Below are 144,179 nucleotides of genomic sequence, written 5' to 3' on the forward strand. Positions count from 1 at the left end.
TCCATGGTATAGAATACAGTTTTTATTAGGGAAGGAGAAAACTAATCTCTCTCAACAAATGTGGTGGAATCTGTTTGGACCTCTGCAATGTAATTATGTTCGATCTCCCTCAACCAAAAAGAAACTCCTAACCAGTACACCTCTATGTCCACAAAATAAGAGATGGCACCCACAATATACTAAATTAGTAGTAGGAAGATTGCAGCATGACAAATTGTGTTGACACAAAGTGCAGACCCAGATGTGTATGGATAACTAGCGAGATTGGGAGAAACTCAAACTATTTACCAAGATTGTAAATATATCAAGATAAGGGGGCGTTTACACTTGCGCCACTGTCCACCCGCTGTGATTCCACTGAAATTGCACAAAAAACAGACACCTTTAGAAAGAGTGTCCAGCCAATGTATAGTAGAAAGTAAATTGTCCCTAAACCTCGCTAAAAGTGCATAGTAAAACGTCACATAAAACAAGCAGATGATAGATTTAATCCCAACTGGTTGTATGGATTTATAACAGTATAACCATTTTACATTCTTTATAAAAAATGCGTTTGTCCCAATTACCAAATTTGTTTTAGACACTTTTTTGACTAAAAGATGAAGTTTTACACTATTTATCCACTTTGACGGTCTGCTCACTTAGTTACTTCTGAAATAATATACAGACATTAGTAGAGGTTACCTCTCCTCTAAACATTTTGAGGCTGCTCCTATAAAGTTTTCTGTATAGTTATAATTGAAATGCTATGATTTACAAAAAAAAAAAAAGCAACTTTTTTGAAATCTCAGCATTTCCACTGCAGATATTTTTTTTCTGCTGTGTGCTAATGTATAGTAGAATGTAAAGAAAAAGTAATAATAATAAAAAAAAGTAATAGAAAGTAATGGTGCTGTAAAACACTGCAGTTTTTGTCACAGCCAAATTGTGGGGTTTACGCAATGTGAAGCCCTGGTCTTAAGAGGTTTTCTCTCTGCACAAGTTCTGAAAACAGCCAAGACAATCCCCAAATGAAGACCGGAACCTGTCAGTTTTCATTTAATCTGGAGTCCAGAAAGTCTGAAGTCCTGTCAGAACCCATTGGGCATTCAGAGAGGTTACACATTCTGTGCAGGAAATAGAACATGGCACCATTGACATTTGGGTACCTTCTACTGGACAATTGGTATTGTCCACTGAAGGATGAATCTCTGGAGGACCTGACCTAGTGGGTAGGATTAATACTGCAACACCTAAGGAGTTAAATCACAACAAAGACCTAAGGATGGTAAATCATTCTCCTCTCCCGGAACACTATCAGCTGCACACTGGCTGCAAGGAGAGTTTGAAGTATACACAGCATCACTTCAGGAGATTGTGAGCCCTAATATGTGACTGTAAACTGCTGCAGATTAGGTTGGTGTTATACACAAAGCTAAATAACTGGGGCAATGGACAGGATTCTTGTCTTTAAAACAAGACAAATCTTACCTCTAGTCCCGACCGCTGTGGTGTTGAAGCTTTAGTAAATGCTTCCTCTGAGGTTTCCCTGCCTGGGCAAAACTTAACTATCTTGTTTAAAGCTTGAGCAGGAGAGAGAAAGTTGTTAGGTTATGTTCACACTGAGTTTTTTTGCAGGCTGAAAAAAATCTACTTCAGGAATTAGGAAACTTTTTTCACACAGTATCCCATCATAAGGATACTGTACAACTCTCCAATGTGTAATGAGAGAATACAACACACCAGGTCCATGGTTTATGAAGCTATGGATTACCCCAAACACTGACTATCCCTTCCTCAGAACAGAACCTATACATATGACTAATTTCAGCCTAAAACAATGAATATTTACATTCTAACCTAGACCATGTGCAGAAAACAGGTTGTAAGGTGCTGGCAGGTGCTAAAGATCCACAAAATTCATTTTACTCCCAATTTCTGTAGTTGCGATGATCAATTATGGATATTTTTGGAGAACTCCGTATGGAGCTGTTTTAGAGAAACATTGTATGATTAAGGGCTAGTTTACACGGGGTTCTGCGTGAACACATTCTGCTGCAGCTTTCTGCTCCGGATCAGGTCCAAATGAATGGGCCTAGTCCGGAGGGTGGCGTCACGAGGCGGACGCCGTGGCTGAATCAGCCGTGTAATCCGCCTGAAGAAAGGCCAGCTTGCTTCTTTTTTCCGCGAACGGGAACAAACCGCTTGCGGAAAAAGGAAATGATCGTCTCCCATTGATTTCAATGGGAGGCGGCAGGATTTTGACGCGGACTCCGCGTCAAAATCCTGACCATTTTGCCCTGTGTGAACTAGCCCTTATAGACTGCTTGGTGGGGAATACAAATCTAAGGAGCCTGAACATTTCCTTCTGCATCGCAGAAAGATCTTAAAAACCCATTGCTTGGATATTTAATTTAACTGATTTTTTGCTCCTTTCTGTGAAATCTTGTGCTGAAATCCACTTTTTCTTTTTTTTCTCTCTTGCCAGCTGAAATCTGCACATTGCTTTTCACTGGGAGCATGGATGGGTGAGCTAGTGTATAATGGAGAGAACAAGAGGCTGTGGATCTCAGACATTTTAAAACCTAGAACATTGGTCCTGGAGTCATATGAAAGGTGATCCTGTTTTCACAGTATTACAGGTATTTCTAGAAATATCAACTGTTGTAAACACAGATGTGATTGGGAACAAATGCAGCTGCATATAAGAATGACAATCCCCTGTGTTAACTAGTGTGGAACGAACACAAGAACAACTGCGATCTTGGATTTTATATGGAAGCTGAGAATCTCATCCTCACTGTACTAAATATTAAAATGCCTGAGATATAATTGTTTGACGTTACTCCTCAGTCTCAGCTTCCTTGGATTATACCAGAACCTGCCCATGTGTAGTGATAATAAAAAGCAGTGTACAAATTTCAGTTGGAAATACAGAAACAGACAAAAGGGAAAAAAAGATCCACAAGATGGATTTTAGTGAAGGCCAAAATCTGCTAATATATGTGTGTTTTTATTCCAAAGAAGAGGAGGAACATGATTTATAGTTTTTCCACTGAGTCACTACTGCAAAGGGTGCACAAAGGAACAGCACGGCTGTGGATGTAATTCCAGAAAATTTTTGGAAGTTGAATAACCGCTGCCAAAAAAAGCACCCAAGTTATGAAAGATTGCTTTTGGGGTTCTCTGCAACCCAGATTGCCAGCTTAAAATTCATGTAAAGTATTTGTACTTCTTGTCTGTAGAAATAAAAATTATAAAGTAAAATGTATTCAATAAAACACAGGGCGATGAATTGTGGAAGGTATCGTAATACACTGAACAAGGCATTTATTACAACTAAGTAATCTTTGCCATATGTTGCATTATTTTATTTCCTACTGCTTACATGATTCTCTAAATCAAACTTGGCAACAATTATATTCATTTTCCATATAAGCATCATAAGTTAAAAAAAATATAAATAAAAACAGTGCAATGTGATCTGTTGTCCCAAGTTTGTGGTTCGTACCCATTTCAACTGCAATAAAACATGGAAGCGGCCTCGGTCCCCATATTATTCTGCTGTATACTACACATGTTGGAAAGTTAATATATGATATGTTATTTTCTACACATACTTAAGCTTTTTCGTATTCTAAAAATATCAGATATTGTAAACATACATACAATCTGTATGGATTTTTTTTTGTCCTAAAACAAGGCATTGGAAAATATACTCTTATCCTAAAATTGGTACTATAAGGTTATCAGTACTATATAATAGCTTTTTAAAGGGTAAGCTAAATGGAAGGTGGAACATGCTCGATGGGCATCTAGAGAACAATAACCTGCTAAATAACTGTGTTGTGTGCAGTCATACAGTATATAGTATATATATTACTTCTCTGATGCTCCACTCATAAATGATCTTTGTCAGCTCAGCTGGTAAACAAGATGGTTAAAAGCAATGGTGATGGCAAGGAGGCCAACCCTACAGTTTGCCGATAACAAGAAGAATCTGAGGGTATATGGTTAAGCTTATGGTCCATGGACACTTGGTTCTTATAGGAGAAGAAGAATTCATCATCGATCAATAGATATTAAGTGTCTCACAACCCTGTCTGCTACTTAGAAAAAAAGCTTGAGGAGCGTGGTGGAGGGGCCAGCAGCATTGGTGCCTGGTTCTTGTGTGTGATCTTAATCTGGAAGACAAAAGGTAACCAATCAGGGCATAACAAAATAACCACACAAAGCAAGCAAAATAGAACCGCGTTGTGTGTGACGCTATTACATACATAGTTACATAGTAGATGAGGTTGGATAAAGACATTAGTCCATCAAGTCCAACCTATAACTCTACAATCCTATGTTTACACTAGTGCCATGGTTTCCTGTGCTACAGACTCCATACACTTATTAACAGGGGACAGACTGCTGTGCTATATGTTGTCAAATGTGATAGAACCAACAACACAGGCAATTAAAGTGGTTTTCAGGACCCAAATCAACTTTTATACCCATGGCCTATCAACAGGATAAGAATGTGATCTGTCAGGGTCCAACACCCAGACCTTCTGTTCTAGTAGCCTTCAGGTAATTCAAGTAATAAATTGCATATTGGTGGTTCTGGTGAACTGCAGCACCGCTCCTATTACTTGACTAATACCTGGTGGCTGCTAGAACAGATGGTCTAGGGTTGGACCCGAACAGATCACATATTGAACACCTATACCGTGGATAGGTCATCAATAGGAAAACCCCATAAACCCCAAAGCAAGCAGAGAAACAATATAAAAGGCTAATCTTTCTAATTAGGGCAAAAAGTAAGCATATTATAATGCAAATTGTGTTATTTTGTGGGTTCACAATTGGGTATTTTCTATTTATGAGTTAATTGAACACTTATTTACAATCTCCATCTCAGTCTGAGTTTTTAATGGTTGAATTTGGTGGGGCCCAGTTACTGTAGTGAAAAGTAAAAGCATTCTCTACATTATAATCCTGACACTTCTATGTCATATGTTCATCGGAATATCTCAATGGTCAATCTAAAATGGCTAATAGTGCAAATTCTAAAATTTGAAATGGAAATATTGCATTTAGGCAGTTTGTTAAGCTATGCTATATCATAGGGTAGCCAAGACTGTTGGGACTGCGGCACCGTTAGTACTTTCTCTACATAGCGCTGTTCACATTCACGTACTGTACAAAGAACTGCAGCATAGTCCAAAGTCAAGTGCTGCTCTGCCTTACTAGTGCTATAGTCCGACCCCACCAGAATGTAAATTATAGCATAATAGAAGAACTCCAATTCCAGCAACATATCTCCAGATCTTATTGTGTTCACTACATGTGACATACTCTTCACAATAATAATGGGATCTAAAACATGGAAGCACTCTTCTATACTCAAAGGTGTAATACAGCAAGATGTCTAATAGAAAAGTACAACTAATAATATTTGTCATAGATAAAAGTCTGTACTTACTGTGCATGGTGGCTGCATCCACGGCTCCCCATCAATCTGCATCGGAAGTGGTTTTGTGGTCCTATAGAAAGTATAAAACTTTTAGACAAAGCATAATAAAACTTTCTATTCCTTTTTTAGTTAGGGGGACAAACAGAAAATAAAGTCTTAAGTAACTAAAAATGGCACCAAAGCTACAGCTTGTCCTACAAAACATAAGCTCTTTTAAAGCCAATGCCATATAAAAATTATCAAACTTAGAATATGGCAATGGAAAACCGACTTCGATAATTTTTATAGTACAAAAGTAGTAAAACTTCACAGAATATGGTTATACCAATCCCCCCCGAAATGGTGGAATTAGTTTTTTAACATCCCCCAACAACAAAAATAATGAAAATATTTACAGTGTTCTAAAACTTTTGCTGAATATTTTTGTGATTTTGATATCACCTTCAGTATATACAGTATTTACATGGAAACTTCAAATGTTAACACAAAAGAAAGGTATCAAACATTCACAATATCTCACCGAATTGTGAGCTCTGAGCACTTAGCCAGTCTTTTCCTTGCGCTTTTCAGACCTGTATAAATTTGGCCCATCTCAATGGCGCCCTCCAGTCCTACAACTTCAAGCCGCTTATCACTAAGATCTGTCACAAGAGAAATAAAAGTTCAGCAAAGTAAAGCTCCTATGATCATAAATATATCGGCATTCTGATCAACCTTTGACATTTCTGTGATTTTTGTATACTTTGTGACCTATACCACCTAGAATACAATTGCAGAAAATTACGTTTTTTTCTTTTTTTTTTTAACTGAACTTTGCTTTTTCCAAGTCACTTCATTATTCTTGGTATGCTTATTATTAATGATATGAAGTTCATTGCTCTCACCTTGAGTACATGACTTTAGGGCCTCTGGGTCAGTGATAGCTTCAGGCATATTCTGAGATGAAGCATTTCGAGGTTCACCCAGTGGTTTTCTTGTCTCTCCCCACAAATTGGAGCCGCCGTGCATGCTGGGAATATTAATAACAGCAATGCCTTCAAGGGACACTGAACTAAGATCCAAGGGGGATCCACAGCACTGTGGTAGATACAAGAACAGTAATAGTTTTATTGACAGTCTTCAAGTATGTTGTTGAGACTCAGGCCACACGTTGCGAAAAATACTACATTTTTTGTTGCAGATCTTGCCATGTCCTTTCTTTTGAGCCAAAGTCAAGACTGGCTTCAAAATAGATTGAAAATATAAAGCAGCATTTATACTTCTCCCTTCTGCCACATCCACTCTTGGCTTTGGCTCAAAAATGGCAACAAACTATGCAACAAAAACGCAGATCAACTGCAATGTGTGGCCTCAACTTAAAGGGGTTGTCGAAGATCAGAATATCAGTAAAAGATGGTAGTAAAATAGGTATCTCATACATACACAGATTTCTTTGTATAAAAATATTACAATGTATTAAGATTCAGAATACTGGTTTATGTTTCTATGTCTTTATGATTTCTGAACACAACTCAAGTGATTTTATTACTGGAGATTAGGAAAAGGATTGTATTGTATAGTTACAGCTTTTTATGTATCTCAGAAGTCCCATGACCCCTGGTCACATATTCACACCAGTTGCCAGTCTATATTAAAGTGAATTAAGAATCAATGGAAGTTCTAGAACAAGTCACAGCCAAATAAAAGAAACCTGTCACATGAAAAACGCTGTCTGATATGTAGGTAGCATGATGTTATAGAGCAGGAGGAGCACAGCAGATTGATATATAGGTTTGTTGGAAATGATTATATAACCATATATTAAGTATAACCTGTCATTTATCCATTGAAATCTCTGTTCTTTCTATGTTGAGAAGTCAAGGCAGTGATTGGGCTGTCAGTCACTAATAGGACGGCCTCCTTGATTTCTCGACATAGGAAGTTTCGATGGATAAATGACAAGTTATACTGAAACACAAAATGATATATTAATCTGCTCAGCTCCTCCTGCTCTATAACATGCTGCCTGCACATTGAACAGCACTGTCTATGTGACAGGTTCACTTTTAAGGAGTTTCAGAAGCAGTAGTAGGTTGAGTTGTGCTTGAACCTGAAAGCCTGGACTAAACATGACTATAATTTGTCAAATGACTTCTCAAATTAATTAAAGGGATTTTCCAGGCTAAAAATATTTATGATCTATCCTAAAAATAGGTCATCAATATCACAATGGTGGGGGTCTCTCACCTGGCACTCCCATTGATCAACTGTCCTCAACAGAGAATGGAGCAGGAAGACAACAGCTCAGATTATATGAAATATAAATGAACTACAAATAATCTGGTTGAAGGGGCCACACGGTGGCTCAGTGGTTAGCACTGCAGCCCTGCAGCGCTGGAGTCCTGGTGTTCAAATCCCACCAAGGGCATAAAACCATCTGCAAGGAGTTTGTATGTTCTCCCCGTGTTTGCATGGATTTCCATCCCATAATCCAAAAAAGACATAATGATAGGGAAAAATGTACATTGTGAGCTCTATGTGGGGCTCACAATCTACATTAAAAAAAAAAAAAAAAAATCTGGTTGAGCGCAGTTAGTCACACCATCACTGACCTCAATTGTCACATACTCCTTCAATTTTTTGCATGTAGAGAAAACAGTTTCTGATGTTGCAAACTCAAAATACCAGAGTTTATTCTTCATCCTGTAAATGGAATACACATGACACCGGCAGGTTATATAATGACATTAGATCCCAGTGTTGTAGTTCGAGAGCCTCCATTGTAAGAGAAGAAGCTCCATAATATAAAAACATTCCTATAGGATCTGTTGTCGTGATAACACTACAATAGAGAGGCCTCAGATTCACTGATAACTCAGCATTGATCAACATACTAGAATATGGTTTTCACATAGATCAAACATTCTAGAGAATGTTTTTCATATTCTAGAGAATGTTTTTCATATTCTAGGTGCAAATTATAGGGCTTTTCATGTGTTCCTTTAGATAGTTATCCTACAAAGGGACTCTCGGTTTGCACCTTCATAGAACTACTGTGTTAAAAGGGTTGTGCCACAATCCATATTTATTATGTGTCAACAGGACAGGTGATAAATGTCTGACCACTGGGACTACCATCAAACACTAGAATAGTGGTCCCGAGCGCCCCTTTCTTCTTCACTGCACAACCACACAACTTTCCTTTTTTTACGCTAAACCATCAGCTGATGTGTCATAATTAGAGATGAGCGAGTACTATTCAAAACTCCCGTTTCGAATAGCACGCACCCATAGGAATGAATGGACGCAGCCGGGGGTGACGCGGCCAGCCGCCAGCAAAGTCAGCGTGCCAGCTGCTTCCATTCATTTCTATGGGTGCGTGCTATTCGAAACGGCTGTTTCGAATAGTACTCGCTCATCTCTGGTCATAATAGAAGCAAATCTGTCATAGTTACCTGCTATTGAATTTCTCAGGATATTTCTCCCTCATAACATGAAACCGATGAGCGATGGAAGCATCCTGTAGAAAGAAGACACCATCAAATACATGTAAAAGCAGTACTAGATCAGTGAAACTGTTGCAAAAATTTCTTCAGCAAAATCTGCAGCATCTGAATCCACCCGTATAATATAGTGATGTAATCTGTAAAAAAAAAACCTGCACATCCCTAGAGAGAATCTCTCTCTACTAACCTATCTATGCCATTTCCAGATGTAGATTGGTATAAACGTGTTGCATCTTTGAGGAGTTTCTGTAAAGCAGTTCTACCTCTGAGTCACAAAGTCTTCTTAAGGCAAAGGCCCCACGTAGTGAGCCACCGCCAAAAAAATGCTGCAGAAAAGACTGCAGCGAAAATTCATTGTGTTTTTTCTACAGCGTGTTTTTCATTGAAAGTCTGCAGAGTTTTCCACTGTGGACTTTCTGCTTCTATTATACCTATAAGGAAAACATCAGCGTTTCTGTAGGTATCATTGACATGCTGCGATTTACAAATAATCCAGGCATTTTTGAAATCCCAGCATTTCCAATACAGATTTTTTTCTACAATCTGTGGATGGGATTCGCCAGAATCTCACCCATTTTGCAAGTAATGTAAAATGCTACGTTTTGCCCAACATGTGGGCCCAGCCTTAAACAGCTGAGACTAAAATGTTTTTGCTGCTGAGTGAAGCATTTCTGAGAATAGTGACTGGTAATAAACGCATCTAAGAGCAATGCACACAGAGTTTTTTGGCGAGGATTTTGATGCTGGATCCGCCTCAAAATCAACCTCCAAAAAAAGCCTCCCAATAGAGTTCTATTGGGAGGCTTTTTTTGGAGGTTGATTTTGAGGTGGATTCAGTGTCAAAATCCTCGCCAAAAAACTCCATGTGAATTGACCCTTACAGCACACAGGTAACTCATAGGCTTCTTATTTTTTTGTGAACCTCAACAAGCCACTGAAAATCACTGAAAGGTCTCCTAGAGCTTTTGTAGTTTTGTGGAAAGACTGACATTCATTTATATAAAGGCTATGTCATACCTGGGAGGACATTTAAAAAAAAAAATGATTGCATTCCACCTATTATAAATTTTAAAAAAAATATTTTTCCTAATAGGTTTTTATAAGAAATTCTCAATATTTTTCCCTCTACAATCTGCACTTTTTCCCATAATATGCAGACTGTTATGTCCTGTTCAGAGAGCAGTCCTCCAGAGAAGTGGTCTACCAACTTGTTCTGTAGCCATTATCTCTGTTCTCTCAAGAGATTACAAACACAAATTCAAGAATATAACCAATTTAAATGCAATGTTAGGCTTGGATCACACTACCGGTATCAATGTCTGTTGTTCTCATCCATCACAGGTTGAGAGAAATTGGCATTAAATGACAGATGCAGACAGAGTTTTTTTTAATTTTCATCATGTTTTTTAATTTTCCGATGGAAGAAAAAAAGTCATGTATGCAAAACTTTTTCTTCCATTACAAAAGTAAACAAACATGATGGAAGACAATGTTCATCATGTTTTTTCTTTTTACGTTAGAGTACCCTTCTTACACTATGTGTCAGCGTCTGTTCCCATTGACTGTCTGTAACCATTACTCAGCTACAGGTAAGGTCCATCCTATTACGGATGACAGCTACAGACATTAAAGACGGTAGCGTGAATATAGCCGAATATAGTGTGAATGATATTTATAGAAACACCAGGAGATCATCAGTAAGCATCAGATTCTGACTTTCATGTGTTTAACCTTAATCTGCCTGACTGCTTTCTTTGTTTGCAGCAGTGCTTGTCTCAGTAATTCCTGGTGATGTCACCAATCCCCCAAAAATTGCTGATCAATGCTAATATCTCAGTACATACCACTCCAATGGAAAAGTAATTGTTGATTATTTCATATGGGACAGGGTCGCCTTTCTCATCGGGGTTCTCAGGTATGACCTCAATGTTCCATCGGTCCATCAATAATACTGAACTTTTTTCAATGTCTTTCAACACTTTAATTAGATTTTCACCATCATATCCTGAAAAACAAGAAGTTCATATTTGCATACTCCTCATTCATTTATTCATACCAGATTATACTCTGATACTTATTTACACACTATTTAGACTTTTTTTTATATATATAATTATTTTATAGTCCATTCAGCCTAAAGGTAACAAGATTTCTTCAAGAAAATCAACAAATAATACTTTAATTTTAATAAGACTGAAGAGGCCAATTGTGCCCCACCACCAGCCAGCAGTACGTCTGTCTATTTTACCATTGATCTATGTGGAGCAAACAAAATGATAAGGTAATCTCACCTCCTCCCCATCTGAGGCATCGGGCAAGGTCATTCCCAGTACCGAGGGGCAGCACAGCTACAGGTGGTCTTTGTGGAAGATTAGCTTTGTCTAGGGAAGAAAAGTGGAAGGAGATGTGGACACAAATGAAACTAACACAAGTATAAGTAAAACTGACTAGTTATTTCACATTATGCCACAGTGAATGCACAGTCCATGATCATGGCTATGCTCAAAGTCACACATGGGGTTCGCTGACTGTCCTATGACTAGTAAGTATAGTCGGTTGAATTTCAGTGGAGTGTATTATGTACTTAACTTAGGCTAGGGCTACTTGATCCTAGCAATGTCACCTATCCAAAGATTGTCCTGTAACCTTACAATACTGCAAGTCATGTAAGGTTTTATGCACCCAGCCATTTACAAAACAATGAGATCTTAAGCGACCATTCTCATGTCTGTTTTTTTGTGTAAAGGGCCCACAAAAAATAGGACATATCCTATTTATGGTATTTATGGTCATTTTTAATGGATCCCTTATAGACTTAAAGGGATTCTACCATTAAAACCTTTTTTTTGTGGATAAGACGTCGAAATAGCCTTTTTGAAAGGCTATTCGTCTCTTACCTTTAGATGTGGTCTCCGCTGCGCTGTTCCTTAGAAATACTGTTTTTTACCGGTATGCAAATGAGTTCTCCCGCAGCGATGGAGGCATCCCCACCGCTGCCAGAGAAGTGTCTCCAAGCGCCACCTTCTTCTTCGTCCTCCGCGTCAACTTCAATGTCTTCTTCCGGCGTAGGCTCATAACTTCTAGCAGAGCAGACTGCGCAGGCGCACAGGCCATGGGAAAATGGCCACTAACAATACTGTGCAAGCGGCCATTTTCCCGTGACCTGTGCCTGCGCAGTCTGCTCTGCCCAAGGCCTAGAAGTTAAGAGCCTGCACCGGAAGAAGACATTGAAGTTGACACGGCAGACAAAGAAGGAGGCGGCGCTTGGAGACAATTCTCTGGCAGCAGTGGGGACGCGTCCAATCGCTGTTTGAGCGCTGGGGCCCACCCCCCATCGCTGCTGGAGAACTCATTTGCATACCGGTAAAAACCGGTAATTCTAAGGAACGGCGCAGCAGAGACCACGTCTAAAGGTAAGAGAAGAATAGCCTTTCTAAAGGCTATTCCGACGTCTTATCCACAAAAAAAGCTTTTAATGGTAGAATCCCTTTAAGTCTTAGAGAATCCGAGAAAAAAAAGAATGCCACACAGATACAAATGTTATTTCACAACTACTTTCTCAGCATTGTCGTGTGAATATAGCCTTAGTGAATGAGCTTGCACTGTGACACTGAGGATATTGTGACAGAATCTCTCATTTAAAAAATAAAATCAAGTACTTTTTCTTGTAAAAGTCTCTGAGTAATCCTAATGATTTATATACAGGCCAAAAACCTTAGCTCTCCACCCATTTGATAATGCAGTTAAAGCAGCAATATATGTCCCCTTTTTCACACTTCTCAGTTGTTTATTGGAATATTGATTAAATCGTAACATCCCTCATCTTGAGTCTCTTTAGTAAAAAAATCCTAAACTGTCCCCCCTCCAATAGGTTAGTATTGGTATCATTAAATGAAATATTATTTTAGAAACCACGGGGAAAGAAGTGTTTTCCCTTACCAATTGCATCCAAAATCCATCCAACAGTACCGTCCCCGCCGCACACTAAAATCCGATAATCTTGAACATCCCAGAAGAAATTGAGACTGGTGATAAATAGGAGTAAATCTACTGTTACAAAACAAGATCCATAGTGTTAAAACAGCTTCCCCTGAAGATGCTGTATCATATGTATTTTTTGGGAGAGGAAACAGGTGCTTTCATATCTTGTCTACAGACAGAAATGGGGAGTTGACTATGTCCAAGCAGATAAGGTCGCCAACCAGCCATAAACTGTTAGGCAGTCAGTAAAAACAAGGATCTTTTGTTCATAAAAATGGATGCGTCTGCAACAAGCAGGACGAAGCTCTTACACATGATTGAGATTGTAAATAACCTAGTGAATGCCGGCAATGTGTTCACGTCAGTACTATGGGCTATAGACATCTATCACTATATTTTATTTATGATTTATTAAGGTTTTCTAATTGTTTGTTAAAAAAAAAAAAAGAGGAGAAGGAGAAGAAGAAGAAGATCTGTCCTTTTTGTTAAGTTGTCTAGAAAAAAAGAAGGCTGGCAACCCTGACAGAGCAGAAAAACAGCCATCAAGTCCCAGTAGTATGTTATTTTTTAATAGATTATCCAGTTTATTGTATAGAATATAGTTCAAAAGCTTTAGGCAGATATGGAAACATGCTGCAAGGTAAGAATTCCTTCAAAAATAGAAATATCTATCTATCTATCTATCTAATACACAACAAAAAAAGGTTAAGACTGCACATCCCAGTGTGAACAGGTGCTCACTGCGAAGCAATATATGTTAAAATACAAAAATGCAGGGCACTGCACACACAGCACAAGGGCATATGAAAACCCTAAAGGGCAATTATATAGCATATTAGGTGTTTTTATTCTATCTATCTATCTATCTATCTATCTATCTATCTATCTATCTATCTATCTATCTCTTTATTTACAGTATATAATAGTTTACTGTTTGTCAATTAACAAAACTAGGTACATTGCAGCACTAAGCTCAGATCTTCTGTGGATGTTCAAATCCTTCTGTCTCCTCCAAGAAAGATTTGATGATGGTCACACCAAGTATTGAGTTGATTAAGATTTATCTTGTGTCCATTGCCTACATTTTGTTAATTGACTAAAATAAACTATTAATATTTCTATTTCTGACTCCATAACATTTTCCCACACCTGCCTGAAGCTTTATCACACTACTGTACATGCTAACAATTGTATACATTTCCCTTTCTTTTCTTACCCAGGCGCAGGCCCCCCTTTGATAAGATTATACACTTGTCGAGGGTTTAGCAGATACTGGAACTTACGGAGAACTCTGCAGCAAATGAGAGAGACATTCATTATTACACACTCAGGTTAAGGTGACAATGTCTTAAATACAACAGTGTAAAGCTATAATGCACAGAACTTTAAAAAGACTTCTCAAACGGACAAGATTACCTCCTAGACTATTACAGTGTACCAAGTACTATTGATGTATTTTTTTGTGTGAGGGACCGCTCACTAAAGGTTCTAATAAAACAGTTTAGTAATTTATCAAGACCAGTGTTCTGTATGGCAGTCTTAGATAAGCCCACAGTCATTTAAATCTAGGTGATGATAACTGTGGCGGGATCATTAGCCCTGCCCAGAGCACACCCTTATCACACCTCCTTTTGGAAATAGGCAAGGGTGACATATAAATGCCACTTGCGACTACTAGTGTAAAATGACATAAAAGAATAATAAATGTCCCTCATTGTTAATTTTAGGATTAATATTTTTTCCACCTTTGAATGCTACAGTTTTTAGCTATGTAAAAAACATTTAGTGGGGGAATAGGTTTTTCCTGCTGCTGCACATAATATAAAGCATGAGTGCAAACTCTGTACAGACAATGACCCAGGATTGTGTGAACTATTACATAGCAATTTTCTCTAACACACTATTATTAATATCCAGTCGGCATGCACTCACCGCTCTCCTTGTTTTCCTCCACTCTTCGGATTCACAAAGACCAGTATTGGGTGTGTGTCTGAAATTGGTACAATCTGAAAAAATAAGAAAAATTGTAAATTGGATACATTTTTGCAGAAAAACTATCAGGGCAGGTTCACATCTGTGCCCGGTCTTCGCTTTGCAGGTTTCCATCTTCTGCCCGAGAAACTGGACAGGAGACAGAAACTGGCAGTCACTTTGCAAAGTGTCCGCCCGTGAGCATCTTCTGGTCTCCGTGGTGAAACCTTTTTTTTTTTTTTTTAACCAGACAAAAAAATCGGACATGCAGGACTTTGTGTCCGGTTAAAAAAAAGAAAAAATGGTTTTACTGTGAAGACCAGAAGACGCTCACAGTCGCTCACGAGCCTACATGACCTACATGTAACGCTACAAATGCGGCCACTACAAGGGTAATGTATGGACTGATATAGTGTGCCCTGGCAATAACAGCTGAAAACAAGATCCATAGTCATCAGCTGATGGCCTGGCTGACTTCCATTAAAAGAAATGTCCTTATGACAATTTTTTAGTGCGCTATAATATGCTGGAGTTATTTCACTGAAATGTACTTTAAAGACAGCTTTACCCGTAATGCCTGGCTTTCTGCTGTACTGAAGCTCTGTGATGCTTCTTCTGAGGCACCAATAAGATTCTTCTGGCTGTTCTGTCGTTCCTGAGCATAAGAGAGCAGGAAAATGGGAATTAATGTAACAAGCAGAATATTAACATATAACGCATTCAGAATGCGACAGATTTGATGCTTAGAATCTTGGAAAAGATCGGCAACGAAACCGGTTAGATGGTAATGACCATATTGGTAATGGTCTATCACATAGAAAGAACAGATATAATGGAGTTGTTATAAATACTGAATAGTTTTAGCACAAGAGGAAACCTTAAGGGACTGTTTGGTTAAAAGAAACTGGTGGAGAACAGCTTCAAAGAGTATCTCTTGTTCTGGAAAACCAAAAACATCTTTGCATTACATGGACAGTCCACCAATTTTGTTGAGAACGGTGTCATTTTTAAAGGGATTCTACCATTAAAACCTCTTTTTTTGTGGATAAGATGTCGAAATAGCCTTTAGAGAACACAATCCTGCGACGCCTCTATCATCGGCTGGGCATGCCTGCCGGCGGCCATTTTTGGGAGGCCGCTCTTGCTCTTGTAGTTCAATGCAGGAGCGGCCTCCCAAAAAATGGCCGCCGGCCGGCATGCGCACTCAGCTCTGCTGGTGTCTCACTGGCAAAGCCAACTGCGCAGGTGTCGGACGTGACGCAGGAGGAAGACGACAGAGAAGGGGAGGATCCAGCCGAAGATAGAGGCGTTGCAGGATCGTGTTCTTGAGCAACAGTGGGGACGCCCCCATCGGATTTTCAGCACTGGGGGCCGCCCCCATCGCTGTGAGAGAACTAATTTGCATACCGGTAAAAAAAGGAATTTCTAAGGAACGGCGCGGCAGAGATCACATCTAAAGGTAAGAGATGAATACCCTTTCTAAAGGCAATTCCGACGTCTTATCCACAAAAAAAAGTGGTTTTAATGATAGAATCCCTTTAATTTCTCCTCTGGTGGGGCTACAGGGAAACTGAATACTTGCTGCTGTGTTCCCCACAGATAATCTCTAGGAAAGTAGTAGTGGAACATCTAATGATTGGATTATTGTCGGGAGATTTTCTAACAAACTGGAATTACATAAGATTCTTACTTCTAACTGATTTTAATATTTTTAGGTGTACAAAAGAAATAACAGCACCTACTAATACCAACTAATAAACCCACCAAGATTACAGGATAAATGGAGGAAGGAGGTAATATGTGGTCCCGCAAGACACCACCGTCACACTTAGGAGGGATCATGGAAACACATTCATCATGAACCTAAAATAGAAGAGAATTTCTTAGTGTATCTAATTTCATCAAACCATTTTACGTATTGCAAGCATGTTTTTTCTCCATCTATATATAACAGATCGACAATGTAAAGGATGCAAACAGACAACACCTGAGCACTACAAAATAAGTGTACCGCTAAGCCTGCGGCCTCCACTATTAGAGATGACCTACTTGACAATAAATTTATCTATGGAATAGGAGGTGCAAGACTAGACCGGATTAAGATTATAACAATATGGATTTAGCAAAGTGGCGACACAGTAAAACTCAGGGGTGTTAGAAGACATGCTGCTTTTTTTCTGGATCAATCACTATAGAATCCCTCTGTACTATACAACTTTGGTTTCCAGAATTTTATCTATGTATCTTGGCTGCTGATGGACCTTCCGAGGAGATTTGCCCTTCGGTACATTTACGGTATATTTACTTGTGACACTTATTTTTGCAGAAATTTTTTAGAATTTCCATGTGCATGCACCAAAGTGGCACCATATCCATGTGTATGCACCAAGGTTAGGATAGATGATAAATATCTGATTGTGAGAGTCAATGCCGGCACTGATCAGCTCTACATACTTTCACAACATGGGGACCTGTGTTTTGGCTGGGTGCCATAATTGCAGCTCAATTCCCATTGACTTCAATGAGATCTGAGCTACAGTACTTTACCACCCCACCAATGATATAGTAGTTTGATGTAGTTGTTTTCTTCCTGGCCAGAATATGCTTTTAGACTAAAATGGGTACTAGAATTGAAAGTTGTATAGAATATGGTGAGATCCCTAGTTTGGGGATCATAACCAATTCTACAACACCACCATCCTAAAGATAAGCCATAAAACGGTTTCCCCTGGACTGATATTTCATCCCTTAGACTTATTCACAGAAAAAACTTGACCCTTTAGACTTCAAATTAAGAGTTACTGAAAAATGGCACAACCGAAACGCTGAAAAATAGCAAATATATTGTGGGGACACACAATAACTATTTATATTTATATAGCGCCAACATATTCTGCAGCAATTCACAGGATAAATATACAGATAAAATGTGTACGATTAGTATTAAATTATTAATTGAAGCAGTAGGAGTGAGGCATAACATACACCAGTGTAGTGACTGAACACACAATATATGTCTTCCAGTCCCAATATTTAAACTCATTGCAAGGAGAGTATTGACAATTTCAGATTATTTTCTGTCTATATTATTTATGATAATGCTAACACAGCTATGGAGCTCTAATATTATTATTTCAGGTGCTATTTATACCACTCCAAATTACAGATGGAACTTCACTTTGAGTATGATTTACCACTATCACACACTGTACATGTTGCATCTAGTCAGAGTGCAGAATAGCCCATAAAATCTATACATATAAATGTTTGGAACATCATTGTTACCTTTGTATGGCACCAGACACAGCGCTGACCAGTTAGACTCTGAAAGCTTTTTATCTTTTTCTGGCATTTGTCACACTTGCTGGCTTCACAGCCCCCTCGCACCCATACATGGGTCTGTCCCTGTGGCAGTAGTAATATAGTTAACGTACTTTGCACAAACGAACATAAAGAATATATGTAGGTCTGTAATTGACTACGCAAAAGACATAATGATGAGAGAAATGAAAGCAGATGCCAACAGATAAGACATAGACACCACAACTGAGCCAGAAACGATACAAGCGATGGTAGCATACTGAGTGACACTGGGCTACAGTCATGACACTTACACTGGCATCTTTGCGGGACTTGGCATAAGTGCTGATGCAGTTATTCGGTGCTTTACGAGCACAGCGTTCATGAACAGTAAACTTACAAACTGCAGAGAAAAATGTAGATTTTACACATACATGTGTTCCTATACTAACTGGTGTACAATAACTTACTGTACTTATTTCCACAATAAACCTCTTGTGCATTTGTGTAGCAAATGCACAATAATAAAAAAAAAAGATATCCCAAGTATTCATCTCCTAGTCTGCTTTTCATGAATCCTATTTTATATCATATAGCAAATAAATCTTAAAATGTATAAATAAATCTTCTCCATGTATTCCTCTGTTCTGGGATATCAGCTACATCCCCTTGTACTTACAATTCTTATATGCCAAGAATTTAATCGCAGTATTTTCTGCAGGATTTCTAGAAGAACGTTTGGCTACGTTCACACAGCAAAATATGAAGTGGAGTTTCAGGTGGACTTCTGCCAAAATTGCTCTTCATTTCTAGGTTTAGTGTTCCTTTAAAGAGGACCTTTCATGGTTTGGGGCACAGGCAGTTCTATATACTGCTAGAAAGCCGACAGTGCGCTGAATTCAGCGCATTTTCTGCTTTCCCGATCTGTGCCCCGGGTAAAGAGCGATCAGTCCCAGTACCGTAGGAACACCCTTCTGACTGTAAAGAGCTACGGTACTGGTACCGATAGCTCTTTACCTGGGGCACAGATCGGGAAAGCAGACAATGCGCTGAATTCAACGCACTATTGGCTTTCTAGCAGTATATAGAACTGCCTGTGCCCAAACCCATGAAAGGTCCTCTTTAATGGGTTGTCTACTTTCAGATTGTACTTCTCAAATATCACATTAGATTATAAATAGATAAGGTGTGCAGAGAGCTATACTGAGAAGTTGGGATGTACTTAGGAAGGATCCCATATGGAAATACCAGTAAGGGGGTTCAAAATTTTCATGACATTGAACCTTTAAGAAACTGTAAGTACTTCTGGTGACTGCAGTCATAACATTACAACGCCTAAATATGGTTACTATAAAGTATCTCCATACTTACAAGTGCAGCACAGGCCTTGCTTCCTGACCCCAAAGAGCAGAGCTTCACAAACATTGCAATACACCGGGCGGTTAAAATGCTTCAGACGCCACAAATGCTGCCCATCATCCTTTATATTCTGTTTATGATGATGATACATAAAGCACAAAGCAAATTAGTAAAGTTAGTAAATGATATTACAATGATGGCCCTTATACCTCTTTAGGATACAGCTAGTCTGCTTAGATTTACATTGTGATCCTACATCACTATATTATTTATGTAAATGTGCACCGTGTATATGGATGCTATGACTGATTTTTAAGGTGTTTTTTTTATTATTATCTTTTTAACAAATCAGGGAACGCCAAACTTTATATAACATCTGATATTTTACACATGAATTTGCAAGGGCAATTTTAAATGTTCTTGCAGAATCTGCAGCTTCAAGACAGGACTGCTGGCTGTTAAAGACAATGGTCGCCCCATAGAGAAAGCAGAGATGGTTTATTACTGTTTATGCCTTCCTGAACACTATATACATGGCACTCAATGAAGACAATGTTTGTAGGTTAGGAATCAGCAATGCCACTTCCTCCTCCAGTACTAGCAGTCTTGTGATCCTCACATGTTGACTAGCTGCAAGACAAAGATTAGCACTGCATTGTACCGCAAGCATTTGTATTATTCTGTTACTGTGACTATTTTTTCTGCCCCAGTTACAGGTGAGTATAGCAATAAAAATACATGTAATGTTTAAAATGCCTTATATAGGTCTACTATGGCCTTATGGAGGGTTCAATGTATAACATACATTAATACAGAAATTAATACAGAATACGGAATATACCATATGTGTAATGTGTGTGTGTGTGTGTGTGTGTGTGTGTGTGTGTGTGTGTGTGTGTGTGTGTGTGTGTGTGTGTGTGTATATATATATATATATATATATATATAGTGGAAAATAAATTCACACAGAAATTAAAACAAAATAAAAAAAATATATAAACAAATTAAAAGAAAAAAAAAAGCAAAGACCAACATCACTAGCCCAAACCACAACTTCTAGTTCTTTTTCCCCATTTGACCTTGTAACTGAAGAACACTCCAGTCTGGCCACATGTACTGATGGGACAGTGCACTAAGGTGCTGATCCAGCACCATGGTCCTCAGTGGCGGACATACCATATTGCTCCTCTGCCTATCTATTAAGGGGAGGGGGGGGGCAGCCCACTAGTTCAGGTGTGTGTTTCCACCTCCTTACAATTCTTTCTTTTGCAGAATTCATATACAGTACACACATACACATAAACCCAAATTAAACTCACAGCTTCCATTCCTAGCAGCACCAGTAGAGGCACTGTGGTGAGTCCACCTTTCAGCCATTCCTCATAGGAAACTGTCCCATTGCCATCATAGTCTACTTGTCTCATCATCTCTTCCAGCATCTGCAGGGAAAGAAATAGAAAAGTCACTGACAAAGCCACCATTGTACGATATAACATTATACTTAGGCTGAATACATGGATCTTGATGTGTGCGGCATACATAAATGACAGAATTGCTATAAAAAATAGAATTGGGCAAATGGAAATGGTGTGATCTTACTGCACCTAGGCAAACATATACTACTAGAGCTCATAGGAGCAACACACTGAAGTATAATTACAAAAATATACAATAATTATGAAGATAAAAGCAAACAGACCAGCACACCAGGGATGGCATTGTCACAAACAAGGCTGCACCAAAACACTGGTGAATCTCCATAATGATAATATATACAAAACTCAAACTTGCTCTTAGATCCCCCCCCCCCCATTTTGAAGGGGCATTCCTCATTTGCTACTTAAAGAGAACCTGTCACCTCTCCTGCCTTGTCTTTTATTTTCCATAACATAGAAATTCTAGATAATTTTCCAATAACAATACATTGTTCTGTTTTTCTGCTATTTCTACTAGAAATTTTTTAATAAATTGACAACTGGGTGCTACCCCTTACACTCTAACACTGTCCAGTCAGTGGTAATATTGCCAGACTGTGGAAGGATACACCCCTTTGATAATATGAATGGTAACAACCAGCCACCAATCATTCAAGGTCACTCTGGAGGAATAACAAGAGGTACAAGATAAAAGAATTATAAGAAAAGATGGTTCAGAATTGTTATTTCATGGGGAATGCAAGTATTTACTAAAAAGAAACCTAAGTAGCAATGGGTATCCAAAAGATCTATAACATTAATCCACATTACCACCATGTAAAATCGAGTTTAATTTACACCAATGTCCAACATTTTCAACATGAAAAGTTTTTCTGATATTTAAAGGAATTTTACAGTACTAGGATATTGATGCCCTATCCTAAGTATAGTTTATCAGTGTTTAGTCTAGTAAAACCCCTTTAACGCACTTCCCAATGGTCATAACAACCTACCGGTTTAAGTTCAGTGATGTCCCAGTCCAGGTATTCTGCAACTCTCATCATTTGTGTAATAATCCGGTCAACTTCCTATTGCATAGAAGAAAAGTGAAACGTTTGTAAAATATACAAAAGCAATTGATATTCCGAAAAGTAAAAGGGAGTGAGTAGCATTGTGAAAGATGTGACAATAGACAGTGACACTGATAAACTCACAGAGCTGTCCAGGAGTCCATTGCTGTCTTTATCGTACAACTTAAAGGTGACTGGGGAAAAAAAAACAAACAAACAAAAAAAAAAAACATGGTTACTTATTTACCAAGTATCCCTAGCTTGCATCCATACCAACTGAAAGACCGATAAAAGCGTACAGAACAGCCACTATAGCAACTTCTTGGTTAAAATACTGGAAAAACACATGACTCCAGTGGGTCACAAACTAATAGCCATGAACTAGCTGCAGTACTGCTTTCTGACAGGAAGATGGCGATGTCCTGCTCTATATCACCTTCAGCTGCAGAAGATGGCAAAGGTGACTACGGCTTCATTTTCCATTACTCTTGCACACAAATTTATTTTATTTTTTTAATCTTGGTGACATTATGATGAATAAATTATTATAAGATAACATTATTTAATGTCTGTCCTGCACGGTTTATGGAGCAGATTGCTTCATGTGTAGTTCTATAGTATGCTATTAATACTTCTAGGAGAATGAATTCCCAGTACAGTAGGGTGTGAAGATGTGATATGAGAGGTCACTAGTGCAGGGAATGCCTCATTGTGTGCATAGGTAGGCTCATAGCCATAGACATTCTGATTTTTATATATTAGAGACCATAAATAGAGAATCTTTTCTACTGTCCTGTATGTTTCTTTTTTGGGGGGGCTCTTTGTAAGCTGTAAACATCAGGGGGTCACTGAGTTTTTAGCTTTTTCAGCCTATAGGAGTGAAGCTTTGCTCAATCACATTTTCAAGTGGAAAAGGAATTAAATGAAATGTCACAAATACCTATTGGTAAAAACTCCAATGGAGCAATAGTAGCATTAAATTCCATTTTAATGGGGGTATTATGACTTAAAGGGATTCCATCATTAGAATCCCATTTTTAACTAAGCCCATGTCGGAATAGCTTTAAGAAAGGCTATTCTTCTCCTACCTTTAGAATTCTTCTCCGTGCCACCGTTCGGTAAAAAACTCTCCAGCAACACCTCCATCTTCTTCTCTGCTTCCGCCTCTTCTCCCGCATCATCCTAAAGCGCTGACTGCGCTTCTCTGTCGGCCATTTTCCTTTGGCCAAATGGGAGAGGCCACAGGAAAATGGCCTATAGATATGCACAGTTGGTGCTTTTGGATGAAGACGTGCGGTGATGCAGGAGAAGGGGCAGAGAAGTTGGAGGGCATCGCTGGAGAGTTTTCAAGCAGCACAGGGGGCACCCCCGTGCTGTCGAGAGGCTCATTAGCATAATGATGAAAAACAGGATATCTACCAAACGGCGGCACGGAAAAGAATTCTAAAGGTAGGGCAAGAATAGTCTTTCTTAACCCTTAGACACCATCATCAAGATTTCTCACACAAGTGCTATTAAGGTGTCTGATCAGATACTGGAATGTGGAATTATGGGGGAACAAAGATTGGAAGGTATATGATAGACACCATGATAGTACATAAGGGTTAAGGCTAGTCCAATTGGGCTTAGTTAAAAACGGGATTCTAATGATAGAATCCCTTTAAGAAGGACAGGTCAGTTTCCCATGTATTAGCAATACTGGATCATCACTTCTAAGGTCTCTTTCACACAACTGTACTGGTTTTAGTGTTTGCAAACACTGATCCACAAAAACCATAACCATACGTCTTCTGCAATCATGGACCTGCAAAAGGGCTTGTATGAGACCCTATACTTGTATGCGCCACAACTACAGGCAAAATTAGGACAAGCTTCACAATTTGTGGTGCTTGTATATGGCACGGACACACAGGCATAAAAAAATGTGGGCTCATACTTATGCATGTGTCCGTATCTTAATCCACAACTCTCCTGTGAGGCCATATAGAACTATGCTGTGTTGTTCTACAGAATTTCACTGGGAAACGTATGAATAAATTGCCAACTAGGTGTCACCATTACTCTTATCAATGGGACGTATCCATACTCACTCCAAGAGCGGTGTACCACATAGTGCCCGTTGTGTGTCCAATAGCCACTATGTGGTACACTACCCTGACATTGTCTAGTCAATGTCTCCCATATCCATAAGGAGAATGGTAACAACCAGTTAAGACCTAGACTTCCAGGAGGAATAGCCCCATGTATAGCTTTTTCTGTTGTGGGGGTTTTGGTCTTTCTTGTTTCTTTCAGAATGGAGTACACTTTTTACTGGAATTATTCCATAAGCTTCTTTTTAGGACTTGATAAGTGTATAAAAATTGAATGTTACAAATGTTATGATTCAAAGAAAAAAAACCTGTGCTAAAACTCATTACTGGAAGGAGGCTTTTGGCAGAAAACATCAAGATTTTCCATCCCTCTTTGGCCTGAATCCTGACAGAATATGACTAATACATCAGAACAATGATCTCAAATAGACAAATAATCCTATTATATAAAAACCACAGCAGAAGACAATGTTTGTGAGAGAGACAGAACACTGATTTTGAGCAATCCAGGCAAGGCAGACACAGAGATAGGATGAATCATTCTAAAACAAAATAGCCAAGACAGGAAATATTTGTTTCTAGTCATAGTTAGAAAGGCACCGCCAGCTGTCGTACATGGAACCTTCCAAGAAACAGAGGACGACGTCTCAGGACAATCTGGGTTCAATTGTACTATTCAGGTAGCAGTTCAATAAGTTACTTGTATCCTTGTGCCATTTTTTCGCCTTTAATGTCTCTTCTCCCTCTCAAGGATGTTTTTAAGTGTATGCAATAAAGGAATTGATTTTTTTAAAGAAGATTTTGACTGGTGAGTGCCCGCCCCATTCTTTTGCGTTTTTCTCTACTTTTATAATTACTTGTATCCTTACTTATTACCAACAGTTTTAAATATCTAAGGGAGTGTTCACACTACCATGGCTGTCCGTTCTGATAGTGTCTGTAAACCCCCCCCCCCCCAAAAAAAAAAAAAAATGGACATAATCATAATCATAATAGACATAATCTATTACATGGACACATTAGCATCATTTAGTGTCTGTTTTCATACCGTTTATTTTTTTATTTTTTATTTTTTATTCTGAGCATGCACAGAAAAAAACCCAGACAGTAATAACAGACAGTATATTGGAGGTCTGTCCGTTACTGTCCTTTAGCCATAGACATTAATGTTAAGAAATAATGGATGCTTGCTGTCCATCACAAGTCCCATATTTTGAATGGACGCAAAAGTCCTGCATCTCGGATTTTTATGTACGCAAAAAAAGAACATGTGACAGATTTGTTGTAAATGGACACTAACAGACAACAGATAAAATCTCATTGAAATCCATGGGATTTTTAATGGATTTATGATGGTTCTAGTAGTAGCATCCGTTACAAAATGTTAACAACGGACACTAACGGTAGTGTGAACGCCCCCTTAGGCAGTAATAAACACAAAAGTTTAAGCACAAAATAGCTTTATAGTTTATATGTGCTACGTAACAAATATATAACTTGCCAACAAAAAACAATACAGATTAATATAAAATACATTAGGCTCTTCACAACTGCGGTAGTCTGTCAGACTACTGTCACTCTTTTATACACCAATCTATCCTGGAAATATATGGATGATGGACAAAAAAACTTACAGACCTATTATTGGATTGTGCTCAATCTGTCTAGCAATAATGGATTAAAACTAATCACAACGATCAGTCAGATCTGTCAAGATCTGTCACAGAAGGCAAAGAGTAGCCTAAACCATTATAAATAATGCTTTTATAGAAACTAAAATAGTAATATTACATCTCCCTACAGTAACTGACAAGGTAAAACTCAGGCTTTATTAATATCTTTCCAGTTATATCTCTCCAGGGGACAATTTAACTAGTTTAGTCACCTGCTAATCTTTATAGATATCTACAGAAAACAGAAACGTCACAAGTGATGACATGTACACGGGCTACGTCTCTGCTATACCTTTAGTGCATGTGTGGCCCCTGCTGTTTCAGAGGTGTATATATACTAGCATGTGCCCGCGACTTTGTCTGCGAGTTGGTTGCGGTGCGGAGCCGTTTATATGTAACGAATTCGTGTTTGTTATAATCTGCCGCACTCCTTGCGCCATCACGCCACCTCCCCCTCCCTTTTTACCGCTTGCCCTCGGCCCCCTTCCCCCATGCACCTTGGCTCTTCCCCTCCCCCCCGCACATGCTCCCTTCTCCACCCGCATGCCTGCCCGCGCCCATGCCCCTCCTTGCCTTGCGGCGCAACCGCAGCCGCCCCTCCCTGTGCCCCCGGCGGTGAACCCCCCCCCTTTCCCCCCTGCGGGCCCCCTCAAACCACCCCCACCACCAAACCACTCCCCACACACACACGGGACCATGAAATTCACCTTTGTGTGTATGGGCCTTTAGAAAAGAATGGGTCAGTGTGCTATCCGTGAAATACACAGTCATTTACATGGGGCCTAAATATAAACTTCCTAGATTTCTATGGGTATGATTTAGGGGTAAGTAGGAGAATGAAGTTCATAAAGGGGAATTCTGAGCTTTGAAGTTTAAGGCTAAAGCCCCAGGTTGTGGAAACACAGCTTTATTGTTGCAGATTTTGCTGTGGGTTTTTTTGAGCCAAAGCCAGGACTGAATTGAGCAGAAGGGGGAAGTATAAGAACTTCCTATATATATTTCCCCTTCCTTCTGTAGCCATTCTTGGCATTGGTTCAAAAAAATGCGACAAAATCTGCAACAATAAAAAAAGCTGCGTTTCCACAACATGGGGCCTGAGCCTAAGGTAGGTTTAGCTTTCAGTTTATTGCAAAAGTGGATATATAATATGTGCAATTAGTGCATCTATACAAAGGAGCACACTACTACAGTATAAACTAATGGCTGCTGCTGTCTATTACATTTGTAAGGGCCTGCACTCCTCTAGTGGATTGGTACGGCTGATAGGGATTTTTGGAGAGTTATGAAAGAAAGTTTGTCAGCAGTAAATTTGTTATTAACCTAATCCCAGGACTTTGTAGATGTTATTTTACAGTTTCCAATTATGCTTCTGTTATTCAGTTTTGAAGGCCCATTTTCATGTAAATCGCTGTTATGTTCATATGCAAATAACACTCACTTTAATGAAGTGTGACCTTTCCGTCTCCTGTTATTGAATTATCAGTTGAAAATCAAAGAGCCCATAAAATATTTTGCATATGGGGCCTCTGATGCTAGTGTCTTTCCCCATTGTCCTAATTTCGCTCTGGCAAAGAATGGCAGCAAGCATTTCTCCTTATGCATGTGCTATCTATGGCATGTTTTACACAAGAAAAGAATCATAAAATCCTCTTGAGATGGTACCACGTTCCTACATTGCTGCATAGGGTGTTCCCCTCCATGGCGGATATCTGATGGTGTTGTGATAGGGCACTAATAATAATGTTGCACATTTGCTGGGTTTGCCCTAATTTGTGTATTTCTTGGAGGAAAACCGAGGTAACTGAATCTATGACTGCGACATCCCCATCTATCGGCCCTGTGTCCATTGCTCCTCTTAGGGCAATAAAAAGTACTGCTTAGACACTTTATAAACAGCAGTCAGGACCATTACATCACAATACTAGAATTTGACCGTGCCTCCCTCTGAGAGAGTGGGTAGTAGGGATGAATCATTTGAGGAGGATAGAAGACCCCCTCTTGCCACACACAGGAACGTTTGATAAATCTGTTGACACCCGGACTGTGGTCCATGTTTACTGACTGGATTCACTGTAATGGATTGGTGAGTAGTGAGAACTGTGCAGTCTGGGAATCTGACGTCTGATGGACATCCCTGGCATCCCTTCCTTCCTCAGTGTTGCTTGTCCCTTTTTTACTTCCTTTTCTCCACACTTTTTCTCCTTTCTGTCTGATCTCTTTCTTTTACCTTTGGTCTTCTACACATGGCTTATTCTTATATATTCTCTACACCATTAGCGGCTATACTGTTTTCGTTTTATTCTGGGTCATTTTGATCTTATTATCTCTGGAATCTTATTATGTGTCATGGCCGTGTTTTGCCGGTTGATTTAACATTCCTCTATAACCTGTTCCCCATCACATCATATTGCTTTGGATGGTATAATGACTTTTCTTTGCTATTTTCATTACCATGCTATTTTGGAGCAAATTTGTGTTTGACAAGCTTCCCTTCGCAATCGATCTCATATTTTTTATATTTCCTACATTTTGTCAATTTGGTTTGTCTCATTTCCTCATAAAACCAATAAAACATCTGATAAAGCAAAAAAGAAAAGATGTGTGAACCTCAGATGTTTTAGATTCATTGACAGGAAGTCATTGTACCTTCTCCTGGTAAGGTAATGTGATATGACAGGTCTAGATTTGGTTAGTTTCACATGGGCTTTTACAGTGTGTAAATATAGTCTGTATTCTGTCCATATTTCCAGTCTGAGAGTCATGCATGATGCCATGAGTAACTGATTCACCTTGGGACTACTGCCCTGCCATGATTGAAGGGATATTTGGAGACTATAATATGGATGACCTATCCTTAGGATAGACAATTAATATTACCTTGATATGGGGTATTAGCTGAACAACTGTGTGAAGAGCTTGTGGCATTTGGGTGAGCTCCAATACCGAGCACAGCCACTATACAATGTATGGCCCTGTGCTTGCTGAGCACTGAAGAGGCCACAACACTAGTCCAAAACCTGCCGCCCTTCAATTAGCTTCTGAGCTGCTCTTTTATCTGAGGACAAGAAGTCGGCCATTTTGAAAGCTAAGATATTCTCTATTTTGTTAACCTATTACAAAACTATGTAGATGAATGCAGCCACACTCCATCCCCTCTTTCCTCCTTTTCTTTATATACATGTCCTCTGTGCTCTCTGTGTCTACTTGGATAAGTAGACAAGGTCAAAGGAGCCCCAAACCACCCAGGGGCCGGGAATGCAAACTGCCCCCTTAGGTTTGGATTTCCAGTTATGCCAAAGTGGACAGCTGTCAGGTAGAAGCAGCTGGACAATATTCAAAGATTATATATATATATATATATATATATATATATATATATATATATATATATGTACACACACAAATACAAAGTCCATATGCATACCTTAAAGTAACTGACCAAGATCCAGATGTAAAGCATATACTGAACATTGCCAAGAGATATTATGGCTGGCTTCACAGGCTGACAGATTAGGCATAAAGAGCTGTAGGCCGTATGTTTACTGAGCCACACAAAATCAATATGTGAGCTTCCCTAAACCAGACTGAAGTGAAATCATTAGAATGTGCTCACTGAGTATATTAAGAGCCTCTAGTGTTTTCAACTGTGTGGAACGTACTGCAAATAGCAGACACTATTGTCTACACTGGGACTACTACTGCAATGAGATGTGGCAGTCAGAACACTAGAGGATGAGATGTTCTTAGCAGCTAAATATCAAATGTAAGACTTTCTTGCTGGGCTCACCCACCTGGCAGGGTCCTGTACATGGAGCCTGTACATCAGTGCACAGAGGTCGCACGGCTCCTTAACATGGAGGTGCCAGGTCTTGGTGTACTACCTAATTGGCAGAATCTGTACATGCAGCGATAGTCTCCCCTCTAGGCAAGACCTTTGGATATATGGAGTCCAATGCAGAATGTCACACTTTTTTCTGTTAGGTTCTTTTAGAAAATAGGCGGATATATCGGTATAGAGGACGCCTCATATGACATATATATATGTACAAACCAAAACAATAATACTGCCATGTAAATCAATTGTATGGATAAGGATTTCAATTTCATAACTTTGGACACAGGAGTCATGACCTTCCAAATCTCCCGTCATCTGCATTTCCTAACACAGTGACTATGAGATATTTCGGGAGACTTCTCAACCATCAGTAGTGCAGTAAAGAAGTTTTCCCAACCAGGTAACAGATTTCACTACTTTATTGGTTGATATTACTGTTCTATTTCCACTGCACTAGTTTTGATAAATTTCCCCTAGTGTGTCTATGGTCACAAGGCAGCATGCATGCTTCCTATTGTGACATCCTGTACATTAGTTTATTATATTATATTGCATTTATTACATTAGTTTGCTAATGTCTATGTATATGTACATTATATAGCGTGCAATACCAATTTACCCTGCTGCACTTTTAGTTACCCCCAGAATCAACAGGATACCCTCTTTCATAAAGATCACAAAAATCCTACATTACTTACAAGCCAGTTTGTCCTCTGCTGTACCCCCTTCCAGCAAGGAAAAGTAACAGGAAACATCATTCAGGCTGACACGACCATTTTCTACAAAGTGAAAAACAGCACATAGGATCAGAAAAAGAGAAGACAAACTGATTTTACAGAATAGTAAGTTTTATGCTTTGGTCTTTATGAAAAATTGATGAAAACCATAAAATGACAATTAGAGGATTAGATACACGTATTAAGTGCTGTGTGGTTAGCAAATTGTGTCCTAAATGCATCTATGTCTCCACTTATAGGACACTCTGTTTGTTATGGAAATGCGTGTTGTAATATAATATTCACAAAAATACATCATAAATAATATACATAAAAAAAGGAAAAAAAATAATGATTTTTAAGTGGGATCTGACTTAACAGAGGTTATTCCACAACCATCAACAGGAGAGATAATAATGATGGCTTCGGGTCCCACAATCACATGCACATAAGCATGTGCAGTACAGCTCTAAATCTATGGGACTATGGGGATAGCCAAGGGTTTGGCGTTTTTTGTCAGCCTTATTGAAATGAAATGAAGCGGCAGGGCATATGCTCTACCTTAACAAGGCTGAAAGTATTTCTCATTGCAGTTTTTGTACTGTGAATTCCCCTTCTAGTGAGTAGCGGTTGTCCCAGCATCAGACATGTATCACCTATTCTGTGGTGTTTAATCTCGACCCCTTTGATCATGTCTTCCAAGAAATAATACAGCGATAATTGGTTACAGTATATCATACATACACAGATAGGGTCGTTTCAGAGGCTATCATACTGGGCTCTGGGCCAGTTGTGATCCCACAAGTTATGTTCATACACCACAACTTTATCACAGAAACTTTTGACTGTTCTAAACACCTAAAAATGTGTTTGTAAAAATTTGCACTCACTGCAGAAAGAATTAGGGTTAGCAAAATCTAAAACATTTTGAGAACATATAGAGCTTAGTTATATCCGTTCTATTTTATTTATTCTCAGGCTTGGAGCAAGGCATGTGCTGTAGCCAAATAAAGGAACATCTGATTCTGTGAAAACCAAAGCAATGAATCACATCCTTCTGCAAAGATATGAGTGAAAACAACAAGCAGCCTGCCCCACTTCTGTAGCAGTCACGCTGCAGCAACTGTAATGCCGCCTTGTTGACAGGGACAGATGTTGCTCTACTGTTTTCTCAAATATAACATTGCCATCGGGGATGGATGGGGGTAGAGGTGTTGTTTCTTGTCTGTGTAAATACTGTTAAAATCTTAATACATATCACTTTAATTAAAAAAACAAAAGTTTGCTATACGTAACTGTTCCTCCTTTCCATTGCACCAGTTTTGACAACTACCCCTTGTTGGATACCGTAACTGCCTCACAGTCAGGATGGCATTAAACAGATGGTACAGATGGCCATCTTTCTCTTCAAGTGATCAGTCAGATCAGATCACTGCCCTGCTATTGGTTGTACCCAGTAAAGTTACATGAATATTTCCCCTTTATGTTCTGTAGAAGCAGGGCTGTCACATAAGACCTGAATATATCATTCCAGATAACATGACATGAAGGTCAAGCTATCGGTTTCATGTAAAGCTTGCAGAGCATAACAAGCATTATGACAAATGGTGCTGTGACAGAACTATAACACTCTTCTGCCTATATCCTTCCCCTGCCCCCACAACCTAGGGTACAGCATTGACTTTCAGCCATTCATTAAACAAAGACATAAACTAGCGTTCCTCGTGTCCTACTACTGTTCAGTCCAATATAAATGACCTTATTTCTAGTGGACTATAATCGCCGGAAAATAAGTAAATTCTGCCTGAAAACCCCAGGAAATAACTTCTCGTGTGTTATGGTTTGTATTGAAATGATTGTTCGTGTCCTGTATTGCATCCTGTGTCCTCATTTTTTTGTGTTCCTTTCATCCCAATTAGGTTAATTAGTATACAGATTTCAGAAGAACTACAGCTTAAGGGGAAAAAAAACTTTGGTGATGCAATTCATATTGCATTATGGTTTATATCTACACGTTGCTGAGGGTGCTCCACGTAACTGTGGTCTGTAAATGAACCCCTTAAGGGGCAGACCTCTATATAATTGTCAGGATTTGTTCCAAAGGAGTAATTTTAATGATCCTGCGTACATACTGTGTCAGTAGTGGGAAATGTCACAATTCTTTAAAAATGGAGCAAATACTCGAGCTTTTTGAATACATGTAATTTACAATAGATGTGATTTTTTTTTTTCAACAAAATCTGTATACATGATACCTGGTATGTGTTACATATACATATAACACAAAAAAAAGTTAGCATCAATACAGTAGTTAATACTCCTGTGGTTGGAAAATGACTTACAGATAAAGATAGTGAATATATGATCATATGGAATTCCTTTTATCACTGCATGACATATTGAAAACACTAAAATTGTTTCCATTAAATTTAATAGGAAGAGCAGCATTTGAGGAACAGCTCATAAAAGTGTTGGCAACAAAAATTCTGAGTATGCATAAAGATGATTTCTGCAGTACTGCAATGAGAAGAAGTGGAGACTGCCAGGAGTGGACATAGTGCCAACACTACTGCCAGGGTAGCCCTTCATCTGCTCAGCAACAAGGTGCTCATTGAAACACTGGACTAACCCCACATTCAGTCCTAGTGTGTGTCTTAGATGTTAGAGAAGTGCACTGGGAACCAATCAATCACAGTGCAGCTTTCATTTTTCCAGTGCTGTTTAATAAATGAAAGCAGAGTTCTAATTGGTGGCTTTCGGAAACAAGGCCAATTTTTCTGTTAGACAATTTAGATGAATAGAGCCCAAATGTGAATGTTTGTCAAAGAGCTATCTGTAGCCATATAGGAATATATTTATTATTATAACAATATGGTCTTGTGGGCACTTACATCGCTCCAGATAGATACAGCACATGTGTACATATATAAAGTGCATGCAGACATTTGAGAACCCTACAGTGTAAATAAAATAAAGGGATAGGAAACTGACATCTGGGTCTACCTGCGGCACCACAACGGTGCATTTCCGGTCACATGTTCATTAATAAAAAATGCTTCATATACCGGCTACAGTGCGCCCTTTCATTTTGTGTACTTACTTTCCGAACACCCTGTATAACCTAAATCTGATTTATCTCAATCCATATATACATTAAAGGGTTTATCTGTTAAGCATCCATGGTCTGGTTCAGGTATTTGTTACTGCAGCAAAGAAGTGCCCATCTTCACATGTGACCACTACAACCAATCATTTGCTTCAGTGATCTTGTGCCGTACAAAGCTGAGGCCAGTTATTGGCTGCAATCGCCATAAAAGGAGACAGACATGTGGTCACTGTAAACAAAGACCAATGGTATGCACCAGCGTGGCGGGACTGGAGCAGTGGTATATTTAATAGGTATTGGGTCTTTTGTTAGCTTTTGCCATTTCCACCCTTTCATCACAATTTTTTATGTTGAAAAGCCTCGAGTGTAAGGCTCCACGTAGCGGGCTGCAGCAAAAAAGCGCTGTGGGAAAAACCGCGGTGGCAATGCATTGCAGTTTTTCCCGAAACGCTGATCATTCTGCTTCCATTATACCACTTCACATTTCTGTAGGTATCATTGACATGCTTAGAGTTCTAAAACAACAATGGTTTTGGGAACGGCAGTGTTTCCGTTGCACGTATTTTTCCGCAATGTGTGGATGGGATTTATTCATATTGTACTTTATTTCGGACTTAGAGCACCACCATTGTTTGCGCTTTTTCTGTCTCCTGTACAGATGCAATTTTCTGTTTGAGTAGTGCCACCTCTATCTACGTATCTGGTGGATGGGATTCGCTTGTATGGACTGTAAAAGACTGTGGTTTTTGCCAAGCCACTTCCGCCACGGCCAAACTGCTGCGATTACATCATGTGGGACATGTTTCCATGTCAGACCAGCGCCAGTACATATTTGGGCACTCAAAATACTAAACAGAGACATAAGAGTAAGAAAAATCAAGAAGCTGATGTAATCCAGGGCTTCACGGGACCGAAATGCAGCGTTTTGTTCGCAGTGGAAAAAATTACGGCATTTTACAGTAATAGCAAAGTGGATGGGATTCTAGCAGGAAAAACCACAGCGTGGACACGCAGCGAATTCCAAAACTGGCGCAGTTTTGGAAATCGCAGCATGTCAATTATACTTATGGAAATGCCGGTGCTTTCCCCATAGGTATAATTGTAACAGAAAGTCCGTGAAGGAAAACCCTGTGAGCTTTCTGTCTAAAGTGCGGGAAGAACCGCAATGCTTTGCCACCGCGGTTTTTCCTGCAGCGCTTTATTACTGCAGGATATCCTGTGGGGCTTTAGTCGTACAGGGATTTTAGTTAAAGCAGGAAATTTTTCCTTTATTATAAAGAGTAAAAATTATTTACACATACCAAAAGCTTTACCACAGTAGTCACTGTGATGTGTATCTTCTTACTATGACAAATGGATATTTCCTATAGTTTTACTTACCATTTGCCCCATCGGTTTCATTCCCTTGTCCATCCACACTGGGTGCAGCCTGGAATGACATGAACAATCGCTTGCAGAGATCAGGAGCAAAGTCATCTGTATCCAGGTAGGCCTTCAAGAAACTCTGAAACCCCTCAAAATCTATTGACTGAAAAATACATAAAAAGAAAGTATCAGACACATGATGGCACCAAAATCTCATTTACCAGGTTCGAAATCTGCTCCAGTCCCAGGCAGTAAAATCTACATTCATATTCATTCTCTGTATAAATGGAAGCAGCAGGGAGCTACTGTATGATTTGCATCAAAGCTGGCACGAAAAACGAACATTAAAAATTGTATGCTAATCCTGCAGACTGAAACACTGACAGAGTGAATATGAGCTTAGACATGTTAAAAACACAATAAAACATATTTTAAAGGAGAATAAAGCCCAGGGAAACCCCACATGTGAGACAAAATAATAATGTACTCATGTATATGTCTTGTTCCTATCAGCAATATATTTTCATTCTGCGTTTTTGTCATTTTGATAGTAACTTGTGGTTCTTTGTGTTTTCTCATTTTGCAGTTTTGTTTTTTAACAAATGACAAATTTTAATAGGTAATATAAAATAAATAAGGACACAACACAAGTGTCAAGGCTGAAAACACAATTGTAAGGGTTTAATAACCAAGGGCACAGAATATTACAGGATAAGTTCCAATGAAGGTCCCATGTATAGGTAAAACATATGTTGCAAAGCGAGATTTAGATGGAAACCTAGGATCCGCTAAAGCACATCTGTGTCGGATACAGAGCTGGGAAACACCCTGACGTCATATTACTTTTAGGCTGTAGCACAGCACCTGCTGCAGAGGAGACGACCTTACATATGAGAAATGTACAAGAATGGAAATCTGCAGAAAAAGCTTACCTCCTCAGTTAGGTGGGGGTTGGAGGTGCCATCTCCGTAAAACTCCTGCAGAACATCTTGAACCTTTTTGGTACTGTCTAGAAACAAAATAGTATTTGATTTGAACATGTAGATCTCTGGCACAATTTGCTTGCAGTCTTCTCCTCTGGCTAGGACAGCTAAGCCTGAAGGTTGAATACTGAGGACATATGCAGTGGAGAGTATAGGGGATGTCTACTCACAATCAATGTACTTCTGCAGTTGGGTGAACTCCTCTGGGCTAAGGATTGCCCACTCCTTGTTCTCCTCACTCATTCTGGCTCTGCGACAGCCCTGCGGCAAGACAGCAAGATGAGGTGAGCTGATCCAATGTACAAGGAAGGGGAGAGAGATAATGAGAGAAAGCGGACGCTGCCTGGGGATGAATGGGGTGTGATTCTGGCTCAAACCTTGAATTACACATTAGCTGATCTAACACATTCTCCCAGAGTTTTCCAGAGCCACCGTGCTGCTGGAATAATGAGACAGAAACAGATTGAGTGGCAGTGTGACAGCGAGGGGGAGGCAAGAATGGGATGGAGAGCAATGGAGAGAAGCGATAAAGCCAGAGATACACACTGGATGTGTGCAGCAGGGAAAAGAAAGTGGCACTGGCAAGATAAAGCAGGAAGGGGCAAATGAAAGGCAGAGCTGGACGAAATAAGAACTGACAGGCAAAGGAGACCTGGGAGATCCAGCAGTGAGTGGTGGGTGTAGTACAGAAATATAGAAAGTGTCAGAGGAGGAGATTTGGAGGCAGTGGAAAGGTAAGAACACACGGATCATGGAGACAGCCTTGAATTCAGACAGATCAGCAACATGATGAATATTCTTTCCTTACTCCGAGGCAGTATCATTAGTCTACATCTGTAAAGAGATTTCTTTTCTCTTGTGTCTCTATTGACAGTCCATAAACCCTCTAAGTGGCTGGTAAGAGGTTACTTTAGAGGATCCATATATGACAGCAACATTTCTAAGTAGCAGAGCATCAAGAATGAATGCATACGCATCTACTGTATATTGTCCTCAGCAACATGACGACATCCTGACAAGTACTAAAGCTCCATCAAGCAGCCCCTGCCAGTTAGGAATCCAAGTCCCTCCGACCAGAGACAATATTACTCATAAAACTAATACGAATCATCATATGCACTGAATGCAGAATAAAGTAGCCCCATCATATAGTATTGGACTAGTTTGCAAGTTTCTAGTACACAAGTCAAATATCTCTATAAAGCACAACAAATGCTCCTTCCAACAAAGCCTGGTATTTTCAACAAGTCACCTGCTGAGTTACAGGCGAGAACCATGTACATGGGGAGAAAACCTTTCTGAACATCACTTTCGATGAAAGTGAACAGAACAGTCATAAAAACAAGTCTTCTGAAGTTCTCCCTCTGTGCACAGCCAGCAGCGGCGATGTGGACTGGAGGCTGCACAGATTCCTTCTGTATAGTCCTTAAAGTTAAGTCATGTACTAAGATCCAGTCATTTATCAGAAGAAGCCAGAAAAGTGACCGTATGTGTGGTACATGGAGGGTTAAAGCATGCTCTCATCTTTTATTGGTGTTGACTTAAATATTTAATGCAGTTTTCCAAACTATTAAAAAATATAACACTGAAGCACTTTATTTTCTAAGTATTTCGACTTCCTCCTGAACCATGAAGTGATCTCATAATGCCATTACGGGAGCAGCTTTTACTGCTAATAAGGAGGAAACGGCTAATGCAGGACACGTCTCTTATCAGCCATCGTACTGGAAGGAGATTGTATCTGATACAAATGAATGAATTTCCATGGGACCCGTTACTCTGAGATAGAGAAACAGCAAGTCTGACAACAAGCCAAGTTACAGAACCACCTACTTGTTGATGGCGATAGAAAATCGAAAACATAAACTAACATTTCATGTTAAAGTTTTCTTAATGAGGATTTTGGTACCGAAACACGTCAATGTGAACACACTCCAATCACACCTGGAACAATCACAGGCTGGGAATGCTGCCACAGTATATAGTACATACTGCGACTCTTATTGCCAATAGGCTCACGTTATACATACTGTTTAGAGGGGTCTGTCGCCAGGACCAAAACAACTACAGTACTTTGTAGGGGGCATTGTGGTGAGCACTCAAATATCTTTAGATAGTCCAGTTCCTTGAAAAAAGCAAGAAATATGCAAAAAGAGGTTTATGTACAATAGGGTCTACCAGAGCCTTAGGGTCAGTGTACACAGAGTTTTTTGGCGCTGATTTTGACGCTGAACCTGCCTCAGAACTCTATTGGGAGTTTTTTTTGTAGGCTGATTTTGAGGCGGATTCAGCGTCAAAATCAGCGCCAAAAAACTCCGTGCGCACTGACCCTTAGGTTTCTAATCCTGAATATATGTATAGAAAATTGCAGAATAGACTTTCTTATATAATGGGAACAAAGATGTTCAACCCAGCAAACACTCTCTATAAGTTCAGCGCATGAGAACTATTCTAGCACATACACTGAACATACGTTATACTTCTTGCATCTTTACTCTCAAGGAATGTGTAATGAAATAGCTATAAAAAGTGTCCTCGTAGTATACAAAGGATTCCCACACACTGATCTCGGGTAAAGGGGGACAAAGTAAAGAAGATGGCACCTTATTGGGCAAGGAAACACATAAAGAGGCCCTGACTTCTCAGGAGACGGCTGTCTCGGTACATAATTCTATTTCTTGTGTTAAAATAATTCTGGAGCATCTTTTCAGAACAGAGACAATGAAGAAGGCATGGAAAATGGTTATTTTAGAAAAGTCATTCATGTCATCCTGTCCACCCTCCCCACACACATCTCATGACTATCAAATGACTAACAATACTCTATCGATCAGGTTTGCTGACTGCAGGGTTACATGTGCTTATGCTTGTTATAGAAGACAGATAGATGAAGAACAAACCCACCCATGATGGATGTGTCTCAGCTTCTAATAAGATAGAATTCACTGTTATGCTCATGCTTTACAATCCGTGTAATCCTCATAAAAACACTTTGAGTGCCGATTAAGAAGGCTTCTGGCGGCATTTGCCATGTTACACATTGACTTAGCAGAGAGTGTGTGCAGCCATTATTTGTAAAACTAAACAAACACATAAAAGACAATCTTTATTTAGGAAGATATAGGAGTGACAGATAAAGTTCTGGGGGAGCAGTAACACATTTATATTTTGTGTTTGCAACATACTGTTGAAAATGTTGGAGCTAAATACTGTAGATAGAAAGTGTTAAATTCTTATTGGTTTTATTACTTATTATTAAAGGGGTTGTGCAGGATTAGAAAACATGGCTGCTTTCTTTTTTATAAAGAAGTGATTTCATGTCCAATGCTACAGCTCAGTCCCAGTAACATAAATGAGACTGAACTTCAGCAAGAGACTTGGCAAATAAAGTTTAATGTTGACAAATGTAAGGTAATGCACTTTGGGCGACGTAATAACATGTATGACTATGTACTTAATAGTAAATTACTGGGTAAGACTGTCAATGAAAAAGACTTAGGGATTTTGGTGGACCGCAAGCTTACCTTTAGTGACCAGTGCCAGGCAGCTGCTGCCAAGGCAAATAATATGGGATGCATCAAAAGAGGTCTAGATTTTCATGACAAGGACATAGTTATGCCTCTATACAAATCACTGGTACGGCCACACTTCGAATATTGTGCGCATTTTTGGGCCCCGATATACAAGAAAGACATAAGTGAACTTGAAAAAGTGCAAAGACGGGCAACCAAAATGATTAGGGGAATGGGCTGACTGGAGTACAACGAGAAATTAACAAACTTGGGGTTATTCAGTTTAGAGAAAAGATGTCTACGGGGAGATCTAATAACAATGTACAAATACATGAAGGGACAATACAAAGAACTTTCTAAGGATCTTTTTACTCCTAGGCCAATGACAGGGGGACATCCTCTACGTCTGGAGGAAAGTTTCACCAGAAACATAGAAGGGGATTCTTCACGGTAAGAACAGCGAGGCTCTGGAACTCTCTGCCCCAGGAAGTGGTGATGGCGGATTCACTGAACAAGTACAAAGAGGGCCTGGATGCCTTTCTCGAAAATAAAAATATTACAGGTTATGGACTCTAGATTTTAAGAACACGTTGATCCAGGGTTTTTATACTGACTGCCAGTTTGGAGTCGGAAAGGAAATTTGTCCCCTGAAATGGGGCAACTGGCATAAGCCTCATGGGGTTTTTTTTTGCCTTCCCCCAAATCAATACTGTAGGGGATTGTAGGGTTATAGGTTGGACTTGATGGACTGATGTCTTTATCCGACCTCATCTACTACGTCACTATGTCCATGTGACCAACATACACAATATAATTTCATGAAAAACAAAAATTAGCCATGTTTTATAATCCTTTACAATCATGAATGAAAGATCATAGATAGATATTAGGGTGATCAGCCTCCAGATCCATCTACAATACACAATTTAACAACTTCGTCTAACAAGTGACCTATTTTGTTACTGCTTGAGCAATACTAAGAGGTCAACATGCACAGGTTACCTGCCTGACTTTAATGTCTTCAACCCCTTAGGCTCCGTTTTCACAGAGTAATGTGCCGCTCACTTAGACACGTATACACGTGTCACAGCGAGGCGCTTCAAAACAGAGCCCATTCATTTCAATGGGTGCAGGCTTACACGTGTAACACATTAAAATCAATGGGTTACAAAGCCTCTCATTGATTTCAATGTGTAGTATGCGTAAGCAGGCACCCATTTCGGACAGGAAACGGAAACCTGAAAGCGGAGACCCCGGGTGCAGATGTGAACGAGCCCTTATGCTGATAGCAATGATGTCTGTTTAAAATGTGTCAGTTTATTTTAGATATCTTTTTCTTTTAATCGAGAAGACTTGACTAGAGGACAGGTAAGGGGATTAAAAGTAGAAAATTGTAAACAAAGTAGAGATAAGGAGGACACAGGGACATTTATTATATGTTCTTATTTCTACTTTGTTTACAATTTTCTACTTTTAATCCCTATCTGTCCTCTAGTCAAGTCTTCTCCTCGATTAAAAGAAAAAATTAGTGTTTGCTATCAGCATAAAAAGGTGGCAGTTTGCAATCAGTATGTGCATCAGTCCATTCTTAGGCTGGTCTTACATGACTGTAATGCTTTTACGGTCCGCAAGATGCTGATCAGCAACACTAGTTGCTGATCATCAATATAGACTCCGCAGATGCCCGTAAACTGACGCAGTCCATGCATTGCCGCAATTCACGGCCATTGCCGACATGTTCTATAAAGTGCAGACCTCTGTTGCGGCCTGGCCACACCACGGATAAAATATCCGGTGGTGTAAGAGGCCGCATTGAATATAATGTGTCCGCAAATGGTCCGCAATTGAAAACCCTCAATTGCGGACCATTTGCGGTCTTAAACTATGGTCATGTAAGACCAGCCTTAGTCTCAAACTGAATTCAAACGGACTGATCACATAAGCGTGTGAGAACCAAGGCTGAGGCCCCAGGGTATTTTTGTTGCACATTGTGCTCCAGATTTTTAAGCTAAAGCCAGGAGTGGAATAGGCAGAAGGGAGAAATGAAAGAATTTCCTAAATATTTTCAATTCCTTCTGTAGACATTCTTGTACTAAAGAGCTCGCTGAATATCAGTGTCCCAATACTTTTGTCCATAAAGTGTATCTCAGGATGTCCATTATTAGCTCAGTGTGTCCTGTGGGTATATGGAAAGGATGTGTCCACATTACAGTGGTGGTCAAAATCGTGGACACTTTTAGAAACAATAATGCTTTGCCATTGCCACTTTACATGCTTAGAGAATATATGATGTTTACTAAATTGTATATATATATTTAAGTGAAAGAGAATTTAATTCTCAATTCAATACAAAAACATCTTTCACATATCTGCAGTTTCATGGAAGTCTCAGTCATACGAAGAGTGTTGCTTTTATTTTTTTTTAATCAGTGCAACAAGTTTTCCCATTATCTTAAGGCTGGTCTTACACGACCGTAGTTTAGGACCGCAAATGGTCTGCAATTGAGGATTTTCAATTGTGGACCATTTGTGGACACATTATATTTAATGCGGCCTCTTACACCACCGGATATTTTATCCGTGGTGTGCCAGGCCACAACCGAGGTCCGCACTTTATAGAACATGTCCGTAATTCATGGCACTGCACGGACTCGCCCATAGAACTCTATGGGCGAGTGCGGCAGTTTACGGGCATCTGCAGAGTCTATGTTGATGATCAGCAACTAGTGTTGCTGATCAGCAACTTGCAGACTGTAAAATCATTACGGTTGTGTAAGACCGGCCTCAGGTCAGGGTAGTTTGCTGGGCAGGGCAACAATTGAATGCCCTTTAGTGTAAACCTATTTGTAGATTTTTGCTGTGTGTCAGGGAACTGAATCCCATTAAATCATTAATGGTGCATTGCTGGGAAAGAGATCCCTGCTGGAGGGTAGCAGTGTTTTTTGGTTCAGGGTGGTGTCAATGTAATTTTTAATTACATTTAGCATTCTGTCACTTACATAAGGGTGGCCATCACCATCTACTTACATGCATGCCCAAATCATAACACTTGTGGCTTTATTTGCATTTGCTTCAGTGCCGTCAGGATGTAGCTCTTCTCACTATTTGCCTCACAAATAAAGAGATCTTATTTTCATAATTCCTAGTTACTTTTGTTCACTGACTTTGTCTATTTAATTCATTATTTTGCCCACTGTAGTCATTTCTAGTGAAACTGTTATTTTTCTTTTTTTTAATTTTCTATGAATCCTCCCTCTTCGCTTTATTCAGACAACCAAGTTCATCGACTGTATGGCGCTCGCGATCCGTGAGAAAATAATGAATGAAAAATTAAACGTCAAAAAATTTCCACAAATGTGGAATAAACTCTGTTTGGTTGGTTTTCAATGCTGTCTTTTGCTGTCTATGCCTTGAAATGCTCCCAACATTCAAGTAACAGGAGCAGCACTGTAGCCCCATTCCCTGCATAACGGTGGTCCCGGGAAAATGCTGGATAGGCCCTAAGTATGGATACTCCATTCTAGGTCTGAAAACCCCTTTAAACATCATACAGTTGCCCTCATTGTGGTATTTTCCATGATCATGAAAAAAACCTCATAAATTCTGCAGAGAACATAAGGTTAATGTCCAGCTGATGGTTCCATCTTTAGTGGCTGCTGACTAAAGGGGTTGGCAAAATGGGTGCAGGGTAGCAATCCTTTGTCCTACTGTAGATAGAGCACATCAAGAAGGCTCCTGTTACAAACAGACACGGGACAGTGAAGAGGAGGAGGAGGGAGAAACATGTCTGATCTACTTCCGCTAGGTTCACACCTGACTTCAGGTTTCCATACTTTGGGTCCACTTGGAGACCAGAAAAATGGAAACCCAATCCACATAACATCTGTTTAAACTATAATAGGGTCCGCTGGGTTTCTGCCCTGTTCCCGGCCAAAAATGCAAAAAAAAAAAAAAAAATGTGGAAAACAAGGCCCTGCTTTCAGGACTTTTCTCTCCACATTTTTCAAGCAGATTCAGGGACAGAGACCCTAAACAGAATCCAGGAACAGGTGTGAACCTGTGAAAGAAGATTTCTGTGTATATTTCCCAGCTTTAATAGGAGACAAAACAGAACCGAAGGAAATGAGAAATACAAGGAAAATGAGCTGGGATTTTTTTTTTTTGCATTTTTTTCTATATTCTCTGTGTTTATTGATCTATTAATGGTGATTCCTTCCAAAATGCAGGCAAAATAAATTGTATCTGCACTAGTTTCTATATATGTAATGATTTAATATATATGTGTATATACACACAGTACGCAAATATATATTTTTAATATTCACACACACACACATATATATATATATATATATATGTGTGTGTAAGTATATATTTATATAATTATACATACAAATATAGCAGAGAGAGAGACATATGAGAGAGATAACTGTAGTTTTCTTGTACCATAAAAGGAGTTTAGCATTAATATTTTAGAATGGTGCTCTTAGCCAATTTAGAAACAATAGAAGTATTTATGAAAGGCAGTTTTCATAATTATGTTATGCTAAGATCATAAAATGCCATGTACAGGTAGGAATGGGAGCTGTAAAACAATTGATATCTATGTTATGGAAGCCTACGCAATGGAAAAGTGTCCCTGAGCAGAAATATCATTGTAAGTGGTGAAGTCTGACGTAGGAAAATTTATTGACTTCCAGATATACTGAACATACTCTGCTCGTAGCAAAACAAACAGACATTTATTTCTTTTGTCTTATGGGTTGTAAATCACTTCTCTATTTTATTTCATGACATATTACTGCATGCACGTACGATGCTTAGAAGTACGGTTCTGCAATTGCATTCCACATTTAGAGAACTCACAACAGTGTCCAAACTGCAAGAAATCTCCAAGATTCACAAATGTTTCATATAGTACCACCAAGCCTTGGAATCGCCTTGTAGAAGGATATATCTATACCGGACTAGGTGTGATTATATACAGTCATCTATACGGACACTGTCATAAACCTTTAATTAAAACACATACCAGAACAATTTTGGGGAGATTTTGCAATTCTGCATTTTAATTTATTCAGCTAGCCCGTTTTTTTCTTTAGGACATCTCCAGTTACAGAATTCTTATCTACTGCTCAGTACAAAAGCATTTATCCATAGCAATTTACTGTCGCTGATATAATTTATTGCTGCTAATGTAATGAAACCCCTTCCTTTATAACGCAATCAGAAATAAAGAATATGCATATTAAAAAAGAACTGTACAAGATATACAGAGGGGGCAGTGTTGTAATGAAGAAAACATGGAACACTAAAGATGAAATAGAAAATAAAATTACATTAGGAAACTATGAGAAAAAGCTACAAAGTACAAATGTGACAAAGGACCTTCCACCATCTCCACTCAGCCCAACTCACTGTATCCTTCAGCAGACGTCACTGATTCTGGGGCAGTCAAAGTCTTTTCTCTAGCCCCCATCATTTCTTGAGTAATCAGTGCTGCTAGCATCAGCACACAATATGCAAATTATCCTATTGTCAGGTGGGCGGTCCTGGGCTGGAGTAAACTGAGTGTAATTAGACTATTGGGCGCTGTTAGAACAGATATAATTGATTGGAAACAGTGGGGGCTAGAGAAAAAAATTCCAACAGTGCCAGAATCGGTGGAAGACTATTAAAGGATGCAAAGAATTGGAGTTGGGGGAGGTGGTGAAAGGTCCTGAAGCCACACATTGAGTTAAAGAAGTTGTCTAGCCCACTGGAGCATCAGGAACAGATGAGTATGTTTTTGTTGCAGATTTTTGCAGCTTTCATGCAAAAGCCAGGAGTGGATTTAGCAGAAAGGAGAGGTAGAAGTGTTTTCTTTATATTTATCACTCCTTATGAAGCTATTCTTGGCTTTGGCTAATATAAAAATAGCAAAATTAGCAACAAAAAAACTTCAGCAACATCCCAGCCTTTCGCAGCGATAACTGACATGCTGCGATTTTCAAAAGTGCAACTGTTATATCTGCAATGTGTGGATGGGATTAGCCACAATCCCATCCACTTTGCAGGTAATGTCAAATGCAGTGTTTTTGTAATGTGTGGCCCTGTTTTTTTTTTCCCCCACAGTGTTTTAGTCCCTGCAAAATGGATCTAGCGAATTCCATCGACACATTGAGGGAAGATATGTGCAGCATGTCAATTATACCTACAGAAATGTCAGCGGTTTTACTATAGGTATAATTGAAGCAGAGGGTCCACAGAACTAACCTCTGCAGACTTTCTTTGAAAAGCACTGCGGGAAAAAAACACTGGCGCTGTTTTTCCCGCAACGCTTTTTTTGCTGCATCCTGCTACATAGGGCCGTAGCCTAAAGGTGTTTCCTGCCATTTAAGGATCTGACATCTACTTAATTTCAACAGGAGAAAACAGTGGAAAATATATTCCATCGGTATGTATAATTCTGGTTATAGCCAATAATAAATGTTAACACTTTTTTGCAAATCTTTTGTAACATATCTTATTAGAGCTTTCACCAGTCAGTTGCCTCCCATTGCCTGCCTGCAGGCATCCTGTAAATGTTCAGAAACCTTCACCTGTCACCAGAAAAATCAATCAAGTGTAAAAACACCAAGCTTAAGATAGGGAGAAGGGGGTGCAGCTGTTGTCAGCAAGTATGGAGAGAGAAAATGTGCATTTACAAAAAAAGAAAAAAAACAATTAAAAGAAGACCAAAGTATGCCAGTATGACACATTTTTGGCTGCACTGCTCTTAATATACACCTGTAGCTGTCCAAACAGTGCTTGGATGTTTTAACAATAAACATGATTAACATTAAAGCGGTATTCCTATCACAAGGATCCTACTTTATCTGGTAGTTATTGTTAATTGAACTGTCTCACTAAATACATTCCTTTAGAAATCTTTCCTTTACCTAATACAGGATATTATGCCTCCCCAGTGTTAACAGCCAGTTGCCTGGGTTTTTTGGCCTCCTCTGCTATATAGCAGTGGTGGCTGGCTGATGAAGTCTCTCACTGTTGTCCCGAAATCAGTTCCTGGGAAAGGAGAGGATAAAAAAAGCCCTGACTACTAAACAAAAAAAATAAAATAAACCAAAAATATAATTTTTTTTTTTTTTTTATCCCATACGGTGAATGCTGTAATGTAGAATAAATGAAAATGGTTGGATCACAGACTTGCGTTGAAATAATCACACATCCCCCAAAGTGATATCAATAACAACTTAATCTTGCCTCACAAAAAAAGATCCCTCTCACAGCTCTGTGATGTCAGAATATTGCAACACAAACAAATTTCCTTCCCCCCCTCCCCAATTCCACCCCATTATCAATTTTCTTAGCCAATGACATACGGCATCCATTACAACCGCCTGTCTTTGCAAAGTATTCAACGGCCTACAGTCCAGACCTTTTACCGATAGAAAACATTAGGTCACATTAGACAAGAATAGGACGGCCCTATTCAGGACGGCCTACAACCTCCAATAACACTATCACCACACCACCATCTGAACTGTCTCCCCCCTCACCTTCTGTCTCTACCCCCCTTCCCTCATAGATTGTAAGCCCTCGCGGGCAGGGCCCTCTACCCCACTGTGCCAGTCGGTCATTGTTAGTATTATATCTACCTGTATATTTTGTGTATTGTATGTAAACCCCCAAATGTAAAGCACCATGGAATTAATGCTACTATATAAATAAATAAATAAAATAAATAATAATAATAATGACAACATTCATTTTCCAAAACTCCAGCAATTGGTCTCTTCACTTCGCAGACATTTACAGACTATTTTACAAGAAGAGGGGATGCTACACAACAGTAGACATGACCCTGTCCCAACTTTTGTTTCCTGTTGCCGCCATCAATTTCTAAATTTGTTAATATTTTTCACATAAAATGTCTCACTTTCGCCTGCTGATAGGTCTTCTATGTTCTATTGCAAATAAAATATGGTTATATGGCTTTTCCAAATCGGTGTATTTACATTTTACAAAGCGTCCCAAGCTTTTTTGGAATTGGGGTTGCAATCCAGAGTGGCAAGTTGGCAAAAAGAGTGTCTCTTAATTCACATCCTCGGATCAAGTTTAACATCAGAGGCTCATTTTAGCAAAAGCAACTGTCCAAAGCTGCCAACTTCTTTCCTGCACTCTATGATCCATTTATCATCTTCTCAAGTAGCCTCTGAGAGTGTCCCTACACCCTTCAAATGGTTTCCTCCTGATTTATGAAATGTGTTATGTAGGTTTCACACTAGTGTTTGACTTTCCTTTCTTTGGGTCCGCTTGGGGCCCTGAAAGACAGAAAGATACCCTGCTTATAAATCAGTTACCTGTGGAAACCGTGGAGCCCATAGACTAAAATGGGGTCCATAAGGTTTCCACCCGAAAAATGCGGATTGCAGGATTTTTATCTCCACATTTTTAAGTGGGATCAGAGACTGAAACCCAGAAGGGCATATAGGCACAGGTGTGAATCTAGTCTAAGATGTGCAAACACCATATCTCATTGGTCTGCATTCACTCTGAGCTATTGGCCTTCTGTAACTTTTTTTTTTTAACGTAGATTGTGAGCCCCATATAGGGATCACAATGCACTTTTTTTTCCTATCAGTAGGTCTTTGTAGAATGGGAGGAAATCGCCACAAACACGGGGAGAACATACAAACTCCTTGCAGATGTTGCTCCTGGCGAGATTTGAACCCAGGACTCCAGTGCTGCAAAGCTGCAGTGCTAATCACTGAGCCACCATGTTGCCCCCTTCTGTAACTTTTGATATGCGGAAACAGCATAGCTCTCAGTTTCACTCCTGTTCCCATAAATCCCATTCACTTCTATGGAAGGTATGGAAACTGCATAGATGAGCAAGCTTGACTATTTTATTTTATTTTTTTCTAAACCTGACCACTGGATTTGGCTGTCAATGGGACAAGGATCTGTTGGAGATAGATCTATCAAAATTTATGGCATACCCTATTCATATGCTGTAAATGTCTGCAAGTGAACAAACCTGTGTAATTTTTCCATTTTTCTATGAGTATTCATTTATTAGTTATAGCATTTTTTAACCAGCACATATTTACATACTTTGTTAGCAACGGTCCACCAAACAATGTCTTGTTAAAAGGCAACAACAGAACGAAGAACAATCTTTAACAAAAGTAAGATTCTATTCTGCCTCCGGTTGTCCCAGGATATACAGTAAGCGGAATCTTGACCTTGTGAAGACAGCAGACTTCAGTTTCTTCAAGATATCTGCAAGCAAAACATAAATCTGTTTTAGGAAACACATTTTATATTGACTAAGCATGTATACAAAAGAACCCTGCTGTACAGAAGTTTCACTCAGAAAATCTGTATCAAAACTGTATAAATTATTTTCTTAATCAAAGATACAATAAGAAACACTTTAAGATCGATGACATTGCCAAACTAAAATAATGATTTTTTTATTGACTCGGATAGTTACTAACAATAACTATACAAAAAGTAATGGGGGAAAAAAAAAAGAAAAATATACAATGATCTATCTATAGCTTTCTAAGAACCAGATGTATACTATGAAAAAAAATAAAATAAAAATGTACGTTAGGCCAGGGCCCCATGGGAGGGAAACGCCGTGATTTGAGTCTGCAGAGGAAAACTCCACAAGCTTTCTGTTTAAAGCGCTGCGGAAAGAACCGCGATGCATTGCCACTGCAGTGTTTCCTGCAGTGCTTTATTGCTGCAGGATGTCCCATGGGGACTTAGCCTTAGACTAATGCACCATGTAGCAAAGCAACAAAAACGCTGCAGAAAAAGCCGCGGCAGGAACGTATCATGTTTTTTTTTTCTTGCAGTGATTTTGCAGGGTTTCCTCTGCGGACTTCCCGCCCCTATTATACCTATATGGGAAATGCCAGTGTGTCCATAGGTATAATTGACCTGCTGTTATTTTCAAAAACACAAACTCCATTCTAAGGCTGAGGCCCCATATGTAAATTGGTAGACAATTAAAAGTTAAACATTTTTGAAAATATAAGTATTTAACAATTGCAGAGTTTTAAAGATTTTCTCCAATCACATTAGTGGTGACAGTTTTTGCCTTGACCAGTTGCCAATGGATATGGCCACAAATGAAGAACTTTCTGCAGTTTGTCAGAAACTTGTTGTTGGATTATCTTCTCAAATCAAATCAAATAGGCTTTATTGGTACGTCCGAATGGATATTTGGCATTGCCAAAGCTAGTAAAGTGGGGGTGGGGGTGGGGTGGTTGCTGATTTGGGGTATAACAGTCCATGGAGTCTCATCTTCCTCTTAGTTGGTGACCCCTATATGTGGTGTCTGGAGGGCTTCTGACAAGTCTCAGATCATAGAAAGTTCATGGGAAAATCCCTTTAAGCATGCAAGAGATATAAACAATTCTATCCAAAGATAAAATGGAAATAATCTAAGGCAACATAGATGGACCTTGTGGTCTTTTGTGTCGTCATTCTTCTATGTTACTATGTGTGGCAGCTGTAAATGAAGGCTCAATTCAGATGAATAGCCAACCATGTAATACAAGGACAGCTCAAGGCCGCCATACAGAGCAACTCTTCAATTTGGCTCATATAAGGGACGTCCCAAGCTTGTGAACCTTATCTGTGACTTCTATATGCACTAACAGGAAATATGAACAGAGTTTTCTTCTTTATAAGACAACTCATTAAAATGACCTTTGTGTATCTGGCAGCTTAGTAGGAAATCTAAAAACATTTGTAGGTATTATTAGCTCAATGCAAATTATTATACATTTAAAAATGTAATTCTTTATGATATTGCATTATGTGGTTACCAAAACACAAGAAAGGAGACGTGGTTTTACAGTTTCTAAATATGTCCCTTTTATTCAATTCCCCATTTTTATGTAAACTGATGATTTATTCATATGCAAATAAGAGAAATGAGGGCTTCAGTCTTAGCTGTAGGCTTCACTCTAAGCACTTCCCCCTCATTTGCATACAAATAAAACAGTGGCTTAAATGAAAGTGGAGCTCCAAAGCTGTATATCAGAGGTATATTTGGAAACTTTAGAATCACCTCTACAAGATGCTGTGGTTAGTAGAGATGAGCGAACAGTAAAATGTTCGAGGTTCGATATTCGTTTTGAGTAGCACCTCAATATTCAACTACTCGAATCGAATATCGAACCCTATTATAGTCTATGGGAGGAAAATGCTCGTTTCAGGGGTAGGCAACGTTCGATCAAATTATACTTACCAAGTCCACGAGTGAGGGTCGGGCTGGATCCTCCGAGAAGTCTTCTCCGTGCAGCGTCCCCGCGGCATCTTCCGGCTCTGAATTCATTCTGCCAGGCATCGGGCCTGGGCAGAGCCGACTGCGCATGCCCGCACTACAAGCGGACATGCGCAGTCGGCTCTGCCCAGGCCCGATGCCTGGCAGAGTGAATTCAGAGCTGGAAGACACCGCGGGGGAAGCTACACGGAGAAGACTTCTAAAGGTAGGAGAAGAACCAGCATTGATTGGCTGACTGTATAGCATTCGGCCAATCAATGCTGGTCCTGCATCGAACTTTTACATTCGAACAGCGAGTGGTACTCGATCGAGTATTTCGAATACCGTAGTATTTGATCGAATACCTACTCGATCGAGTACTACTCGCTCATCTCTAGTGGTTAGGTTTATAGCCAATTTACTCCTGATACGAAGTTTCATAATTTGGACATATTACATTTAAAGAGGACCTTTCACCGATTTGGGCACAGGCAGTTGTATATACTGCTGGAAAGCTGACAGTGCGCTGAATTCAGCGCACTGTCGGCTTTCCCAAACTGTGCCCCAGGTAAAGAGCTTTCAGTCCCGGTACCGTAGCGCTTTACAGTCAGAAGGGCGTTCCTAACAGTCAGTCAGGTATGTCCTTCTTCAAAGCAGCGCCTATCACGCTCTACTGTGTGAGCGGGTAGGAACGGGTAGGAACGCCCCCTCCTGATAATACTCGTCTATGGACGAGCACTGTGAGAAGAGGGAGGGGGCGTTCCTCCCCGCTCACACTGTACAGCACAATAGGCGCTGCTGTGGAGAAGGACGTACCTGACTGACTGTCAGGAACGCCCTTCTCACTGTAAAGCGCTATGGTACCGGGACCAAAAGCTCTTTACCCGGGACACAGATTGGGAAAGCCGACAGTGCACTGAATTCAACGCACTGTCAGCTTTCCAGAAGTATATAGAACTGCCTGTGCCCAAATTGGTGAAAGGTCCTCTTTAAGGGTGAAGAACAAATCCTGCCATATTGTTTGCCATATTTGAATAAGCGTCTCAATATAAGGCTGGTCTTACACGGCCGTAATGTAAGTCCGCAAATGGTCCGCAATTGAGGGTTTTCAATTGTGGACCATTTGTGGACACATTATATTCAATGCGGCCTCTTACACCTCCGGATATTTTATCCGTGGTGTGGCCGGGCCGCAACTGTGGTCCACAATTCATAGAACATGTCAGCAATGGCCGAGAATTACGGCACTAGTAACTAGTGTTGCTGATCAGCAACTTGTGGACCGTAAAATCATTAGAGCCGTGTAAGACCAGCCTATGCCAATGCTACTTGTTGAACATGGTGACAAAATAATGTTTGTTGTCGTTTTTTGAGAAAATGACTGCAGACAAATTATAGCTCTGTGAATAAAAAAACAAAACATTCACAAACTTTAACTACTGCTCAAACTGATGTAATAGTCATAGCTACATCACTAATAAATCATCTATGGTTGTTTTTAGGTGTGGGTGGTTATGTCCTTCATTTCTCAATCTTATACTGTATCTGCAAGCACTAGGTCAGAGTCTGCCGTCAGACTGCACAGACCAATGTTTCCTGACATCATGCCTTCTAGAGAAAGAGCTAAAGCAACCCAGAAAAGATGCAAGGTCTGGGATAAAAATAAATGTCAATGCCCACAGTGTCCACCACATCCTATCCGGTGTGTAAAACCATACTTGTAAGTTTACCATAGTACTGTAAAATATTAAAGTAACTTATTCCTTTGGAGCTTCTTTGAAAATATCTCAAAACTATCTTGCTCGACTGTACGGCTGGGTAGCTGGAGTCCAAAAATGTTGCCTGGTAAATGAGGTACATCCTTCCTGTATCTTTTTTTTTTTTTTTTTTTTTTTTATAGATTGTGAGCCCCATATAGGGATCACAATGTACATTTTTTTTTGTAGGTTTTTGTAGAATGGGAGGAAATCCAAGCAAACACGGGGGAACATACAAACTCCTTGCAGATGTTGTTCCTAGCAGGATTCGAACCCTGGACTACAGCGCTACAAGGCTACAGTGCTAACCACTGAGTTACCATGTTGCCCCATCCTTCCTGTATCTGTCCTTGTGTGTGTTTGTATCTAAATTGTTACTGACCAATGGTCTTAAACTTGACCTTGTTCCGGACCACACTCCTGCCAAGACCTTAAAACACTACACCTGGAACTTGTAATACTTTTTCTGCAGACATCAGCCTTTTTCCTGACTTTGTCCCTGCCTAGTTCTTCATATATTTTACCTAATCTCTGTCAATTATTGATTCTTTCATCATTATTTTCTCACCCTTTTGTACTGGAAGGTGAAGCTGCTGTATAATTGCTGAAGCTGGGGGGGGTCATGCAAAACAGTTACATGTATATCGCGGGTATTATAATAAATAGAACATTGGTGGCATATCAAAAAAAGCCAAGCTTTGATAGGTCACCAAGGTTATAGCTCTACCTATATTATTTTTCGAGATTTTACCAGCTGAAAATACAGTTATATATAGCATATGGATTCTGTATATACACTTGGTGGCATAAGAAAGCTTAAAATTTCATCTTTGCATGACACCGGAACAACTGTTCTAGGTCAGTGGTTCTTAACCTTGTTTGAGGTACCGAACCCACTAGTTTCATATGCACATTCACCGAACCCTTCTTTAGTGATAAATCAAATATGATTTTTTTTCCAAATTCAAGACATCGGTATATGTTTTTTTTACTGGTACACAAAATGAACTGTGCATAGGGCCTAGGGTTCAATCGAACCCTGGTTAAGAAACACTGTTCTAGATATTATCTGAGAGATAACTGTTTCAAGTTACCCCCCTCCAGCCTCAACTTCTCTGTATTATGCAGAAGCCCGCCCACAGTACTCCATTGAGATAATATAGAGAAGTTGAGGCTGGAGGGGGATAAGGACAGGTTCACATCTGCTCCCCGATCTCTATTTTGGAGGTTTCCGTTTCCAGCCCGAAACTGGACAGGAGATGGAAACCTGCAATCCGGCCGTGAGCGCTGGTGAACGTTTTGTGCTCTCCGCGGCAAAACGTTTTTTTTGACCGGACACAAAATTGGACATGCAGGAATTTGTGTCCAGTTAAAAAAAAATGGTTTCACTGCGGAGAGCACAAAACGCTCAGCGGCGCTCACGGCTGGACATGGTCTGCCAGGTTTCTGTCTTCTGTCGGAAGAAGACGGAAACCTGAAAACGTAGATCGGGTGCTGGTGTGAACCCAGCATAACTTAAAACAGTTATCTGTCAGATAATACCTAGAACAGTGGTTCTGGTGTCATACAAAAAAATAAGGCAGAGAAAGTGGGTTAAAGCTGAGGATGTCACAGAAAGGAGTCAAAATCCGTAAATAAATTAGATAACCAAATGTATTTATGATACAAGATTGCTCTAATTTCCTAATACAGAGTAAACTCGGAGTATTTTTTCATACATTAACTATTAATACAGCCGCGCTATTCTTTTTTCGTTTTGTCAGTTTATTGACTTGTCCAGACAAGATATTTTTCCGACTTCATTCCAAATAGCTTTGTCACATAGTGTGACTGGGAATTAACACAGAATATAGACAGAATAATAGCAAGGAGGGGATGAAGAACATGATGCAGATTTGAGCTGTCACTTCTTTTTATATATACAGTTAGTATGAGTATATTCTTGTTTGGACTAGACTATCAATTACAATCCTATATTTCAGAGCTTAGATTTCTTGGGAACAAATCATAGCTACTGCATTTAACAGCTGTAAAAAAAAAAAAGCCCAACATTGTGACATGAAAAATATTAGACTGTAACAAGTACTGATGATATTGTGTGTAGAGCAGAGGCTACTACCAACAATACGGATAAAGGATTATAATGGTGTGATGGAAAGGGTTTAAGTTATATCTCAATATTTGTCATGTTACATACATGTCTTTTGTCTACTGTTTATTTGGTTTCTCAACATTAAAAAGGAGTTGTCCAAGATGTCAGATGTTATGGCTCTGTGTACTGTATAGTGGCCAGATCCCAGTCAAGTAAAGAAGAGTTCATCTGCAATGACGGCACCCGGCAACTATACAGGGAACTATAGCTTTCTGCTTCTGGCCCTGTCTTGTGTATAGTATGGACGCCAGACGTGTCTCTGTACAACTGGTCAGTGCAGGGGTCAGCTGTATTTATGGCCTATCCCAAAATTAGACCATAAAATCTAATATCTTGGACAATGCCATTAATCATAATGTCTTTTAGCTTGACAGTACTCAAATGCTGCTCACTATGTTGCTTTGGAAGACTAACACATATAAATAGAACAGTAAGGGTCTGTTCAAACCACATTTGGTGTGTATGAGGGGGTGATGATAAGTATTTGGCTCTGTAATGAAAAACATGTATTTACTCTCCATATCTCCCTTCCCTTGAGCGCCCCACACATATGACTGTATTCTTCTAACTACTTTAATCCATACAAGAATAATTCTTTAAGAAGTGCAGCCCGCCACCAAGCTCGAGATGAGTTACTACTTTAGTTCTTCAAGAAATGCAATGTAAAATAAAGAATCTGGCTACAGTTCTAAAGTTTAGGTAAAACGCATAAGAATAAATAATATTTTTAGAACATCAAAGCTCATTTATTAGTCTAAAAATAGGTGAAATACAGTAAGAAATGAGTACATTAGGAGAGCATTGCAGTACATTGTAGTGGAGATCCTTGCGGGACAGTCAAAATATTTAAGAAAAATATATTTTATATAACTATATACTGCAATGTGTTTTGGTCACCTCCTCCAAATAGAGCAATAAAGACTGATCAAAAAGTTGTTTAAACCAAAAATCGGTACCAATAAAAACTACCACTTGCCTCAAAAAACGATGATAAAATCATATTCACACCGACACCTCTAAAACATTATATGTACCCAAAAGTGGTGCCAACTGAAAGCACAACTCATCACACAAAGACTAAGCCCTCACATGGCTATGTGAAAAGAATTTTTTTTTTTTTTTTTTTTTTTTTTTAAAGTATGAATTTTGAAAGGTATAGAAGGAAATTTTGAAAAAAGTTGCCAGACATCAACACCCAAACCCCCCTGCTTGCTTAAAGAGGACCTTTCACCCCTCCTGATAATACTCGTCTATGGACGAGCACTGTGAGCAAAGAGGGAGGGGGCGTTCCTCCCCACTCACACTGTACAGCGCGATAGGCGCTACTGTGGAGAAGGACGTACCTGACTGACTGTCAGAAACGCCCTTTTGACTGTAAAGCGCTATGGTACCGGGACTGATAGCGCTTTACCCGGGGCACAGATCGGGAAAGCCGATAGTGCGCTGAATTCAGCGCACTGTCGACTTTCCAGCAGTATATAGAACTGCCTGTGCCCAATCTGATGAAAGGTCCTCTTTAAGCAGTTAAGGAGACATTGCTTATTAGACCATGTATGCCCTAATAGGAATTCTGAGAAAGGGATATGCAAATAAGTCCTCCTTGGTGGAAAAGGAGAACTTGCTCTAACGCCACCTTTTGGAGTGTAGCTCCCTATAGATGTCTACTAGCAGCATAAATATACTTTAGGAGATTTTCCCCCAGATATACTCATCAAATGTGATGTGAACTCAGAGTAGAAACATCGCATTTTAGTTTATTATAAATGCTCTGGAGAGATCGCTGCACCATTGCTGCACATCAGTTACTCTGCTTTTTAAAGGGACATTTGTAGGAAAATGTTCCTAAATTGGTCTCTGTAGAATATCACATTGTGATACCTTACAGTAATCCTTGGTTTATTTATTTTTTTTTACACATTGTTTTTCTCATTGCATTTTTCTCCACTGTAAAAAAAAATTTGAATTATCACTACTGTTAGTTTTATACTAAAGTAGTTCAGTTTTCAACCGCACTGTGTGAATAGGATTTGACAGTATTCCATTAACGGCAGTGTAATATCTGGCATCTGTAGATTACCGTAAACTAGCTCAGTGCCAGAAACACTACAAATTAATAGTTTGCAAAAGCAACTTGTACATCATCATATGGACAAATAGCATGATAGAAGACTTAAAAGGAAGGAAAAGAAGATGCAAGACGTTTCATTACTAGAGAGTCTCCTGTGGAAACATCCATTTGCATACATAAAATAAAAGCACATCCCAACCAGTAAGACAGCAATGTCTACTCAATTCCCATTCCACCAGGCAATTCAACCAGCACTTGTGTCCCTCTCTCAATTAACTTTATAGGAATGAATCAGAACAATTATCACTAAGACACTTTGGCTTCAGCTTCAGTTGCTGGAAAATCAATAAGTAGATGATGGGAAAATGTATGAAAGGCATGTATGCCAGGAAAGAAAGAGAGAGGGAGTATAGAAGACTAGATTAGACCCAGAAAGAGGGTATTTATATACAAACAGGTCTGGCATTGGTTTCCTGCTTTATACCAGTATTACTCTATTATCAGATCATTAGTCTCCTATATCCTATTAAGCCTCCAGCTTCCTTATTAAAATGTCATAATAGTTTGCTAATCCAGCTCACTAGACATCTGCCTCTCTGAGATGGTCCATGTCATGCAAGATATTAAAGAGCAGCTTGGAATATTTCTATGCTGCTAAACTGTTCCGCTCATTTTATCCCAGATGAAGCTGTGCAATGTAAGAGAGTCCTCAGCATAAGGGTGAATTCAGACAGGTGTAGTTTGGATAATATGGTCCAGGTAACAGCTGAGTTTTTCGGACCAGTTGTGGTTCGGCATTAAAGTGACCTGTGGTCCTGAAGATTTTAGCTTTAGTCTGTCGTTCCATACTTAACTGCCCCAGTGATATAAAATAATACCACCGAGTTACATCCAATATTTGTGGTGTAAAAGGGAGAAAAATGATGCGAAGTATAAAACATAAAGAAGCATAAAGGGGAAATTGACATCTAACGCAATATTCCAATTGGCCCTGGAGTCTCAGTGCAATGGGAGTCGCTGGGCTCTGCACATTAGCACTATTTTACTGGTCCACCAGTCCGTTGTTCTGGTCCTCCTACAGACCAGAACAATGGATAAGTGATGCTAGTGTGAACCTAGAATTACAAAACCCTTTTGTTTTCAATGTCATTTTTATTTTGCATAAAAAATTTAATGCTCAATTTTATGTTTTGAGACATTTAAAAGGTTCGTCCACTTTCAGACCATAACTATGATCAAATGTTATTGTCTGTATCATAAAAAGTTCAAAAGTACAATTTTCCAATATACTTTCTATATCAAGTCATCACAGTTTTATAGATCTCCACTTGCTGTCATTCACTGTTCTTACTTCAGTGGAAAAAAATCAGCCTATGGTCATGTGATATACAGCTTATGGTCATGTAATATACAGTCCATGGTCATGTGATATACAGCCTATGGTCATGTGATATACAGCTTATGGTCATGTAATATACAGTCCATGGTCGTGTGATATACAGCCTATAGTCATGTGATATACAGCTTATGGTCATGTGATATACAGTCCATGGTCATGTGATATACAGTCCATGGTCATGTGATATACAGCCTATAGTCATGTGATATACAGCTTATGGTCATGTGATATACAGTCCATGGTCATGTGATATACAGTCCATGGTCATGTGATATACAGTCCATGGTCATGTGATATACAGCTTATGGTCATGTGATATACAGCTTATGGTCATGTGATATACAGTCCATGGTCATGTGATATACAGTCCATGGTCATGTGATATACAGTCCATGGTCATGTGATATACAGTCCATGGTCATGTGATATACAGTCCATGGTCATGTGACAGACACACACGTGTATGGTTCATTATAGTTAGCACAGTACAATAACCAGACATATGCCTGGTAACGAGCTGTGCACCATGGACTGTATAATTTTCCATGACCATGGTCTGTCCATCACATGACGATGGACTGATTTTTATCCTTTGGCAGTAACCAGAATAAATGACAACAAGCAAATGACTAGAAAATTGTGAGGAACGGATACAGAAAGTATATTGGGAAATAGATTCACTTTTTATTACACAAACAATAAAATTTGTCTCTCAATATTGGACTGGTTTGCAGCATGTTCAGTCTCAGTCACCAAAATGTTATTTTTATGAAGTGATAAAAAATGTTGAAAAGAAATTTCATACAAACAATGTCTGTACTAACGTTCTAGATTGTGAACACTCAGTACATTGTTAGTCTTCTTATTCTGATACACATTAGGACTTCAGATAATAACACATTCATCATCCTATAAATATGTTACCACTATCAGGCTGTGTTTAGACCTTCAGATTTTTGATTCCAAAACCAGGGAGTGGATTATAAGGGAGAGAAAACATAAAAGGACAGTATTTCTCCATTTTCAATCCACTCCTGGTTTTTGCTTCAGTTATGACACCAAAAAAAAAAAAAAAAAACCTGAACATGTAAACACACCCTCAAACTCCAAGAATCTCCTTTGCTTTGCAGATCAAAGTTCAGTACTGGGCAGGGTTCTTTAATAAAGTTTTATGGGACAGCTATAGAAAGCGAGCTGGAAGTCGTCACAACAACACCATGAGCTGTTCACAGGCATGAAGTTTGGTAGTAGAATAATCTCAAACAACACAATCTGCAAGACATCTGAGGCCCGCTGGAAAAACCGCAGTTAGCAACACATTGTGGATTTTCCCGCAGAACTTTTCAAAGAAAGTCCGTCCGCAGAGTTTTCCTCTGTAGACTTTCTGCTTCAACTATACCTATAGGGAAACCGCCGGTGTTTCCGTAGGTATAAATGACATGATGCGATTTCCAGAACCACAATTTACAGGAAGTACTTATACGTCTCTCTTCTACCCAATCCATTCTTGGTTTTGGCTCGAAAAAAATGCAGCAAAATCTGCAACAAAAAAGCTGATTTTCCCCAACATGGGGCCTCAGCCTTAAATGGTAATTTTAGCAAACTCCATATAAATCCATACATTTACCAACCTATCAGGCTCTTTCCCTCTTCCCTCTGCTTTTCTAAACTGCTCACTCACTATAGACTCACTGGTAAATTATCTGAGTCTTGAGACTTTGCTGACTTTAGTAAGTTTTCTACCTTACCCAGTTCTGGATTCACAGTAACACTGTTCAGAATGGCCATGGCCATAGGCAGCAACAGACTGAAGCGGACTCTCCGAGGTTTGTGGGAGAGTTTTCTGCACATGCTCTGTGCAGGGAAGGGGAATAGACAAGCTGTGACATCATCTAATGTCAGTAGTGGATACAACAATGGCTCATCAGAGTTAACTAAAGAAGTGTTATTGTCTATTGCGATTCTGTCTGTAATGTAATCGAAGTGACTGCTGCAAAACCCCTATAGAATTGGCAAGGGTCAGTCTATCATTAGATATAGTGGGCAGAGTGAAAATGACAGGATTTAGTAATACTGATATGGGAAATTAAGAATAAAATGATCAAAGTAGGCGATACATTTCCTATAGGCGGCATCAGTTTGTATGATGAGATATTTCTATCCAGTATGAGAGCATCATTTTGCAATCCACGTAATTTGCCAAATCTCCTGCCCACCACCGAATGTGTACCCAAACTCAGAACCCTGGTATGATACCGGCAACCTGTGTAATTCCTATCAGAATTCATTTGTATAAAATGAAAAATTATATTTGCCTGCATTAACTGCAAATTGCAAGAAACGTTGACTCAGCAGGTAAAGAGATATCGCCAGCGTGGCCTGGAAATATTGTGTATGAGAATGCGAGTGTTAACAGGTATCAGAATGATGTCCTCTGCATGTGGGTGTTAATGTTTACGTGTTTGCAGGTAACAGATTGTCTGTGTGGGTGTAAAGACCTCATATTTGCAGGTTTTCTGGATTTGTGTATGTACACTGTGACAATAATATTTGCCTCAGTATTCACGGCAAAGATATTCTTCACATGGATTCTGTAAGCAGGTCCTAAAATGTGAAATGAAATTACTGTGTAATATTGGTTCTCATAACACATCCGGACTTACTAACCTGGACACAATAACTCACAAAAGGCCATTTATCATTTGCAGAATCACAGTACAACGTATTACGGTTTTACAAGTGTATATTCATTTACAGAAATGCTGTTGAAGTCTCGATATTTTGGGTTCTTTAACATAATAAAATCTCAGCTGGGTATCAGATAGATCCATCTGAATAATAATGTTCAGTGTGCAGCCACTTCTATTAACTATGTAAGGAAAAGCTTGAGATAAGGAAGAAATATGAGAAGCTTCCTTTCCTTACTGTGTTCCAGAGTCTATTATCAAGAGGAACAGATAGACAGCAGGCTGGGCAAACTTAATTTAGTGCCAGAATTTCTAATCTAGCTGTGTAATAGCTTATTTCTTATGCAGTAAACCTCTCGTAGCCTGGCACGCTCTGTACAGCCATTCTCTCCAAGGACATTGTAACTTCCAGAGTCCTGACCTCGACAGGCTTGCCATGGGTCATCTCCTTATAAAAGGACTTCTACAGTCAGAATCTGGGCACGTTCCACACAACTTGGTTTCCTGACAATTTCAGACAGCCAAATTATTCTGGATACAGCTAGGGCTACACTGAAGATTTTTGTACAGATTCATTCAGACTATTTATTTGTGAATATAAGAATCAAAGAATCTAAAGCTTACACCTAGTTCAAAGCAAGGCTTCCCGACCCTCCCAAATCTAGTAGGACAATACTAGATTTCTTACAGTGTTCCTCCCCGTTCCAGGAAACCTGATTCCAGTCCCGATTTTAGATGTATCTACTTCCTCGATCTTACTTATATAATGCCATCATAGTCTGCAGCATTTTACAGACATCAGTCACTGTCCCATATACGGCTCACAATCTACATTCCCTATCACATCGTCTTTGGAGTCTAGTATATATTACTACTAGTCAGTCTACAGTCTGCTGTAAATTCTGCTACTAGTCAGCCCACAGTCTGCTGTAAATTCTGCTACTAGTCAGCCCACAGTCTGCTGTAAATGCTGCTACTAGTCAGTCCACAGTCTGGTGTAAATGCTACTACTAGTCAGTCTACAGTCTGCTGTAAATGCTGCTACTAGTCACTCCACAGTCTGGTGTAAATGCTACTACTAGTCAGTCTACAGTCTGGTGTAAATGCTACTACTAGTCAGTCCACAGTCTGGTGTAAATGCTGCTACTAGTCAGCCCACAGTCTGCTGTAAATGCTGCTACTAGTCAGTCCACAGTCTGCTGTAAATGCTGCTACTAGTCACTCCACAGTCTGCTGTAAATGCTGCTACTAGTCACTCCACAGTCTGGTGTAAATGCTACTACTAGTCAGTCTACAGTCTGGTGTAAATGCTACTACTAGTCAGCCCACAGTCTGCTGTAAATGCTGCTACTAGTCAGTCCACAGTCTGCTGTAAATGCTGCTACTAGTCAGTCCACAGTCTGGTGTAAATGCTACTACTAGTCAGTCTACAGTCTGGTGTAAATGCTACTACTAGTCAGTCCACAGTCTGGTGTAAATGCTACTACTAGTCAGTCTACAGTCTGGTGTAAATGCTACTACTAGTCAGTCCACAGTCTGGTGTAAATGCTGCTACTAGTCAGTCCACAGTCTGCTGTAAATGCTGCTACTAGTCAGTCCACAGTCTGGTGTAAATGCTACTACTAGTCAGTCTACAGTCTGCTGTAAATGCTGCTACTAGTCACTCCACAGTCTGCTGTAAATGCTACTACTAGTCAGTCTACAGTCTGGTGTAAATGCTACTACTAGTCACTCCACAGTCTGCTGTAAATGCTACTACTAGTCAGTCCACAGTCTGGTGTAAATGCTGCTACTAGTCACTCCACAGTCTGCTGTAAATGCTACTACTAGTCAGTCCACAGTCTGGTGTAAATGCTACTACTAGTCAGTCCACAGTCCACTGTAAATGCTACTACTAGTCAGTCTACAGTCTGGTGTAAATGCTACTACTAGTCAGTCCACAGTCTGCTGTAAATGCTACTACTAGTCAGTCTACAGTCTGGTGTAACTGCTACTACTAGTCAGTGTCTGGTGTAAATGCTACTACTAGTCAGTCCACAGTCTGGTGTAAATGCTACTACTAGTCAGTCCACAGTCCACTGTAAATGCTGCTACTAGTCAGTCCACAGTCTGCTGTAAATGCTACTAGTCAGCCCACAGTCTGCTGTAAATGCTGCTACTAGTCAGTCCACAGTCTGCTGTAAATGCTTCTACTAGTCAGTCCACAGTCTGGTGTAAATGCTGCTACTAGTCACTCCACAGTCTGCTGTAAATGCTACTATTAGTCAGTCCACAGTCTGGTGTAAATGCTACTACTAGTCAGTCCACAGTCCACTGTAAATGCTACTACTAGTCAGTCTACAGTCTGGTGTAAATGCTACTACTAGTCAGTCCACAGTCTGCTGTAAATGCTACTACTAGTCAGTCTACAGTCTGGTGTAACTGCTACTACTAGTCAGTGTCTGGTGTAAATGCTACTACTAGTCAGTCCACAGTCTGGTGTAAATGCTACTACTAGTCAGTCCACAGTCCACTGTAAATGCTGCTACTAGTCAGTCCACAGTCTGCTGTAAATGCTACTAGTCAGCCCACAGTCTGCTGTAAATGCTGCTACTAGTCAGTCCACAGTCTGCTGTAAATGCTGCTACTAGTCAGTCCACAGTCTGGTGTAAATGCTACTACTAGTCAGTCTACAGTCTGCTGTAAATGCTTCTACTAGTCAGTCCGTAGTCTGCTGTAAATGCTGCTACTAGTCACTCCACAGTCTGCTGTAAATGCTACTACTAGTCAGTCCACAGTCTGGTGTAAATGCTGCTACTAGTCACTCCACAGTCTGCTGTAAATGCTACTACTAGTCAGTCCACAGTCTGGTGTAAATGCTACTACTAGTCAGTCCACAGTCCACTGTAAATGCTACTACTAGTCAGTCTACAGTCTGGTGTAAATGCTACTACTAGTCAGTCCACAGTCTGTTGTAAATGCTACTACTAGTCATTCTACAGTCTGGTGTAAATGCTACTACTAGTCAGTGTCTGGTGTAAATGCTACTACTAGTCAGTCCACAGTCTGGTGTAAATGCTACTACTAGTCAGTCTACAGTCTGGTGTAACTGCTACTACTAGTCAGTGTCTGGTGTAAATGCTGCTACTAGTCAGTCCACAGTCTGCTGTAAATGCTACTAGTCAGTCCACAGTCTGCTGTAAATGCTACTACTAGTGTAAATGCTACTACTAGTCAGTCCACAGTCTGGTGTAAATGCTACTACTAGTCAGTCTACAGTCTGGTGTAAATGCTGCTACTAGTCAGCCCACAGTCTGGTGTAAATGCTACTACTAGTCAGTCCACAGTCCGGTGTAAATGCTGCTACTAGTCAGTCCACAGTCTGCTGTAAATGCTACTACTAGTCATTCTACAGTCTGGTGTAAATGCTGCTACTAGTCAGTCCACAGTCTGGTGTAAATGCTACTACTAGTCAGTCCACAGTCTGGTGTAAATGCTACTACTAGTCAGTCTACAGTCTGGTGTAAATGTTGCTACTAGTCAGTCCACAGTCTGGTGTAAATGCTGCTACTAGTCAGTTCACAGTCTGGTGTAAATGCTGCTACTAGTCAGTCCACAGTCTGGTGTAAATGCTGCTACTAGTCAGTCCACAGTCTGGTGTAAATGCTACTACTAGTCAGTGTCTGGTGTAAATGCTACTACTAGTCAGTCCACAGTCTGGTGTAAATGCTACTACTAGTCAGTCCACAGTCCACTGTAAATGCTACTACTAGTCAGTCTACAGTCTGGTGTAAATGCTACTACTAGTCAGTCCACAGTCTGCTGTAAATGCTACTACTAGTCATTCTACAGTCTGGTGTAAATGCTACTACTAGTCAGTGTCTGGTGTAAATGCTACTACTAGTCAGTCCACAGTCTGGTGTAAATGCTACTACTAGTCAGTCTACAGTCTGGTGTAACTGCTACTACTAGTCAGTGTCTGGTGTAAATGCTACTACTAGTCAGTCCACAGTCTGGTGTAAATGCTACTACTAGTCAGTCCACAGTCCACTGTAAATGCTGCTACTAGTCAGTCCACAGTCTGCTGTAAATGCTACTAGTCAGTCCACAGTCTGCTGTAAATGCTACTACTAGTCAGCCCACAGTCTGGTAAATGCTACTACTAGTGTAAATGTGTAAATGCTACTACTAGTCAGTCCACAGTCTGCTGTAAATGCTACTACTAGTCATTCTACAGTCTGGTGTAAATGCTGCTACTAGTCAGTCCACAGTCTGGTGTAAATGCTACTACTAGTCAGTCCACAGTCTGGTGTAAATGCTACTACTAGTCAGTCTACAGTCTGGTGTAAATGTTGCTACTAGTCAGTCCACAGTCTGGTGTAAATGCTGCTACTAGTCAGTCCACAGTCTGGTGTAAATGCTGCTACTAGTCAGTCCACAGTCTGGTGTAAATGCTGCTACTAGTCAGTCCACAGTCTGGTGTAAATGCTACTACTAGTCAGTCTACAGTCTGGTGTAAATGCTACTACTAGTCAGTCTACAGTCTGGTGTAAATGCTACTACTAGTCAGTCTACAGTCTGGTGTAACTGCTACTACTCGTCAGTCTACAGTCTGGTGTAAATGCTACTACTAGTCAGTCAACAGTCCGCTGTGAATGCTACTACTAGTCAGTCCACATTATACACCCAGGTGATTTTTTTTTTTACCCTGAAATCTTGTAGATACAAATAAAGTATGTATATAAAGCGTGATCAATGTGATTATGTTTGGAAGGAAAATGAACAGGGTATTATAGATAAACTTATCATAAACTAACATCATAAGACTGCATCAGCCGGCATACAGAGACAAAAGGGTAACAATATTTAGTTTGTAGGAAGCAGAGTAACGTCAGGCCAGACAGGTTTCACTTAGCACATAAAGGTGGAGCTTTTTTATTTTTGCTTGGCATTAAAAACAATGTAAAAGTATACAGCAGCCGTGTACTTTTTCTTCACATGTACAACTTGACAAACCACATTCCAGGACCACAGACCTGATGTGAATCATTGTAGGTCAGTGACAAACAGTCCCTGCTGGGCATCATCCTCCCACCTACCTACTGAACTATAGCAGGAAAATAATATTCCTCCCACACATCCAAAATCAAGGACAGCCAAATGCTGTTATGTTCTATTCTCTAAGGCCAAGCCGCTCACAAGACATGAAATCAACCAGTTCCTACTCTTGTGTATTTCACTCTGTGATGTGCTTTGTAGATTATTAGCCAGACCTTCAAGCTTTGCAGGAGGGATATCTCTATTGTTCTACACATTTCTACCTCTTTTCTGAAAGATTCAGGTTTGCTCACTAAATACTGCATACCCAAATAACACATAGCAAGGAAGGATTACAGTATTATTTATGTGAGGCATAAAGTGAAATACACACACTGAAAACATATTTGCCCACTTACAGATTTCTTTTGTTTTTTTCTCGGTCATAGTTACATTTTTCAAATTATGAAACAAATTTCAAAATCAGACAAAGATCACCTAAGTGAATGCAAAACGCAGTTGTACAATGAAGATTTCATAAAAAAAATATATATATATATTCAAACCAACCCAGTCCTGTGTGAAAACGTAATTGGCTCCTAAACCTAATAACTGGTTGTGCCACCAATAGTGGCCACAACTGTAATCCAGCTTTTGCAATAAACTGGCAATGAGTCTTCCACATTTCTGTGGAGTATTTTGGCTCACTCTTCTTTGCAGAGTTGTTTTAATTCAGTCATATTAGAGGCTTTTTAAGCATGGATGGCCTGTTTAGGCCGAGTTCAGCCGGTGTATTTTGGACCAGATTTTGAGGCGGGAAGCGGCCTCAGAATGTGGTCCAAAAAGCGCCTCCCGCGGCCTACCACAACTGTCGTGGATTCCGACAGTAGCAGCATTCCACTCCGGATTAGACCCAAATGAATGGGCCTAGTCCGGAGGGAGTGTCGCGAGGCGGATGTCTGCACCTGAATAAGCCACGGAATCCGCCTAAAGAAAGGGCAGGTCGCTTCTGTTTCCTGCTCGCAGAAAAAGGAAATGACCGGCTCCCATTGATGTCTATGGGAGGCATTTTATGGTCAGGATTTTGACGCTGATGTTAGAATGGCCCAGTCCAGACCTAAACCCCATTGAGCATTTGTGGAAAGACATGAAAATTGCAGTGCACAGACGTTCTCCATCCAATCTGGCTGAGTGTGAGTTATTTTGTAAAGAATAATGGGCAAAAATCTCAGTCTCTAGAAGTGCAAAGCTGGTAGAAACATACCCCAAAAGACTTATAGCTAAAATTGCAGCAAAAGGTGACACTACAAAGGATTGATATAGAGGGCTGAGTACTTTTGCATGTCACACTTTTCAGATTATTTGATTAACATGTTGAAAACCATGTATCATTTTCCTTCTACTTCCCAATTATCTGCTACTTTGTGTTGGTATATCACTTAAAATTTCAATAAAGTACACTTAAAGGGGTTGTCCCATCTCAAGGATCCTATCTATACTGCTAGCTTATGTGGATTTAAGACTTCTCCTAAATACATTGATTCAGCAAAACTGTTTTGTTTGGCCGCTATCAGATTATTCACTTAATTGTTTACACTATGTTTCCATAACCACGGGCCTGGGGATGGTCTTATCTCTCCGCACAGGTCGAGTGACATAGCTCCCTGCTCTCAGGAGGGGAGGGGGAGCTGAGTGCTCGGAGCAGCTTGTATTTCTGAGCCCTTTATCTCCCTGCTCTTCCAGTTATCAGGTTTGCTATTTGAATTTTGCTGATATGGGCTGAGACATGGTTACCTCTGTATGTAAACACAGACCTAAAACTGAGTTTATTGTAAGCTGACTCTTGGTCCTGTAGCATGTAAATTTGGGATTCTCATCAACTATCAAATCCAGCTCTGCTACATCAGCTTCATATTTTGCATCTTCCTGTGATACTGTGCTAATTTATTTACAACCATCCCTCATTACTGACTGCAAACATGTACTGCTATGAAGGGGGCTAAGCAAAGCAAGTGAAACCCTGGCCACCAAATTACCTAGAAAACCAGGAAGTGAACAGAGCAGACAGCCTGCAAGTTGGTGAACAGGCGAGGTGGGAATACCCCTTTAAGTTTGTGTTGGTAAGCTGACAAAATGTGAAGAAGTTCAAGGGGTATGAATGCTTTTGTAAGCCAGTGTAGATTTAATTATTTTAACCTATCCCCATATATCAGGTCCTGCATGCCTCTTTTCAGCTCCACTATACCTTTTCTAACCCCGAGGCATCGATGAACTGGTGGTTTACAATTAGAGATGAGCGAACAGTGTTCTATCGAACACATGTTCGATCGGATATCAGGGTGTTCGCCATGTTCGAATCGAATCGAACACCACGTGGTAAAGTGCGCCAAAATTCGATTCCCCTCCCACCTTCCCTGGCGCCTTTTTTGCACCAATAACAGCGCAGGGGAGGTGGGACAGGAACTACGACACTGGGGGCATTGAAAAAAATTGGAAAAAGTCATTGGCTGCCGAAATCAGGTGACCTCCATTTTAGACGAATAGTGGATTTCAAATCCGGGTCATATGAGAATGTGAACTTTGTGACTATGAGACAGGGATAGCTGTACAGGCAGGGATAGCTAGGGATAACCTTTATTTAGGGGGGAATGTTATTAAAAATAACTTTTTGGGGCTCTATCGGGTGTGTAATTGTGATTTTTGTGAGATAAACTTTTTCCCATAGGGATGCATTGGCCAGCGCTGATTGGCCGAATTCCGTACTCTGGCCAATCAGTGCTGGCCAATGCATTCTATTAGCTTGATGAAGCAGAGTGTGCACAAGGGTTCAAGCGCACCCTCGGCTCTGATGTAGCAGAGCCGAGGCTGCACAAGGGTTCAAGCGCACCCTCGGCTCTGATGTAGGAGAGCCGAGGGTGCACTTGAACCCTTGTGCACCCTCAGCTCTGCTACATCAGAGCCGAGGGTGCGCTTGAACCCTTGTGCACACTCTGCTTCATCAAGCTAATAGAATGCATTGGCCAGCGCTGATTGGCCAATGTATTCTATTAGCCTGATGAAGTAGAGCTGAATGTGTGTGCTAAGCACACACATTCAGCTCTACTTCATCGGGCTAATAGAATGCATTGGCCAGCGCTGATTGGCCAGAGTACGGAACTCGACCAATCAGCGCTGGCTCTGCTGGAGGAGGCGGAGTCTAAGATCGCTCCACACCAGTCTCCATTCAGGTCCGACCTTAGACTCCGCCTCCTCCGGCAGAGCCAGCGCTGATTGGCCGAATTCCGTACTCTGGCCAATCAGCACTGGCTAATGCATTGTATTGGCTTGATGAAGCAGTGCTGAATGTGTGTGCTTAGCACACACATTCAGCTCTACTTCATCGGGCTAATAGAATGCATTGGCCAGCGCTGATTGGCCGAATTCCGTACTCTGGCCAATCAGCACTGGCTAATGCATTGTATTGGCTTGATGAAGCAGTGCTGAATGTGTGTGCTTAGCACACACATTCAGCTCTACTTCATCGGGCTAATAGAATGCATTGGCCAATCAGCGCTGGCCAATGCATTCTATTAGCGTGAACTGAGTTTGCACAGGGGTTCTAGTGCACCCTCGGCTCTGCTACATCAGATTGCTACATCTGATGTAGCAGTGCCGAGTGTGCATCAGATGTGTAGTTGAGCAAAACTGACTCAGCACTGCTAAGTCTGCATTCGCATAGGAATGCATTGGCCAGCCTTCGGCCAATCAGCGCTGGCTCTGCCGGAGGAGGCGGAGTCTAAGGTCGGACCTGAATGGAGACTGGTGTGGAGCGATCTTAGACTCCGCCTCCTCCAGCAGAGCCAGCGCTGATTGGCCGAATTCCGTACTCTGGCCAATCAGCACTGGCTAATGCATTGTATTGGCTTGATGAAGCAGTGCTGAATGTGTGTGCTTAGCACACACATTCAGCTCTACTTCATCGGGCTAATAGAATGCATTGGCCAGCGCTGATTGGCCGAATTCCGTACTCTGGCCAATCAGCACTGGCTAATGCATTGTATTGGCTTGATGAAGCAGTGCTGAATGTGTGTGCTTAGCACACACATTCAGCTCTACTTCATCGGGCTAATAGAATGCATTGGCCAATCAGCGCTGGCCAATGCATTCTATTAGCGTGAACTGAGTTTGCACAGGGGTTCTAGTGCACCCTCGGCTCTGCTACATCAGATTGCTACATCTGATGTAGCAGTGCCGAGTGTGCATCAGATGTGTAGTTGAGCAAAACTGACTCAGCACTGCTAAGTCTGCATTCGCATAGGAATGCATTGGCCAGCCTTCGGCCAATCAGCGCTGGCTCTGCCGGAGGAGGCGGAGTCTAAGGTCGGACCTGAATGGAGACTGGTGTGGAGCGATCTTAGACTCCGCCTCCTCCAGCAGAGCCAGCGCTGATTGGCCGAATTCCGTACTCTGGCCAATCAGCACTGGCTAATGCATTGTATTGGCTTGATGAAGCAGTGCTGAATGTGTGTGCTTAGCACACACATTCAGCTCTACTTCATCGGGCTAATAGAATGCATTGGCCAATCAGCGCTGGCCAATGCATTCTATTAGCGTGAACTGAGTTTGCACAGGGGTTCTAGTGCACCCTCGGCTCTGCTACATCAGATTGCTACATCTGATGTAGCAGTGCCGAGTGTGCATCAGATGTGTAGTTGAGCAAAACTGACTCAGCACTGCTAAGTCTGCATTCGCATAGGAATGCATTGGCCAGCCTTCGGCCAATCAGCGCTGGCTCTGCCGGAGGAGGCGGAGTCTAAGGTCGGACCTGAATGGAGACTGGTGTGGAGCTATCTTAGACTCCGCCTCCTCCAGCAGAGCCAGCGCTGATTGGTCGAGTTCCGTACTCTGGCCAATCAGCACTGGCCAATGCATTTCTATGGGGAAAAGTTAGCTTGCGAAAATCGCAAACTGACAGGGATTTCCATGAAATAAAGTGACTTTTATGCCCCCAGACATGCTTCCCCTGCTGTCCCAGTGTCATTCCAGGGTGTTGGTATCATTTCCTGGGGTGTCATAGTGGACTTGGTGACCCTCCAGACACGAATTTGGGTTTCCCCCTTAACGAGTTTATGTTCCCCATAGACTATAATGGGGTTCGAAACCCATTCGAACACTCGAACAGTGAGCGGCTGTTCGAATCGAATTTCGAACCTCGAACATTTTAGTGTTCGCTCATCTCTATTTACAATTAGACGATCACCAGACAGGCAGAATAATTTTAGGTTACAGGTACGGAATCACTACCTTCCCATTGTTAACTTCCAATGAATTAAAATAATATTTGTTCTCTGCCATATGGAAAATCAGTGTGTAAATTCTTTGTATAATCATCCCCAACCATAATTAGATTTCCACCCAGATCCTAGCAGAGTCACAGAATGTGAACCCATTATTACATAGGTATATAAAGCCAACATAACATGGTCTATAAACAGGCTCGCTGCAGACACCTACAGTATTTACTGTATGGTGATGTAGGGGTACTGAGCATGGGTTAAATGATAGAAAATAGCTTGGCTTGCAGTCTCTGAGTGGGCTGCCAGAGAAATAGCACATTGTGCTGGGAATTATTCCTCAATTGGAACAGTAAAGCTCGAGGGAAGCTGAGTGTTTTCCTAAGAGGGAACAGCCTTAATGATAAAACACTTTGTACTTTTCCTCTAGACCTATAAAAAGACCTGGGCCACTTCATTTTTGCCTTATTTAGGAAAAAAAAAAGCTTTCCTTTTCATTTAATCACAGGAACAATACATTATTTATGGCGGAGAGCCGTAGTGGCGCTGTGACTCCCTACGTAACTGACGAATAATGTGAGTTAATAAGGAACTGAAAATGAATAATTAGGTTGTAAGACGATGCAAGACATTCAGTGCTGTGAAGCAGAGATATGCCTCCATTACGGAATGACTGCAGGATTGATGACTTATGCATCTGCCATGCCTATAAAGAGAGGGTACCTACCTACTGACTTCCAAAGGACTCTAACACCGCATCAACAACTTGCTATGGGTTCACACTCAGGAGAATACAATGACTAAAGGCAAAAGTTCAGCTTGGACCCTCCTGTGCAAGTTCTCCTTGTAAGTGTCAGCCACATCCTATCTGTATATTTTGGTGACATTTACATTTTCCTTTCCGACCCGAAGGCTTGTCCAACACATGTCTGTCCACACAGGCTTGCCTCTATTCCCCTCTGCTGTTATGGTATGCTCACATCAAGTGTTTTGCAGCCAGATTTTGAGACAGAATCTGTCTCCTTTGGATGACATGTATAAAAGGTTCTGTACACGTAAGCACCTGAACTCACAGGCATCTGCAACACTGAGGGTTAAATCATTTTCAGGATTAGGCCCATTTCAAAACTAAGAATAAATAATAAAGAATAATAATAATAAGCTCACTCTGTAAGGTTTCAATTCAACTAGGGCTCCACCATGTCATAGTAAACTCATGTAGATTTTTACAGCAATTTCAAAAAATTTTCTGAGAAAAAAAATCTGCAAAAAACTTTATAGTTTAGGGCTTAACTCAGACTTTATGTACAGTTTTTTTAAGCTTAGAACATTTATCAAAACATGAACAAGTGAAGAGATCTAAAGATATTTATATGAAGGAACAAAGTAGCTACTACTTTCCAAATCGGCAGAAGCATCTTTAAGTTTAGGTTAGTAAATTGCTCGAACAGAATAATTTTTAAGAGTTTTTAGGGTCTCAGTGTGTTGCTCTGAATAGCGATTTCTGGGCAATTTATAATAGACAAAAACTTTCACTTGTACTCTTACTATTTGAATATAAAATGAAAAACATTTTTTGAGAGAAGTCCTCAGTAGTTGATACCTTTTTTAATGGCTAACGTAAAAAAAATTTTGATGACATATCAAGCTTTCAGGACTACTACAGAGGTCCCTTCATCAGGATGGTATAACACAATTTCTGAAGGTAGGTATATATATACACAGGAATGGAGTGTTAGATGCAAAATAGATGGAAAATAGAACATGTAAATACAACAGTTTAAAAAAAAAACATGTATATCAGTTCACAGGAAAGCTTTCTGGGTTTACTGCTTCTTTTGATCAGTGACGTGGTGTCTAGCTGTTGTAAAACGTCATAAAACCCTGGGCCTGATTTAATCCCCTTTGGAGAGTGTTGAAGGTCATCATGAGTTTAATCTCCCATATGCGGCAATCCTTTCTGTTTCTGAAATTTCCTCTTAGTATCAGGATCTTCATATCTTTGGTGATATTATGATTTTCATTGCAGAAGTGTTTTGGCACAGGGAGGTCCATTCTCTGCTCTCTAATCGTATGTCTGTGCGAGTTCATCCTCATCCTAAGTGACTGTCCTGTCTCACCTACATACAGGCCCTCAGGACACTTAGTACACAATATCAAATACACTACATTAGGTATGCTGCAGGTGAAGTTACCTGGGATCTTGTAGTGTTGATCAGAGGATGGGCTCTTTATTTTATCCGTGGTCAGTATGTGGAGGCAGGTTTTGCACCTCTTCTGTCCACATGGAAATGTTCCTGTGTTAGTTGGAGGTGACAGTGAGCTGCTAATGATCATATTCCTGAGGTTTGGTGGCTGTCTGTAGCACAGGAGAGGGGGGTCTGGAAATATGGATTTTAGATGGTTGTCTTTTTGCAGTAGTGGATGTAATTTGCGTGTGATTCCTCTTAGCATCTCCAGGTGTGGGTTACATGTGACGACCAGAGGCACCCGGTTGTTTTCCTGTTTGGTATTGTATTTTAATAACTCCGATCTTCGTATTCTCTGTTCATTTGGTTTTCAACCGTTCTTGGATGGTAACCCTGCCTCAAGAATGTGTCTTTGAGGCCCCCAATGTGCTTGTCTCTGTCCACAGGGTCTGAACATATGCAATGGTATCTGATGGCCTGGCTGTAGACAATGGAATTCTTTATATGTTTTGGATGAAAGCTATCCCATCTTAGGTAGGTAGGGCAGTCAATCGGCTTCCGATACAGCGATGTCTCAATTTTGTTTTCCTGTATCTTGAGGACTGTGTCCAGGAAGTTTATTTCAGAAAAATATGTTGCGTAGCCTGCAATAGAGGCACCGGTATTATGCAGTGCATTGCATAAAACCGGTGCTTCAACTGCAGTCTACCACCATAGGCTGCAATCGAAGCGAAAGACTGACAGGCCGGGAAGCCAGCGCAAGGCTCCCGGCTGCCATAGCAACGTGACGCCGCCACCAGTCTCAACCTCTGGGAGCCGGTGATAACAGCGAATATAGCAGCGCCCACGCGCTGCCGGAGGAACTACATACTACCTATAGGTGGCCGCAACGATCGGCAACATTAACCCTTCCGGCACCTCAGTGACAGCTGGCCGAGGCACAGGAAGTGTTAAAGTCGCCGATCGTGGTGGATACCGACAGGTATTATGCAATGCATTGCATTAAATCGTGTGGAGCCTTTGGGGAGAGTGATTAGGGGGGACAGTGGGGTGCACAGGGCTTTGGAGCAGGGAGGACACGGAGGAGGGTTTTCGGCCAGTGGGGGAGGAGTTCACGGTGTGCCGTGTGAGAGGGGCTGGCGCAAAAGAGGGATATGTGAATCAGCGGGTGCCGCAACATCGTCCCCAACCGCGACCTGCAGACGAAGTCGCGGGTAAATGCTAGTATTATATATATTGTCAGAGTCTACAAGTATACATATATATACAGTGCCTACAAGTAGTATTCAACCCCCTGCAGATTTAGCAGGTTTACACATTCGGAATTAACTTGGCATTGTGACATTTGGACTGTAGATCAGCCTGGAAGTGTGAAATGCACTGCAGCAAAAAAGAATGTTATTTCTTTAATTTTTTTTTAAATTGTGAAAAGTTTATTCAGAGGGTCATTTATTATTCAACCCCTCAAACCACCAGAATTCTGTTTGGTTCCCCTAAAGTATTAAGAAGTAGTTCAGGCACAAAGAACAATGAGCTTCACATGTTTGGATTAATTATCTCTTTTTCCAGCCTTTTCTGACTATTTAAGACCCTCCCCAAACTTGTGAACCGCACTCATACATGGTCAACATGGGAAAGACAAAGGAGCATTCCAAGGCCATCAGAGACCAGATCGTGGAGGGTCACAAGGCTGGCAAAGGGTACAAAACCCTTTCCAAGGAGTTGGGCCTACCTGTCTCCACTGTTGGGAGCATCATCCGGAAATGGAAGGCTTATGGAACTACTGTTAGCCTTCCACGGCCTGGACAGCCTTTGAAAGTTTCCTCCCGTGCCGAGGCCAGACTTGTCCGAAGAGTCAAGGCTAACCCAAGGACAACAAGGAAGGAGCTCCGGGAAGATCTCATGGCAGTAGGGACATTGGTTTCAGTCAATACCATAAGTAACGTACTCCACCGCAATGGTCTCCGTTCCAGACGAGCCCTTAAGGTACCTTTACTTTCAAAGCGTCTTGTCAAGGCTCGTCTACAGTTTGCTCATGATCACTTGGAGGACTCTGAGACAGACTGGTTCAAGGTTCTCTGGTCTGATGAGACCAAGATCAAAATCTTTGGTGCCAACCACACACGTGACGTTTGGAGACTGGATGGCACTGCATAAGACCCCAAGAATACCATCCCTACAGTCAAGCATGGTGGTGGCAGCATCATGCTGTGGGGCTGCTTCTCAGCCAAGGGGCCTGGCCATCTGGTCCGCATCCATGGAAAGATGGATAGCACGGCCTACCTGGAGATTTTGGCCAAGAACATCCGCTCCTCCATCAAGGATTTTAAGATGGGTCGTCATTTCATCTTCCAACAAGACAACGACCCAAAGCACACAGCCAAGAAAACCAAGGCCTGGTTCAAGAGGGAAAAAATCAAGGTGTTGCAGTGGCCTAGTCAGTCTCCTGACCTTAACCCAATTGAAAACTTGTGGAAGGAGCTCAAGATTAAAGTCCACATGAGACACCCAAAGAACTTAGATAACTTGGAGAAGATCTGCATGGAGGAGTGGGCCAAGATAACTCCAGAGACCTGTGCCGGCCTGATCAGGTCTTATAAAAGACGAGCTGTAATTGCAAACAAGGGTTATTCCACAAAATATTAAACCTAGGGGTTGAATAATAATTGACCCACACTTTTATGTTTAAAATTTAACTGAGCAACATAACTTTTAGGTTTGTAAGATTTATGCATCTGTTAATAAATCCTGCTCTTGTTTGAAGTATCTAACTTATTTGCATCTTATCAAACCTGCTAAATCTGCAGGGGGTTGAATACTACTTGTAGGCACTGTATATACACACACACACAGTACATACATACACTATATAAGTACGTAATCGAAACTGCACAAAATCTGCAAAGTGTAAGGCAGGTTACTACTTGCAAACAGGTGTGCAAATGAGTCACTGCTTCCCCCTGTGTTGAAAACTTCTTTGCCACTCTTTCCACTTCGATCATCTGCCAATTCATTACTGTTGATGAATTGGCAGTTGCTGAATGTAGCGGCCATCTTCTAGCAGAATCTCTCAGTACCAAGGATGCGAGAACCCTGAGAAAAGGCCAAAAATGGCAGCCAGCTACTGAGTACCAGAGGGGAATCATCTGGCAGTGACATTCACAGGTTAGCGCCATTTTTCAACTTGAAAGAATTCCTTTGGGAAACTATGGGCAAAGTTTATTGTATATAACACACTGGATGTCACAATATGTAACCTCTATCATCTACAGTTTGGTTTACACATAGTACATACGTAGACAAAGAATGCATATAACCTTCAGGTCTTCATTCCTGATTTGTCTGTGAAACACTGTGATAGTTGTAAGCATCCTGACACCATAAGTGGTTGTTGGACCACATTTCGCTACCCTTCCATTTTTTAATATTTTACAATTTATGATCACTGAGCCATATAATAAAAAAGTATGTCACTATACTCTAAATGCAATAAATATCCGCTATATATCAAATGTAAGGGTGAGTTCACACTGAGTATACGCCAGCTTATTCTGAACGTAAAACATGTTCAGAATCAGCGGTGTATAAAGCAGTTCCCATTAATTTCTATGGGAGCCGGCATACGAACGCTCCCCATAGAAATGAATGGGCTGCTTTTTTCACTACGAGCACTCCCTTTGAAGTGAATGGGATGTGCTCGCGTGTACGACTCGGCATGAGCAGAGCTAGCCGTACACGCAAGCGCTTCCATTCACTTCAATGGGATTGCTCATAGTGAAAAAAAGCAGCCCATTCATTTCTATGGGGAGCGCTCGTATGCCGGCTCCCATAGAAATGAATGGGAACTGCTTTATACGCTGCTGATTCTGAACGTGTTTTACGTTCAGAATAAGCTGGCGTATACTCAGTGTGAACTCACCCTTAGGGCTCATTCACACGGAGTAAACTCGGCGCGCAATGCGCCACGTTTACGGGACGTTTGCACCGCGATTTTGACGGTGCATGTTTGCGGTCACGTTAATGCGGCGTTAACGCGACCGCAAACATGCACCGTCAAAATCGCGGTGCAAACGTCTCGTAAACGCGGCGCATTGCGCACCGCGTTTACTCCGTGTGAATGAGCCCTAAGAATACATATTCCATGATTTTTCTATAACAAGTAATTCAATTATTATATATTGTGTTGCTCTTATGGATATTGTTTCACTATTCTGTAATAAGATGAAACTGTAAAATCAGCCAAGGCAAAAGTTAAGTTATAGAAGATAGTTTCCTGTTTGACATAACGGTTGGTTACAAAGACGTGTGATCAGATAGAGCCACTCTAAGAATACATCCTCCTCCTTTCATGCGTTACCCTTCATCACTATCACCCACACAGCCTACGCTTATATAGTCAGTCTTAACACCACACAACAAACCTCAAAGAAAAATAAAGTTTTGCTTCACTAGAAAAGAGAACTAGGTTGCATGAGTCATATACACATGTATCAATGGGACACTGATGTTAGATACTTGGCAGATCTATTGTCTATGGGGCTTGGCAGAATACTGCCAAAGGGTTAGCCTTAGGGGGAAACTATCATGCCAGATATAGTTGGAAGCCATCTTACTGTACTAAAATAGCACTAACATGCAGCTAGAGCCTGCAGGAATAGGCCTGAGAACCACTAACTTATAGATATAGGACAAGGGGATAGGAATATAATTGCAGCAACTAGAAATACTGCACCAAATGAAGGAATAGAAGTAGAAACATTGGTGATATAGACTTGTGCCAGAGAGAGGACCATCATTCCATGGGGCAGGTGGAAGAGAAGAGATTCCTAGAAAGGAGATAAGGATTAGATGAAATTCATGAGCTCAAAAAGAGACTGTCTAGAACCTAATCTTAAGAACAAGAGCTCAATCTAAGCCCTCCAAGTGTTGTCAAAATGTTTGTGAAGCTCTGAAGTGTTTGATGTAAGATATTTCATTCTATGCAGAAAGGAGACTACAGTGAACCATTCTTTGATGGAGGGCAGATGCTGACTATTCCATTGCTGGCAGAGAAGATTTATTTCAAAGCTAGCTAGTGATCTGTTGTATTTGGAAAAGCCTGTTGGGAGAATGAAGAGGAGACGTGCCTCCAGTGTGGGCATGAAATGCGTAAGGACAAGGATATGCACCCAGAATTTGAGTATTGCTGGTCAACACCACCACATGTCATATGACATTAATTCACATTGCCAGCAGGTCTCAGGTATATTTGGGATCCAGTTGTGTAAAAGTGTAGGGACCCTGTACCAAAGTTTGTCTGCAATAAGAGCTTTATATGTAAACTGAAAACTACAGAGCTAAGTAGATCTGTTAAGGGTTTCCACAACGCCATTTGTCACACACAACAAAAAGAAGGAAGGCTATCAGAAGACTGTATAGCATGGAGCTGGAGTGTAGAGGAGGAGGACGACCATGTTGGACAGATCTGTCGGTCCTGATGCAATGAATAGATAGAATATGCTTAGAATAGATCATCAATAAGACACATGGGCCCCTGGCCGATCAGCTGGTTGCAGAGTTTGTGTGAGTACAACAGCCTATTCAGAACTTCCCAAGCAAAGTGCTGTATATTTGTGCAGTGACTTTTGCTTAGTAGCACAGCTCAGCCCATTCACTTGAATGGGACTGAGCTGTCATCAGGCCATGTAACATGAAAGTGACATCACATGGTCTGTGAAGCAGAAACTACACTCAGGAATCGCAGATCCTGCTTCGAACAACTGATCCGTGAGGATCCCGGATGTCATCATAGGCCCCCAAGTATCATTCTAAGGATAAGTTACCTTTTTAAAAGTTCTAGAAAACCCCTTTAAGAAGTTAGTCTGTGCACAATTACAGTACAGAAAATGATCACAATCTTCTAACATGGTCATCTGTTCATAATTTTGATCGACGGAAGGAAAAAGAAAGAAGACAGCAACCCAGCTGTAATGAAAGCTACGGATTCATGAACAACAACGGGGATGGACCTTTGCCCCACAATTAAATCAAAGAAAGATATGGCATGATGTGAATGATGGCAACCGCATAACCTTTGGTAATAGGTTCATAGTGATCCAACAAGATCATAACATCACATGTGATGGATCTTCAGACAATACTTGACAGGTGATGAGTGTCACTGACAGATACAATCTCCATATCCAGTATAACACAGATTTAGGGTTTCACATGAATAATCAACAGAATGAGAAGTAAAACTTTGAAACAAACGTTATGAGAACACAGACGAGTTGTAATTGAAAGTCTCAATTACAAAGTAATTAATGTTATTACACTCATTAGCCCTTTGTAATAATTCACAGTAGAATGCATAAATTATAGTTGTTAGACTTATTCTGCACATTTTAGTTAATGGAGAAAGCTGGCAATGTAATGAGCTATTATTCATTAGGGAATCCTTAAGGCCAAGTTCACACATACTTATATCAAAAGCCTGCAATGTGTTGCATGCTGGTTTTTTATCATTGCAACAGAGTGAAGGAAAACCTCTGTGAAAAGTGAATTGGGTTAGCTGAAACTGCAAATTTCAATGGGGATTCGGCAACGGAAATGCTGCAAGAAATAGGAGATGTGCGAGAAAAGGCTAAAAAGGGCAGAAAACATTTGCTCAGTCATCTGCAGCATCTATGCAGGCTTATGGATCTCCATGGTTACTGACTACAAACAAATTCTGTGTAGTCTGATCCTGTGGTCATCCTGCCATCCGTATATCTTCTTCTGCTTGTGAGAGGAAAGAGTAGAGACAGCAAAGACTGAATGATCCCACTGTGGTGTGTGAGCATGGAGACGAAAAACTACATCGGAGCAGTAGGATATCCGGTAGAGCTATGTATACCTTCTACTTAAGTATATTCACCAGACGTGTCTGTTCTGTAATGACCTACTGTTAAAGGGATTCTACCATTAAACTACCTTTTTCTCTAATGAACACGTCGGAATAGCCTTAAGAAAGGCTATTCGTCTCCTACCTTTAGACGTGGTCTCCGCTGCGCTGCTCTGTAGAAATACCGGTTTTAACCGGTATGCAAATGAGCTCTCCGCAGCAATGAGGGCGGGCCCCAGCGCTGAAACACCGATGAGCGCATCCCCATTGCTGCCCGAGAGCTCATTCCTGCGCCGCAGCCTTCTTCTGCAACAACTCCGCCTCTTCTGGCTTCTCTTGCATTTGTAGTTCTATACAGGAGCATAGAGAGACCACCCCAAAATGTCCGCCAGCCAGCTCCTGTATTGAACTGCAAGAGCGGCTACCCCAAAATGGCCGCCGGTCGGCTCCTGTATTGAACTGCAAGAGCGGCCATTTTTGGGTAGCCGCTCTTGCAGTTCAATACAGGAGCCGGCGGCCATTTTGGGGTGGCCTCTCTATGCTCCTGTATAGAACTACAAGTGCAAGAGAAGCCAGAAGAGGCGGAGTTGCTGCAGAAGAAGGAGGCGGCGCAGGAAAGAGCTCTTGGGCAACAATGGGGATGCGCTCATCGGCCTTTCAGCGCTGGGGCCCGCCCTCATTGCTGCGGAGAGCTCATTTGCATACCAGTTAAAACCGGCATTTCTACAGAACGGCGTGGCGGAGACCACGTCTAAAGGTAGGAGACGAATAGCCTTTTTTAAGGCTATTCCGACGTGGTAATTAGAAAAAAAAAGTAGTTTAATGGTAGAATCCCTTTAAGCAACCGGTGCCTAATGTTGCATTAGACACATAGATTTTTTTTTTTTTTTAAATCCAAGCACTGGTCAGTGACAAACCGCGCCGATCAGCACTCATTCTGCACCACCCTATTACACAAGCTGATGTAGTGTATGTGCAGGGAGAAAAGTGATAAAGCTATCGTTCCCCTGACATGTACTTTCTTTGTTTGCCAGCAGCACAGCCCTTATCAGACATGGTGATGTGCTGCAGGCTATCAAGGAGTTTTTATTCCGTTGAAAGCAAGCGTTCGTTCATTGGGTTCTCGGCGGTGCTATTAGACAGGGCTATTGTGGGGAATGACTGGTTCTGCTCTGGCCTATTACACAGGCTGATTTAGAGCATGTGCAGGAGGAATGATCGATAAAGCAATTGTTCTTCCTAACATGTACTTTCATTGTTTGCCAGCATCACAGCCCCTATTAAACAAGGTGATGTGCTGTCCACATACAAGAAATTTTTTTGTTCGACTGAAAGCAGACGGTAGTTCATTGCGTGATCAACTCTGCCATATATTTTAGCTTTTCAAAAAAATGTGACTATTAGATACTATTAGTAGGGCTTGTAGTTGATAAAAGGCCTGCATTTTATTTCCTGAAAGGTCCACAAGAGCGTCCTAGCTGACCCGACGGTATTAGTCATTTTAGCTCACCAGGCCTATTGCCAGGGATTCTGCAATATTTGGACTCCACTGTATCATGCCGACACCCGTAGACGATCTCCTCCATACTATATATTTATAACTGCCTGATGAAGGGTTATATACCCGAAACATTGCAAGTTCATATCATAATAAAAGAAATTTTGAAGCATAACTTCATCTGGAGTGCGGTTCTATCTCTCTTTGACTCTCTGTAGTGGATAATAACCCTGAATATTTCTCTGTCTAACAGGGCCTTAAGAGAGTGTGCTAGTGCAGGATCAGTGACTCGAGCTGATAATGGTCGCTTGCACTTCTGGACACTGGTAATCCATACATAACCCTGGAGGGTGGACTTTTAGATAAGGGATTAAAAAGTTTAAGCTGAAATGCAACATTCTCAACATGCAGACAACAGAAAACACAATGCTTGTTTGACTGAATATGCAACCTGTAATATGACAAATCTGACACACTAGCCACAATGCATTCAAGAAGCAATAACTACTGTATACTGAATGTGCTTTGTGTATTGTTCAGGCACTCAAAGGACAATAGTCAGCAATTCTGTCCGGAAAATTCAATAATTCACTGACAAAGCAATTCCAATGACAGATCATGTAACATTCCTTCCATGTATATAGGAAGAATCTGACATTTCCAGTAGCGTAGATTAAACCCATAGTGAAAAAAATAAAATAGAACATTAAAATTAATGTATATATTCAGTACAGCCCTAACCCTACATGCCTGGGGATGGCCATACTTCATTATATTGGAAACACATCATTCATTTCTTTTAACATCTTAACAAATGGCCATTTTTCCTAGCTGGAGAGTCATCTGGTGCTGTATACAGGACTATAAATAAACTGCTGCTTAGAAATAAGACTGATGTATCTATCATCTATCTATTAGTAGTCTGAAGTAACACTCAATGACATTCATTGGCATGGCTACTGTTCCAATATCTTCTAGCCCAATGATGGTGAATTAACAAAATAACAAGGCTGAACAAAACTATTCTATTAGAGTTCATTCACAAGACCTGGACACTACAGCAGGCAAAACGTTCCATCCGTTTCAACGTGCTCAGAGAGTCAAGCACTTTACTTTGGCTTCCTCCAATGGTCCCATTGCAATTAATGGAGCAAAGACTTGCTTTTAGGTCCACTATTCAGAATGAAGAAGAAAACCCACCATGTTGATTTGATTGATGGAGTTCCCAATGGTCAGACTCCCAATGATCTGCAATTCTTCCCTCATCCTGTAGATAGGGGAAAAGTTGTTTGGTTGGACAACCCTTTTATGAATTGTTTCCAGCGCTATCCCAGAGGATCCACAGAAAATGAAAAAGGATTTTCAGAGCAGCAGCGGTAAAAATTGTTCATTTTCTTTGGTTATTGGACTGATATAGACGGCACAGTTTTCGCTTTACCACCAGGTCATTAAGGTGGTCATACACAATAGACTTCAGTAGAAGAAAATGGACAATTTCAACCAACAAAAGTTTGTTGGGTGTAATTTAAAGGGATTTTCCAGGGGCTTCTCAATTGATGCCATATCCAATGAACATGATGTCAAATGGCCTGTGAAGCAGAAGTGATGGACATGTGACATTACTTTCATCGATCACATGGACTGATCACAGTTCAGTCCCATTCGGTTAAATGGGTTGAGCTACGATAAGCACGGACACTGCACAAAGCGACAGCCCTATGTTTGGTAAGTACTGCAGCCTTTTCTAACAGTTGATTGCTCGCGTGTCTTACCACCACTAATCTTTTATTAAGGACCTATCCTAAGGATAAGTTATCATCTATTTAGCCTGGAAATCCCTTTAAATCATAGGACTTTTTAGGGAAGATATAAATTACCTTCTAGGGATCCAGAATGGGAAAAAGAAGGAGTCTAAACTCGCATCTGTGCTGTTCTATATCTGTGCATGCTTGTTTACAGTATAGAAAATTATTAAAATCATCTAACATGGTCATTTGCTACATAAATGGCCATTTGCAAATGGGAAGTTGCTTATAATGCATTAGGTTACTAGATAAGGCAGGTGAAAATATGTAACACAGGAACAGCTTTCTCTTTACCATCAAGCAGAACTCACAGACTTCTTCCCAAAATTCCTAGGGGGAGGGGGGCCTGCTCCTACATGGATTGACAAATAATTAGGCTCTGAAGTAAAAAGCAACAATAGGTGGCACTCTGTAGAAAGTAGTGAAAATTGTAAACGTAGTGAAAATGCAACGTTTCAGTTCAAGACACTATTATGCATTTTTGCATTTTGGGACTTGCTTCCCTCCAGGTTAGAATCCTTCTTTGTGTTTGGACATTTAGGCTATTAAAGAGGACCTTTCATGTCCTCAGGCACATGTAGTTTTATATACCACTAGAAAGCCGACTGAATGTAGCGCACTGTTGGCTTTTCCGTTATGTGCCCCGGGGGAAGAGATATCAGTACTGGTACTGATAGTTCTTCACTGTAAGAAGGGCGTTCCTGTCTAACTGGGAACGCCCCTCCTGACAGTACTGTGTGTAGCGCTATATTGAGAAGGGGCTTTCCTTACCGCCCAGCCATGACGTTGAGCTGTGAGTAACGCCCACCTCCTCCTGACAGTACTCGTCCATAGCTGTTCCTCGCCAATCAGCGTTATGGCTGGGCGGTAAGGAATTCCCCTTCACAATATAGTGCTACACACACTACTGTCAGAAGGGGCGTTCCCAGCTAGACTGTCACGAACACCCTTCTGACAGTGAAGAGCTATCAGCAACGGCATCAATAGCTCTTCACCAGGGCACATAACGGGAAAGCAGACAGTGCGCTATATACAGTGCATTGGCTTTTTTTTTTTTTTTAATGTAGATTGTGAGCCCCATATAAGGATCACAATGTACATTTTTTTTCATTTAAGTATGTCTTTGTAGAATAGGAGGAAATCCACGCAAACACGGGGAGAACATACAAACTCCTTGCAGATTTTCTTCCTGGCAGGATTCGAACCCAGAACTCCAGCGCTCCAAGACTGCAGTGCTAACTACCACGTTGCCCCCATTGTTGGCTTTCTAGCGGCATATATAACCGCCACTGCCTGAGGACATGAAAGGCCCTCTTTAAGTAGATATATATTTAAATACACAATGCCTGATCATGGCTCAGCCCCACTGAAATGAACAGGATGAGCTGTGATATCACAAACGTACAGCACTGTGCTTAGCGAGTACCAGAGAGGCTGTAACGCTCACTCGAATTCTGCAACCTCTTGAAACAACTGATCTGCCAAGGACCTGGGTGTTGGTCTCCTGCTGATCTTTAATTGAGGAATTATCCAAAGGACAGGCCATCCAATAACAGGTACTGGAAAAAATCCCTTTAGCAAATAACAAAAATTTAGGCGACAGTTGAACAAAAGATATTTCATCCACAAATGATCTTTCCTAAAAGGACATTCCCATAAAGATCATTTGTTCTTTGCGTTGAAGGGAACAATTGTTCACCAGGCAATAGTAAGCTCAAAAGCTAACTAGATGAAGAAGTCTGTCATCCCTGTGCACTATACAACACAATTCAATATTATAGTGGTGTGTAGGGAAAGATGGCGCAAAAGACTAGAATACACCTAGAATTTATTGCAGAGTAACGTTATACCAATCAGAATAAATGGCTTTACAGGAACTTGGACCTTTAAGAGTATAAGTGTCACACATTGTATAATTCTGAAACAACATGAAACTTTGCCCAGTCTATATTTGGATACAGTTTTGGCAGCAAACCTAATACATGAGAAGGAAAGAAGAGACTACTCAGCAGAAGAAAAAAACGAAAACTTCTATTGCTTAGAAACCCTTTCTAGTCTTTCTAAATGAAACCTTCTATTCCCCAGAGAAATATACGGCGCTGTTATTACCGTACATCCGATAGAGCTTTGCAGTCATTATTCTCTAAATACATATTTTAATAATGTTCCTTTATAGCAGCTGAGCTCAAAGGAACAAATACATAGCAAATGACACCTATTGCATGTAGGCTGAAATCACACGTCTGAGAAGAAGTCATAAAGTGTAATGTATACAATAGCCAGTAGTCAGTATCTTAGTTACATAAACGCTCCCATAATAAAGCATATGGCATAGCTACTAATGTTTACCTTCCTGGCTTTATCTATGAGAGACAGAAGTGTCGCCAGGTCGCGTCAGCAGCGACAGGTAAAGGACGGGCTTTGGGTTACTTTCTTTTCTTTAAAGGGAATATATTACTAATATTTTTTTTACTAATTAAAATATAGGTCATTTCCTGACAACACATCCCCTTAATACGTTAGTATATCTCTCACATGACTATCCCAGTAAAGAGCCAGTTAGAATTTTTCGGTTTCCTCTGAAGACACGTTACTAAAGAGATTAGTACAAATTAAATGAATTATCTTCCAAAATGTTCAGGTTTTGCTATGACAAAACCACTGAGGGTGTCCGGGTCATGAGAAGCAAGGGTGAGTGTGTAGAGTGCATTTCACAAGCCTAAGGCCCCACATTGCGGAAACGCAGCTTTTATTGTTGCAGATTTTGCTCCACAGCCAGGAGTGGATCCAGCAGAAAGGAGAAGTATAAAAGCTTGCTATATAATTCCCATTCCCTTTGCAGCCATACTTGGCTTTGGCTCAAAAAACCACAGCAAAATCTGCAACCCAAAAAGCTGCATTTTCGCAACGTGGGGCCTCAGCCTTTAGGCTGCTTCCATATGAACAATCCTTTTTTCAGTGCTATAAAAAGACATCACATCTTCTAATGTTTTGCCATTTTTGATCTATGTATCACTTTTTTTTTTGCATCCACCCCCCAAAAACTGATGTTTCTTCTTTATGTTGCAGCTTCTCCTTGCAATGAATGTGCGAAAAACTAAAAAACTCGAAAAGCACGTCCGTGTCTAGCCCTTTATTCGTGGACCCACAGACTGGCATGGCTATGAAGCGTAGAGAAAATACGATAGAGTAAAAATACTCCTCTTATCAATTCTGAGGAACATTTGTAGCCGAGGAGGAGTACAAAGTCTGCAAGTAATAAAAAGAAGTCATATCTAAACATAATAATACTAAGCTGTCGCTATTTATGCAGGGAAACCATTACTAGAATTGTCTTCTATGTATAAATAGCGAATTTAGGGTTTTGTTTTTATGGCGTTCACTATAAGGTGAAAATGATGTTCCTGATATTTTTTTTGGGTCAACGTGATCACAGTGATGTGTTTTTTTTATTCTTTAATAGAATTATAAAAATACAAAACTGAAAAACGCAAAAAAATTTTTTAGTCACCATGTTCTGACACACTATTTTTTATGTTTCCATGTAAAGAGCTTTGTTAGGGTCTGTTTACACGGAGTTTTTGGCAGCGGATTTTGACACTGAATCCGCCTCAAAATCCACTGCCAAAAACGACTCCCATTGACTTCAATGTAAGCCGCGCGCTTCTTTTTTCTGCTAGCTAGTAGCAGAAAAAAACAAGTGAGATGACCCTTCTTGCTGTGGATTACGTGGCTGAATCAGCCGCGGCGTCCGTGGCGCAAAACACACTCCAGTTTAGGCCCATTCATTCGGGCCTACACAGAAGCAGGATGCTGTGACACAATGCTGATGTTGCATTGGCGTTCAGTCACGGTGAACCCCGCAGAATGTTCACACGGCGGAAAAGGTTTCCACGACCTTTTCCTTCTTGTGAACATACCCTAAGGCATCTCTATTTGCGGCATAAGATATAGTTTTATTTATATTTTGTGATATGTCTAAAATTTGATCAGTTTTTATTTATTTTTATTCTTTAGAGGCAAAACTGCAATTTGGCTATTTTGATCTTTTTCACAATTGTACTGCAAACTATAGGAGAATCACTGTATAACAGTTGAGACTGGCCATAGACTCAGGATATCACCTGTAATTTAAGGGGAGGAGCAAGGGCTAGAACTGGTGTAAAGGGGCACAGGGGAAGGAGGGCCTTGGATACATTAAATGCCCCTGATCAAAATAGACTGATCGTGGGCATTAGAACTTGGCCTCTGCTGTGTATAAAGTGGAGACCTAGTAGATATGGTGCTCGCTCTGCTGTTTTACACACCAGAGACTCTGTGCCATGTTTAAGAGCAGACATCTGCCGTAATAGTACAGCAGATGTCTGCAAGGGGTTGTACAGCGGGGGGCAGAGTTTAGGTGTTGAAATCCAAGAAAGGTATTAATACACATGAGACTTTTTTCTACTAGTAAAAATTCTTTTATAGGCAACTATGATGCCTGTACAGATGTTAATGCAACCTCCGAGTGCATCCAACATTTTATTTTTCTCCCTGGCCCTGGAACATGTGAATAATGGGTCAGTCAGTGGTCTATTAGCCCTTAGAGACAGAAAAGAAAGAAAATATGTTGATTTGTGCAAGTCTTGGTCAATGTTTTAGATACCACACAGGTTCTCCATAGCATTACAAACAACAGCACCAGGACTTTAGCTATATAGACGCTACTGCAGCCAGAGGGGGCCTCTCTGCAACTTAAAAAGAGACCAGTGTAATAGATAGCACATGGTAAGTGGGGGCCCCTCTTTTTGATCTGGAGTCCAGGGGCTTCGAATTATGTTTCTGCTACGTACATGTATTAAAAGAGGTTATCCACATAAGTACCAAAACACTAGAAACACTAAAATAAAAGTTTGATTACTAAATATGTACTAAAAGGCAACATTTACTAAATATTTTAAAAATATGCTTTGGATATTAACCAGTGAGTTAAATAGTACATTGGGAAACATACAGGATGGAGCCAACCATCCATATTTACTGCTACCATCCAATGACTATAGAAGCCCCAGGTGTAATAGAAGTACATGAGCGCTGAACACTTACAGATTGATCATTAATTATTCCATATGTCACCTCCCCTAAGGTGCACTAAAGGGCTATACCTCACTTGTCACAGCCACTTCACTTGCCCTGCCGATTAGATCTACAATTAACACCAACACAGAGCAGCAAGGAGCCTCAGCTCGGTATCCAGGGCTGTTCACATAGCCATTTAGCTATCACAATACCGTATACTGACACACAGCCAAGGGCTATAGCTCAATACATAAGAGCCATTCCAAACCAAATAAATAAGCTGATGCGTTTCTGCTACCTGATGGCTTCATCTGAGGTTTAAGGCTATTATTGTGGTAAGGTATAAAGTTTCCCCACAGACCCCCCCATGGAACTTGTATGGTTGTATTTATTCTATATGGGGCTTCATTGTTCCTTGGATGATATCAGTAAATATGTATGGTAGGCTCCATCCTGTAATAATAAGAATAACTTTATTCATATAGCGCCAAAATATTCTGCAGCACTTTATAAGTCAGTGGGTATGTGCATCTTTAGAATATTTACCAAAATATTGCCTTTTAGTACATATTTAGTAATAAAAATTATATTTTAGAGTTTCCACTGTTTTGGTACTTATAATAATAAATTCTTATGGGAACACATATCCCTGCCTCTATAGAAGGGGCCAAACCCATTGTACTATCAGCCGCAGGGGCCCTAGTGTAGGCCGACTATGCAGCATTCACGAGACTCCAACCCCACCATATCCAGTCAGGACAACATGCTTCTAGGTAGAAAATATACAATGTGAATAGAAATCATCAATAATTATATACCTTACCTTATACAGGTCTACTGTATAAGGTGGTTAAACGTTCTATATTCTACATTTAGGCTAAAGCTCTACGTAGCGCCCTACAGCAAAAAAAAAAGTGGAAAAAAAACAAGGCAGCAATGCATTGCAGTTTTTGCCATAGCGCTTTTCACAGAAAGTCTGCAGACAAACATTTTCTTCCTTCCAATATAACTATATATGCTGGTGTTTCTGCACCGGTTTTGGAAATCGCAGCATGTCCTCAGAGCATATTTTCCCATTTCCCAAACAGCAACTGTAAAACGCCACTTTTTTTCCATGGCGTTTCTGCCACAGCCAAACCGCATTGTGTACGCCACGTGTGAATTACATTTTTATTGGCTACAGCTTTGTGAACATTTAACTCTCTAACAGACTCCTATAAAATAAGCTATAATATATTTGTGTTTTGAATACGCATCATATGTTTTTTTCCTATCTATAAGAATGTTGTCAGCAGATTGGGCACAGGCAGTTCTATATACTGCTGGAAAGCTGACAGTGCGCTGAATTCAGGGCACTATTGGCTTTCCCGATCTGTGTCCCGGGTAAAGAGCTATCGGTCCCGGTACTGTAGCTCTTTACAGTCAGAAGGGAGTTTCTGACAGTCTGTCAGGGACGCCCTTCTCCACAGCAGCGCCTATCGCACTGTACAGTGTGAGCAGGGAGGAAAACCCCCTCCCTCTGCTCACAGTGCTCGTCCATAGACGAGTATTATCAGGAGGGGAGGGGGCGTTCCTCCCCGCTCACACTGTACAGTGCGATAGGCGCTGCTGTGGAGAATGGCGTCCCTGACAGACTGTCAGAAACTCCCTTCTGACTGTAAAGAGCTACAGTACCGGGACCGATAGCGCTTTACCCGGGGCACAGATCGGGAAAGCCAATAGTGCCCTGAATTCAGCGCACTGTCAGCTTTCCAGCAGTATATAGAACTGCATGTGCCCGATCTGATGAAAGGTCCTCTTTAAAGGTAAGTGATATAGTCTCATGCCAGTCAACACACATCTGGCCTAAGGTACATGATAATAATCCATTTTACACAGCGGCATTATAAAATCATATGAAATAGATCTGCCCTTACTATGCAGATATCATACACCAAAGGTGCTGCTTATTAGGGGGTAAACAACAAAACTAGACAGGATCAAAATGACTTGTTCTATTACACAGCGAGCAATAGTATCAGGCACCACAGACATTAGATCATTGGTGGTCCTGTGAGGGGATGCATATTAGCCCTGAACCTCCTTAAGTGCTGCACATCACAATAAGCTGGGGCTGTGACAAGTGGTCGGCACATTTTGCCAGGCATAACACTTTTTCACACAGCTAAATTTCTTGCCAGCATTTTCAGGTCGAGAGAAAAACTTTCCAGAACAGAACTGGATCAAACACAAACAACAGGTATATAATAACAGGATTTCCATCACAGTGGTAACATCGCCTTATAAGAGAATAAGCTGCTACTCCGTTCTGAGATTCATTTTCATGGTTACTAGTTTCTCTCCTGTTGCCTTAAATGGTCACTGTCGTTTCAACAAACAAATCAATAGTATATAGTCCCGTTCACACGGGGCGCAGTATGGCGTATTTTGGTCCCAATTCTGATGCGGTAAGCCGCATCAGAATAGGGCCAAAATGCGCCTGCCACGACTGTTGCAGCTTCCGACAGTTGCGGCTTCCCACTCTGGAGTAGGCCCAAATGAATGGGCCTAGTCCGGAGGGTAATGCCGCAAGGTGGATGCCGGGGCTGAATCAGCTGCATGCCGCTCACGGAAAAAAGATCGCTAGCAGTCTACATAGACCTCTTATTATGACATGGATTCAGCGCCAAAATTCGCCCCCTCTTGCCCCGTTTGAACAAGCCCTAAGAGAATATAACAAAAATATTGTAATGTATCAGAGAAAAATACTTTATTCATATCATTACAGGTCAGTACTTTTCTATATATGTCCTGCATGACCCTGTGGCTATTTGCGAGTGAGAAAATCAAGAAACAGATTCTGCCTCCAGTTACTGTATGCAGTATATGAAAACTAGTCTATACCTACTAGCAGCGCTGGCCAATTTCCTGACCAAAAAACTTTGTGTGAACTTAGCCTTAGTTACTTCTCTTCCCCCAAAAAGACAATTAATTGTGATCAAAAAGTTGTACATGCAAGAAAATGGTACCAATAAAAACTAACACCTGCCCAACAAGAAAAGAGCCCTCCCATCGCTTCGTCATTAAAAATGTTTGCAAAAACGCATTTTATTCAGTATAGTGGTAAAATAATATCACTGTAATGATAAAGAGCCTGCCATGAAAATGAAACACAAAAAATGCCACAATTGTACATTTTTTTCACGTAGACTCCCCAAAAGGGTAATAAAAGCTAATTATAAAATTGTGTACCCCAAAATGGTGGAAATGGAAACTAAAAATATAACTCATCACACAAACAATAAGCACTGATATGACTATATCGAAAGAAAGATGAAAAAAAAAATCAATTTTGTAATGTGGAGATTCAAGATATGAGAGTCAATGAGCCTTAAAGGGGTTGTCCCATCACAAGGATCCTATCTATACTGCTTGTTAATGTGGATGTAAGACTTTTCCTAAATACACTGCTTCAGCAAAACTGCTTTGTTTGTCCACTATCTTACTTTATTCAATTCATTGTTAACACATCCCTTGACTTATCTGCTGAAAAGTCAAGTGATGTATCTGCTGCTCTCAGGGGGGAGGGAGGAGGGGCTAAGTGAACAGGAGCCAGCCTGTGTTTCTAGCTATTCCTGTGTCTACACCATGTGACCTAGCTTCCTGCACTCAGATAGGGGAGAGGAGCTGCTTTCATTTCTGAACTCGTCTTCTGTTCTCCCAGTTATCAGGCTAGCTAATTCAATTGTGTTCATTATGGCAGAGACAGGCAGTCTCTGTATGTAACACAGAATGGAGTTGCTCCTGCCTGTACTTCATAGTCCAATATTGTGCATATAGTGTTGTTTAAGGACCCTTGATGACATCACAGGCCCTTCAGCCGCCCCATAGGATCACGCTATGATGTGGGTAGCTACATGCTAATTTGGGGGCAAAGCTAAACGGCAGGTTGCATGTGAAACCCCGCCCACCAAATGATGCAAGAAACCAGGAAGAAAGAAGATTTTACAGCAGTGAAGACTGGACAGTATGCGAAGTGGGAATACCCCTTTAATGTTCAAACTAGGCTGCATTCTTAAAGGGTTAGGGGGTTTTGGTTCATAATAGCAAGTCTAACAATAAACAGTACTACCAATTTTACAGGATGATCCAATTTATGTTAGGCCTGGTTCACATCTGCGTTCAGGTTTCCATTCAGGGAGTCCACTCAGGGACCCCCCAATGGAAACCTAACCGCATAGAAAAGCAGTTAGCTATGGAAACCCACGGACCCCATAGACTATAATGGAGTCCATGTGGTTTCCATTCGATTTCTGCAGGAAATGCAGAGAGAAATGTGCTGCTTGTAGGGCTTTTCTCTCTGCATATTTCATGCAGATAGGGGAATGAAATGGCCCGAACAAAAATGTGAACCGGACCAAAGTCAAAGAGTCACCTTTGGATGTCTCAATAGTATGTTCAATTCATGTGACTATTTCAATTAAATAATACCGGACATCAAATGATTGTGCTATATTCTCAATATATATTTTTTTCAACAAAACAGCACATACGACAGTATGGGGCAGATGTATTAATATTGGCAGTTCATGCGCCAGTCCTAATAAAGGCCTAGATTGGTGCAGGGCCAGCTCTTCGTGGTGTCAGTTATAAACATTTCAGGGCTAGATAACCCTGCCCCAGCCCTCCTTTCCAACATTCACACAATATTTGGTGCAAGGCACTGAACGGGGCTTATGGTGCACATTTGGCGCTAAAAAATATGAGCCATATCATCACCCCCTCTACACTAGAACATTTACTTAGAGGGATTAATACATTTCCACCTATGTATGTATAAAAGATTCTTCCAAATGATCGTGTAAAACTGCTTAGGCATCAAGCATAAGCACATAGCTGTGGCAATACCATGGCCAATAGCGGCATTATTTCATTTTATTATTAGAATTGCCTACAATGGATCATTTCTTAGGAATCCATTTTTCCAGCTCAGTTTCCCCAAGAGGGGTATATTTTAGATCAGACATGACACATTTATGTGAACAGTGACCTTTAAGTTTCTATCCATTGTGCTTTCATTACTACACAGAATACTTCTAGTCCAGGCTTGGGTAGTAATAGGTTTATAGTTCTTCAGTCATGATCCTCTACCATGGCTTTAGCTCTGTGTGACAGATACTATTTGCACATTTTTATTAACAGGTTCTTAAAAGACATTGTAACAAATGAGAAAATCCAGCCGCCTCCTTTATGCGTCTCTCAAGGAGGAAGAAAATTACCATAATGTTTCTTCAAACCGGTATCAGACCTTCTGAAATTCTCAATGTTCTTTATACAAATACAACATAATCTGAAAGCTCTTAAAACTAGAATTTACCAAAAATAATCCTCTTCTGGATTTAATTCACGGCCATGAGAAAGACTGCTGATGACAGCAGTGAAGAGGAGGAGTGGTCCACAGTGGAAGAAGGGGTGGCGAGGTACGGACATTGGTGATGACAGGGGTGTGTTTGCAGCACAGGGGTAACACCCCCTGTGCTCCGAGAAGATTTAATTACATGTACCAAAAAAAATGGGTTTTTTTGGCGAAACAGCGGAATCGATTTCTTAACAGGTATGCCAAGAACAGCCTTTCTAAAAGCTATATAGTGGTGGGATTAGTTAAAAAAAATCGAAATCAACAATAGACTCCCTTTAATTATAATATTGAATCCAATGAGTTACATTTAAAGGAGTTGTCCACTTTCAGGCCAACATTAAAGGGGTTGTCCCATCACAAGGATCCTATCTATACTGCTTGTTAATGTGGATGTAAGACTTTTCCTAAATACATTGCTTCAGCAAAACTGCTTTGTTTGTCCACTATCTTACTTTATTCAATTCTTTGTGGCCACAGCCCTGACTTAGCTGCTCATGAGTCAAATGATGTATCTGCTGCTCTCAAGGGGAGGGAGGAGGGGCTAAGTGCACGGGAGCGAGCCTGTGTATCTAGCTATTCCTGTGTCTACACCACGTGACCTTCCTGCTATCAGATAGGGGAGAGGAGCTGCTTTCATTTCTTCTGTTCTCCCAGTTATCAGGCTAGCTAATTCAATTGTGTTCATTATGGCAGAGACAGGCAGTCTCTGTATGTAACACAGAATGGAGTTGCTGCTGCCTGTACTTCATAGTCCAATATGGGTGGGAGCTACACGTGAATTTGGGGGCGGAGCTAAATGGCAGGTTGCATGTGAAACCCCACCCACCAAATGATGCAAGAAACCAGGAAGAAAGAAGATTTTACAGCAGTAAAGACTGATGCGTATGTGAGGTGGGAATACCCCTTTAAGAGGTAAATGTTATTATTTACATAATGAAAAGTTTTAGAACTTTCCAATATAATTTCTTCATCAATATATCAGTTTTCCAGGTCATTCTGATTACTCCCAGTGGATAAAAGTCAGTCCATGGTCATGTGATATACTGTCATGTGATGAACACACTGGTGTCATCACATGACCATGGACTGATTTTTATGCACTTGACGTAATCAGAATGACTGACAGCAAGCAGAGATCTAGAAAAGTGTGAGGATCTGATACAGAAAGTATATTGGAAAATTATACAACATTTCATTATACAATAACATTTGGCTCTTAATATTGGCCTGAAACTGGACAACCCCTTTAAGTATTGAATAACCTAGGATTAGGGGCATAGTCAATCTTTAGGTGGCATCAACAATTCCCCTTACATTACACGATCAGTGATGGGACTCGTGTAGCAATTTAGTTATGGTCGATGTTGTCAGACTGGTATATTTAGCAAACACTGAAGCCCTACTTGTACGGTGACAGCTGCTGCATGATGCATAGCAAAAGGACCAGTGGTTGGCAGCGACCTCATTAAACAGGAGCCGTCACCTCTCCTGACATGTCTGCTTACTAAATAGTTGTATCATAACAGAACTATTTTAGTTTCCAATATTTTTATTCAGGTCTTTTTCTAAAGTGTACAAAGAAACCAGTTGTCGTATGTTCACTACATATTCACATAGAACATAACAAGGTAATCCTGGGTTCACATCTGTATCAGAGTCTCCAGGGACTGTAAGTCTTACTTTCTTGACCAGCGGTTTCAATTTAAAATTTTGATTTCAATTTTGGTGGTCCATGTGTCTGTAGTTCTAGTCCTCCAACAGTCAGAATAATGGACACTGGGGCGAAGATGTGAACACAGCGTACCAGGGAACTATACGGCCTTATGGACATTTTTTCATGAACCTAATACCCATGAACGTTTAAGAGTCTATTCACATGTTTATTTTATATTCATCAAAAGAGGCAAAGACAGAGCATGTCAGTTTTTTGATGGGCATGAAAACCAGTGAGGAGAGGAGGGGCACCTACGACCAAAATATTCATTATAACTTATGACAGTTTTCTGGTGAGAGTCAAAATGGAAATTGATGACACTTCCTAAGTGGAGTAGATTTCCATTCTGGAAGAGGACCGTGCCACTGCCACAACTGTGGTGGTGTTTAGTGTCCGCAAACACTGATCCGCAATCTGCAAAAAAATGCCAACATCCCAATCACAGATCTGCAAAAAGACTTGTATATGCTGCAAATGCGGGAAAAAAAATAGGACATGCTTCATAATTTGTGGTCTTCGTATATGACTCGGACACATGGCCGCAAAAAAAATTAATTATATATATATATATATATATATATATATATATATATATAACACTGTTACGCTACCATATGTTTATTGACTTTTCACTTGCAGGCCTCCCAGACAAGCTTTAGGGAGGATAATAAATAAGCTGTGTAAACACGGCAGGCAGAACTAATTTAATGACATTATCTTAAGTCTTTAAACATTGTCAGCCATAGCCAAGTACTGTATATTCCCATTAGCCTGTTATTATTAAACATTAAAATGATGACGTTCATGAGAACCAACCCAACCGCTCTTCATTATACCATTATTTTATGCATCCTGTTAATGCAATAAACCTGCACCTTTATTACTGGCCTGTTATAGCTCCAATCCCAGCCATTTAACCCCTTGGGTGGTCGGGCCAAATAGGATGCCAGTCAGCGTTACTATCGCTCTCACTGCCTGCCGCGTCCCCACTGACAGGATGCCATTTGTCCAAGCCTTCACCACATATGCTGCCATACTTATGGTTTAGTTCTGTGGTCTATGGTAATGTAACGCTGATAGCGATGATGATATCTAATGAGCCATACTCCATGCCCGAGTGCCTAAACTTCCAACTTAGTGACAATGTATTCCCAGTTATTGACTCTGCTTCGTGTCCATACCTCCCTGTGGAATTATAGGTGAAAAAAACAAAATCACTATGAGTCCTTAGACAAATCTGTAGCAACAATTGGATCCACAACACAGGGGAGGCGATTGCTAGTTATAATGACATACAATGCACATAATATACTGCAATAAAGAAATAATGTAATGGAGTATATGAGTGGCTGACACATTACATGATCAATTCCCTAGTAGGGCTTAAAAAAAAATCTCTAACATGTTTAGATATATTTTTTATGCTTCTGTCTGTGCCAGGATGAGTTGCACATTTGGGTACCAGGCGAGGCTGGCTCCATTGCATCTTTTAGGTACACTGTATAATGCACAAGACCATAAAGCAGCTCCTTTACTCTATATATAGCAGAATTATCTTTTGGGGCAATTAGGAGGCAGCACAAGAAAACTAAAAAACTGCAAGACAAAGGGGATGGAGGTTTTTTTTTAGAGAAGATATGGAGAAGACGACTATATTAACATCAGCACTGACTGTCTGGCGCAGATCCGTCAGAAATCACCAGATGAAAAAAGTGATACAAGGCCGAATTTTATAAAAAAACAAAAATGGATACCCAATGCACTGATGTCTTCATCCAACCTCATCTACTATGTAACTATGAACTCCATTATAGTCAATGGGGTCCCCTAGACTCCATTTGTGGCTGGCATGTTTGGGATCTGTTGCCCATTTTATTTCCCATTCTTCTGACCCGCCAACGGACGAGAAGAAAAGAAACAAAAGCCAAGATGTCAGCATAGTGTAAAGTATTTTATCCATAATTCTCTAAGTTGCCTGTTTTATTTCTGATTTTTATATTTAGATGAAACTGGAGGAACTTTACTTTGTCTCAGTAAAACAGGAGTACCATTACTGACTCTACATCATGTTTAGATAATACTGTAATTTCCCTTAGGAAAGCTATCCCACAAAGGTCACAGGCCTTAGCAAACCAAACAAGCTGCCTTCATGTCTATTTCAGTGTACTGTACTACAGACTAATAACTTACAACTTCCATTCAGGACAAAATATTACTGCCCATTGTGAAAAAGCTACTTAGAAGATAAAACAGACTGGCTTCTAAATACAAATTAATTTTACTTGACATTTTAGGCGCTACTTTGTTATAGGAGCAGAGTTGTCAGGAATTTCAGTCAAGCTACTATTGCTTTAAGTTTACCGTGCCAACCTGGGAATCTCCTGCAGTGTTAGAGATTTCTGGGCTTATCCAATTAGCAGCTGAGAAGACATATGTAAACTCTCTTCCTCCTCAGTCAGGTGCCTGCTATTGGTTGTACCTAGTCTGGCTTTTATACCTGATTCTTTGTGCTACACAGCTGTATACTGAGCTCTAGGAACAGACCCTTGACTTGATACTGGAAAACTGCTTGCGTAATGATATTGGCTCTGATGATACTGATGGAGGGCTTTTTCACACAAACTATAGTTCATGGACCAATTCACATGCCCATTTTTTAATAATCCAAGAAACTCTGAGAAACAAATGGTGCCATGCACCATTTTTTCACTTTTCTTCAATTTGTCTCGGCTGTTCAAATCTATGGATCCATGAAAAAAAACATCCAATTGCTATATTTTCACACTTAGATTGCTAGGTGATTGTTGAAAAATAAAGAGGCCAGCATCCATTTTTTTCATGGACACCAAAAAAACTGGATGACACATATATTGCACACAGAATGTACAACGTTTGATTTTTTTTTTTTTTTTTTATAGACTGCAAAATGGATAGTTAGTTTGAACACAATCAAAGATCAAACCAAAATATTTCAAAAAGTTCAAATTCTGCCTTATCCGTAGAGTGAATATACTTTAGCACAAAACATTTGGACAACTTTTGCTTTTGTGTCATTAATACATTTTGTATTATACTTTGATACCAAATGAAGCCATCTTTCCATGAAATCCTGCATTTCTTTATGTTTCTCACTGTGTATGGTGTACGAGTGATGAAGAGAAAACGAGGGTGGAGGAGGATACTTCAAATAGTGATATCTCAGGTATTATAAAACAGAGACATATTTCTGGTGTCATACGAAAGACTGATGTTTTTTATAGAAATGTCAACTGAAAAAAAACAGGCTTACGTTTTCAGGTTTCCGTCTTCTGCCGACAGAAGACAGAAACTTGGCAGACCATGTCCGGCCGTGAGCGCCGATGAGCGTTTTGTGCTCTCCGTGGCGAAACCGTTTTTTTTTTTTTAACCAGACACGAAGTCCTGCATGTCCAACTTTGTGTCCAGTTAAAAAAAAAAAAAAAAGGTTTCGCCACGGAGAGCACAAAACGCTCACAGGTGCTCACGGCCGGACACTTTCCAAACCCATTCAAATGAATGGGTTTTAAAAATGACTGCAGGTTTCCGTCTCCTGTCCAGTTTCAGGCAGGAAACGGAAACCTCCAAAACGGAGCCGGGGCACAGATGTGAATGAGCCCTTAGGAGCGGCTGCATATAAATATTCCTATCTCAACTGTGTTTTTAACTGATGATATCTCTGGAAATAATACAGATAAAACTGTAACCTTAAGACATTTCTGCATTTTATAATACTGGAGACATAGCTGTTTGAAGTGACCCTCCCCCACGCTTATTTTCTCTTGATTACTTAAGACCTTACACTATACACAGTAAGAAGCAGGGACAACTCTCAATAGAGAAGCAAGGGAAGGAAGCAAATGCAGGATTTCACAGAAAGGAGCCAATTTTTTTTTTTATAAAATACATTACAAAATCTATTAATAACATGTATATTGACAGAAATCAAAAATTGTTTGAAAGTTTAGTTACACAATTTATTTTCATGATACAGTTTACATAGTTTTGGTTAACACAAGCTGGATGAGTAGTGTGAGTGGGTGAGGCCTGCTTTGTATGGCGTCCACTTTATTACTTTGGGGTTTAATCAAACCACTCCCTACCACATAGCCTAAATACCTAGTCTGCTCTATGCCAATGGCACATTTTTCTGAGTTGGCCATAAACTCTGCTTTCCTAAGAGAATCCAAAACAGCCTGAACTTTGTTCAAATGGCTATTCCTGTCTAGACTGAAAATAACAATATCATCTAGATAGCCTACCGCATATTCCTTGTATGGGGCAAGGATGATATCAATTGCCCTTTGGAAGGTGGCAGGAGCTCCCTTCAAACCAAATAGCATTCTAACATACTGGAAACTACCTTCAGGTGTGGAAAAGCAGTTTTCTCCCTGGCAACTTGATATCTGCCAATACTCCTTTGTAAGTTCTAATGTTAGTTATATACCTGGCTGGTACCAACCTTTCAGTGAGCTCATCTACCCACGGCATAAGGTAGACATCCATTTCTGAAATCGTTACAAAAACGCCAAGTCTCATTAGGTTTGGGAACCATTACAATCGGATTAGACCAGTCACTCTTGGACACTTCAATTACTCCCAGGGACAACATTAATGGAACCTCTTCTGAAACTATCTGCCTTTGGGCCTCAGGTATTCTATAGGGTTTTTCTTTTACTTTTACGTGTGGTTCTGTAATGATCTCATGCTCAAACACAGTGGTACACCCAAGTAAACCAGAAAACATCTCCTTGTGCTGCAAGAATTCTTTAGTTTCTTGTTTTTGAGAGGAGGGGACAGAGCCTCTTCTATTGCCACTTTGTGATGTTCTGACTCAACAACTGCGGATGGGCAGACTATCATAATTTTATCCACAACTGGGGACCCATTCTATGGGGTGAATCACACAGGCTGTGTATCTGTGTACAGAATAAGAAGAAAAGCAGACCTGGCAGGAGAGGGACAAGTATCACTTTCCAGCATCAGTAACTGGCAATAGTAAGGAGAGGAGATACCTCATGGGATATAGAGAGAATAGTAGAGGTGTGAAGGTATCTTGATACAAGAGAGCTAGTGAAGAGACTTTTAGTCTGGAGTCCCAGAGAGACCCTCCCGAATGAGAAAAGTCTGAAAATAAGAATATGTTGCAAAGTGCATGTCAGGAGGTATGAGACTAAACAAAGGAATGAACATTACACGCTCAGTGCAGATATTTAAAAGCAAGTCTGATACCACAAAAATCACTTCTAAAACATGTATATGTTGTGCCAAATAGCAATCTTTTTAATTTATATATGACAGGGTGTTGCAGCAACTGCCAGAGAAACCATTTTTTGCATGTGGTCATTACTCAGTGCTGCCGCCTAACAATGTTTGATGGGTGCCAATGTGTCATGACCACAGGTGAACCAGCAGGCACAGCAAAGCCCCAGGTGCACCAAACAATTATAAATTGAAAAAAATAAAATAAATATATATATATTAAAAGCTGATTTTCTCGACAGTAAATTTTATCTTCAACACTAAAAAGAAAGTTCACTATGCCACTAGTCACCTCCTCAACAGCATATAAGTGGTTCAGAAGCAATTTTGGTGAGGATAGATTAAGATGTAAAATCATTTTTTCCATTTCAAAGGTGTCCGTAGTTTTTATGTTGCATCTGTAGCTACCATTGAATCATCAGAATAAGTACAATATGGACAAAGGTGTCCATGGTTTTCATGGTCTTCATACTGCGGCTGTAGCTGCCTTTTGATAATAAGACTATTGACACCATGGAGAAGGATGTCCATAGTATCCATGTTCTTTGCGTTACATGGGTGGTTACTTTTGGATCATCTAGTTACCATTCTTCTGCACTAACTTAAAGATGAGCCAATACTGCTAGTTGCAGCAAATCAATATTACATATAATTACAAATGGAGGTCTCTGTAACACAAGGCTAAGTACTGTATATTAAACCATTCATATGTACTAGTGTGCATGAGAGCCTAGTCATCACAGATTCCAAGCCATTTATATATAGACCATCCATATTGTATCAAAGTCGTAAGCTGAAACTAACAAAAAGCCCACAATCCAGAAAAACTGTAACTGACAGCTATATAGTACCGTCAGCGGCCTTAAACCATTGACCTAGTTCTTCGTCTCTTCCATGTAAGCAAGAGCTGCTGATAACATTCTCACATAAATGACAGAGCGGCAGGAACTGCTTACCATAAAGACATTAGAAGTAAAGCTGTGATCCTGGGAAGAGATACAAAGGTGTCATATTTATAGGCTTCCTGAAAAACAATGTAATATGCCAAATGATATAGTAATGGGCAAAGTGAGTTATATCCTGACTAAGGCGTATTTTCTACACTGCTCTGTCCTCTATGCCCTTTCCTTATTTTTATCATTTTAGTCTTCCTAATATCAGTGTGCCAAGTTCCCTTTGCATATGCCAAAATAACTTTGTAATATACGTCACATGGATACAGAATGCATACAGATTTCATTCATATACACCCCTTACCCACTGTCTGGTTTCAGCAAATCAGTGTTAATCCTTTGTAAAATAAAAAGCTAAACAACCTTCTAACATATAGTACTGTACTTCAAGGTTTTCTAGACCTTTGCTTGCAGTCATTCACAGGGCTGCAGAGTTGGTAGGCCAAAGTACGGACTCCTACTCCTCTATTTTTCAACTCCTCGACTCCAACCTTCATAAATGGCTGACAGCCATGGTCAGTCAGAAGCTGCAAAGCTTCTCTAATTCATGGAAAAAGCTAGTAACAGATTGCCTATAAAAGGAAATATGTAACTAACTATACATTTCATTAGTTATACAATATTCATGGTCATTCAATGGGAATCCTCAATGTTCTGTCCTGGTCATGTACGGTATGTCAGAATGGCACATTAAGCATATTCAGCTGTCACGGTATTACAGAGTGCTTTTCACCATTATTATGTCACTTTTGTAGATTTGGAGAAAGTGGGGCACATGGTGCACTAGGGTGGGAACCATTAGATTATAAATTCAATAATAAGTAACAATTCTTGATAATGTTGTGATTCTCTGATGTTAATTGACTTCCCAAAGCAAAAATGTGACCCTTTTTTCGTGCTAAATATTTCGATTACACCAAATAGTGGTAATGGCCATGTTTTTATCATACATGACTGTGTATTAGTTGCCAGAGAGTATGTGAGAAGCACAGCAATAGTCCTGGTCCAGAGTCTCGACCACTGAATTGAGACACAACCAGTAAGAAGGCATACTGTTTTCATACTGTTGAGCCCTGCAAGAGAGCAGTCAGAAGACATGGCCTCAGACTGGCAGCACATCTGTTCCTAATGTGTGCAGGAGTATGCCAGTGTACTGCAATGTATATCGAAAGCTAAGGCCACACGCTGTGAGTTCACAGCAGGTTAGCCTCAGCGAGAGTGCCAGCGATGAACCCACTGCAAAGTACAGTAGAAGTATAGTAGATGGGATTTAACCCCTTAGCGACCCTTGACGTAACTGTACGTCATGGGTCGCATGGGGATGTATGGAGCGAGCTCACACGCTGAGCTCGCTCCATACACGGCAGATGCCGGCTGTATAATACAGCCAGGACCTGCCACTAACAGCAGCGGTCGGTGCCCGAGCCGATCGCTGCTGTTAACCCTTTACACACTGCGGTCAAACGTGACCGCAGTGTGTAAACGGTGCCGGCGGCATGGGCGCCGCCATGTTTTGCCGATCGCCGCCCTCCTGAACGTCACAAGAGGGCGGTGATCGGTTGCTATGACAGCCGGAAGCCTATTGAAGGCTTCCAGGCTTGTCTCTGCACTAGATCTATTAGAAGTGCTGCGATTTTCCTATTCACTGCAGTACTGTAGTATTGCAGTGAATAGTATGAGCGATCAGACCCCCTAGGTTTCAAGGTACCTAAGGGGTCTGATCATAAATGTAACAGAAGAAAAAAAAAAGTTTTTAAAAGTATTAAAAAAATAAAAAAAATATAAAAGTTCAAATCACCCCCCTTTCCCTAGATCAGCTATAAAAGTAATTAAAGAACATTAAACATAAACATATTAGGTATCCCTGCGCTCCAAAATGCCTGAACTATTAGAATATTAAAACATTTATCCCGTACTGCGAACGGCGTAGCGGCAAAAAAAATAAAAACAGCCAAAAAGCGTTTTTTTCAACACTTTGCCTCCTATAAAAAATTGAATAAAAAGTGATCAAACCATCGGATCTTTCCCCAAATGGTATCAATAGAAACGTCATCTTGTCCCGCATAAAAAGACACCACAACCAGCTCCATACATGGAAATATGAAAAAGTTACAGGTGTTAGAACATGATGACACAAATTTTTTTTTCTATTTTGCAAAGTTTATCATTTTTTTAAAAGTATCAAAAAACTTCAAATACTATATAAATTTGGTATCACCGCGTTTGTACTGACACGTAGAACACAGGTAACATGTCATTTGTACCAAACAGTGAATGCTGTAAAAATTAAACCCATAAGAAAATGGCGCAAATGCATTTTTTCTCCAATTGCGCCTCATTCTGAATTTTTTTCCAGCTTCCCAGTACATTGCACAGCATATTGAATGGTGCCATTACAAAGTACAATTTGTCCCGCAAACAATAAGCTATCATGTGACTCTGTGAACTGAAAAATGAAAAAGTTATGGCTCTTGAAATGTGAGGAGGGAAAAACGAAAATGCGAAACCAAAAAATGGCCTGGTCCTTAAGGGGTTAAACAAATCCCATCCACACAGTGAAGATTTTGAACCTGCAGCATGTCAATTATTACTATGTATTTAGCCAAGGTGGTCCTTGAAAACCTGAGCCAACCACATGGAAAACCCCACATCATAAACCAGATTTGGCTGAAATTTTTCATGGGTTGGTCCCCACAGAGATCGTAACCACTATTGATATCCCACTGTGAACTCGCCTTATTAAGGGATTGACCCCCTCTTTAAGTATAGTGCACAAAGTGGGCCAATGGGAAATGAAGTACTGTCAAGTTTGGAAGCCAGTTTGCTTTAAGGCCCCTTTATATAAGGCAATGATTGGGGAATTATCAGGAACATTCTCAATAGCTGATCTGCATAAATGTGCAAACACAAGCAATGGCCAAATCGATTGATTGTCAGGTTATCACATCAATTATATAATAAAGAAATAAAATGACAATTGTTGGCAGCACATTGCCTCGTGTAACGTCAAGCTGTATAGTGATGAATTATTTGTTCATCTCCATGCAGTAACAATTATTTGCTGAATGCAAATGCAGCAGACGGTCAGATAAAAATCAGGAACGAATGTTTCTGCAGAACATCTCTTCCCATTTATTATTGTCGGGTTGGTCCACATAAAGAGGCCTTAGTATAAGGCTCCCAAGTAGGATGCAGGAAAAAAGGAAAATGGGAAAAATCCACAGCAGCAACGCTTTGCAGTTTTTCCTGCAGCGCTTTTCACAGAAAGTCTGCTCTGCAGACTTTCTGCTTCAATTATACCTATAGGGAAGCCGCCAGTGTTTCGGTAGATATAATTGACATGCTGCGATTTCCAAAACTGCAACGGCTTTGGAAATCGCAGCATGTCTGTTGTGTGTATTTTCATGGGATTCATTAGACTGGAGGGACTGTAAACCACCACGTTTTCCAACGCTGCGTTTACGCCTTCAAATACCGTGCGTGCGCAGTAGCGCTCCCTCCGGAGCGCTACTAGGCACGCACCGGCGCCATTTTTGTTGTAGTTCTAAGTATCCCTTAGAACTACGCGAGCATGCGCAGTACGCTCGCGAACGTCTTCACTCCGGAAGAACAGAAGATGAAGGCGGAGAAGAGCCAGGACAGGAGGACGTCACTGGAAGAAGAAAGAAGAGGAAGGCGGGACTGAAGATGATGTCGGATCGTGCACGACCGCCCCCCGTGCATGCAAGGTATGATTTACATATATGTTTTTATAGTTTTATTTTAAAACGGGCGGGGGCTTTAAAATAAGATTAGCAGTGCCTGAATAGCCCTTTTAAAGGCTATTCACACATACATGGGGCTTATACAGCAAAATTATGCTGATAGAGCCCCTTTAAAGCAGTATTCCTATCTTGGTCAGACATGACCAAAATGCAGTTTTATCCTAATACTGCCCTATCCTGAATATTTTTGCAGTTTCCCAAAACATTGTACAGGATATTAACTGGTACCACCATGAAAGACAATAAAATAAGCCCTTATACAGCACTGAGAACAGAAACAAAACAAAAACAACAATAAAACAAAAGTTTTGGCTTTTCAAAGGCGAGGAGTAAAAAAAAAAAGGCTGCGGTGGGAAAGGGTTAACATGCTGCACTTGCTCTAGGACAGTGACGGTATCTGTGATGGAAGTATAAATGCTCTTAGAAGGCGAATGACAAAGTATATTAATAAGTCTAAGATGATGTAGTAGGGTAATATAGCTAGGCAGCAGCAATGGCCTATATTCCCCAGGACAACGGGAGCATGCAGGCAGGCATGATAAGTATATGAGACAAGTTACTACATTCTCATTTTAGGTACGCACATTCCGATCCATCTTCCTACTTTTCAAATTAAAATAAAAACCATTTCTATTTTGTGAGTATATCTGCACTATTGTGTTATCAGACTCAGTGGGGGAGATTTAGCAAACCCTCTAGGCCAGTTTTCTGGTGTAGAGGGCTGATATTGTAGCCCACGTTTGGCACAAGGCCCTTTCTTACGCCACGTGCACCACAAACCCCATTCTGTGACTCGTTCACCACACTGGGTGAACGTTGGCGAAGCGATGCCGGGACTGGCCCGTTCCAGCCTGACATATCCTAACTCACATCATTTTCTGTATCGAGTTATAATGGAAATCTATAATCCATTCTGGGGCTGATTTATGAACAGACCTCAAATCACTTGTTCCCTGGCCCAGTATTTTTAGCCATATGTTCTTCTGTGTGTAATGATATTAAATGCAGTTTTTATCACTCTCATTTATCTGAAAGCTGATGTTCTCACTATATTATTAGGATAATATATCTAACCGTAGCCGCTCCATAAGACACCCTGAATAATACATATAGTTTTATCTATTTTTTCCAGTGACGTTATTGGTGCAGCCCAGGACGATTCTAATATCTATATGGTAAATATACAGATGTAAATTTCATCAAACTGAGTAATTACAAGCCATGAATCAAACAGTACACCGATATATACCATATCAAAGTGCAAGATATACTGTAACATAGGTCAAAACAAGTTGATATTCTAGCAATGGTTTTAGCACACATGTTCATACCGTACTATATCTAACATAGGCTAAGGCCCTATGGGAAATATATGCAGTGACAGCTTCCCACTAGATATTACATTAAACCATTTATTTAATATCCCCTTGACCTGCTTCACACACATTTCTCCAGTGTTCACAAGGTCCCCAAATAACCAGCTCTGCAGGACTGCACATGTGCCAGTCTCCGAAGTAGTGGATCATATGCAAGATTTGGTTTAGAGTCCTGTAACACCAGCTCAAGAGGGATTGACCAATAATACAGTTGTATGGCAACATTGGACAGCAAGGAGAGGGGACCATACATGAAAACTGGTAACTGGCACAAACACCCTCAAAATACACCAAATACCTATTAACAGTGAAATGTATGTTTATTAGTAACAGCCCCTACAACACCTTGTAAATAGGAGAAATGTGATTTTGGAGGTGGTAGATGACTTCAAATATGCTTTAACTTTGTGATATACATATATTGGACATCTCAAGTGCAGATGAAGTTGGTGCTTAGCCACTGACTAAAGGCTTATCCATATGACAACACATCGTATTCAATGTGTCTATTCACAGGTTTTTCACAGCCGTCAAAACGGACCTAGATAGTGGCATGTGAATGGACCCATTGAAAATCAAGGGTTTTACAATGGCCCTATCAATAATGCTCGTCTGTGCACTTACATGGACAGACAAGGCCATTTGTCACATACATTAGGTCTGTGAAAAATGGCGCTGTCATGTGTTAGAGGCCTAATGTTGGGTTAACATTTGTGTCAGAGACTCCGTCGCAGAGTCTGCCAAAAGTTGCCAGATGAAAGCCCTGCAGAGACGATTTTTTCTTCCACTACTTTCAGTTTAAAAATGATGGACACCTGACGGACCCGATTTTAGCGAATGGGATCTGCCGGCTCCACTGTTATAGCAGTCCGCCTTTCTGTTGTCCATGTCAGCTGGAAGAGTCAGCACTAGTGTGAACTGTGAGCCTTACATCCATCCATTTAGAAGAGATCATGTATGCACATCATCAATACAGACTGCTACAACGTGATCCAGTAAGTACACAGTAACTTTGCCTCCAGCCATTATACTCTGTGCGCTAACATAGAGGGAAGGCTTGTTATTTTGAAGGAACAAGTCTTGGCACTATGTAAAAACAGGCACTAACTTGCTGCATGCTGGAGACATTTATTAAAATGTTGTATAAATGATAATAGGTGTCTATTACATCAACAACTGTAATAAAGAAACTATTTACAGCACAACATAGTGATCTAAAAGTGCAGAGAAGTTATGTTATTATATGTACATGCAAATACAGAACTATGAAAACAAACAGCAGGGTATGGGAGTGACAATAGCTCACGACACAACAGTGTAATGATGGAATCCCCCATACATAGTGAAGGCATGGTACCAATGCAGCATGCCAGAAATCTATTACATGGAGCCTGGGAAACTGGCACAAGGTCATGTTCCTGATATGTCACTTGGGCAATGATAAATGCCAGCATCCTTGAAAAGAGCAGCAAGGAAGTTATCCTAACATAGAACAAATTCATTTTATCAGATACAAGTCTAAGTATCAGCTCAATACTCCAATCCTATTAATATTATAAATGTGAAAGTTTGTGGGTTTGTGAGTTTGGATGTTCGGATGTTTGTTCCTCAATCACGGAAAAACCGCTCCACCGATTTGGCTGAAATTTTCCACAAACATAGTTAATACACCCGATTGCGCAATAGGATACTTTTTGTCACAATAGCACACATACGTTTGTGCCAGGACCCCCACAAAACCCAAACTCACACCACCATCTCTGCAATCTCACACACTTTGGACCATAGCAAGCCACAAAATTCATATTGCCCTCTACAGCCTCACCCCTAACCCCACACAATCTCATATACATATACTTTACCACCTTGCCCCTCACCTTAACGATACTCCAGGAGGCTCTCTTTAACGCTCCGGAGCAGCCATGTTTGCCGACCCCCATCGCTCTGACAATCCGCGACACTGCCCACCCATGTCAATACCCCTAGGCGGTCTAATAAATGCAAAAAAAAAAGTTTACAAAAAGTAAAAAAAATATTAAAAAAATAAATAAAAAGGATTAAAAATTCAAATCACCCCCCTTTCCCTAGAACACATATAAAAGTAGTTAAATACTGTGAAACACATACATGTTAGGTATCCCCACGTCCGAAATCGCCCGCTCTACAAAGATATACAAATATTTTTCCTGTTCGGTAAACGCTGTAGTGGGAAAAATGGTCAAAAGTGCCAAACCGCCGTTTTTTCACTGTTTTGATTCTGATAAAAAATTGAATAAATAGTGATCAAAGCAATAACATTTCCCAAAAATGGTAGAACTACAAAGTACACCCGGTCCCGCAAAAAAAGACGCTCTATACATCCCCGTACACACACGTATAAAAAAGTTACGGCTGTCAGAATATGGCGACTTTTCAAAAAATAATTTTTTAACACAGTTTGGGATTTTTTTAAGGGGTCAAAATGTAAATAAAACCATATAAATTTGGTATCCCCGGAGTCGTAACGAAACACAGAATACAGGGGACATGTCATTTTGGTTGCACAGTGAACGCCGTAAAACCAAAGCCCGTAAGAAAGTCGCAGAACTGCATTTTTTCTTCAAATCCACCCCATTCAGAATTTTTTCCCTGCTTCCCAGTACATTATATAGAATAAATAATGGTGGCATCATGAAGAAAAATTTGTCCCAGGAAAAATTAAGACCTCATATGGCTCTGGGAGCGGAGAAATAAAAAAGTTATGGAGTTTAGAAGGAGGGGAGTCAAAAATGAAAATCAAAAAATGCCATCGGCGGGAAAGGGTTAACTTCAAATACTTCTGTCCCAAAGTCACTATGTAAAGTTTCTCACAACACCATATATTACAGCAACAACAAGATACAAAGTTACATTTCATATCCCATCCCTTATACACAGTACGAAAACCCTACCCACGCCTGTATATACCCACTCCTACAATCACCGCAGACGAAGTCGCGGGTAACAGCTAGTATACTATACAGCCAGGACTCACCAACAGCGACATATTGCAATAAACTAGCAAGGCAAGAGAAGGATTTGGACTTCTGAATAACTTAAAGGGGTTGTCCCAAGATTGGTGATAAATGTGCAATTTATGGGTCAACTGGTCATGAGAACAGAAACCTTGTCCCCTCCCTTTTGAGCGAAGCAACAGCCGAGTATGTGCCCTGCTGCTCCATTCAAACTGTGTGACCATCAGAAATAGCTGCACGCTATACTTAGCTATCTCTAGCAGTTCTATAGACTGTGACTGCAGCTGCACAACTGCTATTCCATTCATGCATTCAAGACACCCGTATCTGTGATCCAACTGCTGGGAACCCCTCTTATCGCCTATAGTCAGTCATGGGACAACTTCTTTAAAGAGACCCTTTCGTGTCCTCATAGGTAGGGAGTCTTTTATACCATAGCAAAGTTGATGGTGCGCTGAGATTGGTGCACTTCCAGATTTGCTGGTGTCTTCCACCATTTCAGAGATATCAGTGCTTTTAGTTTCGGCTACCAATATCACTGTACAGTCAGAGGAGCCGGCCTCACAGCTCAGCGTCATTGCTGGGTGGTAAGGAACGCTCCCCTACAAAGTACAAGTCTATAGGCATATAACACTCCCTACCTGAGAGGACATGGATTGTTCTCTTCAAGATGCGTCATGGCTACCGCTGTGGCAAATACATATTGCCTAACAGACACTAGCAGTGATTCACAGACTTACAATAGTCTGATTGATTCCAATGTATCTGTCATTTCGATGGAAACAATGACTCTTTTCCTGTGAAAAATAAAAAAAAGTATCAGGCTATTAACTAAGCTTTTGACACAAATGTGAACATAGCTATACAAAAGATTCCTGGAATGAAAACAATTTATAGAAAACTAGAATGAATGTATATGAAACTAAGGCTGCATTCACATGTCTGCATTATGCAGATATGTCATGTCACTGATAATCATGGAAAGTGTCTACTCTGCTTATTTGTGGTTGATCCATTTTTCACATGCATTAAAACAGATCAACTTTTGTTTTTGCTATCATTTCTGTGCTTTTCAATCTCTCTGGGTTCATAAAACATGGATGACACATGGTATCCATGACAAATGCGGACACCACATATACGTGAAATGCAGATGTATGAATAAGGCCTAATACAATAAAATCACCACTGCCTGGGTCTCCTCAGAAATACCGCACTGAATTACCTTCAATATGTGTCTAACACGCACACCTAACAGAACAGGACATTATATAACGTATAGGACGCAAATTATGGTCCACATCTCCGTGGAATCAGGTGGTAAAAGAAATGAAAGGACAGGAGGAGACACATTGAATGTTTCATACAGGACAAGTATCCTTCAAGTGCTTGTCACTGCCTGCTGAAGACTTGCAAGTATCAACAGGTGACGGCAAATCTGTTTATGAATTGGTTATGTAATGAATTCCTGTAATGTCATGTTGGCAAGTAATCTTACAAGGGCTGTTCAGCGTGGCTATGGAGTCTTACTGATGCCCACTGAGGATGACGGGCACCTTACAAAAGACTAAAATGAATGCCATGCAATATAAGTGCCTGTGCTATGGCCTATAATAGAGGAACCAAAAATTAATTCTAAGCAATATATAACAATAGTTTATAATATCAATAAGGGCAAGTTAGAAAATTGTAAAATGAAGCGTTACATTAACAGTGTGTTACATCACTAACAGGCTCCTATTATAGAAATAAGGAATCACACCATTTACTGTGTTATCCTATACTGTAGTATACTGACCTGACAGATGGGAACCATCTTTTGGCCTCCACTAGATGAATAAGATAAGATAATCCGTTAATAGTCCCACCATGGGACTATTGGATAAGTGTAGCATATACCAAGAGTTTTCTTACTGGCGTAAGTATAAGTCATAGGCTTTGAATGTGATGTGCGGAAGTAAATAAGACCTCTCATAAGTTGCGGAGAACCCCTTTGAAATAGTAGTCCAACCAGTAGAACCCACAGTCGGAAGTCACAATCAGTTATCATGGGGTAGAGACTGCTGACATGATAGCTGACATTTCAGTCTGTTTCGCAATGTTGTTGTCACTTATCAAATGTGGCACAATGTTTGATAAACTTGGCACATCAATAAATCTAACACTTCTGTTCTGCGGTCATAGTTCACTTTCTATACCATCTCTCTACCGCAGTAGGGTTGAAACAATTTTTGCTACATTTTGGAAAGTTGCATTTGCTAGCTCAGTTGGACAGGCTTGCTATGGGCACCTTCCTGTCCAGTTTTCAGATGCGGACTGTTTGGTGTAGTATAGAGGCCAAACACGCCAGGGTCCCAGCTGCTATCAGAAAAACTGCTGTGATCTACAGTAAGCGCGGTGGAAGAAATGTAACAAATCTCATCCACATGTTGCAACACTTTCAAGGATTTTTTTTTTTTTCGCCGCAGGAGCTTGACGAGAAACAAGATACAGAATTTCCATTCAGAAAATTTTGCTACATGTTCATCCTGTGAGGCCTTGGCCTAATGATGCAAAATGCAAATAAGACTAACAAGTTGCACCTCTATACTTCAATTTTATAACAACATGATTCTGGATCGCAGGACTTAAAAACCCTTTTCCAATATTCATGGACAGCTTTATGCTATTCAGATGTGACATTTTTTTTGTACATGGTTGGATACAAATGTAGTGACCGCTGCATGCAGACAAAACCTTGCACACACGCCATTGCCAATGAGCACATACCTTAACAGGAGATCATTGGTGGTCGCATGTGGGGGGTTTCATCACATGTAACTGCCTCTCTATTAGAACACAGCCTAAATCAATAGCCCCTGCAATGACAGACAATCCATCTAGCAGCAAGCAGGTCTGAAACATTTTAGCTCTCATTTATCAGATTTTTTAATATTTTTGCTAGCCAGTTGTAACTGTGGAATCATTACATCTCTGCAGGTTTCAACCGAAACATTACAAGGGTGAAAACTGCTGCGAAAACCCATTGACATGCTATAAATATACAATCCAGAATGCAAGTCAATTTCTGTGCAGATTCCTCTGGGTGAGGTTTGATAAAATCTCATCCACTTTGCTGCTACTGGAAACATTTCGCATTTTCTGCCTATGATACATCCTGTACCCTTGGGGTATATACACACTCTTGCAGGTTTTGATCAAGTTTTGTTGAGGTTTTTTCGAATAAGCCGATGTAGCGTCTACTTTCCATATGACCAACAGCTAGCTAGCTTCTAAAACTGCAATATAAAAAAACTCCATGTGTGAAAGCAATCTTAACAATTGTTTTCCTGCATGACAACTGCAATTTCCATGTCAACATGAGACGGTTCCTGCCATACATCACTGCACTGTATATTGCTGACTGCAGCACAGTCCTATACTGCAGCTTTAGCTAACCTTGGCAGGCAGGGCTTGCTGGTACTTGTGGTTGCATAACTGACCCCGAGCCCCATCCTGCAGTGTTACTAGTTCTGCAGGAAATACTGTATGTTGAAGCTTACAAGAGTCTGAAACATAGGACACCATGCTGGTCTATTTACATCCATGGAGCCTGAGCACTGGTGACCAGCAGCAGATGTCTGCAATGAGGTAAGATTAGGTTAGGCAGTGCCCTGGCAGATCCCAGCAGCAGCAGCAGCCATGGACCCTCATGCACCCCCTCCATGCCACTTACCTGCCGCCCTCACTGGCTGCTGCTGTCTTCTCCCTGCTCTCTTCTCTTCAGACAGGATGTGGCAACAAAACAAAAGAAAGATTAAAAAAGCCCAAAATGGGGTAAAACACCGAAGGGGCGGTGAAGAAAAGTAATAATATGTCGGCGAGGTGAAGTCTCTGCCAGGAAGTGAAACTTCACCAGTGTAAGTAAGAATAATGGTTACATGTTAGTGAGGGGGAAGATGAAAGGTTGAGTGAGAGGCTGGAGAGACTCCAGTGAGAGCTCACACCCTGTATGAGGCGGCCTCTCCCCCTGACACACATCTGTGAGGTGACTGACACGGCCCGAGGAATCCCTGCCTACTCTGCACGAGCTCTTCAGGAGGAGCCGGCTGTGTGTGACCGGAGCTCTAAGCCTGCGTCACTGATAATAGAGGGGAATCCTCACTAGGCGTCCTCTGTTCCTGCACGCTGCGGCTTATTGCAGTGCTACAAGGAGGGCGGTGGGTTTATTAGTAGTAATACACACATGTAGGTACAATAGTTCTGCACACATGATATCATTGTATCTTATGTATCTGTCATCTAATAGTATCTAGTATCTAATGCATCTATTCTGTTACAGAGCTCCAAACTCACCCGCCAGTACAACATGGTGGTCGGGCCCTTCTCCTGATAGGTGGGGTCTCCCTGCCCCAGATGCCTAGGTAATCCTTACATTCAGGGTCGGACTGGGGTGTCTAGGGCCCACCAGTGGAATTGTTTCTAGGGGCCCATGCCAGCCCTGGACCCTGCAGATCAGTGGCGGTACCAAGACACGACGACTAAAGGTAATAACATGTCGGGAGCCAGTGGCGTAACTAAGAATGGCGCGGCCCCGTGGCGAACTTGTGACATGGGCCCCCCCGACCGACACCGAATATCTCGACTGACCCCTTCCTACGCATTCCTGCGCGCTCTATTATGCCCCATAGTGGCCCCTTCACACAGTATTATCCGCCATAGTGGCCCCTGCACACAGTATTATCCCCCATAGTGGCCCATCCACACAGTATCATCCGCCATAGTGGCCCCTGCACACAGTATTATCCCCCATAGTGGCCCATCCACACAGTATTATCCCCCATAGTGGCCCCTGCACACAGTATTATCCCCCATAGTGGCCCATCCACACAGTATTATCCCCCATAGTGGCCCCTGCACACAGTATTATCCCTCATAGTGGCCCATCCACACAGTATCATCCGCCATAGTGGCCCCTGCATACAGTATTATGCCCCATAGTGGCTCCTGCACACAGTATTATGCCCCATAGTGGCTCCTGCACACAGTATTATGTCCCACTGTGGACACCCATAAACAATTATTATACTCTGGGGTCTTTTCAGACCCCAGAGTACAATAATTGGAGACCCAGGGGGAGAAAAACATAAAAAAAACTCTGGTACTCACCTATCTTCCATCTCCTTTGCTGAGCATAGGCCATAAAAAAGATTAGCCCTGCACAACCCCTTTAATATGCCCCACACATTTTAACATCCCCCTTCCGCACAGGATGTCAGCCCCATCACTGCTCCCACACAATATAATGGCCCCATCACTGTACCCCATACATTATGGGGTACCACTGAAGAGACCACTGTATTGGGGGAGACCAGTGAAGTGGCCATAAAAACTTTGGCCCAGACATCCCCCTAAAAGAGGTTGTCTATAAACTGGAGTGATCACTGTGGTGGCCGCCAGGCCAGTCCGTCCCTGCTTACATTTTAGGATGGATCCACACTAGGTTGGAGCCGATCTTGAGATTTCAGGATCGATTTTAAAATCCGATTTCTGATCATTTTCCAGCCAATCCCGATCGCAATTGTGAAATTTGCTTGATCGCCGATCGGTATCTGATCATGTATGATATATACATGAATAGAGTTGAGCCGATCTTGAGATAACCTCATGTTGGGACGTGAAACGCGTGAAAAGAAATACGGGAAACAGATCTACTTTGCTAGGGAGATACAGGGAGAGCTCTGGGGACTGTCCTTGTTAGTACAGGAGTCATTGTGGGACATAGGTGAGAGATAGGATACAATTACACCAGCCCTTCATCTGCAAGTCCAATTGAGTCCACAACGTCTTTCAGTAGGTCCGGGTAAGACCGTTCCTCTTTTATCTGGAGCACGGTTTGTTTTGTGCACTCAAATTGGTGATGTTTTTTGATCATCTTAAATATTTATTATTATAATTTATATTAAAAGTTAACACACAGATCAACACTGGACTGAGAAGACCAGACTGCGCTGGAAGACACCAGAGCACTGTGGAAAGGCGAGTATACTTTTTTTTTTTTTTTTTTTTCACTGCCCTGGGCTCATTTAAAATTAAACGGGTTCTCCAATTTTACCTGGACAACCCCTTTAAAGGGATTCTATCACTAGAATACCCTTTTTAAACTAAATACATGTAGGAATAGCCTTAAGAAAGGCTATTCTTCTCTTACTTTTATTATTCTGATCCGTGCTGCTGTTCCTTAGGAATATCTTCTTTCTTCCTTATATAAATGAGTTCTCTCACAGCACTGGGGGCGTTTCCAGTGCTGCTTGAAAACTCCCAATGGGAGAGGCCACAGGATAATGGCCAACGGATATGCGCAGTCTGTGCTTTTCTGAAGAAGAGAAGAGGAGCGTGAGAGGAGGGAGGCAGAGAAGAAGACAGAGGCCGTCGCTCTCCCTTACATTACCAGGCTAATGCCCTCAGTGATGTCACAGTACTAGGATAATGCACACAGTGATACAACGGTACAGGAATCACATGTAGTAATATAACAGTACAGATAATGTACACAATGATGTCACAGTACAAGGATCATGTAGACAGTGATACAACAGTACAGAGATAATAGACACTGTGATGTCACAGAATAAGGATAATGCACACAGTGATGTCACAGTACAGGGATCATGCAGACAGTGATACAACGGTACAGAGATAATAAACACTGTTATGTCACAGTATAGGGATAATGCCTTCTATGACATCATAATAAAGGGATAATGCATACATAAAACTATCACTTTGCAAATTATGACATCACAGCATATAAAGAAATCATTTTGATGTGACATGCTGGCATTATGATGCCCCATTATAGTAATGGAGACACATTCAGTTTTCCATAATCCATAGCTGTCGCTAATTGCTCCCTAGGTCTTAGTGGGGGTCCCTTTAATGTTTGGGCCCCATAGCAGCTACTATATTTGCCACCTTACGCCCATGTCGATTGTATAGTACATAACTTATATGTCACAATAAATTTGTTCAGCCCTGCCATGGACCACCTTCATCTTTGCCTGCTCTGCCCATTTTTTTTAAAAAAAAAATTGTGTATTTTTTCATGCCTTATGTGCCAGAAAACTGGCATACTGTATAAGTCATGATAAATTTGCCTTTTTAGTTTTTGTTGCCGATTTGTTAAATTCATCAGAAGGAAGAAATATAAGGAAGAAATATAAGTCCTTCCTTTATATTTCCCATTCCTTTTGATTCTACTCTTGGTTTTGGCTGAAAAAAAAGGCATCAAAATTTGTACCAAAAAACTAAATTGGGAAGGAGGAATACATAAATACCAGTGTATTGCACAGTGGTCTGTATGTTCCCTGCCCCAGCAAAGGATGCACTTACTTCATGATGAAGCTGTGCCTCATCATGAATCCTTGTGAGTAGGCAGAAAACTATGCAAGTTCCTTGCTAGCATACATTTTTGCTGTTCTTTTATGTCACAAAAGTAAATAAGGCACAAAAGAGAATTGTGTATTGAGTGATTGCGAAGCCCTGCCCACTTTCTGTGAATTGGTGAGACCGACACAAATATCGCATTTATTTATTTAATTAATATTTTGGTTGCAAGTGGCTCTAAAAAGTCGCAAATCACGACTTTACAACTATATTACACAAAACAATTTATTTAACAGATGAATGAATTACCCTATTACCCCTGACCCCAATTGTGTGTCTTCAGTCAAAAGGGTAGATATTGATAGCCTCCCATAGGATGGTTCATCAATATTGAATTGGTGGGGGTTCAGATTTCCTACCAACCAGCTATTCAGAGCAGAGTGTATAGAGCTGGAAGCAAATGGCTCTGTACACTGTGTAGCAGCCATGCCATCTATTGCAGCTCAGGGTCCATTCACTTGATCCCTGTTATCAAGAAAGGCGCGGGTTACAGACTTTCTATAATTTATACTAGGAAATCTACACCAGCTCATAGCTTACATGATGACACATTGACAGGCATGGATATGGACAGACTAACTGAAAACATCCTGACTAAGCCCCCTTGTACACAACTGTGTGAATGGTCAGTGTGCTATCAGGGTTTTTCCCAGATAGCACAATGACCCATTCATTTTTATGGGCACGTACACATGATTGTGAATTACATGGTTATGTGTGGAGGCTGACAGTCCGGGCCGCAAAATATGGAACAAGTCCTATTCCTATTTGATTTTGTGGCCCTGTTTTTGCAGCTCCTATTCATTGGGGCTACAGAATCACAGGCAGTGCATGGGCGGCATATGATGACTTCCATGTGTCCCCTGTGCACTGCCTGTGTCATTCATTAATGGCAGCCAGTTAGCATACGGTTGTGTGCACCCAACATTAGGCTACGGCCCCACATAGCAAGCTGCAACTACAAGATGCAGCAGAAAAACTCACCAGAAGCATATTTTGTTTTCTTCCACTAAGGAGTTTTTCTCTTTGGACTTTCTGCCCCTATAAAACCTATAGGGAAAATGCAGTTTTTCTGCTGAGGATTTTTTTCTGAAATGAGTGGAACAATATATGTAATGAACAGTTATGTAGCGGCATAGGAGGAAAAGTGATGTGTCAGCCAGGAGACAAGACATACAGGGGTGTCACTGAGGGATCATATACACCATCATATCAAATGTCAGGGATAATACAAACACTTATGTGAAAGCACAAAACATGTTTATGTTAGATGAGGCTAAATTTAGGTCTCCTCTGTAGCCACAAGCCTCAGCAGTGACCTCTTCAATAATGTGACTGACTGGCTTCTGCAGTGAGCTGGTACCTGTAAACAGAAGATGGGAACATCTGGAAATGGAGAGCCTGGCAGGTGAGTTATGTTATGTTATTTTATTTCTACTGTTTTTAGCACATGGGGAGCTTTTAGGCCGGTCTTACATGACAGTAGTGGTTTTTGCGGTCCGCAATTTGCTGATCAGCAACACTATTTCAGTCATTCCATAGACGTCCATGTCCATCTGCAAAATGAGTCCGTGCACGTGATGTCCGTGACTTTGTGGACCTGTGGTATTCAGTGCAGACCCCGGTCAAGGCACGACACACCACGGATAAAATATCCGGTGGTGTAAGAGGCCGCACTGAATACAATGTGTCCGCAAATGGTCCGCAATTGAAAACCCATAATTGCAGACTTAACTTACATTCGTGTAAAGTCAGCTTTAAGCTGAGGTCACACATTGTGGAAGAAGTGTGGGTTTTTTTTGTACATTTCGCAGTTTTTTTTTGGGGGGGGGGTCAAGAGTGGATTTAGCAAAAGGGAGAAGTATAAGTACTTTCTTTATATGTCTTATTTCTATGAAAACAATTCTAGACTTAGGGCCGCTTTAACCATAGGGCTAATGCTGCTTCTACAACAGGCCTTATGGTAATGAGGGTCCCTTAGCTGACCCTGTTTGAGGGCGACAATCACACACTTTGCCTACTGTTTTGGGCAGAAAGCCATGTTACTTTAAGGTACCTTTTCATCAACCCTTTTCACTAAAATTGATTATTCACCCTTGTCTGCAATAGATGAGAGCACTGCAGCTATTGGTGCTCAGAACGGCAAGTGTAAAGCAACATTCTCAAACGTCATCTGAGCAAGAATCAGTGCAGCGCTCTCAACAGATGATTGTCTCCTTCCCTCACACATGCCAAGACCCCTTCCCCACTGCCATGTGCTGCGTCCAGAAGGTCATTGGTCTGGCAAGAGGTGGGGGGATGTTTAAAAAGAAGTAAAACTTTCAATGTTCAATTTTGCTCTATGTGGGGCTGGGGGCGAGAATCATAAAGTAAAAAATTGCAGTCTAAATGGGGAGGAGGGGTGTTAAAGCATAAAGAGTAAGTTTATGTAAAGGTGTGTTAAAGGGGTTTTTGTGGAAGTTTTATTTTGACTTACTTTCTCCGGTGATATTATGATGCTGGATCTAGGAATTCTGGGCTGGTTCTGATCCTGGGTCACGCTTTCAACTTTATACTCATCCTTAGGATGCAGATAAAGTTAATGTCGGTGGAGCACAGAGCTATGAGCGATGAGCTGCAGACATCACTACAGCCAGAACCTGTAGCCAACTCCAGGAGAACGGAGTTAGATGAGTATAATATGAGTATATTTTTTAATTTGTATGTAATAAATTGATTGAATAGTCACTGAGAGGGCATTATATGGGGGCTACTTCAGGGGACACTATATTGTGTGGGCCATTTAAGGAGACAATAAGCTATGTGGAGGGGGGGATGCATACTTTATGAAACCTTTGAACTGGGTCCCCTAATGTATTAAATCGGCCCTGTCCTGACTTCTGCTCAAAAAAACGCATTAAAATCTTAACAAAAAATGGACATAATAACATAGATGTCACAACACGAGAGTAATAAGCCACAGTGATGTCACAAAACACGGTCTATGGACCGTGAAAACCCCCCAAAATGGATGACATCTGTTTGGGATCCATTTTTCACATATCCACAGATGTAAAAAATACAGAAAAAAAAATGTTGATCTTCTTTTCACATCTGCAAGTGAACAGGGTGGGGCGCTATCTTTGAATACCACCCATGGGATGTGTCAGTGAGACCTAAGGCTCTGCATATATAGGTTAGGTTCACAAGTAAGACATCGCACAAGGGCACCCATGGTAAATAATGTATATCACATTTTTACTGTCCCGTTCTGCATAGGTAAGTGTAGTACACTCTACTTTACTTATATAGTAATGAAAAAAAGGAATTTGAATGACACTGGTCCAGCATACACCTACAGGATGTTCTCTTCCTATATACTAGGTGCGTGAGGGCCTAATAATAGGTTAATCTTACATGACATAGATCTCCAATTTGTACTACAATTAGATTAAAAGAACAAGTAAGGCCATAAAAAATGTAACAGCACATTACATTAAAATGCAAACAGATATTAAAGCACAGGAATATTAGAAAGAGTCAGAGTACAGGTATTAAGCACAAGATGATATCTCCTGGGTACACAGTAATGTCATAGTACAGGTATAATAAACAGAATAGAATCACAGCACAGGAATGAATAGTGTTGATGTCACTTCAGGACAATAATGCTAAAGCATGTGAATAATGAACACAGTAATGATACAGCAAAGGCATAAATGTCAGGTACATTGTACTTAGTAATATCATATCACATGAATAATACACAGCGCTGTCATATCTCAAAGAAAATAAGCAGTAATATCATTGTAAAGGATGATGTACACATTGTAATATTTACAGTACCGGGAATGCATATACTATAACTTCACAGTATTGGAATTATACACATATTAATGCAACTAGGGACTCATTCACACATGGTCCTTCAGTATTATCTCACTATTACTTCATATAAAACACTACGTTATGAGGCTTCTAAATCATTTTGATAAATAAATCTACTGTGGTAGATCAAATGAAGCCCCAGGTTAGCTCAGTTAGCCCACAGCCAGCAGTGAAGGGGAACTATTTAAAGGGGAATCTGTCAGGTGTTTTTTTCTGCTCAAAAAACTAAACCTCAGTATGTGCAGCATCATGTAATGACCTTTCCTATGATGACCCTCACTTAAGATTGTTGTTGCTGAAAGGTCAACTTATAAGCTTTTAAAACTTTTTGTTGGCATACTCAACCACTTCCATCCAGTCCATCTCTTTACACCAATAGATGCTGCTCTGCTGATTTTGGCACTGTTGTAATTTTTTCACTAGCCCCCACTGTTCCTGAGCAATCAATGCTTTTAGTTTTGGTGTCTAGTATTCTATTTAGTACTGTCAGGAGGGCGGTGTCAGGCAGAAGGAGGGCAATTTGGCAGGTAAATTTGGGTAGGCTAATCTAAAGTTCTAAAAGTGTAATTATAACCTGCAGGGGTGAACCTAGCTTTCATGCCGCCTGAGGCGGGTCGGAGCGAAGGGGGCGGGGCGGCGTTAGCAGGCAGAGAGAGGTCCTGCCTGAGCGTGAGGGGAGGCCGGTGGAGCAGCGCTGCGTCCACAGGGCCTCCCCAATCCACCGCTCGCTTCCCGTGCCGGGCTGCCGAGACGTTGACGCTAAGCTTGATAGGTGATTCCTCAGGCAAGCCCGACAGGAGTGGAGGAGTAGGGAGTAAGCGCGCACACCAAAGTATGATCTTGAACAGTTTATTAAACACGACACGTTTCGGGCATCTGCCCTTTCTCAAGTGTGATACAAACTGTGTAGTGGTGAATACCAATATGCTGCTTCGCTTCTGCCTGTGTAGTGGTGAATACCAATATGCTGCTTCGCTTCTGCCCCAATATGCTGCTTCGCTTCTGCCATCATACTTTGGTGTGCGCGCTTACTCCCTACTCCTCCACTCCTGTCGGGCTTGCCTGAGGAATCACCTATCATTGCATCACGCTGTTTCACAGTGTAAGGAAAAGAGCTGCTGCTTTAACACCTTTTATATGCTCATATGGAGTTGTGACTATTTCACAACACCAATAGGTAAGAGACTAACTACATATCATCACCAAGAGTGTTTATAATTACTACACTATATTGGCGCTCGGTGTCTCTCCCATTTTATCTGTTGACGCTAAGCTTGACCTGGACTGGCTTAGGTCAGCAAAAATGCCGCCCCCCCCCTCCCCCCCGGGGGCCTGGCATAGCGCCGCCTGAAGCGGTCGCTTCAAGTCGCCTCATGGAAGGTGCGACACTGATAACCTGCCTATATGACAACAGAAATCTTAGTGAGAGACACATGGGAAATGGCATTACTTGATATTGCACATATGGGGTAGGTTTAGGGTAGAAAACTATCTGACTGGTTCCCCTTAAATGGAGTCTGGTTTTCTCTGTCACCTTTTTGTAAAATCATTAGCTGCTCATAGACATTGGAGAGCTGTCTACCAAGGATCATTCTATTTGCAGTTATATTCCACGACTCCACCGTGAGCATACAAGTTTATGCTCAGGTCAGCCCTGTGGTGGACTAATGTTTGCACAAGTTAAAAATTAACCTATGTGACCCAGGCTAACTAACAAATAGGCAAACATTTTATTTCTGTTTTATATATTTTGCTACATATACTGTATATTCAGTAGAAGTCATACACCCTAAATGGGTTCTATCATTTGAATAACATGTTTTTTGATATTCATAAAAAGGATATTCAGGTGGTGCTACTCTTTTTTTAAAAAAATGATCCCTCCATTTTTATTACATACCGGTAAAACCGATATGTAAATGAGCCAGTCCATGCACCCTGGGTGTTGCTCCAAGCCTCCATGCACCCCCCTGCGTCATACCTTAAAACCGCCCCCTATTTTGTATGTACTCTGAAAATTCCTCCTCTTCTCTCCGTGTAACCGCCTCCAGCGTCTCTCATCTCGCTCCTGAACATTGAAATCTCGGGCGCCATTTCCTTGTGGACAGTGGAAGAAAGCACACAAGAAAATGGCGCTCGGGCATGTGCAGTAGCGCTCAGAAGGAAGCGTTACTGCGCATGCCTGAGATTTCAATGTTCAGGAGCGAGTTGAGAGATGCTGGAGGCAGTTACATGGAGAGAGGAGGAATTTTTGGAGCACAAACAAAAGAGGGGGCGGATTGAAGGTATGACGCAGGGGGGTGCATGGAGGCTTGGAGGAACATCCAGAGTGCACGGACTGGCTCATTTACATATCGGTTTTACCGGTAATAAAAACTGGGGGGTCTTTTAAAAGAAGAGTAGCAGCACCTGAATAGCCTTTTTAAAGGCTATTCAGGCATGTGAATATCAAAAAAACACGTTATTCCAATGATAGAGCCCCTTTAACCACATTCATTAAAGTTCCATCTTTCAAAATTCTTGACATTTATTCCTAGTTTACATTCCCTTTCTTTGATCCATTAGATCATTATTCTATTTTAAGAAAGTGGAATGTCAGAATAATAGAAGACAAAGATTTATTTAAGCTTTTCTTTCTTTCAACACATTCCTAGTGGCTCAACAGCTTATATACACCAAGTTAAATGTGCCTTGGAAAATCAGGTGATGGCTCTAGAAGTATCTGACAGGCTAGATGACGTAATCCTACTAATATTATAAATGTGAAAGTTTGTGTGTTTGGATGTTTGTTCCTCAATCACGCAAAAACGGCTGCATAGATTTGCCTGACATTTGGCCCATAGATTGGTACCTGGAATGAAACATAGGCTATGTAGTATGCCGGTAAATGCCCAGACCTCGTGACCGCTAATGCCAAAGTCGTGTTCACACAGGGCTCAAGGACCCGAGATGACGTCATCACAGGACCTTGAGCCGTTCTCCGATAGGATCGCGACATTGTGTGGGCAGCGCAAGCTTTACAGCGGAATGGGGGTTTGGAGGCAGGGGCATGCGGTAGGGGGGCCACGCAGGAGGAGGGATTGGGTTGCCGGGGACGCGCGATAAGGAGGGACACATGGGGGGGGGGGTGTTGGGAGGCCCGGGAGCGCACTGGAGGGGGGGCTGCGGGGGAGGGGGTTGGGGGGGTGCGACAAGAGAGTTGGGGGCCCGGGGAACAACGGCATATTCTGCTCATATACAGAGATGTCACACAGCCGAGACGCGGGCGCAACATCGCCAGCACCAATTGCACTCGTATATGTGGGGCGACGCAAACAACAACAGACGAAGTCGCGGGCAAATGCTAATTTGATATAATTGGAGGTTTAGCTGTGGAAGTATTTTAAGGCCCACTTTCAAGACACACCTTGCTTAACATTATAGAAAAATCTAAATAAGCCAGCCAAGACATTAGCAACTGTGAACCTTCAGGAATCTCGTACATCCTTGAGAGCACTTTCCAGTCACCTGAAGATATTATATACATCCGTTAAATTGACAGTGACAGTATACAAGTTTAAACACCATGGAATCATTCAGCCATCATGTGGCTTAGGAATGGGCGCCTTCTTTCTCTTAGAGATTAACTTTTTTGGTTGTGAGAAATATAAAGCAAGCCAACCTTATATACATACTTTAGGAAACAGGTAGAGAAGTATTATCAACACTAAAACGACCTACAGTATATCAACCTGACCTAATAGAGTTGCTTCATTGCAGGAGGGACTGGTGCACTTCAAAAAACAGATGGCAGATGGAAGGAAGAGTATGTGAGGATACTGAAACAACATCTGAAGATAGCCAGGCTAAAGTTTGGGCGCTACCAGATCTTTCATGATCCCAAGCATTCTTCCAAAATTGTGTCAAAATGACTTAAAGGGGTTTTACATGCTAAAAATATTGGTGACCTTTGTGAAGGGTACACTATAAACTTATCACCCTCATCCTCAAGGCTCTTCATAATGCTGCACCTCCCTACATTTCCTCCCTCATCTCTGTCTATTGCCCAACCCCTGCTCTCCATTCACTCAATGACCTAAGTCTTACATCCTCAATTATCAGAACTTCCCACGCTCATATACAAGACTTCTCCCGAGTTGCACCACTTCTCTGGACACCTGCTCTATCCCGGACAATCAGACAGTATACACAAAAAACTAGGGCAAAAAAGGGGCAGAACTATATGAATATTTCAATATGATTCAGGCACAGTAGAAATCTTTTCAGACAGGTCTATCACAATGCCCTTCTGTTCCGTAATTAGAAGCCATAAAATGAACCCTCCTCTGTCACCACTTCTACATTATCATTCAACATGTATAATTTTTAGGAAAAAACATTTCTTTTTTTGTGGAAAAAAATCTGCAGCCAGATGGAAGCTGTAAGGCAATAGGGAATTGTGACATTCTCTACAAGCAGTACATTCATGTGCCTTTTTTCCTTCACTTCTGGTACTTTTTGAGTCCATGGCATTTTTTTTAAACACAATATGCTCAAAGTATGTTGTTTTTTTTTTTTTTTTAAATAAATTCTTTATTTAAAGGAACAAGAAACAAACACAATATAAAATAGCACAGAACAGTTGCACAGACGAGCCCAAAGAACCATAAAAGCGCCGCATGCGAAACAGTACAGAACAGGCAGCACAATAACAGGGCAGCTCAAATACAATCAAGCAAAAAAACACCCCAATACTGTCTGGAGAGCAGGTGGAGAAAAGAGAGGGGGAGGGAAGGAGAGAGAAGAAGAGAAAGAAAAAAAAAAAGGGGGGGGGGAGAAAAGGAGTGGGGGACTCCAACCCCCAACAGAGGGGAAACCAGCTTACCACACGGCTTCAGGACATCACGTCTCTATAAGACTGACAGCCCTGGAAAAGGATCCAGGGTGTCCAGGCATCCATGAACGCCCCATGAGCGTCTTGTATGGAGGCCGTAAAATCCTCCATGTACTGGATATCCTCCACTTTGTGGATCCAGTGACGGAGAGATGGTGGATTGGGAGCGCTGGGATGCACGCCCTAGCGGCGTTAGTCATGTGTCGCAAAGCCGATCTGTGATAGGCACGGGAAGAAACATCCGAGAGGTGTAGCAGGAAGAGGGCTGGCGAATGGGGAAGGGTAGTCTGAAAAATTTGGAAGAGCAAACGGTGAACTCCATCCCAGAACTCCCTCACCGCCGGACAGCCCCAGAAGTTGTGCAAAAGCGTCCCCTCCTCCGCGCCACAGCGCCAGCACATTGGAGAGGAAGACGGGAAGAACCTATGCAACTTAGATGGGACATGGTACCACCTAGTGAGGATCTTGTAGCCCGCCTCCTGAGTCCGTGAAAGATAAATTCAAGTCCGCCTCCCATTTACACAGGAAGGAGGGTCTGTGGCCTGGAGGAGGGGAGACCAAAAGCAAGTAGAACTCTGACAGAGAGTGCCAGAGGAAGACCAGAACCGGAGCAGGCCCTCTCAAAGCCCGTGAGGGGACTGTCGAAGCCAACAGAGCCGGGCAACGACAAGAGAAAATGGGAAAGTTGCAAGACCCACCAGGGGCCCAGGGAAGGGAGATTTGGATCCGCGAGAAGGTCCCTGTGCGAACGCCAGGCGCCACCTGAGCGGAAATGCATAGCTCTCTGCATACCCGCCTCACACCACTGCCATAATGGTCCCAGAGAGAGCCCCGCAGGGAAGGCGGGGTTGCCCAGGATGGGAAACATGGGAGAAGGGGAGGGGGAGAGCCTGTCCTTGCGGAAGAGTGCTCCGCATACCTTAAGAGTGGGACCGATAGTAGGATGCGAGCGCAAAGAAGGGGAGGGAACTAAGTCCAGCCAGGGGAGCAGATGAAGGGGGAGTCTCGAGAAAGAGCCCTCCATAGAGATCCATTGTTTGAAGGGGGAGTGGTGGCGCCAATCCAGCACCCTGTGTAGCAAAGAAGCTTCGTAGTATCAACGGGGATCAGGAAGTCTCACATCCCACCACAGCTTTGGTAGAGTAAGAGTCGAACGGGCCAGCCTGGGACGTTTGCCTTGCCAGACAAAGTGCTGGAGGTCCCTGTACAGTAATTTGAAAAAGGGATATGTATCGGCAAAGTCTGGAGTAAGTAGAGCAGTCTAGGCATGACATTCATCTTGTAGATGGCACAGCAGCCAAACCACGTGTAAGTACCCTTGGACCACCGATTCAGGTCAGGCCAGACTGCACGGAGTAGAGGGAGGTTGTTTTTAGTGAAGAGCTCACCTAAGTCCCCGGAAATGTTGGCACCAATAACACGTTCATTATATGGTGTCCCATAGTGTCTGTATATCTTTATAACGTCTATTGTGCTTACACAACCACTGCTATGAACATTAGTAGTCTGGAAATGGAAAAAGTTTCACATTCTAATACTGTGTAAAAAATAAAATAATGAATCTTTATTTCTCCTTTACTATGTTATATCTTATCAGTCTTATCATCTGTCCGTTAGAAAACTGTTCCTGACCCCTCAGATAATAGGTTGACGTGACCTTCAGAAAGATTAGTCTTTGCCTGTTATTCTAATATATACAGTTGTTTCGCAAATTTAACAGTGGAGTAGACCATTTTTATGATTGAAACAAGATACTATTATCTGACATCTTTTGCAATAAAATGTCCCACAGCCGTTACTATCGGCTCGACTTTGACTCTCTCTCCATGTTTATACTGGCTGAAAAACTGTGTCTGCAAGGATTCAGTACAAGGCTCTTTTCACATCCTGTCTTCACTTTGCGTTTGGTATATATGCTAGAGAGACGCCTCTCACCTGTCTTTCTGTGAAAACTGCAGTGGCAAAAATGAATGGGATCTGCTTTATACGCGCTGATTCTGAACGTGTTTTAACCCCTTCCCAACATGCGCCGTAATAGTATGGCGCATGTCGGGTCTGTAACTATGGCGACCGCCCGGGAGCTTTAAGCAGTAGACAACCGGCTCTAATGCCTCCGATCGGTCCCCGGACCGATCGGAGGCATTAACCCCTCCGGCGCTGCTGTCAAAGGCGCCGGAGGCGCCATTTTCCCGGCGGCGCATGGGCGCCGCCATTTTGCCCGGGATCGCCGGCTCCTGGAGCATGCTCCAGGGCCGACGTCCCGTTGCCATGACAGCTGGGAGCCTTGTACAGGCTCCCAGGCTTGTCTGCAAATCCTCTCTTTTGCAGGCTGGTCTATGCAGCCTGCAAAAGAAAGGATGATTTTTTGCAATGCATTAGCATTGTAATGCATTGTATTAGTGATCAGACCCCCTGGGGTTCAACACCCCTAAGGGGTCTAATAAATGCAAAAAAAAAAGTTAAAAAAAAAAGTAAAAAAAATATAAAAAAAATATAAAAAGTATTAAAAGTTTAAATCACCCCCCTTTCCCTAGAACACATATAAAAGTAGTTAAAAACTGTGAAACATATACATGTTAGGTATCGCCGCATCCGAAATCGCCCGCTCTACAAATCTATAAAAATATTTTTCCTGTTCGGTAAACGCAGTAGCGGGAAAAATAGTCGAAAGTGCCAAACCGCCTTTTTTTCACTGTTTTGATTCTGATAAAATTTTGAATAAAAAGTGATTAAAGCAATAACATTTCCCGAAAATGGTAGAACTAAAAAGTACACCCGGCCCCGCAAAAAAAGACGCCCTATGCATCCCCGTACACTTATGTATAAAAAAGTTACGGCCGTCGGAATATGGCGACTTTTAGAAAAAAAAATTTTTAACACAGTTTTGGAATTTTTTTTAGGGGTCAAAATGTAAATAAAACCATATAAATTTGGTATCCATGGAACCGTACCGAAACACACTATATAGGGGACATGTCATTTTGGCTGCACAGTGAACGCCGTAAAACCAAAGCCCGTAAGAAAGTCGCAGAAATGCATTTTTTCTTCAAATCCACCCCATTCTGAATTTTTTTCCTGCTTCCCAGTACATTCTACAGAATAAGTAATGGTAGCATCATGAAGAAAAATTTGTCCCGCAAAAATTAAGACGTCATATGGCTCTGGGAGTGGAGAAATAAAAAAGTTATGGGGTTTAGAAGGAGGGGAGTCAAAAACGAAAAACGAAAATCAAAAAATGCCATCGGCGGGAAGGGGTTAACGTTCAGAATCAGGCAGCGTATCAGTAGTGTGAATGCACCCAAAGTCCACAAAGTTTTCCTTTGCAAAGTTTCTGCCTCTATTATACTTATACGTTAAATGCCAGAGTATCCATAGATATTATTGACATGCTGCGATTACCAAAATACTCGCATTTTTGAAATTGCAAAATTTCCACTGTATATTTTTTTCTGCAATGTGTAAAAGGGATTAGCCAGAATCCCATCCACTTTGCAGGTAATGTAAAACACAGGGTTTTTTCTGCTGCATTTCTGCAGCCAAACTACTGTGTTTTCGCAGCGTGGGGCTCTGACCTTAAAGGGGTTGTCCAAGATAAATTCAAATTTTTAGCACTATGCTAAACCCCCTCCCCTCGCCCAACTTCTAATTTACTCCCTTTTAAAAAAAATTTATATTTACCCATATACCTTGGGCGGTCATTTGACCACCCCAAGCACATTTTTTGATTTCCTGGTGACATTCCGTTTTGGTGTTTCTGTAAATGGGAGGCCACCAGTACTCCTCTCTCCCCCCCCCCTGACCCCCGCCTCCCTCATATTCACCAGCGTTCACTTCCTCTTTTTCTATTGGGCATTGCTTCCTTCACAAGCTAGCCTGAGCCAGTGCGCAACAGAATGCTGTCAGAAGCAAAAAGAAGCAGTGTTGTATTGCGCATGCATGGCTTCTGCCAGCATTCTATTGTGCACGTGCCAATTCCGGATCCCAGGCAGAAGAGGAGACAGTGGTACCCCAAAGTCATCTCCAGGATGAGAAGGCATGAAGTATGATCGGTTGAGGAAATGAATTCGTTAGCTAGATAGATAGGGCTAGTAGTCCACAGGCTAGCTAGGGAATCAAGGGAGGGGGGGTTGTAGGGGATCTAACTGAATTTAAATGCATCATGGTAGTTGTAGGCTAAGATAACAGGAAGCTACTCATGTAAACAAATGCAGAGGATAGCAGGAGCTCCCAGAGAAGCCAGTAATCACTCAAAACTAAAGGCATTTGGCAATTGCAGCACGTCAATTATACCTCCGGAAATGCTGGTGGTTTCCCCCTAGGTATAACTGAAACAGAAAGTCTGCAGAGGTAACCTCTGTGAGCTTTCTGTCTAAAGAGCTGTGAGAAGAACCACAATGCATTGCCGCCACGATTTTTCCTGCAGTGCTTTTTTGTGGCGGGACGCCATGTGGGTGGCTAGAGTCCATTGGGACTATATTATCCCTGTTCTGATAGAAATGTTATGAGTACTTACTACTGTGCAATGTCTCTTGCATTACTATATCACTGATATTACTTTGTTTTCTGCCATTAGTGATTGAGTCATTGAGTGTTTGTAGCACTCGCCACATTTATACAGCATATCATTGGTTATTTATATATGTACTCTACCTCTTGATATATATGGTCAATACTTGTGTAAAATAATACATGCTTATATTTATGGTGCATGTTATGCTGTATATGTGGACACTTAGGAATGCAATGTCAACATATATAACAGACTCTAATATAGGCATTGAATCTCCTTGTCCAATATCTGTATCATTTTTTTGTACTATTTTCCAATTACTATGTGATTTTGTATACACCTACTTAGGATGATTAAATTCTCAGTGATTGGTCCTTCTGGCTTATGAAATTTTCAGTGATTGGTTATTTTTTGGACTCATCTGCCATAGTATAATTAGAATCCCCAAAATGTAACCCTCCTCTGTCCCCGCTCCCACATTACCCCACATGATATGCCATTTCAGGCTAACTTTATGTGTCCAAGCTCCATCCACATGTTAAAGGACAGGACTAGTGACGGCTCATAAAGTTTTATGTTTATGTAATGACAGTCACCTCTATTACAACATTGTCTGACCACTGTATAAGCAATGCCGCCCCTGCTACCTCTTGTGTCACCCCCTCTACCTCATAGATTGTAAGCTCTTGTGAGCAGGGCCCTCAGTCCCATTGTGTGAAATGACTATTTCTTTGTTATGTATCTTTCTGTCTGTATTTGAACCCTACAAATTGTACAGCGCTGCGGAATATGTTGGCGCTATATAAATAAAATTTATTTTTAATATTATTATTATAATATCTATATAACATTGTTGCACTCTTGATAACTGTATTTTCTATTCTTTTAAACATGCCGTACTATTAGGTTATTTCTTGCCTTGGGCTCAGACCTTACCCTTGTCTGATGGTATCTGCCCTTTATCGTTGTATGTATTCATGATATTTTCTAATAAAAATTTGTAATTTTATAACAATTAGTGCCATGTTGAGTACTCCTTCCCTCTTTTGGTTTTCTCTTAATAGAGGATGTTAGTCTTAAGTCATTGAGTGAACAGACAGCACGGTTTGGGGCGGTAGACAGAGATGAGGGAGGAAATGTAGGGAGGTGCAGCATTATGGAGAGCCTTGTGGATGAGGGTGATAAGTTTATTTTGTATTCTGTAATGAATAGGCAGAAAATGTAGTGACTGACAAAGACCAGAGGCATCGCTGTAGCATCTAGCCTGATAGATGAGCCTGGCCACTGCATTCAGAATAGATTGTAGAGAGGAGAGTTTAGTGAGGGGAAGACCCATTAGTAAGGAGTTACAGTAGTCAAGGCGAGAGTGGATCAGGGTGACAATAAATGTCTTTATTGTATCTGTGGAAAGGAAAGGACGGATTCTAGAGATGTTTTTGAGGTTGGGATGACATGAGCGTGCGACTGATTAGATGGGGGGGTGAAGGAAAGATCTGAGTCAAACACAATCCTGAGGCATCGGGCATGCTGCCTAGGAGTTATAGTTAAGGCCAGAGACAGTAATGGATATAATAGGGATAGATCTATTAGATGGTGGAAACAGCAGTAGTTCAGTCTTTGAGAGATTCAGTTCCAGATAGAGCGAGGACATGATATTTGAGACAACAGAGAGACAGTTACTGGTGTTCTGTATTAGTGCAGGGGTGATGTCACGGGTGTCACGGGTGATGACACATATAATAATTGGGTGTCATCAGCATAAAGATTGTACCGGAAGACAAATATGGTGATAGTCCAATGGGGGATGTGTAGAGATTGAAGAGCAGGGGGCCTAAGACTGAGCAAGGCAAGGGGAACAGAGAGAGCCCTGAAATGATACACTGAAAGTGCGGTCTGAGAGATAAGAGGAGAATCAGGAGAGCGCAGTATTCATGAGGCCAACAAAGCAGAGCATAGGAGGAGTTGACGGTCAACAGTGTCAAATGCTGCTCAGAGATCTAGAAGAATAAGAAAGGTCACCATTAGATTTAGTCATCAGGAAATCATTGGAGACTTTTGTTAGGGCCGTCTCAGTAGAGTGCAGAGCGCGGAAACCAGATTGTAGGGAGTCTAGAAGCAAGTTAGCAGAAAAATAGATTAACACAATCCTACGTGCAGAACACAATAACCCCCTATCTGTACTGTGAGTGACCATTATACACTCCCTTGGGAACATACATTACACTATATACCATCTTGCAATCATTAGCTTCTATACATCTGTGTTCTGGCACTCTGCTGACTAGGAAAAACATGAACATTTAATTCCTTATCTGTTTACACAATGTACACGGATTATCATCTCTTAACATATCACCAGCTATACTTGACTAACTCAGCTGTACTATTGGGCTTTTGCAGTTTGTTCTGTGTCTCTGAGATACCTCTGCTCAGTCCTTACTACCTTTATCTCTTGCATGTTTCTCAAATTCGGCACCATCATACAAATCTATTCCACATCTGCAGGTTATCAGTAACAACCATTCCTAGGATTAGTAGTTCCCAATAATTGGCCCATGTTAAAGGGCCTTAACATTGAAACAACAAAATCTATCTATTATCTACATACAAGACACAATTCAGCCAGTACTGTTCAGGTGTAACATTTATGTTAGAAAATAGGCACTAAAGTTCTCCCTAGCAACACTCCATCATAGAGACCTCTAAAAATCAGCAGAGAAAAAACTGCAGACCCCCCGTTATATTCAATGGGGTCCGCCCAACCCAAATGTCGGAGGGATCGGCACTAATGTGAACCTAGCCTAACTAATTTGTTTCCAGAACATCCATTGTCAGCATAGACAGAGGTAGCAGCTTCCAAGTGGAGGGGTTCACACCAGTGCTTGATTTCCATTTTCAGGTTTCCGTCTTCTGCAGGCAGAAGTCGGAAACCTGGCAGACCATGTCTGGCCGTGAAAGCTGGTGAGCGTTTTGTGCTCTCCGCTGCGAAACCGTTTTTTTTAAAACGGACACAAAGTCCTGCATGTCTGACCATGTATCCAGTTATAAAAACAACCGGTTTCGCCGCAGAGAGCACAGAACACACACATACATAGTTACATAGTAGATGAGATTGGATAAAGACATCAGTCCATCAAGTCCAACCTATAACAATGCACTTACGGCTGGACACTTTTCAAACCCATTCAAATGAATGGGTTTGAAAAATGACTGCAGTTTTCTGTTTCCTGCCCAGTTTCGTGCCGTAAACTGAAACCTGTATAACGGAGGCCGGGGTTTGGATGTGAACTAGCCCTTATTTGTTTTATACCTCTTACATCTGTGGTTCTAGTGTCATATAAAATCTGAGATTTTTGTTGGGAATAACATAGTTGGGATCTAAGCTTTATATGCAGCACTTCATGCTGATATAAAAATCACATTCCCAATTCTGTCTGTGATATCTTTATTCTTTATAGCTTGTACTGTGATATCAGTGCATATGAAAGCTGTAATTCTGCAATTCTGGGTGGTATAAAACTGGAGACAGTTATTTGAAGTGACACTATTGTGAACATGGCCCATTATCGACTCAGTGTGGGGCATCTTTGGTGCATCTAGTTTCGGCTAAAATGTTGGACTTAGTAGACATGTCAGTTTGGAGTCTCAGTAAAAGGGATTATGACTTAAAGGTGTCATATAGCACCAAAATAGTGTTATAAAATTGTGACAATGTAAGCCAACAAAAAAGTGGTATAAACATACACTAGTCCAAAGATAAATCAGCTGCAAGGCCTCATTCACATCTGCGTTTGGATTCCGTCCAGGGGAATCCGCATGAGGACCCCCCCTACCCGGACAGAGTACCGAATGCAACTGCAAGCGGTGTGCCAGTGAAATAATAATGATTAAATAATGTATAAGAAAGGGGGGGCCCATTGCCTTTTATGCAGTAATATACACCCATCTTGTTTGATGATATCCAAAGTTTGCTGGCCATCTTAGGATCTCTAATGAAGAAAACTAACCAATAGACCATAGAATTATATTTACAGTACCTTTGGAGGAGAGGGGTCTTCCTTGATGTGCATGTCTGTCAACCATTTATGTTACAAGAATGTATACACAGGAAGAGGTACAAAGCAAGAAACTTATGCTATGTAGATGGCACAGAAAAGCACTGAAATGAGGCATAAAGTGTAAAGATAACAGGTCAGTTACAAAAGTACATCAATACTAGAGGCCACATGGTGACTCAGTGGTTGGCCTTGCAGTGCTGGAATCCTTGGTTCGAATCCCGCCAAGGGCAAAAAACCATCTGCGCGGTGTTTGTATGTTCTCCCTGTGTTTGCATGGATTTCCATCCCATACTCCAAAGACATACTGATAGGGCAAAAAAAATGTACATTCTGAGTTGTATGTGGGGTCCACAGTCTACATTTAAAAAAAAAATAAAATAATAATTAGAGATGAGCGAACAGTGTTCTATCGAACACATGTTCGATCGGATATCAGGGTGTTCGCCATGTTCGAATCGAATCGAACACCGCGTGGTAAAGTGCGCCAAAATTCGATTCCCCTCCCACCTTCCCTGGCGCCTTTTTTGCACCAATAACAGCGCAGGGGAGGTGGGACAGGAACTACGACACTGGGGGCATTGAAAAAAATTGGAAAAAGTCATTGGCTGCCGAAATCAGGTGACCTCCATTTTAGACGAATAGTGGATTTCAAATCCGGGTCATATGAGAATGTGAACTTTGTGACTATGAGACAGGGATAGCTGTACAGGCAGGGATAGCTAGGGATAACCTTTATTTAGGGGGGAATGTTATTAAAAATAACTTTTTGGGGCTCTATCGGGTGTGTAATTGTGATTTTTGTGAGATAAACTTTTTCCCATAGGGATGCATTGGCCAGCGCTGATTGGCCGAATTCCGTACTCTGGCCAATCAGTGCTGGCCAATGCATTCTATTAGCGTGATGAAGCAGAGTGTGCACAAGGGTTCAAGCGCACCCTCGGCTCTGATGTAGCAGAGCTGAGGCTGCACAAGGGTTCAAGCGCACCCTCGGCTCTGATGTAGGAGAGCCGAGGGTGCACTTGAACCCTTGTGCACCCTCGGCTCTGCTACATCAGAGCCGAGGGTGCGCTTGAACCCTTGTGCACACTCTGCTTCATCAAGCTAATAGAATGCATTGGCCAGCGCTGATTGGCCAATGCATTCTATTAGCCCGATGAAGTAGAGCTGAATGTGTGTGCTAAGCACACACATTCAGCTCTACTTCATCGGGCTAATAGAATGCATTGGCCAGCGCTGATTGGCCAGAGTACGGAATTCGGCCAATCAGCGCTGGCTCTGCTGGAGGAGGCGGAGTCTAAGATCGCTCCACACCAGTCTCCATTCAGGTCCGACCTTAGACTCCGCCTCCTCCAGCAGAGCCAGCGCTGATTGGCCGAATTCCGTACTCTGGCCAATCAGCACTGGCTAATGCATAGTATTGGCGTGATGAAGCAGTGCTGAATGTGTGTGCTTAACACACACATTCAGCTCTACTTCATCGGGCTAATAGAATGCATTGGCCAATCAGCGCTGGCCAATGCATTCTATTAGCGTGAACTGAGTTTGCACAGGGGTTCTAGTGCACCCTCGGCTCTGCTACATCAGATTGCTACATCTGATGTAGCAGTGCCGAGTGTGCATCAGATGTGTAGTTGAGCAAAACTGACTCAGCACTGCTAAGTCTCTGCATTCCAATAGGAATGCATTGGCCAGCCTTCGGCCAATCAGCGCTGGCTCTGCCGGAGGAGGCGGAGTCTAAGGTCGGACCTGAATGGAGACTGGTGTGGAGCGATCTTAGACTCCGCCTCCTCCAGCAGAGCCAGCGCTGATTGGTCGAGTTCCGTACTCTGGCCAATCAGCACTGGCCAATGCATTTCTATGGGGAAAAGTTAGCTTGCGAAAATCGCAAACTGACAGGGATTTCCATGAAATAAAGTGACTTTTATGCCCCCAGACATGCTTCCCCTGCTGTCCCAGTGTCATTCCAGGGTGTTGGTATCATTCCCTGTGGTGTCATAGTGGACTTGGTGACCCTCCAGACACGAATTTGGGTTTCCCCCTTAACGAGTTTATGTTCCCCATAGACTATAATGGGGTTCGAAACCCATTCGAACACTCGAACAGTGAGCGGCTGTTCGAATCGAATTTCGAACCTCGAACATTTTAGTGTTCGCTCATCTCTAATAATAATCAATCGAAAATAATTTTGTGGAAAAAGAACAATCGCAAACAAAGCGGGGAACAATTAGCGGAGTGTCGGCATGACTGCCGGTTGTATGTGATCCAGAAGGTGAAGGGGGGGGTGTCTTATTTTCGGGGAAACAGGGTATTATATGAATTTTATATTTCTGATTCGTTTTCAATCCAATCTCGACTTTGGCTTACAAGACCACAGCAAAATCTGCAACAAAAAAACAGCTTGGTGCCTTAACCTCTTTGTGTTTTAAAAAAAATGTTTGTGGAATTTTTAATTTACCATATTTTATAAGCATTGTTTTTTCTTATGTTTTCTATATCCTATAGGTTGGTTTCACAAACAGAAATTTAACAGTGTTTTTAAAGTGTTAGGGTAAGGACACATATTTCAGTATTTCAATGAAGTATTTCAAGTTTTTGATGCCAAAAATAGGAATGGGTCATCAAAGGTGAGGACTTCTAAAAGAAAATGGTGCATCCCCTCATTTTTTCAATCCAAACCTGATTACAACTGCATCACAAAACTGAACATGTATTCTTACTAGAGATGAGCGAGTACTGTTCGGATCAGCCGATACGAACAGCACACTCGCATAGAAATGAATGGACGTAGCCGGCACGCGGGGGGTTAAGGTTAAGTTGACCGGCCGCCGTCAAAGCGGAAGTACCAGGTGCATCCATTCATTTCTATGGAGCGTGCTGTTCGGATCGGCTGATCCGAACAGTACTCGCTCATCTCTAATTCTTACCTGAACAGTGGTTTTGTGTCTGTAGTACATTTTATAATATACTAAATGCTAAATTATTGATAATATATTGATAAATACAAATAATTATAATTCTATGAATAACCTTCAACATTTTTATTAGTATTTTCTGCCATTTTTCCAATACCTCAACCTGCTTATGTGCTGTCATGTATGTGAAAAGCAGGTTACCTTTTTGTGTTATATTTTCTATATTTTGTATCTCTCTAAGTACATGAAAAACTTATGATACATGTGATGCCTCAGAACCTGTGGGGAAAAAAAACATGCTTATCTTGCTTTTTTTTGCGAACGATTAGTCTTCAAAACAAAATTGTTGCCTGAATAAACACATTGAAAAAATGAGTTCATGTGGCGTTTGTAAAAAATACGGAAGCTATAATATGTGAAGTGCATATATGTGAATAAGGCCCTGCAAAATGGATGAGATTTGAGCATAGCAGATTTAAAATCTGCACCATAGTTGATGTGGATTTTCATTGCAGATTTCACCCTTTGCAGTGTACGGCTGAGGCCCCACATTGTGGAAATGCTGCTTTTTTTGTTTCAAAGTCAAGAGTGGATTTAACAGAAGGGAGAAGTATAAGAGCTTGATAGGGGACGGCAACCTGGTGGTCAGTTTTAAAACATATTCATTTTTTTAAAGCAAACTGCCGGTGTCTGTATGCAGCCCCTCTGCGGGGAAACCGTTTTTTTTTTTTTTGCAAGGACACAAAGTTGGACATGCAGGACTTTGTGTTGGTCCGAAAAGAAAAAAAAATGGTTTCCCCACGGAGAGGCTGCATATGGACACTGGCAGTTTGCTTTGAAAACCCATTCAAATGAATGGGTTTTAAAGCTGACTTCCAGGAAGCCGTCCTCTATGCAGTTTCCCTGGGAATTAGGATGGAGACCCAGCGGGCGGACATGGGTGCAAGTGTGGATGTGAATAAGCTCACATAACAAAAGCCCTTTTATGTGAGAAGTGCTGAGATACATATTGAAGACACACCAAATATGTTGAGATGTGGCAAAAATTACAAAAAAAAAATTTCGGCCATGTGATCCTTCCCCCTCTAGCTCACATCATAACAAATAAATAAATCTTGTACCCAAATCACAGTTTTGCACCTTGATGATGAAACCTGATGTACAGTTATAATAAATTCCATCAGTGTGTGTGACATACAGGTCACCAGAGTTTACATACTAGCTGCTACTGTGCTCCAAGACTTGCAAGTCACCACACTGGTTTCTCCAGACACTCTCAAGCTCTTCATTTACTGCTGTTATTCTTGTTAATCTGTTACAATCTCTTATATACATAGTATGGAATTCATCTAATGCTAGGATTGTGATTTTTCAGCTGTTCACCTATCCAAAAGCAATGAACTCAGGCTCATAGGTTAATTACATCCTAGGTACTGTAATTAAAGAGGTGGTATCAGCTTTAAGGGGTTAATTAGCTGCTATAATTTGTCCCACCCTTCCTAGCATCTGACTTTAAGTGGTTTTAAACATCCTAGAGTTCTACATGTATTAGACAAATAAGCAAACTATTAATTCTTTACAGATAATTATTTTTTTTACCACCTCCACAAACCTAAGCTCTTTGCGTCTTTTAATAGGCGCAGCTACACTGTTCCTGGCACAATTGGAATATTTTCTGTAGTTCCCACTGTTCGCAAGCCACACAGACAATGTCAGAGTTGGAATCAATACCCCTTTCTTACTCCTACTTAACACCACCTACCTGACAGTACAGATACAGAGCCTATGTAGCATATGAGGCACCAAAATTAAGATAAAATAAGATAATCCTTTAATAGTCCCACACTGGGGAAATTTCAGCATGTTACAGCAGCATAGTAATACAGATACAGGATAATACACAGTAGTATATTACAAACGTAGACACACATATGCTGAGAAGAGAAGATATACTAGGAGTCCATAGCAGATAAGGAACAGAAGAAAAAGGAAGGAAGATGTCATAATCATTAGTTTTCTGTGCGGAGTGTCTTCGCTTGGACTGATGCAGATTATACAGTCTGGTCACGGTTGGAAGGAAGGCCTTGCGATAGCGCTCCTTCTCACACTTGAGGTGAAGCAGACGGTCACTTACAGTGCTTCCAAGTGCCATCAAGGTCCCATACATAGGGTGGGATTTGTTCTCCCGCATGGAAGTCACCACGGTCAGTATCTTCCTGTCACCCACCACCTGTACTGGGTCTAGGGGGCTCCCCAGGACAGAGCTGGCCCTCCTGATCAGCTTGTCAAGTCTATTTCTGTCCCTGGTTGATATACTGCTCCCCCAGCAGGCCACACCGAAAAAGATGGCTGAAGCAACCACAGAGTTGAAAAAGGCCCTAAGAAGTGGCCCCTGGACTCCGAAGGCCCTCAGCCTCCTGAGCAGGTAGAGTCTGCTGTGGTCCTTTCTGTGCATCGCCTCCAGGTGATCAGCCCAGTCTAGTTTATTGTTGAGGATCACGCCCAGATACTTATAGGTCCTGACTATCTCAATGCATGTCCCTTGGATCTCCACCGGGGACGGAGCACTTCTCCATTTACTAAAGTCCACCACCATCTCCTTGGTCTTCCCATCATTAATCCTGAGGTGGTTCTGCTGGCACCATTCAACAAAGTCCCGGTTTAAGTCTCTGTATTCCCTATCGTCGCCATCAGTGATAAGGCCTACTATTGCAGAGTCATCGGAGTACTTCTGTAGGTAACAGCTGGATGAGTTGTGCCTAAAGTCAGCAATGTACAGTGTGAAGAGAAATGGGGCAAGAACTGTACCTTGTGGTGCCCCCGTACTACAGATCACAGTGTCAGACACACAGTCCTGGGCTCTCACATACTGAGGGTGGTTAGTCAGGTAGTCTAGTATCCAGTTGGACAGGTGATGATCCACACTACCAAGGTTCAGCTTCTCCCTCAGTAGGCCTGGCTGAATGGTGTTGAATGCACTGGAGAAATCAAAGAACATTATTCTCACAGTGTTCCCGGGTTTCTCCAGGTGAGAGAGAGCTCTGTGAAGAAGGTGGATGATGGTGTCATCTACCCCAATGCCCGGCCGATAGGCAAACTGGAGGGGGTCCAGAGTGGAGGCAGTGCCGCACCTCCCATGAGGCGACCTGAAGCTACCGCTTCAGGCGGCGCTATGTCAGGGCCCCAGGGATGGCGGCATTTTTGATTACCTAAGCCAGTCCAGGACAAGCTGTCCTGGACTGGCTTAGCACGGAGCGGTGGATTGGGGAGGCCGCTGAAGCAGCGCTGCTCCAGCAGCCTTCCCTCACGCTCAGGCATAGAGCAGGTCCTCTCCGTGCCTGCTCTCTGCCTGCGAATGCCGCTAAGCCCCGCCCATTTGCTTCACCCCACCCCCTTCGCGCTCCGCCCCCTCCTCCGGGGGGAGGGGCGGCTTTCTGTAGTTCGCCTCCGGAGGCGAAAGGGGCAGGGTCACCCCTGAGTGGAGGACACTAGAGGGTATAGGTGTGTCAGGACCAGTCTCTCTAGGACCTTCATCAGGTGGGATGTCAGTGCTACAGGTCGGTAGTCATTGTAGCCCATCGGGTTGGTTTTCTTTGGGACTGGTACCACACAAGATGTCTTCCAAAGTTGAGCACTGATTGCTTCCTTTAAAAAGATTTACAGGATATTTTTTTCAAAAGGCAGGAATTATTCACCTGTTTAGTCCCCTGCTGCTGCATTGCCACCATTCTGGTGGTTACCGCTGATCTGTGTTTACTTGCATGTGCAATCAAACCCCTGTAAGCCAGGGCCCCACATGGCATAACACCTAAATTTGGCGTTTTACGGCAGAGCACAGTGGATGCGATTCTAGCGAATGCCATGCCCACTTTGTTGTAAAAACTGTGCTGTGGACACATGGCAATCTTCAAATCCAGAGTGGTTTTGAAAATCGCAGCATATCACTTATACCTATGGAAACACTAGCGATTTAACCCATAGGTGTAATTGAAACAGAAAGTCTGCAGAGGAAAACCCTGCGAACTTTCTGTCTAAAGCGCTGAAGGAAGAACCGTGATACTTTGCTGACATGGTTTTTCCCACAGCACAGTTTTGCTGCTTGACTCCACGTGGGGCCTTAGCCTTAAGGTCTGCACAGTTCCATCACATAAATTCTTAGGATTTAGAATTTGGGTGCTATCCTTTTTTTTTTTTTTAATACTTTTCTTAAAATGAAAACCTCTTTGCATACAACTATATGCTTTCAGGTTTGGTAAAATGCATAATTCTTGATATTTTCTTATGAGCAGTATGGCAATCCGTATGACTTTATTTATATTTATCCCCTCACTACTACAATATATACTATATCCTATAAAAGGAATTTTATGTGCTCCACTTTTAGAGAATGTTTCCAAGGAAACCATGGAAGTACCCACCGTCAGCAACGTATGAAACAATATATTGGTTTAATTTTATTACCACATTAACAGTTATTAGAGCTAAGTATCTTGTGCTGAGGATCTTGCTTCTCTAACATTAAAAAAAAAAAAAAGTTGGGGCACACAGTGGCTCAGTGGTTAGCACTGCAGCCTTGCAGTACTGGAGTCCTGGGCTCAAATCCTGCCAGGAACAACATCTGCAAGGCATTTTTATGTTCTCCCCATGTTTGTGTGGATTTCGTCCCATACTCCAAAGACATACTGAGAGGGAAAAATGTACATTGCAAGCCTTATATGAGGCTCACAATCTACAGAGAAGAAAAAACAACTTTGGATAGTTGACTCATTTAGAAGTAGAATCTGGATCCCTTGACAAAGGCACAAAGCAGTGATGTGAGCTCATGTCACAATGATACAGGAATTGGATTGTGGTGGAAAATGTATTCTGGAGCTCAACCAACTGTGAAATATTTGATATTTTTTTTCTGAATACAACTCAGTGTTCCTTGAGTCATATCCAGCTACTAAGTAGGAGGCTGAGACATACAAAATGATGCACTTGGGATTAGAATCAAAATCAATTATTTGCTTTATTTGTTTTTAGCAGCAATGGACCTAACAAGAAGACAAGACGTGATGCACAACTCCACATACCTCTGTATACTGCACATCATTATATCCTCCTAGCTCCGGGGCTGTGTGCCTTGTTACGTAGACTTCTTTATATGTGTTATGAAGGAGACTTTAAGACTACAAGAGTAATGTAGAAATTGGAATTGCATTCTCTGCCTGAAAATAGAAGCCGTTCAATCATAAATATGGCAGAATCCGGTCATTACAAGCCACGAGCAGGAACTGATAATTGTATTAGATGGGCATAAATACATTAATGTTCAGCACTGAAACACTGAACGGAATAGAGACTGTAAATGGGATTTTTACAGCTGTTGAAGATCTGTAACTGGATAAGGAAAATTTATAGCTATGTAAAACCTCTGCAAATTCAATTCTACAAGAAGTATACAAATCTAGGACTAGGTATACTATAAAGCAATTTAGAAATAATCATGGAAATCCAATGATCAAAAAGGTATAAACCTGAAATATAAGAAGGGAAATACCCAACATAAAAGTGCAAAGTTTACCTGCTTCTTTTGTAAGAACTCATTTTGTGGGTTATTAATATTGATGGGCTATCCTTATGATAGGTCATCAATATCAGATTGGTAGGGGTCTAACGATGGACACTCTTATTGATCAGCTGATCCCATTGGCTGCCAGAACTAAGAGAAAATGGAACTGGAAGCATCTCCATTCTCTGTATATTGGCCAGGCCAGGTTAAAGGGGTTGTCCACCTTCAGACCAATATTGAGAGCAGGGTCGGACTGGCCTAACAGGGAAGTGGTGAATCCCCCGGTAGGCCCTGAGCCCCGACTGTTAAGTCCTCATTGTACTAATGCAGATACATTGGTCAGGCGCCCCCAATCGAGCACCTGACCAATGCATCTGCCTTTGCCTCAACACACACGGGCCCCCATTAGGTGATGCTGAAGTTGCACATAGTGTCCTCCCAATATATAGGGAAAGTATTTATCAGAGGACACGTATGCAGCTTCAGCATCAGCTATAATGGCTGCTCATAATCCTCTCACTGACCTGCTACAGTTATGGCTGCTTTCCTGTGAGGACCTGCTGTGCTGCCCGGACTTCCTCCCTCCCTCCCCTCCCCCTCACAGTGAGTCGTCTCTCACATCGGAGCGTGTGGGGAAGACTGGAAGCAGTCTGCTGTGATGGTTCACTCTTCTGGAAAATGTGAGTATATTATTTTGGTAAAATCTGTCTATGTAATATGTATATACGTGTACATTTGTTTAAAGTTTGTGTCTTGTATATTGTGTGAGTACTGTGTTTGATTACAGGCATGTATATACAGTATACTATAATAATGTGTAGGAGTGAGTGTATGTATATATGTGCGTATATATAGTATTCATACATTCATATAAGTATATATATGACATATATGGTATATGAATGTATATAAATGTATATGTGTGTATATATGCTATAATAATGTATATATGGTATATGTATAAGGCCTGGTTCACATCTGCATTTGGTAATCTGTTCAGGGAGTCCGCATGGAGGTGCCCCCCCCCCCCCCCCGAATGAACTACGAAAGCATTAGCAAATGGTGTGCAGTGAAAGCACATGGACCCCATAGACTATAATGAAGTCCGTGTGCTTTCTGCACGGTCTTTGTACGGAACATGCGGACAGGAGAGTAGATAATGAAGTACTTT

At 41.1% G+C, this 144,179-nt stretch overlaps 1 protein-coding gene across 2 annotated transcripts; it reads right to left on the minus strand.

Moving 5' to 3' along the window:
• Positions 1–3,274: 3,274 nt before the first annotated feature.
• Positions 3,275–113,813, minus strand: DGKA (diacylglycerol kinase alpha). 2 transcript variants are annotated; one of them, XM_075265641.1, is made up of 25 exons: positions 113,525–113,813; positions 48,398–48,565; positions 35,960–36,050; positions 35,739–35,815; positions 34,822–34,969; positions 30,318–30,398; positions 22,166–22,215; positions 21,965–22,039; positions 20,856–20,975; positions 19,549–19,666; positions 18,492–18,580; positions 18,163–18,282; positions 16,642–16,740; positions 15,446–15,532; positions 14,839–14,912; positions 14,123–14,197; positions 12,865–12,950; positions 11,217–11,306; positions 10,770–10,930; positions 8,875–8,939; positions 8,032–8,122; positions 6,325–6,517; positions 5,961–6,081; positions 5,450–5,510; positions 3,275–4,163 (listed from the first exon to the last, which is right to left on the minus strand). In XM_075265641.1, exons 3-25 carry the CDS (start codon positions 36,030–36,032, stop codon positions 4,086–4,088), a joined length of 2,232 nt encoding a protein of 743 aa, XP_075121742.1. In that variant the 5' UTR covers positions 36,033–36,050; positions 48,398–48,565; positions 113,525–113,813; the 3' UTR covers positions 3,275–4,085. The 2 variants fall into 2 exon arrangements, with proteins under 2 accessions (XP_075121742.1, XP_075121741.1); XM_075265640.1 differs by lacking the exons at positions 48,398–48,565; positions 113,525–113,813 and having other exon boundaries at positions 15,446–15,523; positions 16,630–16,740; positions 35,960–36,784.
• Between the last annotated feature and the right edge of the window lie 30,366 nt (positions 113,814–144,179).

Source organism: Leptodactylus fuscus, chromosome 2 (assembly GCF_031893055.1).
Source record: "Leptodactylus fuscus isolate aLepFus1 chromosome 2, aLepFus1.hap2, whole genome shotgun sequence".
Taxonomy (NCBI): domain Eukaryota; kingdom Metazoa; phylum Chordata; class Amphibia; order Anura; family Leptodactylidae; genus Leptodactylus; species Leptodactylus fuscus.

What these genes read in the sequence shown, in the direction of transcription:
- DGKA (XM_075265640.1), bottom strand. Translation starts at nt 36,032, where the DNA reads ATGAGTGAGGAGAACAAGGAGTGGGCAATCCTTAGCCCAGAGGAGTTC. An exon ending in AGCAGAGGACAAACTGGCTT is followed by an intron (nt 22,216 to 30,317) that starts GTAAGTAATGTA and finishes TTTTTTCCCCAG; the next exon opens with TCACCTTTAAGTTGTACGAT. An exon ending in CCTGAGAAATTCAATAGCAG is followed by an intron (nt 8,123 to 8,874) that starts GTAACTATGACA and finishes TTCCATTTACAG; the next exon opens with GATGAAGAATAAACTCTGGT.